Here is a 144,179-nt window from a genome sequence, read left to right on the forward strand (position 1 = left end):
CGGAGATGAACAGCAGTGGCCGCGTGCTGCGCTTGCTGAGGCTGGTCCGGGAGTGCGTGTGGGATGCTGTATCGTTCTGTTCCTCTGTATGTCCCTGAATGAGACCGACAAGCACGAGGGTCCTACGAGAATCAAATGAAGGGAGGGAAATAGAAACCTAAGAGGAACTTTATGCGAGCACCTTCTGCCATTTGATAAACATTTTAGTAAATCTCTTTCCGGGGCCATGGTGTCTCCTACTGACACCAGCTCTCGTGGAGAGACCCACAGAGCCCTCTTGGCCCTGCCAGTCCCAGGATCCCCCAGCACCAGCTGGAGTCCTTCCTTTCCACAGCTGCTTTGTCTTCCTGAGAGACTCTCCAAGAGGCCCCCAAGTCCTCAGCATCAGCCTGGCCAGCTGTGAGCAAATCAAGGCTCTTCTCTTCCCCCCCTCCACCTTGCCCCACCCACCCCAACCTCCCTCCCCCACAAATCTCTCCTTAATCAGCAACACCAGAACAGACACTCAGAACAGTCACCTTGAGTCTGACTTCCAAAAGGGGCTGCTCCATCAGGAAGCAGGACAGGGCTAACAACAGTCTTCAGAATACAATGGGGCAAGTCTGCCAGCATGGCCAATTTGCATCAAAAACTCAGCTGGGCTGCCCATAATTTGCATCCTTTCAGCAGGAGCAGAATGGACCCTGACCTTTCCCTCCAGGACCACTTCTTTGTTGCTGTTTGCTAAGTGTTGTAAAAAGCATTTGTGGTCATATTCCAATTAGAACTCCTATGTTGCTAAGACAGGCCAATTAACACACCCTTTCTGCCCCTCTCAAGAGTCTCTCAGTCTTAAAATGATCCAGTTAAAAAGTACAACTTTCTTGGAAGTGATCCACAGCAGGGAGTGAGGTGGCAGAGAAAGGCGGAGGGGAGGGGAGGCGTGGCTTGGCGGGGAGGGGGACCCAGCCCTGAGAGGGAGCCTGAGGGGCAGACTGCACCTCCCAGGGCTTTCTGGAGAGTAAGGCTGCCTGCTGGCAAAATAAGATAAACATCCAGTAGTTAAGGCTATTATCTCCTTTATTCAAAAAATAAATATTTCACTTTGAGTCGACATATTTAAAATCACATTAAGCACAGAGAAGAAATACAGTCCCTTTGGAAATTGTGGACACATGTACGAAAAGATTCATGTTCAAAACAATGGGGATGGGGTGAGCACTGATTCCAACTCGTTCATGACCCAGAGATTCCTCCTCTCACCAGGCAGAGCTACACATCGATTTTAGGAGAGAAAAAGAAACACATACACAGCTTTGAAGTTTGAAAGGCACATGAAGTGTATGGCACATTCAGTGATAAAACGCTCCCTATTCCCTCCCAAGAAAAGCAGAAAATTTTAATCAAGTCAAAGACGAGAGAAGACAGGTGCTCCTGCTTAGAGCTCAGCATCAGAAGAATCTCTGACAACAAAAGCCGTTTTCCTTCTGCTTTTGCCCTCCTTTGGCGCTCACTCCGTGATCGTGGGGCGCGTGGCCACATACACAAACAGCACAATCAGGAGCACGACCACGGCCAGCGTGGGCAGCACCACCGTGGTGATCTGCTGCCGGGCCTCCTGCATGGCCTGCTTCCGCTCCTTCTTGTCCTTGGACGTCTCCTTCTTGGGCTTCCCTTTGAGCTGCCGCATCTTTCCTGGTAGATGCTAGGAGGGCGTGTCCAGAGAGGGTTTTGAAGGAAGGGTCACACTCCCCTGGTCAAGGCGCAGAAACTCCTGTAGAGAGAAAAATGACCAAGAAGGAATAGGGTGAAAGAAAAAAGAAACTGTAAAGTTAAAGGCAAATGCTAAACTAGGAAAAATATCTGCAACTTATAAGGGGTTAAGAGCAGCAGAGGTCAGGCCCTCTGAGTGGTGGGGTGGTTGGGGAGCTGGATATACCCCAGGGTGACACCTCCAGCGCAGGTCCCAGCAGCAGGCGCAGGGGTACTGGGAACGGGCTATGCGCATGCTGAGAAAGTGCCTCTCAGGTTGACTGCAGCTGGGCCAGGCCCTCAGTTCCATACAAACATAAGCCCTTTCTGTGTGTGTCCCGACATGAAAGGACTGGGACGACACTAACTTCATTTCCTCCACTCAGAGGAAAGCAGGGCACATGTCTCCCTTCCAAAGCTCTAACTACTTACTCTGCCGTTGTAAACCCACAATCTTCCATACAATCTCCCCTACTGACTGCAGACAACTTGTAGATGCCAGGCACCCAGTTAACCAGCTTCCCGCCGGACGCCTGATCATAGCCCAGGGCAGCCTCACTGGGACTGAAGAGAGGGCCCGAAGGCACCAACTCCGCCCTCCTCCATCGGTTCCATGCCAGCCTTCCCGGGCACCCAGCGTGTGTGGGGCACTGCTGGAGGAGCTGAGGGCGAGGGGCAAGGCTTGGCTGTATCCTCACAAACCCTGTCTAGGGGTACATCACGGTGGCAAGCAGTGGAATACGGATCAGACAATGAATGGAGACGACTGAGCCTATTGTCCTGCACCCACCCAACCTAGGATTCTGAGCCCAGGGTTCCTGACCATCCTGCAGCCCAGGGAGGGTGCTCAGGCGGTGAAGCAGTGCTGTCAGCAGCGCAGGGATGAATAAAACCCATGAATAATACACAGCAACAACTCCATACAAGTCTAACTGGGTGACTGCTGGGGGTGGGGCATATAAACGGACTAAATAGTAATGGAAAAAAATAAAACAAAGACTATATATTAAAGAAATGGCAGAACATAATGTAATAAAAGACTTTGAATGACTTGTAAAAAAAAATTTAAAAAAAAGAAAAAAGAATAGAAGTATGTTTTGGCTGATTTAAATTGAATTTACTCAAAGGCCACTGGCATGTCAAAAGATCCCCAGAAAAGCCAAAGGACCAGGATTGGGAAATGAGCAAGACCAGAGCCCAACTCACACCTCGGGCCACAGGATGCCCAGGCTGCACCAACACCTGGATAATGGCCACTGGAGCTGGAGGCCCTGAGGCCACTGCCACTGTCCTTGGAAACTAGATGCAGCTGCTGTCACTGCCACAGGATGAGCTCTCCAGTCCCCGGGCTTTTCTGCACGACCAGCTCCCACATGCATCTGGCTAGCGGAGCCGAAGCCTAGGATGTCCACGGCCCAGCCTTCCAACCTCCACAGGAAGTGGAGCATTTTCTAAACACAGTGAAGGAGTGGGGGTTGGATATGGGGCAGGAAAACAAAGACAAATTGTAGTGGGGGGCAGGATGGCACACCCACCCTAGAAATGGGGGAGGGGTTCGAGCTGCACACGTGTGACTGGAGACCTTGCCCCCTTGCTCAGTGTGGCTGCTGGAAGAGGGGCAAAGGCAAACGTGGCTGACACTGACCCACACTGGTTGGAAGGCTGGACACTCCCACTGGCTCTCAGCACGCAAGGGATTCTGGGAGAGGACTTTTGAAACAGAGCGCCCCAGAAAGCAGAAAGGCAGTTGATTCTTTCCTCTCCTCTAGCAGTGGCCAGTGCAGGCCTGTGAGCCGAGGCCTGGGACACAGACTCCAAAAGATGCCTGAAGCTGGACAGCGAACGGAGACCAGCTAAGCCACCTGCGTTAATGATACTTTTGGGTGGGAAAAGAGGTTCCTGGTACAACCTTGAACTGAGCTGGTAGAAGGTGACACAGTGATTTTTCTTTTCTTAAGATTATATTTTATTTATTTTTAGAGATGGGGAAGGGAGGGAGAAAGAGAGAGAGAAACATCTAGGTGCAAAAGTGTAGGGTAAATGTACGCAGTCTGGCTTCCTCACCCAGGTGTCTGGGTAACTACGGGAAGCAGTTTCTCACAACCTTGAAGGGGTCTGATAAAGTAGTGTTCTCAGTGCCTTGGGTCTGGGTCCAATAAACTATTCCCGTAGCCTTGAGTGGGCTCGTGTGAGTGGTATGAAGCGCTGCTGCATAAGGTCTGTTGGCACCCTGCCAGTTTTGTTTTAGTAATGAAGTATGGGCTTCCCATGGGGGGAGCAGACATAGACATGCAGGGGGGATGCAAGGGCCCACACTGGGTGCCACGCAGAGGGGACAGTGTGACATACAGTGTGACACACAGCTTGTGGTGTGCATGGACCATCCACCCTTGAATAAGGGCATGTCAGACATCCCAACGGCTCTGTGAATATTCTTCTGTATGCACCAATCCCATGAACCTGTATGGCCCTGAAGGGCCGCAACCCAAAGAGACACATCAATCAGTTGCCTCTCGCACACCTCCTATCGGGTGGTGACTGGGCCTGCAATCCAGGCATGTGCCCTGACTGGGAATTGAACCGGCGATCTTTTGGTTCGCAGGATGGCGCTCAGTCCACTGATACCAGCCAGGGCAATTTTTCTTTGGGTGTCTTAGAGGGAACAGGCTTTGAGGCAGAAACTTGCCATTGTTTCCAAAGACCTTGGTGATCATATCAGCACTCTGAACAGGTTTTTGTTCTTGTATTATTTTCAGTTCTTGAACCTATATAGTAGTTGTAATGACAAATACTTAAAAATGCTATTTTTGATGTCATGCTCTTTTTCTTTCCCTTTACTTTTGTTACCAAGATATTTTAGGCAGACACTTGCCATTAAATAAAAGATTCCTTTTTTTCTACTGAACTCCATCTTTGGAGATTTGCCTGGTAGGCAGCTAGCAGTAGGACCCCCTACTGTTGGGGTTCAGTAACAAAATGTCCATCATAATACCCTGGAGGCTAACACGGAGTTAGGTGCCCTCAGACGCAGAACAGTGCCTGCTGATACTCCTCTAACCAAGGGGCTTTTGTAACAAGATATTGTGTGCCCAGCTTGGTCCTAAGGCAGTGGGTTGCCTGTGCCACCCGGATGAGGAAGATGATATTTACACCCGAGTGACCGTGTTAAGGGGAGTAATGTGGAATGTTGAATGAGATGGGAAACGTCTTATGTGGATTCCTGTAGGGAGAAAGATCCTAATCTCTTACCATCCCTCTCATCCCGTATAAACCCCAAAGCTTTCTTTGTATTATTCCCAATCAGAGAGAGACCCTTATGGTGCGAAATGACTAATATTACTGTGCTGGGATGACAGTAATGCCAGCCGAAAGCAACTATTAAAGTTCAGGGTGTCCCCATTTGGGCAAGTGTACAATTTGCATTAACTTTTAAAAATATCAACTATTACTTTCTTAACACCTGACAGGTGTAGAAATCCCTGGTTTTACAAATTCTCCTTCTCATATCTTTCAGAGAACTCTGAGACAGACCTGGGTTCAAATTCAGATTGTACCCCTCACTGGCTGAATGGCTTGGGGCAAGTCCCCTAACTTCACTAGGCCTCAATGTCCGCATCTGAGCAATGAGAACTACTTCTCTCATAAGGGGCGATGCATATGTGGCATTCTACCCACCCTGAGAACAGCAGTCCAGGCTGGCTGAGCCAGGCAGAACGGGCTTCCTCTCCCCACCCCTCACCAGCTCTGTAACATGCATTCAGAAGTTCCCAGGGGCTTGGAAAAGACCCTCAAGTTGCCGGCAACAGTGCAGGTTTGGTCAGGATTTAAAAGACAAACACACTGGTCTGAATTCTGGGTTCCTCATTAGACTGATGTGGGCAGTCTCCCTGTTCTCACGGTCTGGGGCTCGGGCCTCAAAACACAGCCCCGCACTCTCCCTGGGGCAGAAGAGTCAGGAAAGCCTCTGTGAGATGAGGTGAGGGAGAGGGACCAGCCAGGGAACAAGTGGGGAAGAGCAGCAGGCAGAGGGAGTGGAAGTGTCCAGGGGAAGGACAAGAGATGAGTCTGGAGGGCGCGGCAGAGGCCAGGTCACCCAGGAGCTCACAGTCCATGGGAAGGAGTCAGGGTTCCCTCCAAGAGCAACATGAAGCACGGAAGGGCTTGACCCTGGGAGGCACATGGTTTAAAAGAGCTTCCTGTGGCTGGACCAGTCCAGTCAGCGGAGAGTGGGGCACAGAGAATGGAAAGGGTAGCTCTTGGAGCAGGCCAAGGGGACAGGGAGTGGTTTGGAGGGGGCGGGTCAGGGTTGATGGAGTCAGGTTATATTCTGGGGTGCAACTGACAGGGCCTCCTGACAGATAGGACATGGTGTGTGAGGGGAAGGGGGGAATCACAGGTGGACTGTGGACCTAGGATTCAGAGCCTGAGCAACTGGGGGATGGTGATGCTGTCCCATGAGATAGAGAGTGGAAGGGGGTGGATTGAGAAATGGCCTGAGTGCTCTGTTTACTCCGATCCATGTGTGACAATGCCTATTAGACATCGCCATGGAAATATCAAGGAGGCAGACGAGGAAATGAGTCAGGAGCTCAGTAGGGGCTGAACATCTATATTGGGAAGTCATCAGCCATGGCTGAGGTGAGCTCAGTCAGGGCAAGGCAGATGGAGAAAAGGGCCCAGCGAGGACCCTGCAGCACCTGACAGAGGGCAGACAGGTAGAGGGAAGCGAGCAAAGGAGCCTGGGTGAAGAGGCGAGTGAAGATGAAGAGAAAGAGGACTCCAGGGAGTCACATAGGCCACTGCTTCAAAACTCTACTGGGAGACAAAGTGAAGCTAGAGAAGCATCTGCTGGGTGTTGCCACGTGGAGATCTGACATGAGAGACTCCGGTGGAGCGAGAGGTGAGCATTCAGTGAGGGCTACCGAGAGCGAAAGCAGGGCCCACAAACCCTTCCCTGTCTAGGAGACGGCAGCTCCTGGCAGAATGTAAATGAACACATTGTTTCCTCCACTGAGGAAGTTTTGCTGTGGAAAAAAACATCAGCCAAACTACATTATGCAGAGTATGCAACTGATTTATGTAATTGTGTAGTGACTTGTGATAAATGGTTCACACGCCAGCACTTTGATTAGCTCTCAGACAACTGGCCTGAAGTTCTCCTGGGAAATCATGTGGGGCCAAGAGAGAAACTAGGGGATGCTTGAGGGGTCCATAGAATGAGATAAAACCCAGATGCTGGAGAAGAGGGGGCATCTCTAGGAGCAGGCTGAGAGAAGCACAGGCACAACTCTGAGGCCAACGAGAGGTGAAGTGGAGAAGGCACACAGGAGGGGGCAGGTCTGTACTGTGCGATGGCAACAACAGGCTTCCACTTTCTCAGTGAAACAGGAAAGGGCTTTTGCTTCAGGTCTGGGGATTCGGGAAGCAGCCTTGAGTAAAGAGAAGGCATGAAATAACCATTTTTGGAGGGTGAAAAAGCGAACAAAGCAGGGAAACACCAGCCCTTATGGTTGATGGTCCTAAATGCTCAATATCCAGGCCCCACGTCCTCCTGGAGGGGCTGAGGGCAACCAACCATATTGTCTGACCTCAGTCCACTGGACCAGGTGGCCTCTGCCAGGACCTTTAAAATTTATGGCTTGCCTTTAAACAAATTAAAATAAAATGTATAGTTTGCCTTGAAAAGGTAATCTGGGTCAATCAGCCTCTATTTCAGAAATCCAACTAAGAAACATGAAGAAACACTGAGGTTGGACAATTATACAATGTCGGCACATGGACGCCAGGCAGGGGAGAGGAAAAAGGAGAAGAGAGGATGCCTGAGGCCTGGAGAGGGGAGACTCCGCTCTTGCCTTTCTGGCGCAGTCCCTTGTAAGGCCCAGCTCTGCAAAGGCTCCTGTCCTTAGGTTATATTGACATGTTTCTGCATCTCATGACAGACACCACTTTAAACTTGAGCGGGCTCTAGTGGGTCTCTGTGTCTTCCAAGGAAAAGAGCCCCCAGCTACTGTGATCACTCCAACTTAACAAATGGGGAATCCAAAGCCTTGCCACTATCACAAAATTAGAGAGTGGCAGAGACCCATCCTCCTGTGTCTGCCCCACACATCTCCCCAGCCCTTTCCCCACTCTGGGGCCACGTCTTTGCTCACTCTCCCCCGGCTGAGACAAAGTCAAAGATGAAGCTCACAGGGCACGGTCTGGCTTCTTTCCCACCAAGCAGGCCAGGCACATTGGAGAAGACACTAGATGAGTTCCAGCATTTCAACAGCAGCGGCCATCCAGTCAACCCCTGCCTCTAGCTCCCCTAACCAGGGAAATGGAAGACTTCACAAACACTTGGGTTCCACCCCATTCTAATGAAGCTCCACCTGATCTGTCCCCTCCCCCATCAACACTGTGGCAACTAGTCAGCATGGATAGTCCAAGTGGTCCCCAGTGTGTGTGGGTAGGGGGCACGGAGGCAGAGAGAAAGGGGGGACATACATCCTTTTGGAGAGAACTGTTAATAAGCTTTTAAATTTTCTCCGATGACAGCTTTCCAATCTTTTTTCTACAAATATTTACATACATATATATGAGGTCTACCAGAAAAAAGTCCAGCCATTGTCAATACAAGTATGGTAGACATCAATGTAACCTGGCAGCCAAGGAGAGTAGACTAGAATACGCATGCATGAACAATGACAACTTCACTGTATTAGTCAGTGGGAGCAGTAGACTGTTGAGTGAGCATGTGCACTATGTGGCCGACACATTCAAAATGACTGAGCAAATAGAGCAACGAAGCTGCATCAAACTTTGCAGTAAGCTTGAACTGTGGAAACTATTCAGATGATTCAGAAGCCCCAGTTATGGGCTACTGGTGATTGGCAGCTTCATCATGACAATGCACCTGCTCATGCATCACGTCTAGTGCAGTTTTTTTGGCAAAACATCAAATCGCCCAGGTGACTCAGCCCCTCTACAGCCCAGATTTGGTGCCTGTGACTTCTGGCTTTTCCAAAATATAAAATCACATTTGAAAGGAAAGGGATTTCAGACTGTTAATGAGATTCAGGAAATTACGGCAGCACAGCTGACGGTGACTGGGAGAACTGTGTGAGGTCCCAAGGCGCCTACTCTGAAGGGGACATAGGCATCATTGTCCTATGTACAATGTTACATCTTGTATCGTGTATCTTCTTCAATGTCTCTTTTTCATAGTACATAGCTAGATACCTTCTGGACAGACCTCATATATATGCACACCTATTAAGCTCTTTGTGTGTATTTTTTTCCAATTTAGAGACCATAATGGACATTCAGTGTCGGACCCCATTAGAGAAACAGCAGGAGCAGACGTAAGAACAAGGGTTTGAAGTCAGGGTTGAGCCTCTACCCTTCCAGGTGTAATTGTATGACCCTGGGCAAGGTGCTTAATTTCTCATGTCCTGACTTTCCTCTTCTGTAAAGTGGGAGAAAACCTGCTTTGTAGAATAACTGAAAAAAGTTAGAAAAAAATGTATTACCTGAAGTATCTAGTACATTTGTGGAACAGACCACACCAGATGTTCAATAAAGGCACAAAGATGGTATCAAATGGGTAGGTACCAGATTTATCAGGGTGATCACTCCATAAGCTATATAAATGCCTATCACTGTTATATACCTGAAACTAATGCAATATTGTATGTCAGTGGTAATTTAAAATTTTCCTAGTTTTTAAAATAATAACTAACTAACTAAATAAATAAATGGCACAAAGTAACTTACTATCCAGGGAGGTTTGTCCAGTGGAGATGCACCACATAACCCACAGATGAAGAAATTCCTCCATTTTTCCTATTTTACCCCCTGAAAACTACCAGAGTTACCAATCTGTTGCTGGGCAGGTTTGCTCAAGGGTTTGATGGAGAAGGAGGCTGGTCCAGCTATGGAGAAAAGGTTCAGGAGTACACAGATCGCACCCAACTCCCATAACCCAGACCTGCTAAACCAGCATGGCCTGGAAGCCACTAGCAATAAGCCACATGTGACATCTATATGAGGGCCATGGTCCACACTGAGCTGTTTCGCAGTGTAAGATACACACCAGATTTTGAAGACTTAGTACAGAAAGAAAGAATGTAAACTATCTCATCACATTTTTTATACTGATTACGCATTGAAATAATATTTTGGATATATACTGGATGAGATAAAATATATTGCTAAATTCACCTGTTTTATTTTTACTGGCTTTTAAAAATTTCCCCACATTTTATATAGGGAACTGAAGTACAATAACTTCTAGATAACTTCCAAAGGCTAGCAAATAATGGAGTCGGGATGATCATCTAGAAAATCTCTTTCCAAAACTTGTCCCTCCCAGCCCCACTTTTTTAATGGGTATATGTCTCACGGAGACCCTGCTTTCACTTAATTTGGGTATATATCCAAAAGTGAAATTTCTAGATCATGAAGTAATTCTAATTTTTAAAATTTCCATCCTCCTACCCCTTCACTTTTGGTAACACACATATTATTCTCTAAATCTCTGGGTCTGTCTGTTTTGTTTTGTTTATTCATTTATTTTGTTTATTTAGATTCCACGTATGAGTGAGATCATGTGGTTTTTGTCTTTTTTTCTCTGCCTGATTATTTCACTTAGCCTAATATCGTCTAGGTCCATCCATGTTGTCACAAATGGCAAGATTTCAATCTTTTTATTGCTAAATAATATCCCATTGTATAAACATACCATATCTTCTTCATCCACTCATGTACTGATGGACGCTTAGTTTGCTGCCATATCTTGGCTATTGCTGTGTTCACTGTGCTGCAATGAACACAGAGCTGCATATATCTTTTTCAACAGTTGAAGACAAGCAATTCATCTTAAGTACTAACTGTAGTTACAGTAGAAATCCTATAGTAGAGCAGAAAAAGTTATAGTAGAAGAAGTTAACTAGTTAGCTACCACTTAGGAATGCTCATTTCACTCTCAATACAGTCTGGCAAGATCAGTATTTTTACCCACATTTTACACAAATAAACTGAGACTCAAAAAAATATGGTGACTTGCCCATGATCAAACTCTAGGAGGAAACAAGCACAGTCTCAACCGCAGTGTAAAATTCATAATTAGCACTTGTTACATACTGAATGAATGAACAGAATGAGGATTTGAACTCAGGCCTAATTCCGAAGCCCAGCATTACTCTCTGTGTGACCCCGCTGTGCCCCGCAGTCATCCCACAATTAAGAACAGCAGCTATCACTGCCTGATGGCTTACTACCTGTCAGGCTACTGCCCAAAAGCCCTCTACAAACACCACAAACCTCACTGTGATCTCTGTCCAATTTTGCAGCCGAGGGGACTGGCTTAGAGAAGGTTCCAGGTGGCAAGTCAGCAGTGCAGCTGGGATTCAAACCTAACCCAGAAGCTGCTCCTCCCACCCACACAGCTGCCCCCAGGTGGCTGAGCCATCTCCTGGAAACACATCCGGTTGGAAATGGATGCAGAATCAAGAGTCCATGCCTGGTTCCAGCCCATCAGCTCCAGAAGCTGAGGAAACTGGGAGAGTGTGAGCGAGGGGCCCAGGCTCTCCAGAGTCACTCTCCTTTGGCAGCAGTTGGAGCCTGCCCTGGTTCTTGGAAGGTATCCCTGCACACCCGCCTCAGTCTGTGCATTTGCCCCGGTTTAAATATGCCCCACATCCTGCTTGAATTCACAGGTGGGCCAAGCTGTTCCTAAGGCCCCAGGATGTCCCATGCTGTTGACGGGGCACCCGCCCGCTGAGCACAGCGTGACTTGGCCTGGTGACGATGTTAAGTGGCTGCAGACTGGGTCAACTGCATCCCCACCATCCCACACAATCAATGCAAGTACGGACACCAGGCCCAGGCAGTGGGTCTCCCTGGAAGACCACTCCCGGGGATACAGGCCACAGACTGCCTGCTCTCGCGGCCAGCCACTTCCTCTGAAGCGCCACAGCTCTCTGTCTTCAGAAAAGGCAGTTTAAGGTGCTCTAAGAAAATGGCTGCATTTTTCTCCTACTTCGAAATCAGGAACTCAAACGAATAAACAACACACTAGAAAGTCTGTGTGAGGGGATCTCTACCATCTCTTCTTGTAGATGTGTCATTATCATAACATGAGCATCAGAAGGGCTGAACTGCCTCACCCTAAGAAGCTGCCTGGTGTTCAGGGAAACATAAACTGTGTGCTTGAGAGAGAGCAGCAGCTCTGCAGCTCATCAGTGTGCTGGCTACGCTTTATGTCCCTGATATTTAGCCATAATGGGCCTGTGACCACTTCACTCCAGCCCGCTGCAGAGAGTGGGGGCTGGGGCGGGCAGGCTGCCAGGAGAATTGCACAAGATGGGACTCCTGACACCCGCTAAGCACCTGCTGATAACATGTGCGCCTTCCCCGGAACACAGACATGAACAAATGACGACAGCCACCGCACGCCAGCTCCAGCGCCCCCAGCTGCTGACCAGCCACAGTGGTGCGGGAGGGGAGCTCTTGACCTGATGGCTGGGGGGCAGGGATCAGAGCTACAGACAGACAGAAGCCGACAGACTCAGACACACATGCATTTGCTTCTCTCACCAGGGGCAGAAGGAAGAAGAAAATAGCTAGTTTGGTGACAGCAGCATCAGCTATTCCTAAGTAAAAACCTGAGACCATGAAAGAACCTTTGGATAGGTTGCTGAATAACACAAAAAGCTAGGGTTTTCAATAAATTAGGTAACATTCCTTCCGCGCACTGGGGTTTATGAAGTGCTTCCCTGTGCATTTGTTTCACCTTCACAGCAACTCTGCGTGTTATGTGCTACTGCCCTTACTTAACAGGGAAAAGGAGAATAAAGAGCAATTAAGCTCGTGTCAGGGCTTCAATCCCCCTCCTGGCACTTCTAAGACCTGGGGCCCTGAGCAAGCAGCTTAACCTCTCAGACCTTCCATTACTCTATCTGTAAAAATACTGCTCCATCAAATACTTTTTGAGCATCTACTATGTGTCAGGGGATACAGCTGTAAGCAGGACAGGCAAAATGTCCCTTTCATGCAGGTTACGAGGAATGAGGGGGAGACAGACAACTAATAAACGAATAGAATGTGTGTTAGACGATGCTATGCGCTGTAGAGGAAATAAAGGGAAGGGGGCTTATAGAGGCTGTGCATTGAGAGTAATCAGTCAAGGAAGCTTCAAGGGAAAGTGACACTGGACCAGGGACTCTAAGGAACCAATCTATGCAGATTTCTAGGAAGGTCTTCCAGGAGGGCATGGCCAGTGCAAAGGCCCTAAGGTAGCCCCCGCCCCTGCCCCCACCCCCACCCCCAGCACATCTGAGAAGCGGCACTGGAGAGGGCAGAGGGGCACGTTTAAAAGTGAAGTCAGAGTAGGAGCAGGCAGAGGACTGTGCTTAGATTTCAAAAGAGCATGTCAGACAACACAGGGCAGAGAGGCAAGGGCTGAGGCAGGGAATCAGTGAAGATGGTAATGAATTATTCAGGTCAGACATGGTAGCTTGGTCCAGCGCAGGAGCAGATGTGCTGAAAGTGGTCAGATACTGAGTACACTTTGAAGGTAGAGTCAACATGATTTCCCAGCAGAGTGGAATTGGAATGTGAAAGAAGAAAACAGACTAAAGGCTCCTAAAGGTTCTCTGTCCTGTGCAAGTAGAAGCATGGAGGTGCCATTTAGGGAGGTGAGGAAGATGCAAGGGGGAACAAAGAGGGAGTGGGAGATCTGGACACGTGAAGTTTGAGATCCTACTGGGTGTCCTCAGCAGAGCATCCAACGCTGGGCAGGCAGCGAAAGGAATGAGCCTGGGTCGGGGACAGCGCCAGGCTGCAGACGGGGTGTGGGGAACGGTCGACACTGAAAGCCTCGAGGCTGCTAAGTGAGCAGAGAGAGAGAAGGGGGCTGAGAACCGAGCCCTGCTGCAACCTGGTGTTTAGATCTTGGGAAGCGAAGAGAAGTCAGTGAAAGAGGCTAAAAATATAGGAAAGGAAGAAAACCAGGGAGAGTACACTGTCTTGGAAGGCAAGTGCAGAAAGTGTTCTAAGGAAAGAGGAGCTGACCGTCTGATTTGGCCACGTGTGGGTGATCAGAGGGACTTGAGAGAACAGTTCTGGTGGAGAGGGGGCAAAGATCTGAGTCGGGCTTAGATTGGAAAGGAGCAGAGACAGTGGAGACCACAAGCAGGCAACTCCTCTCAAGACAGGACTCGGAGGCTGAGAGTCTGCGCTGAAATCCCAGTTCTGCCATCTATCAGCCCTGTGGCCTTGGGCAAGCTACTTAATCTTGCTGTGCCTTGGATTTCTCACTTGAAAAATGGGGACAATAATCATACCTCATGAGAATAACACTAAATACTATGTGTTAGCTGGTATCATCACCCATTATCGTCATCATTACAGTCATGTGTCACTTAACAATTGGAATATGTTCTGGGCAATGTGTCATTAAGTGATTCTGTCTTTGTATGAACATGACAGAATGTACTTACACACCTACATGGTATAGCCTACTACACACCTAGACTATATGGTGTGGCCTATTGCTCCTAGGCTACAACCCTGTGAAGCATCTGACTGAACTGAACATGTAGGCAATTGTAATGTATTGCACTACAATCTTACAATGGCAATGACATCACCAGGCAATAGAAACTTTTTGGCTCCATCATAATCTTATGGGACCACCACTGTATATGCATGCAGTCCATCACTGATCGAAACACTGCTAGAGGTAACGCATAACTGTATTATAAAAATAGGGTCAGAATTAGAATACAAGGACAAGTGTTTTGTTTGTTTAGGTGGTTATTGAGTGTGTATTACAGGGGAAAATGAACCAGGAGGAGGAAGGAAAAGGAACTGATGGGGAGAGAAGCACCAGCTGGGGTGGGCCCTGGACAGGGGCCCAATGTGGAGTTAGGAGGTTGTGTGCATTCACAGAGGAGCTCAGTGAAATGGAAAGAATGTCATCAGCTAAGGAGGCCGGAGGAGGGAGGAGATGGTGGAAGTCTGAAGAGAGAGAAGCTACAAAGCAGCTGTCCCAGAGGGCAGAACAAATTCATTAGAGGACTACTGTGAAGCCCCAGCAGCACAGGGCCTGCCTGTGGTCAGTCACAGATCTTACAGGGAGGAGAGTCAGGCGCCGGAGCGGGGCGGGCAGCTGGGGATGCTGGACCTCACCAGTGCAGGGATTTTGTCAGGCCAGGACGACAAAGCAAGAGAAAGACAATGTGAGGGTTACATGAGATTACAAAAGACAAGTGCTGGCACAGGACCTGGCATCTGAAGCACTGCTGTCGTTCCAAGAGCTTCAGTGGCCTGTCCAAGGAATGCCCTCTCCCACACCCACCTTCCCCATCCGCAACACACACACAGTTTCAAGGTCTGAAAACTGCCGGATTCTCAATTCTGCTCTTTCCACTGAGCCACGCCCCTCCCTTTTCAGTTCCAGTTACTGTCATATTTTCCTGGGCCAAGATGTGACGAGATGACACCTCTCCTGATCGCTGCAGAGAACAAAGAAGCCCATGTGAGTGCAGGCTGTTTCCCACGCCACACTCCTTCCCAAAAGCGCCATCCAAGAACTGGAGCAAGGGCAGCTCTTCCAGCCTTGAGGAAACGTTAGCTTCCCAGGACTGGCCCTACAATAACACAAAACTGCCGCGGTGCCCAACCACCGCCTCCTCTCACTGAAGAATAGCAGGGAACACAGACAGAAATAGGGCCTTTGGTGGATCTTGTTATTCAACCCTAAGAGCCCACTGCCCTTCTTTACAGAGGAGTTGTAGAATTAAATCAAGAGACTTAAGCTCCAGCACAGCAACTTTAACTAGTTGACCTGAAGCAAGTTCAACCACGGAAAGGACAAAGATGACTAAACAGAAATGAAGTAACTCAAAATTCCTGTAAGAGGGTCCAAAAAACAAATAAAAAAATTAAATAAAATGGCTTTTAAAATTGCTACAGTGCATAAATCACACACATTGTTTCAGGACAGGGGCCTGGCCCTGAGCTGGTCTGCCCAGGGCCAGCTGCAATGTGTGGGTACTTGACTTCATGTAGGAACAATTTCACAACGTGGGTCCAGGTGCCTATGAGGGTATGCTTATTAAAACTGGGGGCGGTGAAACAAGGAAGGGCTTAGCATACAAGAAGCAACAGGAGAGCCTGGCTGGGCTGCCTTAGCTCACTGAAAGTCAGAGAAAAGGGGGCCTTACGGACAGGTTCAGGGGGTTAGCCTGGGACAAGCTGCCAGGTGCCCAATGCCTTAGAGTTTCGGAGACTCCTGCCTGTGGGGAAGGAAGTGGGGGAGGAAGAGGGAAAGGGAATGACTTACACTCAAGCTTGGTCCTTTGTCTCAAGGTTTTCTCTCTCCCTTGCAGGCAGGAATCTTAGGGGAGGTCTCTGGGAAGGGTTTCAGCAGAATATTCATCAGTTCTCCAGGGGTGCCCTTGCAGGGTCCTGATCTCCTCTGACTGGTCAGCGCCAGGGGGTCATGAGTCTTTGCAACTGGTCCTGGCATTGCCCACCAGGTTTTGCTGCTTTTCTGGGCCTAGAGCTGAAGCACAACTGAGGCCTGTATGTTCTCCCTGGGGAGGTGACCTTTTATATTTGGTTACAAATTGTTCAGCTCTTGTGTTCAGCTATCTGTCTCAGTTTCCCTATTCCACTTGCCAAGGAATTCTTCTAGCTTCTTACAATCCTGTCTCAACACCACACAAACTGAAACCAAAGTTCTACAAGGTAATACATAAGCTCACTATGTGCTTATCACTCTAAAAATCTTTTCTATTTTGTTTTATTTCATTAGGAAAAAATTGCCAGTTGCAATCCAGTAAAAAGGGATTTAACAGTCAGCTGATGGTTTGTGACCTGCAGTTGATAAACACTGGATTAAGAAGACTCCCCACCATTAAGGACTACTAAATGGTTCAATCATGTTATCTGGAAAAGTTGGGGGAACATTAAGTTACAAGGTCTGCATACCAAAAAGAACATAAATTACATATTTTAGAAGCGCTAGAATTAGCTGTGCTCTAAAAGACAGAATCTGAACTGGTGGGTAGGAGTTATTGGGAGCCAGACTGGACTGCTTTTTGGGGAGGGAGCTCTCTATCTCTAGGAGAAATCACGAGCCTAGTGGGATGTTGTAAAAGGGATTCAGGAATCAGATGAAAGGGATGGACCCAAGAGTTACTGAAGTTTCTTTCAACATTGACAGTCTTTTATATCTTAATGAATTAACATGGTGTTATGAGAATGAAGTAGAAATAATGTTGAAAGCCCTCGAAAAAGTTACCAGCTCTTCTAAGTATTGTCATTCCTTAAATGACAATTCTTTATCCAAACCTGTATGTTCCTTCAACTTCGTCTGCTACTCAGTTAGGTACTTTAAGACAGCAGGTACTAAAAGTAAACATCATTAATTTATCATGTTGTTAACGGTTCAACTCTGTGACAGCTCAAGACTAAGACAAGGTTGTGGGGAAATTTTGTGAAAACTAGCCAACTGCATGTGCTGATTTTTTTAAGGCAGTACTTTGCTAACTTTTCCATCTCAAATATGGCAGAAGTAAACATTCAGCCGCAGATGCCAGGTCTGAGGCAGATTTGCTGCAAGAATAAAATTTCATTTGCCTTCTCCTTTACCTTAAAATGTCAAGCAATGGTATATAACACTAGCCTGTGTTTCCTTTCGATGTGACTGGTGCTGGGATAAAGGAGGCTATGGCTCTCACCGAATGCTGACAACATCCCCGTGCCGCAGGCTCTACTGCACCACAGGCTCCCAGCTTAGAGGCCAGAAACGAGGTTTTGAGAGGTTATGGAACTTGCCCAGGACCACAAAGGGACAGATTCAAACCCAGACAGTCTGGTTCCAGAGCCCTGCTCTTAGCCACTAAGCTATGTTGAAGTCTCCTCTAACAAAAACCCACATTTGTTCTAATATTCTCTAAATGTTATTTCCCCCAAATCCTTGGGGGAAGTGCGGTCTGAGGAAGATGCACGTACCCACCGCAGGCTCTGCCTGCACCCTGTGGAGCACCCTGGGAGCAGAGAACAACAGCTCCCCCAGAACTCCGCACGCTGCCACGGCCAGCAGTGAGCTAACAGGCCCTTCTCTCCTAGACATGTAACGCAGTCCCCATGTTCTGTTTGGCATGATCTTCATTAAGAACTAAGATACCACAAGCGACAGTTGTTTGTGGCATCTTTAAAATGAAAAATTCACCTCTAGGCTAAATTACAGCAAGTTAATTACAGAACCTACCTGATGGGAGACATACTGAGATAGAAAGAGAGGTGGTGACTGAATTATCAAACGCAAGCAGCCTCACACACCCAAGGACGCACATCTGGGCCTTCTCAAGCAAGGAAGCTGGGGGCTCGCCCATCGAATGGGTCAGTCTCAGAAAGGGGTGAGCAAGCTCACTCACCCACGCTTTTATTCAACAGCGCTAGGGACCAGCTAATCACACGTGTACTCCTCATTCATTCATTCAGTCACTTACTGAGCACCTACCGCATGCCAGGCACAGATGAACCGTTATGAATGTACAGACTGATTAACCAACTGCTCCACCTGATAAGTCACTGGTTCACCAAACACAGGAAAACCGCAAGGCACCAGGACTGTCCTGGCAGCAGAGATGGAACAACGAACAACGCAAAGTCCCTCCTCTGAAGGAACAAGAGTTCTAGTAGAGGGAGGGAGACAGAGATGAATAAATTTGTAAAATGTCAAGGAGCAAAGTGCTATTAAGGGACACAAAGTGGCCTAGTGGTCGTGCTGTAATACAGAGTGTTGTTACAAGGGCCTGCATCTCTGATTAGAGAGCAGAGGCCTGGACAGAAAGCAGGAGCGAGCCTGGAGCAGACTCGGGGAAGAGGGAATGGGGAGGTAGGGAATGGAGAGGGCAGAGGCCCTGAGACAGGAGCAAACCTGAAATGTTTTTGGAAACACAGCGGACTGGGTGGGGCATGCTTCTAATGTGAGAGGAAGAGCAGAGGCAGCCAGAAGATCAATCTGAAAAGGACTCCAAACCACTGGTAAAATTCTCAAAGCCTGCCATTTGTGCTTCACTGCAGTCCTTGACTGCTGCCAAAATTCAAATATTCTGCAAAAAAGCAGGCAGTAAACTGAGCAGCTACCAAATATTTACAGAGCAGCTTGCCTGTGTTCTCAAGAGTCTCTGCAGGGTGGGTTTTGGGGGAGGGGAAGGAGAACAGCCCCATCAGACAATGAACCTGGCTGTTGAAGTCGAGCCTGTCACCGAGTGACAAATATGTGAGCTTTAATTTAATTGCCACCTTTTGTTGCTGAACCTTAAGCTGGTTTACCAAACGAACAGTCAATAAGGACAGTTTGGGCAAAGAGCACAGAACAAGAAGGGTTTCTGGTTTCCTAATTTTGCCAGTGGCCCATTCTGCAGGCTCACGGAGGGCCCCAGGTCAGCAATGAGCTAGGTCCCTGAAGCCCACTGCTGCCGGTAAGGCAAACCCAGTCACCCAAGTGAGGAGGGGTCTCCAAGTCACCTTCAACTTGGCCTTCCCTCACTATCTATCCCCACCACACTCCTGTATGATAGCTTACTGGGGGCTGATTACTCTCCCTGTGCACTGACGCTAGATTCTATATCCCACCCCACCTCCAAAGTAAATAAATGCTGTACAGACCCACACCCACACCCTGAACCCAAGCCTGCAGATTCTCCCTGCTTCCACTGACGTCCTCAATGTCTCTCACCACCTCTCTTCCTGTCTCCAACCTCCTGATTCCTCAACCTTCACACAGAATGGCTTCACTTAAACCAAGCTTTGATCTTAGCCCTCGAACTAAAAAGTGGCCCTCAGTGCGAACACATGCAGCGCAGGCTTGGCCTGGTCTTGCAGGCCCTGTGTGCCCAGCCTGGCCCTGTCCCCTACATCATGTCAAGCAGTTTGACCTTTGTCCCTCTGCATGTAGCAGCAGCAGAAGCCACCAGATGCCTATGCCCACGTCTTTTCATCTCGGCTGGCCTTCTATACTCTCGCCACTGAGAAAACTCCCCTGATCCCTGGTTAAAATTGCCCTTTTGCCTATACGTATACCTTTGAAATAGCCCTTCTTTCATTCTGCCTTTTTAAAGGGTTAATCATCTTTTGTCCACCTCTTCCACTAAGGGTTCAGTATTTGGGGACAAACAAGCCTGTTCTTCTTACCAATGTTTGGGGGTTTCCCGGACACCCCCCCACTCTCCCCTATTCCCTATATCCAACTGTTCTCCAATTCCTCCCAGTCCCTCATCCTAAACATCTCCTGAACATACTCTCCCTTGCCTCATCCCCGCCCCCAACACTAGGTCAGGCCTTCATCTTTATTCATGAGGATTCTGTAACGGCCTCCTGTGTTTCCTCACCTTACCTTACTGTTTTCTTGAGCCCTAAATAGTACAAACATTCCTAAATCCTTCTAAAATCACTGCCCATGGAAACAGGGCAAAGGATGCTACAATGTGCCCATCCCATACACTTTTCCTTTACCAGCAAAACAGAATGTGGTAACAATTGCAAAGAATCACTGCAGAAGCTACTGTGAGAGATGTATACACCTTCTTTAGCAAAAGGGTATGGATGACTCATTTAAACCTCATCTATGTCTTTATAGTCTAGTTGTTGGACATTCTGAAGCAAAACACATTCCTGCTGTAAATATGCATCCCCTCACACTTCAAGGTTACCAACCAACGAAATCATGCTAAACTAACAATTAGAAAGCCAAGCTAACAGTTAGTTACTGATAATTAAATGTCTAGACTCCTAGCAATGAAAAATTGTCACAAATTCAAGATTGCATTAGAGCGTCATTTCCAAGATCTAGAGGAACTCTGATGGCCTGTGTAAGTCTGTGCTCCACAGGCGCCTGAAAGGCACCACTACTGAGCATGGCAAAGTAGGTGAACTCCCACAGAAATATGAAATAGAGTTGTCCATAAACTCCAGCAGGGCAAAAAGTTAACACCAGTCACATTTCAGGAACTTTTAATAATGTCTTTGTGATTACTGGTAGGTGGCTTGTAGTCAGACCTTCAACCTGGAAGTCTGTGGAATTTTGAGTCCCACACCTATAGAAATTGATAAAAGCACTTTTGTGTCTGAAAGGGGTCACTATTCTCCTGCCATTCTGGAGAAGTCTTTGAAGTAGAGACTAAGCCTAAACCCTGCTGTAAAAGACAAATCTGACCCAGCGACTACCCAGGGTGAAATTCCAGAGGGGCGTTCCACTGCACGACAGGGCCCCAGCCCGCCTGTCAGCCCCCGCCCCGCCCCGCCCCGCCCCGCCCCGCCCCACCCCTGGCCTACACGGCAGGGCCACAGCAACACCCCTGCAGTAATCTGGGCGAGCCACGCTCCTGCTGACCTCCCGGGCCTCTGTCCATGCTGCTGCCTGAAATGTCTTTTTCTACCTCTTTGTCCCAGTCACTCCTTCTACTTGGCAAACAAACTCTTCTTTCAAGAGCTGACTCAAACACCCTTGAGAGCATTCCGTGACTTTCCAGTCCCCCAAGTGAGTGAGGGCTCATCCCTGTGCCCCATGACACCTGGAAACCAACTCCATGTGCATCATGCTGCATTAAGATCACCTTGCCTGGTATTCCCACCACAATCTTTGCTGGTAGCTCATCAGAGCGACCCACCACACCGGTACCATGAAAAACTTCAAACTCAAGATCATAGAAAAGTTGTCTTAATTTGAAGCTACAGTGCACCAAAAATAAAGCTGAAATTTCAGTATTCCCATTCATTACCTTGAATGATGGGACGGAGAATAGAGAGTATCACTCAACTAAGACAGAATTTGTTTCAGGTGTGTTTTGTGTATACATGGTTCCACAAACACACACACAAAAGTAGAGTTCAAGGGTAAGAAAAACAAGTAGGTTTCAGGATAGGATATATGTGTTTAAAAAGGAAAGCTGTGTACCAATATTTAATGTGTTTCTTTTTTCTCCTGTAGAAAGTCAATCTTCTACCAGCCTAGAACCAAATTTCATTCTTGATTTCCTAAGCTAAAACGTTGCACACATTTTTACGTCACAATATTTGGTGGGGGGGCTACTGGAAAGCAGTGTAATATAATTTTAGTTGGTTACATACTGGTTTTTACTATTTCATGTTCCAAATGAATAGCGGCCCACCTCTGTGTTGTAAGAGCTGATATTCTGGGGTTTGGAGAAGAAATCACTCCCTGTACCACTTCCCAGAACACAATATCCATTCTACGTATGCCTTTGTGAGCCGGACAGTTATTTTACTGCACTTGGAAAATCAAAGCCATCACAATCTGCCAAGGAAGTCAACAGTACAAGGCAGAGCTGCCCTATAAGCCACTTTAATGTGATGTCAACGATGCTGTGGGATCTCTTCCGGGTTCAGGGCCCAGATGGTGCAGTCTCTCCATGGGCCATGGTGGAATATGGGATTCATCCAAGTGCAGGAGGTGGTCATTAACAGGTTTAACAAAGGGAGTGAAAAGATATGACACATGTTTTTAAAGATCTCTCTGGGTCCAAAGTGATGAAAGAATGGAGGGAAAAGTAGAGGCAGGGCAGTCCATTCAAAGGCTTTTGCAGTAACCAAGGCAAATGAGAGTGTTATTGGACTTGGGAGGTAGACGTGGAGGTCAGATGAATTTAAGAAGCATTGTTAAGACCTGGTGATTTGGAAGGAGAAAAAGGTGAGTGACTCCCCAGTTTCTGGCTTGAAAATGTAATTTAATAGCTGTGCACCTTAGTGAGATGGAGGGAGGGGAGAGCTGGAAAGGGGCTACGGTAGGAGGAGACCAAGAGTTAATATTTGGACTCATTAAGCTTGAGGAGCCCATGAAATATTCAAGTTTGCTACCTGCTATAACGGGTATAAAAGTGCTACAAAGTACAGAGGTGACATGTGGAGTGTTGGATGGTTGGGGCCACTCTCGCTGGTGACCCTTCCTGACCTCCTCTCAGGGTGCTCCAATGCCCACCTCCGTGCCAGCCAAGGTGGGGTGCGCACGGGGAGCTTACAGGGCCAAACCCGGCCAGCACACATGTAGGCTGCTGCTCTCATGACCTTCAGTAGTGACACAAATACCAGCCATGGAGCTAAGAAAACAGTAACTTCTAATAGTAAAATGGTATTTGCATCACAACACCATGGGAAGTAAAAAATGTAGCCTATTTTCTTCAATTACAAGCATCATAAAAGGTTTGCTGATTTCTTGACACTGATGTTTTCAAGGAGTGCCAGTCGAAGGCTCTTGGTATCTAGCCCTGCACCCTGACAGGTACACCTGTTTCGGGGGGGTTCCAAGTTTGAGTCTCCCCTACAGAAATGTTAATCTAAGGTGGCATCAGACTCAGAGGGAGGTCTCCCTCTCAACAAAAAAACCAGAGAAGATGGCCTATTTTAGGAAAACAATGAAATCACATTGAAATCACATCCTGCTCTTACTTAAGTTAATACGCCTCCTTCTGTACTGAACTTGGTTTCCTATCATGATGAGTCTATTTTCCAATTCCCCCATCAAAGGACAAATCAAAATGTCATTTGCCAATCTGCTTTCTAATTAAAAGTTGAGCCATTTTTTAAAAATCACATTTAATGAAACAATTACACATGGCAATAAAGCACTGTGCTCTGCCGCCTTGATTGATAGAACCATTTGCAATTATTAAAGGAGAAGGGGGGGAAAGAACATCATTAGATACAGTGAGATTAAGCTGATCAAACCCCTATTAGTGTCTTCCAGTTTACTCATAGAGTAAGACAGGGCAGCATTGGTGTAAATTAATTAAATTTCCTGCATTTAAATAAGCCCTAACGAAAATAAGACAAGACTGACTGTAAGATCTTGGGAGGAAGATATCTACAAATATCTGCTTTTTCAAGAAAGCAGCCTATCTGGGGTGGGGGAAAACACCATGGTCAGACTGCATCTCCCAACAGAAGATCAAGGCTGCCCTCCCTATAAGGAACACTGGGGGTGGATAAGAGACAGGTGAGAGACAGAGTACCAAGGCTTTGTGACAGCAGCAGTGGCTTCCAAGGAGAAGGACCAAGATGGTGCAGGGGAGAGAAAACCCACTTCTATTCACACTGACGACATGACCTCATGCAGGACCCCCAGCTGCCAAGCCTGTTTCCTGAGTGAAAGTGAGACGTTATCATTTGCCCCTGCCTGTTTGCTAGGCTTGGTGGGAGAAGAAAATCTGGTGATACGTGTATATGTGCCCTGTGAAACGGGAACAGCTCTACAGCTGCAAGAGACGACTGCGGGTTACTGTTAGGTAGTAGAGGCTGGGGCAAGTCCTCTAAGAGGCTGGTGGCCAAGAGAACTGGTGGAATTAGTAAGGAATGTCTTTGGGATACTTAACAAATGCAGTAAGCAGTTTGAAAAAAGGAAACTCCTGACTCATTTATCTAAACAAAAAGGTCTGGAGCAAGGAAGTGGGCTAAAATGCAACTGTCCAGCCCTGGCTGGGTGGCTCAGTTGTTTGGAGCATCGAACCATATAACAAAAGGTCGTAAGTTCAATTCCCAGGGCACATACCTAGGTTGCAGGTTTGATCCCTGGTTGGGGTGTCCACGGGAGGCAACTGATCAATGTTTCTTTCTGTCTTTCACTTCCTCTCTCTCTCCCTCCCTCCAGTCTCCCTTTCTCTCTCTCTAAAATCAATAAACATACTCTTGGGTGAGGACTTAAAAAAAATGCAATTGTCCACTGATTGAAGCAAACTGGAAGCCTGGATGATCAAACAGATGGATGCCGGCAGCCAGCAGGGCCACAGCCAGAGCACCATCAAAGGCCGCCCTCGAGCGAGCCCCACTGACACCAGCCCCAGGGAGGTGGAGGCAGTCTGGGAGCCATGCTCTTGTGGTCACTGGTTTCCTGGCCTGCCTGTCACCTCCCTTCCCTTCCAGCGTCTGGATTATTGCTTTTCACATGGGCCCAACTGCCCATGAAAAAGGAAAATCGGATACAAAAGCTTTGCTATTAGCTTCATTTCACCAACAGTCAAAACACAAAGGACAACTAGAGAAGATCATCCATTTCGGATGGATGCTCAAAGAAGAGAACCAACTTGAGAGTGAGGAGGCTGGTGGAGGCACGGAGGGAACCCACGCAGGAGCCAACAGTCTAGCGGGGAGGCTGGCTCACTATTTCTTCAGTAAATGTTTATGGAGCGCCTACAATGTCCCAGGAACAACTCAGGGGCACTCTTGAGGAGCTTACTGGGAAAACACACAAACACACAACCATCATCCAGTGTGGAAATGCGATGATGGGAAGGCCACAGAGAAGGAGCCCACTCAATACAGCCATGGGAGCAGAGTAGTGAGAGGGGCATAAATGAAACTGTGAAGCCCATTACAATACAAGTCAGTGAGAAGGAGACAATATTATGGGGTTTCAAAAGCAGGAGAAATCACTGCCAGCAGGAGAGAATCAAAAGGCTTCATTTCCAGGGAGGCAGCATTTGAGGAAGGCCCTGAGGCATAAAGAGGAACGTGGCCAAATAGGGGGTGGGGCAGGTACAATTTCCCAAATAGAACTAGACAGGTCTGAGGAAAGACAGAGACAGTAATCCCTCCCTACACATCGGTTTCCCTTGCGAGAGAACTTTAATAGATGCAACTTTACTCCTACTTACCTTTTCTTCAACTTAAGAATTGCTGTTTCAATAGTTTCAGCAAACCAATTTCTAGTAGAGGTGACCTGAGTTATTCCTGTTGAGAAATCAGAAGAGGTAGATTAATAGCTTTGGGGGGCTACCCCTCCACACTCCTTTTCTGGGACATCCCCCCACCAAGTCCATGCCTAGAGGGTAGTCACAAGGCTCTTCTCCCCCAACCGACTGGCTTGGGGATTGACACTTATCACCACCGGCCACACTGCCCTCCTCCCCGCTTCCCTCACTTGTAAACATAGGAAGGCAGTCCTGAGTCCTGATCCAGAGAAACACACGCACACACAGACAGGAGATCAGCAGGACCACAAGCCCTGGCTTAGAAGGGCCTTCCTGCTCCAGCTCCCAGCAGGCGGTTTTCCTCCCTGCAATTCCTGAGGTTCCTACGACAAACCCTCTATTAACTTAAGCGGGCATGAGGGCATTTCTGTTCCAGCAACCAAAAAATCCCCGATTGAAGAGTAAGATATCTAGGCTGGGACTAGAAAAAGAAACAAAAGTAGAGGGTGAAGAAAGAGGCTTTTGAAACAAAGCCTTGGAAAAAATAACAGATGAGAAAGTGACCTAGCCCGCTGAACTACTGTCCCATAATATGAGAGAAAAAGAAGAGAGATGCGTAAGACCCGGAGAACAGACCCAATAAGAAATTCATAAAATCCCAGCAGTATTAAATATTAAAAGGGATGCCCAGATACTGCAGAAAAGGGGCTCCTAATATGGGCATTAACCATAACAAAACAAATAAATAAGAATCAAAAATACAAAGGTTAGAGAGCAGAAAGTGCCCATAGCAAGCAAGGAATAATTGAGTAACTAACTATACAATGCCTATTGTTATTAAAATAAGTGTAATAACTCAAAGTCTTCATTTATTGTGCTGCCTTTTTTCTTTTTTGTCTTAAACAATGAACATTTTATTTGCTCACGGTTTAGTGGGCCAGCAATTAGTGCTGGGCTCAGCCGGTTGGTTTTTCTCTTGGTCTCGCCTAGCTACGGCCACCTGGTGGTTCAACTGAGCTGGATGGTAGACCAGAGGCTAATGTCTGGTACTAGCTGTTTGTGTATTTTAGTAAATGTGAACGTTTCTTTCCTGAGATCTTCAAAGATCTGTGCCCACTATCTCTTTGCCATGTGTTTACATCGGTACTGTTTACATGTAGTAGGTCAACCATGAACTGACCTACTACAGGGCTTCAAGAATCTAACCTCTCCTAGTCCCCTCTCCTAGGGAGTCATGATTTGAGTAAAATTCAGATGTTAAGGTGTGTGAAAGGGAGGGGTGGGAGCAATGCTGGAAAGGAGAATACCTTTCAGAGAGCCCTGAATACCAAGTTAAATTGGATGGACTTATTCAACCAGCATAAGAGTAAAAATAACTGTAGTCTAATCCCATGTTCTCTAAGAGATAATTACCATTCAGAAAATGTAGAAAGTTAAAATTGGGCTGCAGACAGAAAATAACACCCAAATCACAAAGACTGAAGCAGCTGGATGAAAATTAAGTTGATAGCAAGCAGTGACCTTTACCCTTGATAAGAGCCCTTTGCCTGCTGCCGTTGGCTCATTAGCTGCAGCAAAGACTTCGCAAGTTTCCCTGGTTCCTGGGCCTTCTACGCAGCTTGGTGCTCCAGGGGCTCACTGGAGCATCAGCTTTCTCTCAGCAGGGCACAGGACAGTGACGAGGAAACCAGCTGGCCCACAAAGCAGGCTGAACGACAGCTCTCCTGTCTGCCCACCCCGCACCCAGACCCCAGAAGGCTGACACCACATTCTGCCTGTCCATTCCAAGCAGCAGAAGCACCTGTGCTCTAATCTCAGCCCTACAGCTGCCTCTCTGCGCCTCGGTCCCCTCATTCACAAGACAAGGCAGGGAAACCAGAGGGAATCAAAGCATGGTCTGCAAACGTGACATCTACCAACTCTGCTGCTGGTGGACAACAAGCACAGAAATTGAGAGCTTTCAAAGCTTTTATAGCACAAGATATTGCTACACAGCCAAGCACACGATCAGCAGACCTGTCTTACTAAATGGAGCACAGACTGGTATATGAGTTCCCTGCACCTGCTGTAATAAATGACCTCGAACTGGGTGGTGTAAAACAATACACCTGTCTCTCATAGTTCTAGGGACCAGGAACTCCAAATCAAGGAGTTGGCATGGCCACACTCCCTTCAGAGGCTCTGGGGAGAACCTGTTCCTTGCCTTTTCTAGCTTCTAGTGACATTTCTTGGCTTGAGGCCATATCACTCCTCCACGTCACAGCAGTGTGAGTGTGAGCATGGGAATGTGTGTGTCCTCTCTCTTGTAAGAACATGTGTGATGGCATTTAGGCCCACCTGGGTAATCCAAGTTGATCTCATCTCAAAACCCTCATCTTAATTATATCTGCAAAGACTCTTTTCCAAATAAGGTAACATCATTTGGACACATCTTTGGGTATACCATTTAGTCCACTATGGCTGGTTTGGATATTATTGAACCTGTGTGACCAGTTCTATGTGGTGCGCACTGTACACTCATATCAGTTCACCAGTGAGGAAAAATAATTCCACCCTGTCCTTCATACAGTGGGCTAAATGGGCAGGGAGGCTACAGTGGGCAGGGAAGGAGAGGAGGCTAACAGGTGGCAGGGCTGCAAAAAGTGAGTGCAGACTGCTCCCTCAGTCCTTCCCCGGCTGCTCTCCCACCTTCTCTGGCAGGCAGTGCAGACGCTGTCCCCTCCCAACCCCTTATTCCTGTCCCTCTCATGGTTTTAGTTGTAAGGTGATTAAACTGAGCTGTTTTCTGTTCAAGTGTGCCTCCCTCATCCCACAATATGCTCAGAGCTTTCAATGTTCAAGTTTGAAAAGAGACACAAAACTTTCTAATTAAAATCCTTGTGTACCCAGTACTGCCCTGCTACTAACGTATCCTCTCCCTCAACACCCCTCTCTGAACCCTCAAAAACATTCAGGAAGTTTCCGGGCTTCATAACAGAATGAGGAAAATATTTGAAGACTTAACAAAGCAAGGATTTAATTTCTCATTAGAAGTTTTCTTGCCTGGTAATGAATAGCTCTTGCTAAAGGAACCATTTATGTTGAGTTCTTTGCTGTTACATTTCAGCCTTAAAGGGAAGGCCACGTCTAAACACCTGAGAATGTTTAAAATCGTAACCCTCGATATAGGTACAGCCACAGTAAAATGGGCACTCCCATCATTCAGCTACTGACAGAAGTAAAAGAGGCACAATCTTTCCTGAAAGCAATTTGGCAAATCCTTAAAAGTGCCTTAAAAGTGTACACCCCCTCTGACATTGTACTTCCATCTTCAGAACTCTTCCCTAGCGAATAATCGAAATGAGGACAAAACTGAACACTCAGATGTATCCATTGCAGTGCTCTCGATGAGACAAAAAACTGGAAATAAACTTAATAGCCAAGAGAAGAAAATGATTAGATAAATTACAGTAGATTCATAAAGTTTTATGCAGCCATTAAAATGACATTTTACGAAGAATTTTTAATTAAAATAACAACTATAACAGCAACAGCTAATCCTTACATGGACCAGGCACTACCCTAAGCTTATTAGGTGCTTTATATGTTATTCATGCTCAATCCTCATATCAACTCAAACAGGTAGGTATTGTTACTATCCCCACTTTATGGAACAGAAAATGGAAGCACCAAGAGTTAAGACACTCAGCCACGGCCTTTCTGCTACTAAGGGACACCCTGGGATTTGAGCTCAGCCAGTTGGGCTCCAGAATCCAAGATCTAAAGCCCAGTATTAGGCTGAATGACAGCCACAAAAATATCAGGCCCTAACTCTGAGCTCAGCAGATGTAACTAAGATAAGAATGTTAAGATGAAGAGATATCCTTGATCTCCTGGGTGAATCCTAGAGGCCACCACAGGTATCGTCATTATAGAGGCAGAGGGAGATTTCACTCTCACACACACACACACACACACACACACACACACACGCGCGCGCGCATACACATACACATGAGAAAGGCATGTGAAACAGAGGCAGATACTGGAGAGATGGGCCCACGCGCCAAGGAATGCCAGCAGCCACCAGAAGAAGCTGGGAGGGGCAAGGAACAGATTCTCCCTCAGAGCCTCCAGAAGGAGCACAGGCCTGCCTCTGCCTTTATTCAGACTTCTGGCCTTTCAGAACTGTGAGAAAATAAATTTCTGTTGTTTTAAGCCTTTTAGTTTGCGGAAATTTATTACAGCCACCATGGGAAACCAATGCAAGCTCTTGCACTGTACTGCTCTCAGTGCAAGAGGAAATATTCATATGTTAAGTGGGAAAAGTAGAAATCAAAATTTATACACAATGATCTTAATTATGCATATAAAAATGCATGCAAATAACAACAAAATGTTTTGTAAGTGATTATCTCTGAATACTAGAATTACGAGTAATTTTCAGCATTATGGCTTTTGATATTTTCCCAAATGTCTACAATCAGTGTGAATTACTTATACAAAGAAAAGAAAATTATTTTTAAAAATTAGCAACTCATGCTATTTCTGTGACTCTAACTCAATCACAAAAATTAGAAATCAAGAGGACCAAAGCTCCCTGAGAATTTTCTTAGTTCAGTCTCAGAGCAACACCTGAAAAATCCACAACCCAGATGCATGCCGTCCTCTAGGTGAGACCACTTAACCTTTGGCCTGTCTCAAGCCTGTTAGTTTTCAGACCCTGACAGGAACATGACATGCCTGAAGAAGTTTCAGGCTTTGAAAGAGGAAGGTAATCTAAGCTGGTAAATTTTTTCCTGCCCACCTTGCTATAGGTGGTGGTCGGGGGAGGGAGGTTTTGATGCATTCCCAGAGCTCATCCAGCCCAAAGCAGCTGGAGTGGGCCATGTGCTAAGAACAAAAGCACTGGTTTATGTAGATGTTTGATTTCTCTGCAGGTGACTTCACAGAATGAAACATCTTATTAAACACTGGCTTAATCTTCTTACCAAAGCCCTGGCTCCAAGGGCTATTACTCTGTTGCAGAACCCTGCTACTGTCACCTGTCCAGGCAGTCAGAAGACCAAAGGCCAACTTCCTGTGTCCGCATCATGTTCTTTGATTAAACATACTCATATAAGGAATGCATTAACATTTTCCGCCAATGTATGGGCAGTACTGGATCAAAATAGAAAGTAGGGTGTATTGTATGTTTAGTTTTGCATGGTGGAGAAGAGAAGAATTACTGCTTCCCTCCAAAGGCAGCCAAGTCAGAGCAGTGGAGCACGAGAAGCATGTTCCATTGACTTTATTCAGCGCACCTTGTAGAGTGCAAATCTGAACACTGGGATAGACACCATGGTGTGGGGTTTGTCCTTCAGTCTCAAGATTTTTCTGAGCACATTTATTTATTCTTCATTCAGCCAATCAACATATACAAAGCACCTACTATGTGCCAGGCACCAAGAGGAGGTTGGCTTGCATTTTAGAAGGTCCTATCTCCACCATGAGGTACTCCTGGGTGGTATGCTTGGGCAGATAGCCCACAGCTTCACTGATCTTCGTTAGTCATTTGGATCACTGGGAGGCCAGCACTGGCAAAGTACTGAGGAGAATACCTAAATAACTTGGCAGAGCTTTGAAAATCGGAAAAACAGAAAGTAAGTGGATTAGCACAATGGACCTTCCTACATACCACTGACATAACACTCACTTGTAATTTTGGGTGATTAGTTAATGAATACTTGAATCTTCCACTTAACCATCTACTTCATACAAAAGTGTATGAATGGTTTTGGGGGATTTTTTGTTTTGCTCTCCACTGGGTTCTTTTTTTTTTTCTTCTTCTTTTTTTTTTTTGCTCACCATTATATGTCTAAATATATCAGAGTCTAACCTTAAGAGGTACTCATTAAATACTTGAGGCATAAATTAATGCATGAATGAACAAAGGTAATCAGTTTTCTCATCTATAAGAATGGAAAAGCCTGGCTACATGATTATTTCCCAAAGAAAATTCCAAGGAACCTATAAGATATTTCAAGAAAAGAAGGTTCACATGTTAGTCAATTTGGGAAGTACTACATTCTGTAGCCTCCCACTTCCCACAAAAATTCACAGCGAACATTATACAATAAAGGATCTGGGAAATACTTCAATTAAAAAGCTGTTTGAACATTCTCAAATTTAGTTAACCACAGATGCCCTTTCATGCTTAATGCTTACTGGCATCAGAGAGAACCAATGTTCTAAGGAAACCCGGGAGAGCACTAACACAAACTCTTCATTTGTTCCCAAAACATTTATTACACCCTTGCAATAATGCTCTAATGATGATGAAGAGAGCCAGCCTCTAACAAGTTAACATTTAACAGGCATGAAACTTGGTGTCAGTATTAAATGTGAGACCTGGCTCACAGCCTACATTCTGCTGGGAGAGACGTGTGTGATTAGCATAACTAGCATTAACTGAAGTGACAGACACTAACACACAACATACTTGTATATATACTCACAGGCATACACACATATACATACATGGACGCTTGCACACAAGGACGGAGAGGAGGTGAGGATGAGTATTCCAGGCAGATGATCAAAGACAAGTTTAGCCTTATCCAGTGGTTTTCAAAGCAGGGTCTCAGGCCCTCTTTGGGGATCAAAATTATCTCCAACTGTGTTGAAATCCACACTGAAAGTGCAGTGGCAGCGGCGGGTAAAACTGCTGGTGCCTTAGCAAGAATCAAGGCAGCTGACTGTACGAGGGGTCATGGTATTTCTCCACCACCACACAGTCATGGTTTAAAAAAGTCAACTTCACCTAACAATGTCCTTGATGAAGAGATAAAAATTATTAGTTCTATTAAATACTGACCCCCGAGTGCCCATCTTTTTGCTGTCCCAGGTGAAAGGGTGGAAAGCTCTCCTAAAGCCCCCCTGAGGCAAGCCAAAGTGTGACGGCTGCCAGGAAGGAAGAGCACCCGCATGGCTGAGCTGCGCCGTGAGCCAGCCATTCTCTTTCATGGAACACCACGTTTACTTGAAAGATGATGGAGAGAAAAATTGTGGTTACTTGGGTCTGGCTATTTGTAGACATTTTCTCAAAAATTAGTAATGCAACCTTGTTATTTCAAGGAAAATGGACAGTATTTGTTGCTAAAGGAAAAATGTTAGCTTTTGAGCAAAAATTAAAATTTTGAAAAACTTACATTGGCCATTGTGAGTTTTAGAGCATCTCAATACTTAAAGACTGCAGGTGAGCATGGCAGTGACATTAATAAATGTGGTATTTTCCAAATGACTAATGTATGGTGTTACAAAATGCATACAAGAGCCTTTCAAAGCATAACAAAGATGAATAGATTTTAGTGTAACAGAGTATGAAAAGTCCATTTTTATGATTTCAGATTCTATGTCACAACAAACCTTTAAGAAACTACCACTTGTCAGGCTCTGATGCAGTTTCAAAGACTATCCACAATTAACTGAAGGGGAATTACTCCCCTTTTTCCAACTACATATCTGTGTAAGACTGGATTTTTCTTCATATAGTTTAACCAACACAACATACTGCAACAGACTGATTGCAAAAGCATTTAAGAGAATCCAATTGTCTTCCATTAAAGCAGACATTTAAGATATCTGGAAAAAAGTAAAACAATGTCACTCTCTCATTAAATGTTTTTGTTTTGGAAATAGTTATCTTTTATTAAAAATGTTATTTGTTACCATGTAATGGGTTTATTATTGCTATATTTAAACAAATTCAACAAATATTTTTAAATCTTTTCAATCCCAATTTCTAATATCATAAATATTACTAGATAGATATAATCCATATAACTGAAGGTTCTTGGGGACCTTACTAATTTTTAAGAATTTTTAAAGAAGTCTTGCAATGAAAAGTTTGAGAACTGCTGCTCTAAGTGTACGGGGAAGCAGTAATTAACGGCGGGTGACATGAGGTGAGGAGGCAGTGGGGCGAGGGGCACCCGTGGTCTGCCACACTGAGGAGGTGTTCAAAACCAATCTTACAAGAGCCGATGAATGGTGTAGAGCACCAAAATGATATAGTCCTGCCTTTTAGAAAGAGCAAGGACACATAAATGTGCCCTCTGCTCCATGAACATATGATTGGAAATCAAACTACAGGGCATTGAGGGGCCATTATTACGATCCATAAAATGAACTATAAATTTCTATAAAAGAGCAGGAAAAAATAATAAAATTTAATGATGGAAGGGAAAGAAGCAGGGTCTTGCACAATAGACTTGCAACCAAATGGAATCCTGCAAAATGAGGGAAGTCATCAGTAACAAAGTGTGGGGCTTTAACATCTAAAGATGCCAAAATCAAGATGTATCTCAGCAAGTCTGGAAAATAAAAATAAAGGAGCCAGCAAAGAGCAATAAACTGTAACATAAAGAAGGAAAACCAACGTAACCCAGAAAAGATAAACGGCATTTAGAAATAAAAAGAAGTATAGAGGAGAGGAAATCAGCTCCCATTTCTAGATCAGTGTTTTTCAACTGGTGGGCTGCAAGAGTTTTTAAAACATGCAACACCTGACTCTTTAGTCAGGGGCACTGAGCTCTTTTCCCTTAGATTGTCAAATAAAAAAAATGGCAACAGCCAACACAATAATAGCTATCCAGTGTGAATGAATCAAATTATACCTGCTTTTTTGTGAAATCGGCAAAAATTATATTTGTTGATGTGCCAAAGAATTTTAGTAATTAGTTTATGTGTGCCATGAAATGAAAAAGTTGAAAATCACTGTTCCAGAGCATGCACTCCACCACTGGGGGCGGGAACTGAAGGAGCAGGAAGCACTTCTGGAGACCCCTACAGAATCCATCATGGAAACTGGAACTCCTGGCCTGGACAATCAGACCCCGCCCCCCCATCCCCCCCCCACCCCGCCCCGGGTTAAGTAGCTTACCCAGGAGGAGTTGGATTACACCAATCAAGGGCACAAACCATATAGAGCAGACAAGAAGACAACCATTAAAACTTGCTCTCAAGGAGCTTACAGTCATTGCTTTCTAAGTCAAAAAAAAAAAATTTAGTACAGTAGTTGTACCTAAAATGATAGGTGTCCTACAAGAACTCCAACTGAAGACCTTGGTAAGTTTCTCTGGGCCTGTTTCATCATCTGCAACATGTGGAGTGCACCACTTACTTCACAAGTTGGTGGGAGGACAGGTAATAAATATATCACAGACACTTAAGTACGTGTCTGGCATATGGCAGATTCCCAAAAAACAAAAGCTGTAATTACTATCAGTGTAGTTATTATTTCAGGGCCAAAGTACAATACAGAGTTGTCATTGCACTAACATAATCCATAAAGCTTCCCAAGGCCCAAATATCAAGGTTTTTAAAAAATCACCAATATGTGAATTTAGAGAAGGAATTCAAATGGCTTTGCCCCAGGGCTACACTCAATAGATTAGAGAACTACACTTGACCTTGGTTGTGCCTGACGACAACTGGGCCTATATGGATTTTGTCATGCACAAGGAGACCTAAAAAAGAAGAAAAACAAAACCACCACCTTGCTGAAGAGCCAACACTGTTCTGTCGCCTACCTTTCACATACAATATATCTCCTCCGACTGTCGACTGTCGTAATCAGTCAGGAGATACGTGGATACACTATCATCACTAGGAGGCTGTCTCAAGGCTGAATCACAAAGACATGGTGTAAGCAGGGCCTTTTCCTCTTGATCTGGGGTCCAGGACTCTCATTAGACCACAGCGCCGTCTCCCACAGGGAGTTCAGGGCCCCGCCCAATAGGTTAACTCCAGCAGCTCTTCATCCAGTTAGAATAGCACATTGAAAATCCAGCAAAATAGCCCTGGCGGGTATGGCTCAGTGGAGTGAGTGCCAGTCTGCAAACCAAAAGGTCACTGGTTCAATTCCCAGCCAGGGTATATGCCTGGGTTGCAGGCCCGGTCCCCGCGGGGGTGGGGGAGCCATGAGAGACAACCACACATTCATGTTTCTCTCCCTCTCTTTCTCCTGTTTCTCTCCCTCTCTTTCTCCCTCCTGTCTAAAAATCTTATACACACACACTCAAAAAATTTCGACCCCATCTATAAAAATAAACATGGCTAATTAAAGAACTGCTTTCTAGCAAGGTCAGGGAAAAGAGTAAGGAATATTTTGATACAATCAATTCAGCCAAAAATGAGACTCCTGCCCTTCTTCACCATCCACAGTGTAACCTCAAAGAAACTTCATTTCTTTAGTATGACCTTTTCTCCTTCCTTTCCTTTGACCCAAACTGGTCCCATCCAGCCCCCTGACTTCCTTGCCTCCTTCTCCCTAGTCTGACCACTCCCTTAAGCATTAAGCCCTCAGGAAAATGAAGTTGTGACCCACATCAAATAACCTTAGGAACAAAGCCTCAGGTTTACCGACCACAGAGACAGTTTCCGTCACACTAAAGATGACATCCAGGCCTCAGCTGTGTCTCAGCTTCAGGCCCACAAAAGCAGCGAAACCAGACAAAGTGATGTCATGGCTGCATCAATGACCCTCCGACCCTAGTGCTGAACAACCAGTACAGACCATGATCCTACTGCCCTTGGTCATCATGATTAACAATTTTCCCCCTATATAACCCATCCCCGGAAAGCCATCTAAGAGCCAGGTGTTTGAGCACTAGCTCACCTGTGACTCTGGGCGTGGGCCACTTCCTAATAATAAACTATGACCTTCTTTGCTGCAAGCTCCTGTTCGTTTCTTATGGGGTGTTGATGCACGCAGGCAAATAGACCCCTTTAGTCCAGTAAGTCAGCTGATGGACACCCAGCAAGCATCCACTGACTGATATGCCAGACACTGCCCTCACTAGGGGTATGAGCCAGCCCGCGTCCCTTCCCCAGACAGGCATCAATTACACAAGAAACCATTACTTTCTGGCTATAGTAAGTGCCGTGAACTGCAGTACAGGGTACCATGGGAGCCAGTCATGAAGGGCCTGAGTCTGAGGTCATGGGAGCACATTCACAGGACTCGAGGGGTCTCAAAGCCTGTGAGACAGGATGAGCTGTGAGGCTCAAGTAGCAGCAGGGACCAGGCTACACAGGCCTGTCACCACATGGAATGCACACTGTCCTAAGAATATGGGGCCCTGCTATAGAGAAGCATCATCCAATTTGTATTATAAAAGGTTATTGGGGCTGCCACTCAGAGATCTGTGGGGGATAAGAGTGAAGGTACAGATGTCTGCCAAACAGAAACTTTCCAACTTTTTTTTTTTACCACAACTTGCAGAGTAAGACACTTTACTTTGCAACCCAGTCCCCCCTCCGCACGTGCCCCCCGCCCCCCCCTCCAACACAAACACACACACAGAGTCTATGAGAGGCAGGCTACCTGTCTGGGCTGGTGGGTGGGCTGGACCCCTGGCACTCTCTGTGACCTTGGGCAAGTTTCTCAACTGCCCTGAGCCTCAGTTTCCTCAGCTGCAAAGCAGCGATAACAATAATGATCCTACCACATAGGTTGTTGTGGGGGGTAAATAAGTCAATACGTAACACCTTTAGCAATGTTAACCTTTTTTGGTAGAAGTATTACATACAAACACAAGGTTTCACAAAATAAAACAACTTCACTGCATGCATTCCACTCTAATGTTTTTCATTCTACTTCTTTTTCTTTCTTTTTTAATGTTGGTAAAAATCCTCTAAATTAATTCCAGAACCCGGTAGCCAGGGTCGTGACCTACAGCTAGAGATGACGGCTTGGACGTGGGAGACGGCAAAGAGAAAAGGCATGGGAGACACAGCTGACAGGACTTGGTGAATAATCAGAACAGGGGCGAGACAGAGGGCGGTGTCAAAGGTCCTCTCAGGCCTCTGAGCTGATGCACTGGAGAACCCAGGGGAGGTGCAGGTTTAAGTCTGTGGAAAGAGAGGAAAGGATCGAACTTCTAGATCTAGACTTTTCATCTAGATTGGAGGAGGATTTGGGTGGGGGTGACAAAAGGAACTTAAGCACTTTACCATCAGGGAACCTTGTAGCAAGATGCTACGTAATGGTAGCCACTGCTAAAGAATGCACTTCCAGGCTGGGCAGGGGCGGGGGACAGCCTTTCTGAACCAAGCACAGCAGCAAGTGGCTGATGGAGGACTCGAGGATTTGGGGCTCCCGCCAAATGTCTTTCCCTCTCTGACCCAAATAAAGCACTAATCACATTTAATTAGAGTCTGTCTGCCCATCTGTTTCCTCTACAAAGCAAGCAGATTCAGGGCAGAGACTACCCGTCTCATTAATCTTTCTATTCCTCCGTCCTCCTGAGCCCACCGCCCTGCCTGCTGCCTATAGTAGGCGCTCAACAAACACCTGCTGAATTGATAGTCAAGATTCAGAGATGAAACCGCAAAAAGGCCCTTTATGGTGGGGGAAACTAAAATAAGGCAGAGAAAATGGGGGGAGGCAATCTCTGCTGAGGGGATTCTGATGATTTAAAGGTGTGGGCTAACAAAAGGCCAATTGTTCACAGAGAAAACGAGTCTGCAAAAAAGTGTTTAACTCTGGAATGCGTGACGGGTATGGATGTTCATCGTGATGATCGGAAACACTAAGCGGGTCTGGAATGGAATCAGGAGGACAAAGGAAAAATAAAACAGGAAAGTGAGGCATAATGTGTATATATCATTTGGCCTCTTCCAAAGACTGCCCTACACATTTCATTCTTGACATCACTTCCCCTTCCCTCATTACACTTACCATCAACTGCAGGCTCTCTCTGGGATGTCTCGTCATTTCCAACCCTCTGCCATCCTCCAAAGCCCGGTTCCTTATACGGTACCTGTTTTTCTCCATATGCACACGACTTGTTCCCCCAATAGTCAGGAATGGTGTTATATACCTCCTTACCCACTCTACCCCTACCCCTCACAAAGATGAGGCACCCAATGGGAGTTCATTATCTGATTTTTATACTGATTGGCTTGGAATTAAATACCAAATTCAGGTTCTTATTTTTTAGTCTTACCCTCTTTAGTTGCAACTGTTACTGAAGCTATCATTTTTAATAGTAGCAGCTACATTTATTTAGCTACATTTATTTAGCACCTACCACATACAAGATACAGCTAGGGACCTGAAATACATCATCTTAATATTCAATCTGCAGGGTTGAGAATCTTAGTCCCGTTGTACAGATGACAAGATTGTGGCTCAAGACAACATGGTTTAGTAAGCGACAACATCAGGATCCTTGAACCTAAGGCTACTTACTCCAAAGCCAAGTAAGTATGTAATCACTCTAAAATCTCAGCACAATTTTCCCTGGCACAGGAGGCATGGACAACAGCCCATCTGATATAAGATCTGTACTCGATGCTCCCCAACACATCATTAGGGCTCAACTCAGAGAAAGCTTATTTTAGGCTTGAAAAGGCCATAATCTATCAAGACCCATTCATTCATTTTCTACAAATTCTTAGATTAGGTCAAGCTTAGTTTAACTCTTTAAAAAAATGGAATGTGCTAAAGACATCATCTGTTTCTGTAAGAATGTTTACCTTAAACTAAGAAACCAACAGTGTTCCGAGCAATCAAATCATTAGTGTTATTAAAATAATCACCAAACTTGTAAGAGCCCCCTGTTTCCTATGCTACAGTCCCCCAAAGCTTTCACATACCTTATTTCATCTGGACATATCAGTAACTGCGAGGTGATTATGGCTACCTCACTGTACACATGCAAAAGAAAAACAAGACTGAGAAGTTCTGCGAGTCGCTGAAGGTCACTCCATGTATTATTACTTAGGACCCTTGGTTATAAGGGACAAAGCAAAAGTTCTGCGAGTCGCTGAAGGTCACTCCATGTATTATTACTTAGGACCCTTGGTTATAAGGGACAAAGCAAAGCCCATCCAATTAGTGTAAGCAAAAAAGAACTACCACAGCGAAGGGCAGGGGGCAGCAGAGGACCCCCAACGAGCACATTCCGAATCTCAGCTTCTCTCTACCTATGGCCCCCTCCTGCTCCATGGCAGCCCGGCTCTCTCCTCCAGACAGGAAACCAGGGCCACCGAGTTCAGACCCCCATTTTCCCAGCTTCACCACCTCAGAGGAAAAGGCTGTTGGGCTTCAAGTTCAAAACTCCATGGAGATGGGCTTGAAATGATGCCCACTGTGCCTCTCTACTCACCCAGCCCTGTGCTGAATAGTAAAATGGTGGGAACATCAGGACAGACGGAGGCAGCTCCTCTAAGGACATGTCTCCATTAAATCCTCTCCACAGTCTAACCCTCCGCACCCCCTCTTTGTAGCTCTGATCTGCTTGAGGGGTCCAAAAGTGGTAAAACCAGTTCTGGGCTCTTCCTTTTAACTTCTGCATAAGAGGCTGCCTCACATTCACTGTGGTATATACAGGATATCCCTGTGTCCCTAGCTCTGTAGAAAGAGAGGCGGGAGAAGCCCCATTTTAACATTCTATTACATGGCTCCCATTACTGCCCTTGGAGTCTCTGAAAACACCTGGGACTCATAATCAATTCTCCCCTTTACTGGAAATTTAAAAAAAACAACAACAACAACAAACCTTCAGGGAGAGCCCTGGCGACCCCAGTCAGGTCAAGGGTCCACAGGGGACCAAGCAGGAACTACCCCTGGGAGGCACCAAGAGTGGTCAGGGGGAAGCAGTTCCCCAGAAGAGAGCCAGGCAGACTAAAAAATAAGTAGGAATTCTGTACACACTGCTGCTAGGCCACGGCTCTTCAGATGCCAAGTCCAATGATCTTTCTTATGTCTACACCACAACTGGTATTATTTCAGCAGGAAACTGTGAAGTAACAATACTTATGTAATAAGGCACTAATTGTGCAGTAAAGATATTGAGTGCAAACAGAATCAGGAGAGAGAGAGGGCAATGTACCCATTTACATCCCAGCAATATGTATCCTAAAATTAGTCTTCTCCACAGTACACTTCTGTGCTAAGACATAAAATCTGTTATTCATCAGAAAGTCAGGCCAACCTTTGTAGTCTCCCTGCCTCCCCGCTGCCCCTCTGCCCCTCCAGCTAAGTGAGGTGGGCCCCCCTCGATCCCAGTCTTCCCATTCCTCTACGCTGCTTGGAGAGGTCATCCAGGCCCAGGTGATGACTAAAGTCCCTTCTTCTAAGCAGAAAGCAGGAATCAGAAACACAAAACCAGCGTACAAAGATGAACCCAGCAGCTCAGTTTCCTGCAAAGAGTGGAGGGCTGACAAGATACAGGTACCCCTCAGGTAGGAAGGAGCAAGGAAGGGAAGTGGGCGGGGACATGTGCCCATCACTGCCTTGTCGAGACTGCTATAATTCGCCTGGGTTGTTCCGGGGTTGTTTTTCTTTAATCGAGTCAAACAGTTCTCTCGCCCTCCCTACCTGCAGTGAGTGCTCTGAGCGCAGCGTGAGTGCTGCTTGCTTTGGCTGGCAGAAGTCGGCCTTCACTCGCCTCACTGGCTGCGCATGTTAATGGTGCCTTCTAAAAGGAATCTGGAAAACGGGATTTTTTAATCCTTTTCTGAAAGGTCTAACCTAAACCTAGATGGCTGAAATCAACCCCCATTTCTCCAGTTCCAGATTTTGCTTCTCCCCCTGAGCCCATTTCATTCTTGTCTTCCACAGACCAGAGATAAAGGATAGTATTTAGTAAGCACTTAGTGTGCTGAGCACTTTCAATCTCTGAGCTCACCTCATTCTCAAAGCAATCCTATGAGGGTTACTTTTCAACCCTCTTCACAGAAGAAAGAAGAGGCTGAGTGAGGGGAGCCTCCTCTCGGGGCTAACTCTGCGCCTGAGGACAGGCCGCTCTGAGTGCACAGCCAGAGCCCAGCCCCAGCAGCGGGACCTGCACACACTCTCTCTCTCTGAACCAGCATTAAAGGCCTCTCTGGAGAGCAACTCTTGTGTGGTGTCCCTGGAAAAGCCACCTTTGGCAAAAACACATATGTGCTGCCTCTTCAAAAAATGTTTGTGATTGAGGTAAAATTCACATAATATAAATTAACCATTTGTAAAGTATTTGATTCCGTGGCATTTAGGATATTCACAATTTGGTGCAACTACTGCCTCTATCTAGTTCTAAAATATTTTCATCACCCCGAAAGAAAACATACCATTAAGTGGTCACTCCCCATACCACACCCCCTTCCCCAGCCCCTGACAACCGCTCATTTGTTTTCTGTCCCTACGGATTTACCTATTTCTCTATAGTTCACATGAACGCAATCATATATGACCTTTTGTGTTTGGCTTCTTTCACCTATAGCACAGTGTTTTCAAAGTTTATCCAGGTTGTAGCATATGTCTGTACTTCATTTCTTTTTATGTTTGAATAATATTCCATTGTATGGCTATGACATGTTTTGTTTATCTATTTGTTGATTGATGGACATTTGCATTACTGCCATTTGGTATTGTGAACATATTCAGTGTTGCTCTGAATATCTGTACACAAGGATTAGAGTCCCTGTTTTCAATTCTTTCACAAATATACCCAGGGTGGAACTGCTAGCTCCTATGGTAATTGTTTCACTTTTTGAGGAACCCTTTAAAATATAAGACTCTACGAAGAAAATCCAAAAAGAAACTGAAAGCAAAATGTAAAACCTAAGTGAGCTCAAAGGAGTTAAAAAATATATTTTTCTAATCTCACCCAATTTTTAACTAGGCCGAAGAAACCCAAACAGTATAGTTCCTTTTAAAAGGCCAAGAATATGAGGAAGAAAAAATTAAGATATGCAATTTCTACCAAATAATTAACAAGGGTTTCTGTGTCTCCACCATATTTTTAACAACAAAATCACACCTAAACAGGGCTCCACGAAAAACCACGTGATTGTCTACAAGACTTTGAAATCACAGAAAATAGCTGAGAGGACCCAACAGAGGCCCTGAACCAGGACAGCTTTCTATCATCAGGAGAGACAGCATTTTCTGCTCTGGCTCTCATTTCTAGTAAAGCCATTTTTTTTCCTCTTTGGAAAGCCATAAGCCCCCCGCATTCTTTAAAAACAATCTTGCCACGCATGTTATCAGAAAAATGCAAATGAAAGGAGATACCATTACACACCTGTGAGAATGGCCACACTCCAGAAAATGGATGACACAAAATGCTGGTGAGGATATGGAACAATAGGAATTCTCACTCACTGTTGGTGGGAATGCAAAATGGTACGGTCACTCTGGAAGACAATTAGTCTGTTTCTTACAAAACTAAACATACTCTTACCATGTGACCCAGTAATCATTCTTTTCGTTATGTACCCTAAAGATCTGAAAACTTACGTCCACACTAAAGCCTGCATGTTGATGTTTACAGCAGCTTTATTCATAATTGCCAAAACTTGGGAGCAATTAGGACGTCCTTCTGCAGATGAATGCACAAAGAAACTGTGGTATATCCAGACAATGGAATATTATTCTGCACTAAACAGAAAGAAACTATCAAGCTATGAAAAGACATGAAGGAACCTTAAATGTATATTCATAAGTGAAAGAAGCCAATCTGGGAAGGCTACATACTGTATGAGTCCAGCTATACAACACTGTGGAGAAGACAAATATGGAGACAGTAAAAATATCAGAAGTTGCTAAGCATTGGGGGCAGGAGGGATTAATAAGCAGAGCAGAGGATTTTTAGGGCAGTGAAAATACTCTATGATACTACACTGATGGATACACATCACATTTGTCCATACCCATGGGATGCACAACACCAAGAGTGAACCCTAATTGTAAACTACAGGCTCTGGGTGATTATGACATGTCAATGTAGATTCATCGGTTTTAACAACAGTACTTCTGGGGTGGGGAAGGCTGATAACGGAGGAGGTGGCTACGAGGTAGGGGAGGGGGCGACAGGGCATATGTACAAAATCTCTGCACCTTCTGTTCAATATTGCTATGAACCTAAAACCACTAGAAATATACAAGAGCTTATTAAAAGAAAAAACTTTTATGTCTCATCTCTTAAATAAAATATTCCTAATCAGCTCTAAACCATGAGCTTTACTTTAAGAATGACTGGCTAGAAAGTAAGTCTAGCTCAAGGGAGAGTGAGGCAATCATGAAAACCGATCCAGAGTCTTTCAACAGCTCTTATGAGGCTGCCAGCCACCGGTGATGTTAACGGGGAAGACAGTGACAAGATGGGAATGCAGAGGGACCATACCAAAAGCTGACACATCACCACCTTTAAATTAAGTGAAGAATGAAACAGTTCTCTGAAGGACATAGTAAGCTAACTGCAAATGACAAAACTGACTCTTCGGATTCAAGCAAGACACCAACATGACAGGGATGGCTGGCAAATCAGGTAACAGGCAGGCGTGCTGGCAGCATTCACTGGGCAGGTGTTCAATTAGGCAGGAAGTGGGCTGAAAACAACTCCATTCATTCATTCTGTATGCCTGTCCCAGAGAACAAGACGGTAACCTGCAATACCAGCACCAGGCCAGAGATGGACTCACACCTCACTTTTTGCACAAGTGGTGGCTGGTAAAGATACACATGAAAAATATAAACAAACTTACACTAAGTTAGCTCTGGTAAGCCCTTTAAAGTTCACACCAAAACTGAAGGCTGAAAAGGAAACAAAGGAGAGAATGGAGCTTATTAAGAATCAAAAAAGCCATTCCTTTCTCCTGAGTGACTCTCCTTGGGCAGTCTCAGATACAGGCAGCCCTCCATGCTTGGGTTGAATGTGGTAAAGACAAACACAGACCAGATTTAAAAACCAACAGCAAAGTGATGGGATCTCCCTCATTTGTAAACTCCCCTATGTGTAAGGCTCTACCAAAATGAGACTTAAGTCCAGCCCACTGGGCATACCTGTCTGAATATACTAGAAAAAAGAAAAACACATAAAAGCATGAGATATCATTTGGCAGACACTGGGGAAAGGGATACATTCTAAGCATATAAAATCAAGGAAAGAAAAGGTTATCAGGATCAACATCTGGCACAGAGCTACATGTCCCTTTTTAACAGAAAGTGGGATCTCTCTTTCCTGGCAGCCAGCATCATGTCCCTCAGGCCTGATAAGAAACTGGACACCTGGCACACAAAACAGAGCACTGGAGCTAAGAGGCTGAAGCATCTGGGTCACTCCCTTGTTTAAGAGAAAATAATACCAAGGTTCAGAGAAGTTCAGCAATACACCCAGGACCAACTGTTAACAGCAGCAAAGCCAGGTCTATAATCTTGGTCCCCTGGAAAGCCTTCCACTAACAACATGGATGGTGGTGATGATGATGATGCTAGCAGCTCCCATGTGCTGAAGAGCTTATCAGCAGCTATTACAATGAGGGCTTTACCTCATTGCAATTTATGCAATTTAACCCTCAACAAACTATAAAGTAATAGCACTATTATTAGCCCATTTCACAGAAAGCGGTGCGGTTAAGCGACTTGCCCACAATCACACGTTAGAAGCACAGGCAGATTTGCAACATGGATGAACCTGAAGAGCATTTTGCTAAGTGAAATAAACCAGATACAGAAAAACAAGTACTGTATGATCTCACTAATAGGCAGAATCTAAAAAAGTCAAACTCACAGAAGCAGAAACCTGAATGGATGTGGCCGGGGCGGGGGTGGGGGAGAGGCATGGAAATAGCAAAATGATGGACAAAAAGTACAAACTTCAGTTATAAGATGAGTAGGTTCAGGGGATGTAATGTACAGCATGGTGACTACAATTAATACTGTATTTTATACTTGGAATTTGCTAAGAATTGACTTTAAGTGTTCTCACCACACACACAGAGTAACTGCGTGAAGTGATACATGTGTTAATTACCTTGGCTGTGGTAATCATTTTGCAATGTATACCTATGTCAAATCAGCATGGTGTATTCTTTAAATACATACAATTTTTATTTGATAATTATACCTCAATAAAGCTGAATAAATAAATAAAAGGGATATAGTACAGCATAGGCAGATGGAAACTTCGGTCTAGCTAAAGTACAAAGCAGAAACCCTCTATCATTGGGTAATTCTTAGTGTCTACAACCTTTCCTTCCCAAGAAACAAAAACAATCAGCATTAAGGGATACAAAGAACGAAAAATTTTGTTAACTGTGGAGAAAGAAGTCTCAAGACTCTCTAGCCTAGACAATAGAACTCAACAGGCTCAGACTTGAAAAAAATTAGGTGCTAATGCCAAAACCTCATTCCTTTGAGACATTGTCCAGTGTCCAGCATCCTGTACCTTCAGCATGTCACATACTCGTTTTGAGTTTAATTCTGACTGAACAAGGGTGCTGCTAGGTCCAGTTGGTCACTTCAGAAATCAGTATTTACCAGATTATGGAGCTTCCACTAAAAATATTCCTGTGCTGGACACAAAATCACCAGTTTAATCATACACATAGTTATGTTCAGTTTCAGGAAAGTTGTGCTGCTTTAAAAAAACTGTGGTAAAAAAACGATCTTAACATTAAACTGAAAATATTGCCCTCTGATGAAATAAAAAGCACCTGGCTTTTCTAAGAAATACCATTCATAGTCTCAGATTTCACAATGATTGTCCTCTCTCTCATTGCCCACAGAAGAAGCTCGGTGTCTCTAACCTGCGAAACCAGAACATCTCCCCGAACGCAGACACCTGCTCCACCGCAACATTCACTTCCTTTCACTGCAAACCAAACCACAGGTTCGAACTTCTAGTTCAGTTCAAGATCTACAACCATCACAGACCTGGAGCTCTAGAGGGTGCCACCCACAGTGGATGGATGACTTAATCACTCTTAACATTAGGCATAACAACAAGAGGGGCAGATAAAGCTTCCTGACGGCTTATGAGATGCCAAGCACAGTGCTAAAGGCAAATAACTAGAGTTCTCTTTTCTAATCCTCACAGTAGCCCTCAGGCAGGAGCCCTCATTAAGGTCAGCTTAAAGATGGAGAAAGTGAAGCTCTGTAGGGTTGAGGAAGTTCCCCAAAGCCACACACTGGGATGTCACCCACAGAATTCAAGCCCCAATAAATCTGACTTCAATGCCTGACCTCTTAACTAGCACACACTGGCTGGCTGTCTGCATTCCTCACAAAGCCTGGAAGAGCCCGCCACTCTCATTTCCTCATGGACAAATGCAGGACGTGTTCTGACTTCTTCCAGGCGTTGTTCTCCCAGACAGACGCATGGACCAACTATGTACTCAGCACCAGGTTAAGGATGGAGGAAACATAAAAAGGAAAAGAGATCTCTGCCTCCAAGGACTTTACAATCTTACCTATATTAATCTAAACCATAATCTCTTTCTCTCCAGGGCAATTTTGACCATGAGTCACAGAGTCAGAAATATATTTCCATCATGATCAGGACACACACACACACACACACACACACGCACGCACGCACAAAGTTTTACCATGTGTAATGCACTAATATTTTTTATTCTGTCCCTTTTTTCTTTTTGTTAACATGTCAGACCACTACACTAATTCTGTACATTGAAGAGCCGTGCCCTAGAATACCCCATTTTAGCTTTAATTAAAAAAAAAAAAAAAGTCAGGAAGTTCATCCTTAGATCTAATTTAAGTTTCTTGGGCTATCAGGTTAATTAAATTTGTATGACTGGGTACGTCCTCAGGGCAGAGGCAGCAGTGTATCCGTTTAGTGAAAGCCCCAAGACCTGGAATCCGCAGACCTATGTTCAAATGCTGACTGGTTCACCTGCATGTCAGCGGGCTGACATCTCCAGATCCTGGCCTGTAAAATAGGAGATAATGCCACTCACCTCTTGGGCTCGTATGAAAGCACCTACCTGGTACCTATTTCTGTCTTCCTCAACAGAGGCGCTATGAGCATGGGGTAGGGAAGAGAACAAAGCCTGGTTTGTGGGACAGGCCTGCAGGCCAGGGGACTTTCAGCTCCACTGGCCCCACACAGCTCCCGACGCCCCCTGGTGGTTGAGAGCCACTTCTGGAAAAAAATGGCTGCAGTTACCATTAGAATCCACCCAACAGCCTTCTTCCCACCATGGTAAGCGATCCCAACTCCTTCAAATTTTTTATGCAGGTATCAGCTGTATTCCACATAAAAGTAGAATACATAAAATGCCTACACTATAACAGGGCACAGGCCAAGTCCCTGCCCCTGCAGAGCCTGCTGACACGCTAGGCAGATGGACAGGTAAACAGCTACCTGTAACTCACTGTGCCAGGTGGCATAGCTAAAGAGTGGGGACCCAAGAAGAGCGCCGGTCACACTAAAAAGTCTAGTCCTTAGTCCTATTTGCAATCCTCTTAGGAAAAACTACAGCTTGCAAATTTATAATATATAATTCACTGAGAGTTAGAGACGACCACCATGCCAAGCCACGGGCCCGGAGGAAAAGCACCCTTGTCTGCACCCACATCCGTATCAGGGCTCTACAACTCCGGCTCTACCTCCCTTCAAGACTGTAAGCTCTCTGAAGCCAGGAGTGACGCTAACTGCTCAAGATCACATGGCAAATATACACGAAATTGGAATCCCCAAAGATCAAAAATCACTGGTCATTTTCCTGGTTCCTGTGCAACTTGCCCTGTACTTGTCTACACTCAAACTTAAAAGAGAGAGGCCAGAAGGCCCAAAACTTAGACTTTAAAGTTGTCTCAAGGTAAGTAGATAGTTGTTGAACATGTAGGTACTAAAAGTACTGATGTGTCCGGTGTGCACATTTAAAATACCTCTGTTTCTCAAATCCTATTTTAGTATTTCTTCTTCTTTTTTTTTTTTTTTTTAAATCGTGGGCCTGGACACTTTGAGGGTGGCCATGTGGTGAACATGGACTTCCCAGGGCTCTGCTTCCCAGCAAAGGAAGCAAATACCTGCTGCTCCACCCCCAAACCAGACAGAATGGGAAAATCTTGGAAAGATTCTAGCTAAAATAAGGGTTCTTTGCTGACCCTTATGCTTTGACCTCTTCCTCTTGCTTTGGAAGGGCATTTGCAGGAAAGGTCAGCTACTGAGGCCCGTACAGGGGAGAGAGTTTCTCAGGCCTCTGCTTATGTAGCTGAGATCCATGATTTCCAAGTCACAGTGTTTTAAAATAAAGACAGAGAGTAATAACCCATTTGTTGAGTCCTGGGTGATTTTATATACGTTGTCTCATTTATATCTTATCACAGCTCTTTTAGATGTTATCCCCAATTTATAGGATGCAGACTCAAGAGAGGAAATGGCTGGGACGGAAGCTAGGATGGGTGCCGGCACTCGCTCCTGACCGCAGACACCAAGCACCGGCAGCGACTGAAGAGGGCATGCTTTCACTTTCAAAGTACACTTGAATTTAAATAAGCATCTCCTCTGATGTGTGTTACAAAAGTTTCAGAGGAACTCAAAAGTCTCAGGTCTGTGACATCCCTTAAGAATCCCCATTTGGAAAATGGGAGTGACGATGGCTTGCTGGGCGAGGCAATGCCAGTGCAGAGGAGCAAAGCACCTTACACTAACACACCAGCAAACACAAGGGACTGCGAGCAGCAGCGTTCCTGCCAGCACTCTGTAGGGAGCTGACGGGAAGGAACTGCAGAGAAAGACAAAGCAAACACCCACCCAAAGTTTGTGTTTACTCCTCAGAAATGTAGGGCAAGCAGGGAGTACTGAAGACGGGGGAACATGCGAGTCAACAGCCAGCGCAATCAGAGGAGGTGGTTAAAATGATTCCATCACCACCTACACTAGCTCGTGGATCTCACCATCTCACCGCACTCACCCAACGACTTGGGCAGGAACACCTAGAGAAAAATAGCATAATGGGGAAATCCAAAAAAGTGAAGACTGAGAATTCTGTGGTCCAGTAATCTCTGAGTGAGAGCCTAAAACACAACTCCAGTTCCACACAGAAGCTCCTGTGGGGTGGGGACCTGCATCCCCAACACTCACAGCTGGCCGCCTCTGGGAGGAAGGTCACACGGGGCCTCAGAACAGGTCCAGGAGCTGCAACCATGCTCCCCATTTCCAGCCAGGGACGGCTTCCATTCCCAGGGTTCCCAAGACCAGTGTGATATGGTGCAAAAGGCAGAGTCTGGTCCAAAGGACCTGTGTTCAAATCTCTGGCCCTGCTACTTGCACACTCTGCCTGTGGGCAAATTACTGCACCATTCTGACTGTTTCTTCACCTGCAAAGTGCGGACAATAATCCCCACCTCCAAGGGTGTGAGGATTAAATGAGAAAATGGACTTAAAGGGACCAACACACAGTACATCAGCAACTGGCAGCTATTACTAACAGAAAAAGAAGCGAACTGCCACTGGGTAAAAATTAAATTTGATTCCTTAAAAGAAAAAGATTTCATGAAGTTAGGGATGATCAACAATTTTCAGAAAATTCAAAGAAGCGGATGAAAAAGCTCCCCTCGCTGGCTTCCTGAAGGATTCTGAAAGCTCTCCACCACCGGCTTGCCTACAGGGACGCAGGAGTGTCCCGTTACTCCACACTCTTCACACTTTATATAAATACACCACACGACCAATCAGGGAGCCCTTGCTGCCAAACTTCTGGGCAAACAAGTCCGACAGGATTTGATACGGAAATTAAATGTCCATGCAGCCCCACCACACTTGGTTCAAAATAGATATTCATGACCTACTTAGCCTTCGAGTACTGCTCTCAAAGCCAAAACAAGTGGCCAGTGAGACAGGGCCACTGACTTCAGCAGGGCCCTGGACAGAACCCCTGGCCTTCTTCGTCAGATGAAACGTGCACTGAAACAGTGATGACTCAGAAATTATCTTGGCGGTAGCTTGACAGAAACCCTAGCTTTAAAACAGCTGATTCAAACAGCTTTTTTAAAGCACAGAGTCATAGAAGCCACGCTAACAATTCATTATCTCGGATTAGCCCCAATGATACCTTTTCATTCATTTAGATTGATGGCTCTATCTCTCACGACAGTCACTTTTCAGGCTACGTATCCATCGCCCTCATAACTGTTTCCCGAGCCTATGTATCTTCCCCAGGTCACAGTGGGTTCTGTGAGAGCTGAGACCCTGCCTTCTTGATCGTGATAGCCCACAGTGTCTCGGTGCGACGTGAAGCCAACATTCTGTCCATGGTGAAAAGGTGTGCTCCTGCCCTCCCCAGGGAGTCCTCCAGATCCCAGCCCTCAGATGCTTGGCTACTCAAGGTTAGAGAACAGAAACGGACAGCCTGATATCTGCTGTAAAGACAAAAAGAGAAGCAAAACCCGGGGAAAATGCAGCATACCTTCAACTACCCCATGGCTACAAAATGATCTGCTACGTTACAGTTCATTTCACCAGGGAGATGTGAGTCTTAGGGAGGGTGAACCCAACGACCTTGGCAGGGACACGTCCCAGGAAATCCCGGAGCATTCCACTAGGTAGACAGTGGAGCACTACACTCTACCAGCTAAGCAATGGTGAAGGATGCAAGCTGACGGCAAAAACAAAACAAAGCAAACCCAGTACTCCTTACATCCAAGTCCATCCTCCTCAAGTCTCTGAGGTCAGCCCCCAGATCCTCCACCCCCTACCACCGTACACTCCAAATTCCCATCACAGAAATTTACTTGACAGCCCTTTAGTGTACTTAGCACTTTTCTCCCACATCATGACGTGTAATCATCTACAATTGTGAAAGGCAAGTAGAACAAGCATTTTTATCACTCACTTAGAAGTGAGGAAATTAAGCCAAAGGATGTCTACCACATGGTAAAATCAGGACTACAGCACAGGCCTTCTAACTCATGTCCCTCCTCTAATACCACCCAGCATGGCGCACCCAGACCTGAGGCAGCCAGGTAGCTAAGCTCTAGACAACCGCTTTCTCCACTGCACCCCACTGCTGAGCACCTTCAAGAAGCAGAACTCTAACACACAGCCCTTCCCAACACAGGAGCCCATGAGCTTCAACCTTAACAAAAACAGGAGCACACAAATCATCCACCCTGGTGTCCCTCAGCAGGCAGCACCCACGTCAGCTGCTTGTACCCTGAGCCAGGTTGATCACCCACCCCCCTGACAAATACACAAAGCACAGCCCTAAAACTCTCAAAGGAGAGACACATACTAGTGACCGGCTTTCTGCAATCAAGTGGTGAGCAGGGGAGAGGGTAAGTAATCATAGACTCCAACCCTCACAAACCAGAGAATCAGTTGCCTCTCAAGCATGCCCTGACTGGGGACTGAAAACGCCACCTGGGCATATGTCCTGACCAGAAATTGAAGAGGCAACCTTTTGGTTTACCAGATAATACTCCAGTCAACTGATGAGCCACACCAGCCAAGGCTTAACATTCAAACTTTTAAAAAAAAAAAATACCCCACAGGTTCACAGTGAGGATTAAATAAGAACCTTGTAATGGCAAGCGCTTAACATCATCTAGCACACATTAAATGCTAAGAAGTAGGTATAATTTAAAACAATTTTAGTTATTTTTAATATAAAGACAATACATGATCATTGTAGAAAATGCTGAAAAATATAGAGATAAAAAAATCTCCTATGAGCCCTGACTGGTGTAGTTCAGTGGGTTGGGCATCATCCCACAAACTGAAAGGTCGCCAGTTTGATTCCCAGTCAGGGCACATGCCTGGGTTGTGGGCCGGGTCCCCGGATGGGGGTGTGCGAGAGGCAACTGATCGCCGTTTCTCTTGCACATCAATGTTTCTCTCCTTCTCTTCCTCCCTCCCTTCCCCCGCCCTAAAAAATAAGTAAAATCTTTTTTAAAAATCTATGATACCAAAATCATCACTGAAATTAAATTTTAAAAAGTATTTTATTTATTTATTTTTAGAGAGAAGGGAAAGGAGGAAGAGAGGGAGAGAAACATCAATGTGTGGTTCCCTCTCGTGCAACCCCTTCTGGGGACCTGACCTGCAACCCAGGCACGTGCCCTGACTGGGAATCAAACTGGCAACCACTTGGTTCACAGGTCAGCACTCAATCCAATGAGTCACACCAGCCAGGGCTAAAATTAAATTCTTTATAGTGTTTTTCCCCACACATAGGCATTTCTTAAATTTGGAATGTAATGTATATACAATCTCGTAGTCATGCTCCATTCTTTTCTGCCTTACCAGTAATTGCAAAAACAATTCTTACAATATCCAGAAATAAAGGGACTCTGTTCCAGGCAAGAATAAAAAGTTGCATGAAACTTGAGACAAGAGCAAGGAGCTCACGTTGAACAACTGGAGACACCTGCCCCCAGGGCCAGGCTGGAGATTTATGCCAAATCCCCTGCCACCTGTCCCTGCTTTCCCCAGCAACAGAGTTCGCCCAGAAAGCAGGCGCTCTGGGGGGGTCTGGCCAAGCAGGACGAAGGCCACAGGGGGAGCTTTGTGGAAGCTCTGCATGTGTCAGTCTCCACAGGACAAAGGGCTCATGTCCCTACTGCCCTCAAGGAGCTTCGACTGTGACCAGAGGAGAGGGTGTGGGAGAGGACAGGGACCATCTCATCCAACCCCAGGTTGTTCAAGATGAGATGACAACAGAGGCCCAGGGAGGCAAATGACTTCCCCAAGGCCACAGGGATGTCACCAGTCCCCATATGCGGCCAGAGCTCCAAGCTAGCTCAAGCATGCTAGATGCTGGGAACCCAGAAAAAAAACTGTCAAGGCCCACAACCAGTAGATCCTGCCTATCGACAAGTATTTATTTATTAAGCACTTGGGGTGTGTTAGCACAGAAACAAAGGCCACCCTGGGCACAGGAATGGAGGTGTTTTAGGGGAATACTTGGCACCCTGTCTGGCTCCCACTCTTGGGTGAGGCCTTTCTGCCTCTAACCCAGCCAGACTCCATAGACTCCTGGGGATGCTCCCTGAGTCAAAACTTCCTCTATCATCTGGCGAAGAAGGCTACAAGGTTTCAAAGGCAGCTCCTCTCAGGAAGCACTTCTGAAGTGCTGGGGGGAAGCACACCCAGAAATAACTCTGGCAGAGGAATTACAATCTCACAACACATTTTTCATGCTCATTTTCTAGCTCGGAATAGTCTTCGCAACTTTCATTTTGCGTGGATGTGTGTTTTGTTTGAGGAGGGTGAGGGAATAAGCAAGTGGCTCCTAAAGGCAGTTCCTGAAATCCTTCAGAAGAGCAGCTGCTCCTGGCTTCCAGTGCCGGGGAATTCTATTTCCAGCTCCGCTTACGGCAGAGGGGGACAGTGCCAGTGGCCCCCCCAGAGAACCTCCCTCGGCAGGCCACTCTTGGCACTGCACTAGCAGGTGGAGGCTGGGAAGAGGGGCCAGGTCTCAGGCAGGCCCACCCACGGCCCACTTCTCTGGAGCTCTAATAGTAGCCATGTCAGGCCCTTTCCCTTGGAGGCCCAAAGAGGAAATTAAATGTCAGCCGGATAAGGAGATTTCCCTTCAGCTCTGATGCCCAGGAATCTGAAATTACGAGTCCCACAGCAACCGTGCAAACCAAACCGACTCAGGCTTCAGACCATCAGGCCACGTGTACGAAGGGCAAGCACCGCCTGGACCTCCTTCTTCTTTTGAGTAACATACTCAGATCACAGGTCTAATTGTTTCTATGGCAAAAGAGAACACCACTGCCTAAAACCCTGCAGGTCAGTTACAAAGTGGGGAGCGGGCGGGGTGGGGAGGACAGGGCCCCGGGCCTGTACACGGTGACCACACCACCACTCACTCGGTCTCTGCACAGGTACTTCTGGACGGGCCTCCCTGCCCTGTATTTTCAAGGCCAAGTATGTGTGGCCTGCTGCCCAAGGGAGCTGACTCAAGTCTTTTCACAGCATAGTGACTTTATCCACAGAAGGACCTGGAGAGCTGCAGACAATGAGCTCGCACACTGACCAGATTTTCTAAACCTGGCGGGGTGATGCGCTTGTTAACCACAGGAGGCCAGAGCAGGGCCTGGCTCAGCCTCCCCCAAAACAAAAGGGAACAGTTATTCTATGGACCCCTGGCTCTCAGGATACCTAAAAAGAAAAGGCCTCTGCCAGGGCCCGAGGGGGAGACACAGCTCCTGGCAGGGCTGCTGCAGGGCCGAGTGTCCTGGCAGTCCCCGCTCCCCAAACTCACCTGTCTACTTTCTCTTCTTCACCACTGCGATTTAAGTGTGGGGAGGCTGGCTGGTGACAAGGCATCTAGAAGGAGAGAACAGACAGGAAAGGGCAGGGGATCAAGGGTCAACTGAGCACTAACATTCGAAAAAGAAACTGCAGAGCAACAGCTGCTGGAAAATATCGGAGGACACGCACACCCCCACAATGGCCAACTATGTGAATGGAAAAAAGTCCTAAATGAGCTGGTCCACGCCAGTCCTGCTTTCCGTCATGCTCACAGCCACAGAAGCAGCTCCCGTCTCACCAGAGCCGAAGGCCCCAGGCCCCTCGAAGACTGACAAGAACCTACGGGATCCCCCGTCCCCTCACACACTTCAGCGACCTCAGGGCCTCTCTCTCCCTCTCTCACGCGCACAGGACTTCAGCCATGCTGTCCCTACAGCATCCCAGCAGATGCACGCGCCCACCTCAAGGCCTCTGCACTGGCTGCCCCCTCGGCCTGCCCTGCGCTCCCTCCACACTGGCCTGCCCCTGCTCCCCTCCTCCTCGGGGAAGCCCAGACACTGCTCGGCCAGCCTGCTCTGACCACCTTCCCGCGCCTCCCTCCTGGCCTCTGCCCGGGCCCTCCTCCTGCTCTTCAACAGTCATCTCGCCGCCTCCCACACTGCGCTGCGTTGAAAAGGTTCCCCCAAAAGCCATGTGCACCTGCCACCTCAGAACGTGTCCTCATTTGAAAATAGGGTCTTTGCCGGTACAACCAGTTTATATGAGGACACAGTGGAGTAGAATAAGCCCGGATCCAAGAACTAGGGTCCTTATAAGAAAACGGGAGAGAGACAGACACAGGGAGAAGGCCATGCGACGGCAGAGGCAGAGAGCAGAGCTGGCCTGCCGGGAGCTAAGAACAGCAAGGACTGCCTGCAGCCAGCAGGAGCTAGGAAGGAGGATGGCACAGATGATCCCTCAGAGGCCCCAGAGCTGCGAGAGAATGAATTTCTGTTGTTTAGGCCATTCTGTGTGTGGTCCTTTTGTTACAGGAGCCCTGGGAAACAAATAACCACATCATGACTTTCATTTACTATCTGCCACCCCTCACTAGAAAATAAACCCCAGAAGAAACAGGATTTAAGCTTCTTTTGTTCAGTACAAGATGCCCAACACATAGAACAGCGTCTGGCACCAAGACGGCACTTAATAAATATATGCTGAATGAATTCTGAGTGAATGAAGATAAGCTGAGGAGGGAGGCAGGGGTGCTATACTCAGCCTACAGAGGGCAAAACTGAGAGGCTGATGTGCTAGCTTTGCTCAGCAACAGAAGAGCCAGAACCAGAAACTGAGCTGGGACTTTATTTCATAAATAATATTGAGCTCCTCCAGGTACCAAGTACTCCTCAGGACAGCTGCCACTCGCCGTGATCACTAAAGCACGTGGGGCAGAGGACAGAAAGGACAGGTCCCCGGCCCCGCCCTCCCCCGTGGAGGGCTGCAGCCCTGAACCGGGTGGCCCACCCCGGGTCTCAGGGTCCTCATTTGCAAAGTGAAGTCTGCCTGCTCTCTAAGGCGCAGGCAAAGCTGGCTTTGATGTGTGCTGCTTCTGAGGAGCCTTCTCAGACCAGGGGAGCCAAGGTGAAGTCTCCGTTCCGCGGACTAGCGTTGAGGGCAGTGCATCAGCACTTACCACACAGTACTTGGACAACCTCCTCATACCAGAGGCCACTGTCACCTTGTTTGCAGAGTTAATTTTCACATCCATTACCTGGACTCATGTCACAGTCCTCGGCAAGCCATGCAGTCTGCCCAGGTCCCACCTGCATCCTTGCTGAGTGGCCCTGCTCCTCCCAGACGCACAGACAAAGAGCTCACACACCCAGCCCTGCTTGTGAGAGCAGGCTGCCTTGTCCCCATCTGAACCCCCGCAGGCTGAGGTCCTTTAGAAGTCCTGCGTACAGCCTTGCCCACTTTCAACCTGCAGTTCTCAGACCTCCGGTTTGGGTAAACCATCAGCAAACAAGTTAGGGGCTTCAAATGAATTTGCTGTCACACATGAACATACATGCACACACACACATGCATGGACTTCGCTCATTGAGTGGTATAACTGCAGGTGGTCAGGCATATGAAGCCAGCACAGACATCAACCGACGGCCAGCACTGTAAGGAACAGAGTTAGAAGGCACAATTGTGAGCTCGGGAACAGGACAGGCCTGTGTCTGAATGCTGGCCCTGCCTCGCCCTGGGCTGTACTTGATTGTACGTTCTGCACTTCTGTGACCTCATCTCACAAGGGCCTCAGGAGGCAGACCTTTGCAAAGTGCCTGACACTGTGCAGTATTTTTCCCCACATCTGGAAGTGGGCAGCACGTGGCAAGGTGGAAAAGAGAGAAAGAATCCCAACCCCCAGAGTGAGGACACCTGGACCCCATCTTTCTCTGTGAATAGCCAGCCACGGGCAGGGGCGGCACTTCCCCTTGCAGGGCCTGGCTCAGCCTCCCCCAAAACAAAAGGGAGCAGTTATTCTACGGACTCCTGGCTCTCAGGATACCTAAAAAGAAGAAAAAGGCCTCTGCACTTGGGACCTCGGTGTCTCACAGCAGGCGGGCTGGTGTGAGCGGAGAACACCAGGCCTGCCCTCCTCTTCTCCGAAGGCTCGCTGCCCAGCCTCCCGCCTCCAGTCAGCTCTTCACCTCCGGACCTCCTCTCCGTAACATTGTTAGATTAGAGGCAGTTTTATATTTAGCAAATGTAATGCGCATTCGTGCATCTGATGACATTTATTAAGGAAAAAGGAACACAGATATGAGTAGTCGGCCCATATAATTACTTAGTCCTTACCAGGTAATATGCTGAGAGCTTTACAAACATTACTCTCTGAATCCTCACAACAGCCCTGTGAGGTAAGTACTACTATTATTCCTGGCTTACAGATAAGGAAGCTGAGGTAGAGGGAGATAAACTAACTTTGCTCCCATACGGGGCTCAGTAGGAGCTAGAATCCCCGTGAGTGACCCTGGAGTCTTCACCACCCAAGGCTGCTGCCTCCGTCACTCTTCTCTCTGTCCCCTTTGAATGGCAGGTAAAGGACACTGTTGTCAGTCGACCAGAGCTTCCCAAAACCCCCTGTGCAGCTGAGACTGCAGTGACGGCTGGGGGACACCTATTCATGAGGGCCTCCAGACACCTCCTCTGCCAGGTCAGGCCTTGGAACACCTAAGAAACCATGGCTTCTCCCGAAAGCACCCTGGCTAAAGGGCAAACTGTCACAATATTCCAAGGAGCCAGAAGAGAGGGGAACTGATCACCGCACCATTGGAATAAAAGGCCCACCGCACACAGAATCTTGCTTCACCCCATTTATGGAGGCTACTTCAGAAGCAAGAGTGTCTAATTTTCTGGCAGGCAATCTTTAAATGTCCTCCCAGGTCAGCTCCCCGGTCTGGAATCCCTGCCTCAGCCATGCAGAGCGGACTGGCCTGCATGTGCTGTTGTTATACATGCTTGCTTCCTCCAGGGAGAGGTTGGCAGAAGTACTTCTGCAGGTTACACCAAAATTAAAGTGCTCTATTATAATACCTAGCCTCTCGGAGAAGTGAAGAGAAAGCAAAAGCAGAAGCATTTGCTACCAGGGCCACATGGCCACCCCTGGCGACAGGCCGCTCACACCTTGGTTCCTGAGGGCTCAGCTCCCTCATTTTCCACCGTTACTAGGACACGCCAATTATGCTCCAGAGGCCAAATGAGGAGTCTCACAGCCTTATCAGTAATCAATGAAATGCCCACTCAACACAATCCACGTCTTTCACCTAGAAGAATGGCAGCCCACAGGGAAATGGGCAGCCTCCTCCAGTCCTTGAAGCTTAAACCAGTACAGCCCTGGAAAGCACAGCATGCATACCGCCATAACAGCTTAAAGGTGTAAACCTTTGACACACCAGTTCTGCCCTGAGAAACGTGTGTATGTGTATAACAATATGTATGTATGAATGAAGATATAACAGCTAAGCCAATGAGTTAGTTCAGATGTCTATCAATGGGGGCTGCCTCATAAATTATGATCTATCTATACTATAAAATATTTTGTAGACAAAAGACAAATTAAAAGAAAGAAGAGCTACATGCATGAAAAGATCTATTAAGACATATCATGGGAAAAGAGCAAAATGATATGACGCAACCAGATTGATGCTTACAAAACAACACTATATGTATTTGTCTCTCTACAGGTTGATGAACAATATCACAAGCATCAAACTGCTAAAACTGGTTGTAGGGAGAACCCAGCAGGGGGGCAGTGCATGCAAGAGGGGTGCTGAATGAAGGAGGACGTTGCATTTTCTTGTTTGTACTACTGTGTACTCTTTGAACGGGAGGGTAAGGCTTAAGAGCATAATAGATTCATGTATTGTCTAAATCATTAAAAAAATTTTTTTGAACTGGTAACAAAAACACCACTACCACCACTAAAACAGGGTTCTTGTTCTGGTGTGAAAATTACCACACCAATCTGAACAAGTTTGGTGCCACACTCCCAGGTCTTCCCAAGAGTGACAGATCAAGTTCAAGTCCACTTTCTAAGCCACTGATGAGAAACAGGATTGGACTCAACAAGCAAGAAGGACAATGTAGGAGGCAAGGAAAACTTTTGGAAAAGCTCTGTGGAAACTGCATACCGGCCCTACCCTGAACCTGCACAGCCCCCACACTCACTACTCTGGGACTTTCTACCTCTCACCCTCTATCATAGAATGAGGGGGGGAAAAGCAATAACCAGGATTAAGAGAATTTCCTTTCCCACAGCAGAGGGAAAGCCACCTGCTGTCACCAGCGGGGCTGCTTCCAGCAAAGCCAACGAAAAGGCCTGGCCAAGCTCCACCTTCCCGACAAAGGCGCGCGTGTGCCAGGCTCCTCAGACTGCGGGGGCTGCCAAGAATGGCAGCCTCGAAGCCCACTCATTTGAGTCCCCTCCACTTCGGCAGACAGCCCAGGCATCTTTTCACACGTACTACGAAATCCAAACTGAACCAGTATACAAATCAGATGGTTTTGCCAACAAAACAGCAACAGTGTGGAAAAAAGAGAGATAAATCAATGGTATCCTGGCTAAATATATATCTATTCTTTCTGCTTGCCAGGAGAAGCACTTCTGTAGACTCAAATATTTTATTTGCATCTTTTTTTTTGCTTCCCAGTAATAATTAAAACAAACACACACACACACCCCTAAACATGAAGCCAAAAGGGGGAAAAAACCCAAGGGGCTTTGCTTATTAGCACTGAATGTTTAAGGGGCAGGCATGACAGCGAACATCCCCAGGCAAAAATGTTCCTCCCATTAAAACAGGTAACCTGTTAGCACCAAACTCACAGTGCATTTTAACAGCCTGCAGCTAGGGGGCTGCCAAGAGGTGCCCTGAGGACAAAGGGAAGAGGTCAAATCTGGAAGCAAAGGGGCAAGCAGAAAGCAGGGGAGCTGAGCCTTTGCAGGCACTCACCACAGAGATGGCTTATGACTGCGATGCCAGGAAGCAGGCAATCCAATAAAAGTAGCCCTGGGAATAAAGGTAACCCTTCTTGCAACAAGGACACACTCCAAATAAAGCTGAAACCTGACCGCTGGCCTGAGCCGAGCGAGAACAAACTACCTGAAGGGCATGGGTATCATGCCATCTGGAAAAGAAGCCCAAGCCAGTTTATTACAAAGTCTGGCACTGACTGGAGCAGAGGGCATGAGACCAGCACATTACTGACATGACAACTGTACATCCTGATGGGGACATGTGGACATCAGCCACCAGAACCAATCATCTCCCCTTGCTCTGATCCAGTTTACCCGAGTATGGCCTGGCTCCCCACTGAGACGGCCCCCTTCAGGGGGAGGGTGGTCCCACCGCCTCCTCAAAGGGCTGATCACCACTGTGAACTCACCCAACACTCCCCCCCTTTCTCAGCTCGCCCTTGCATGCTTGGTGACATGTCAGCCTCACCTCGAGGCAAATCAACTCTTGGGGAACAGGCAAGACTGAGGATCACACCCCTAGTGGATCCACGGGGTCCACCAGGAAACAATGAGGTGTAGACTACACTCCAGGAAAGTTTCCTTCTTTGGGGGCTTTTTTCCATCAGTGCTTTCTGCTTTGTTTGAATGCTCCAACCAGCATTTCCTAAATGCGGTTGAGAAGCCTAAATTCCATCCTCTGAGACACTCCTAGAAAGGCAAAAATAGTAAGGCCAAGGAGTGGGCAAAAAGAGGGGAAGGCGCTTTCAGGTTTTACTCAGGCACCTTCTCCACCTGTCAGAATGAAGCCAAATGAGGCAACCTTGGTTTCTGCAGAGATTGCTTTCAGTCTACACAGTTAGCATCTGCAGCACAGGAGGATAGAGGGGCACTAAGCACTATCCCTCCTGCCACGTCCCCTTTTCTCCATTACCACTGCCACTGCCTTAATGCCGTAAGTTCAAGTCCTCATCATCTCTCACACCAATTTCTCTCATGGACTCATTTCTCAACTCCTGACTTCACACTCCACACAGCCCACAGAGCTCCATTTCTCTACAATACAGACCTGACCCTCTCTCCCTTAATGAAAACCCCCAGCCTACAGGATCAAGTCCAACCCTGGCAGGACATGCGTGGCTTCTGCCTGCACAGGTCTTGGAGGCCAACAGATCTCAGCTGACGTTTGGAGTCACCACATGCAGGCTCCATGGACGCACACATGTTTCTGTGCCCACATCTCCTCTCTGCACTGGGAATAACACGATCAACCTCCAGAGCTGCTGAGAAGATTAAACTCAACTTGTAAAGAGCCTAGTTTTGTGAGAGCAGGCGCTCGCTACTCTGCCGCACCCCAGCCGGCCGTGGAGTCTGTGCTCATCACCTCGCTGCACTGCTGCTTCCTAAAGAAGAACATGCGTGAACTCAAGAAGGCACATTCAAAATCAAAAAATCAAGAGTCATAAACATAAAAGTTAGACTTCCAAAATGTGAAAGAAACCAAAATTAACCCATTATCAAAGTAACGCAAGAGGAGGAAGGGAAGGGGAAGAGAAGGAAAACATTACTTTGGGAGGAAATGCTTTTAAAATATTTATCTCTATGACTTTTTTGGGGGGGTGGGGGGACAGAACTTCCTTTCTTCCAAAGATTAGGAAAATTAGACTTCAAAAGCTCACAAAAAAACATGCTTCTATCTTTTAACTATTTCTTAATTAATATCTTCAGAGAACTAAAAAGGACTTTTGTAGATTGTCTGAATCTTAATAAAATTCTCAGAGAAATTCTGGCATCAGTCACAACAAACACCCTCTTGGAATTTCATTTCCTTTTCAGCATACAACTTCCTACTGGAAGCTCATTTATGATGCCACAACCACCACTCCAAATCTGCCTGGAACATGAAGCCTTCAAAACCCCATAAGAGAGCCTTATGGGATTAGATGGAAACTGGCCCTGTATTTAGTCAAGTCTTAGGTCTATCAGATTTCTCCCATGCCAAACTTTCCAGCTTTTACTGTTAGATTCAACTCTTCCATCTCCTTCCTAGCCCACAGCTGCCCTGCCATCTACCTTACGCTATAGCTCCTCCAACACCTCCTTCCAGCTAGAAACCCCCCAAATTCAGTTTTTCCCTGCCCGCAAAATGAATAAAAAAGGAGAAAAGGGTACAAAATGGGCAAAGGGAACCTAGCTACATTAATCTTCACCTTCCTATCAAAAACCTGTCCTTTCTGGCTTCTGGTTTTGTTCCATTCCATCCTTTTAGGTGATGGCAGGACCTAGAATATTTACTGTGTGTGGGGGGGTTGGAATGTGAAGGCAAAAGTGGGAAGAATTATTCATAAGCACTTTTAAAGTGTACTTTAAAAGCCTTTTTCCCTTGAGGACAATTCCTACTGGAGGACTTAATCAATGCCATTATCCCAAGTGCCTATGGGGAAAGGGAGCAAAAGGGGCTGAAGCCAACCTTACTAAGCATCAATGCAATTCACAGGTGTATGTCATTTAACAGAAGGCAGATAATAATATCCTGATTTTACAAATGCAAAAACCAGGCTGAGAGAGGCCTGGCAATGGGCTCAGGATGAATACTCGGGCCCACCAGACACCCAGACGCATGGACTCATAAGCATCCAGTGTCCCCAGCTGCTTCTGTTACAACACTATCCTAGACTGGAGTTACTTCACAGTTCACATGTTGCTTTCTATATACATTGCATCACTTAAAATCACAACCCGATAAGATAGCTAAGAATTCCTTTTCCACTATTTTAAAAGGCTGTTTGGTTTCAAAGAGCAGCAGTAACTTGTGCGAGCCAGCTGTAACACAGCTGTGCCCTTCCTGAACTATTTTCTCACCTCACACTGCCTGATAAATGGTAGGGGCTCAAATGGTAACTATTATCAGCATCATGATTTTCATTAATTTAACAGCCCTTAGTTAAAGCAAAATTTAAACATATATACATATTACAGATATTCTGAAGAGGCAACCTAATTAGTCTAGACAAGCCTTTACTTGTTGGAGAGGATATAATTCTACCACTACCTCAAACTCAGAGATAACCACTAACTGCAGCTTCCAAGAAACTGACAGAACAGGATTACTGATAATGATGTGGTCGAACTCAATACGGATTTTGAAAGCCACTAATGGAAGAAAATAGGACAAGAGCATTCAGTTATAAAATACAAAAAAAAACCCTCCTGTCCTTCCAGCATCATGGCTTGATCATTAATGTGCTGTTTGGCTTGGCCCTGTCACTTCAACTCTGTGATGACCCTTAGTATCCAAATCTGGACGGCCAACAGGTGACCCAGAAGTTCTAGCATGAAGCTACTCAGACGGTCTGGGAACAGGAGTGGCATGAACAGTTATTACCTAAAGCTCTTTTTAATGTCATGCATTTAAGGCACTGTTTGCCTATTAAGGACACTCACTTTAAAAAGAAACCTGGGAAGTTCAGAAATGTCATATGCAACAGAAATTAGCTCACCACTTCTTAAGCTAGAATGAAAAAGATGACAAGTGTGGTGGCACTAGGATCCCAGCATCAGTCAGACAGAAGGAAATCTACAGTAATATGGCAATGAGAAATCCTGGGGTTGTTCTTCGAGTAAGGTTGCACCAGATCAGTCCAACTGAGCATCCACTCCAGGCTTGAAGGTTAAAACACACACACACACAAAATTTCAGATCCACAAGTGAAATATACATAATTATTTTTTTAGTACAGTTAACCACTGTAAAGAGAGCTGGACAGCCATGTACACTAAATGCCTCATGAGAACAGTATTCATACTCTGTCTAGTACCAATTATTACTGGCTCTTGGTTTTGTTTTGCTTTTTGCCATCATTCTTGCTTCTCATCTGTTTCAAGTCCATCAAATTTCTTTATGAGAATAGGCTGAGGTTGATTTTGTGTGGCTAATCTAGGCTCACAAGGAAAAAGATCTGTCTCCTTCAGAAACCTATTCCTGCCTCCATCATATTGTATAGCGCGCCCTCTCTCTCTCCTTATACCCCATTTCACAGATAAGGGATCTGAAGTCCAGAGAGGACGAGAGACTCATTCAAGGTCATACTCCCTGCTAAAAAGGCCCACAGTGTGGGTCTCCAGCTCTATCACTGCTGCAAATGATCTGGCATACTTGTGTCTTGAATACAAAGTTTATTTGCGGAAGAAAACAATAAGCCAGTATGAGTCATCTCCATTGTTGAGGAGCACCACACAGGTTGTTCTAATTAAGTGTCCTCCAAAACCACTTGTTTCTAAAATAACTAACCTCAGCCAGAGAATAAAAGGCCATGCTGTATACCTCCTTCAGGACACTCACGACCCTGTGAGCAGATGTGCTGCTAGCCTAACCCAGGGAATCAGACCTTGGCTGTACTGGAGAGGGAATGGGGTGGGTGGGTGGGGGAGGACACAATCGTGTTTTCAGGCAGCTCCCTGCGACGGCTGATTTCACGGAGCCCATTCATACTCACCTTGGAACCCCTAAATATCTCATCCACTCAGGGGTCCCTCCTCAACTTCCCCAGGACAAAAGCACTGCAGTCTGGGAAGTAAAAGTGGCAGATGAGGAGGGGCGGTGCTCAACCCAAGCAGAGAGGAAGCAAAGCTTAGCACCCTCCCCCACCCCCTACAGAAACTCCCCATCGGGTCTTCGGACGCCGGAGGTGTCCTCCACTCGGAGCCTGACCCTCTCTCAGGGTCTGCCCCGAAACAGGGGCAGAAGAGGCAAAGCCCACTCCCCAGCCCTCTACCCTGCGGCCGGCTGGTCCTCCAGCCCCCAGAGCTTGTACCCCATGGGGCCTCCCTCCTTCCTCCTCACCCGCAAGAGCCCCCGGCCGGACACTTGTCGACTCCTGCCCGAGACCCCAAGCGCACGCACTCGTTTCTCCCCGCCCGCAGCGGACCCGCGTTTCCTGCCTTCCCAAACCGGGCGCCCCCGGTTGCCCCGCCTCCGGCCCGGGACCCCCTCTCACCGCGTCCTCCCGACCCCCGAGTCCGCCGGCATTCGCACTTCCTGCCCGGCCCACGCAGGCTCGCAGTGCGCCCCAACTTTTTCCCCGCCGTGGCCCGGGCCCCGCAGCAACGGGGATTCCGCGTCCGGAGCTGCAACGGCCGGGCGAGCTCGCGTCTCCTCGGCCCCAGCCCGCCCAGCCCGCACGAGTTGCGCTTGGGACCAGCTCGGCTTTTGGGCCTCCGCGGTCACCTCGGCGCGGAGGCGGAGCCGGCGTGGCGGGAACCCCGCTGTCCCGGCGCCGGCACTCCCGTCCAGGGCCGGGTCCCCGCGCCCGCCCGCTCGCTCGCTCGCTGGCTCCACGGCCGCGCGCCGCTCACCTCCTCCCGCGTCGCCGCCACTGCCGGGAATACGTGGCAGTAGCCGCCGCCGCTCGCGCGCCTCCGCTCTCCTCTCGGCGCCCGCGCCTGTAGCTCCGAAACACCGGACCGCAGCGCCAGGCGCCCTCTGCCGTCGGGAAGCCGGATCTTCTCGCCCTAACCCTAACTCTCCCGCCGCCCTGGCCCTAGCCTGGGCGCTCGCCACCCTCGTCTCCCCTTCCCCCACCCAGCCCCGCCCTGGCCCGGCCGCAGTTCTCGCTTCCTACCTGGGGCGGCGGAGGCGGGAGACTCCTCCCGCGCGCGGTCCCCGAGCCAGACGCTCCCTCCAGGGAGCCTGTCCTGGCCACCGTTTTGCTCGGCGCGCTTCCCCAGGTTCCTGCACTGCCGGGGCAGAGCTCCTCGTCTGAGTTGAGTTGATAGGTTTCCTGCTTTTCTGAAGGCCTCCGCCTCGAAGTAGTAAAATCGGGAGGAGGTGATGGATAGAAGAAGAGCATGCATGTCCCTAAGGTTCACCATTCTCTCCTAGGGCTAAGGTATAGCCCTACCTGATTACTGAAGTGCCCAATATATACTTCTTGAGGAAGCAAAAGAGTGAATAAATGACTAGAGTAAGCTTTTATTTTTTTTAATTGTTAATGATTATGCTCTTACAGTTGTCCCAGTTTTTCCTCCTTTGCCCCCTCCACCCACCCCACCCACACTCCCTCATGTACTCCCCACATTGGTTATCCATGTTCATGGGTCATGCATATATGTTCTTTGGCTACCCTATTTCCTACCAGGTCTGTCTGGGAAAAGTCCAACTATTGTTAGTATAATGAGAGTGTTTTGCATGACAGAGATGTAACCTGGCAGCCAAGGAGAGTGGACTGGAATGAGCATGCGTGAATAATGAGCCTTCACTATACTGGTCAGTGGGGGTGGTAGATGCCCGCTGAGTGAGCATATGTACTGTGTGGCCACAGCATTCAAAATGACTGAGCTAATAGAGCAACAAGTCTGTATCAAATTTTGTGTTAAGCTTGGACATTCCTCTGCCGAAACTATTCAGATGATTCAGAAGGCGACAACTATGGGCAACTGGTGATTGGCAGCTTCATCATGACAACCACCGGTCATGTATCGACCCCCTGCAGAGATTTTGGCACAACATTGAATCACCCAGGTGACTCAGCCCATCTACAGCCTAGATTTGGAGCCCTGTGACTTCTGGCTTTTCCCAAAACTAAAATCACCCTTGAAGGGAAAGAGATTTCAGACCCTGGATGAGATTCAGGAAAATACAACAGGTTAGTTGATGGCAATTGGGAGAACTGTCTGAGGTCCCAAGGTGCTTACTTTGAAGGAGACTGAAGCGTCATTGTCCTATGACAATGTTTCTTATATCTTGTTCATGTCTCTATTCTTCATATTATATGACTGGATACCTTCTGGACACACCTCATATGTTCTACATCCCCATGACTATTCTGCAACTACCTATTTGTGCTTCTTAATCCCTTCACCTTTTTTGCCCTCCCCCCACACATCCCTCCCATCTGGCAACCATCAAAACATTCTCTATATCCATGATTCTGATTCTGTTCTGCTTGTTTCTTTTCTTTCTTAGATTCAATTGTAAATAGATATGTATTTATTGCCATTTTATTGTTCATCGTTTTGATCTTCGTTTTCTTAAATAAGTCCCTTTAACATTTCATATAATACTGATTTGGTGGTGATGTACCCCTTTATCTTTTTTCTTGTCTGGGAAGCTCTTTCTCTGCTCTTTGATTTGAAATGATAGCTTTATTGGGTAGAGTAATCTTGGTTGTAGGTCCTTGGTTTTCATCACCCTGAATATTTCTTGCCAGTCCCTTCTAGCCTGCAAAGTTTCTTTTGAGAAATCAATTGACAGTCTTCTGGGAGCTCCCTTGTAGGTAACTAACCTCTTTTCTCTTGCTGCTTTTAAGATTCTCTCTTTAACTTTAACCTTTGGCACTTTAACTATGACGTGTCTTGCTGGGGCCTCTTTGGGTTTTTCATGTTTGGGACTCTCTGTGCTTCCTGGATTGTATGTCTGTTTCCTTCACCAAATTAGGGAAGTTTTCTGCCATTATTTTTTCAAATAGGTTTCCAATTTCTTGCTCTCTCTCTTCTCCTTCCAGCACACCCATGATGCTAATGTTGGTATACTTGAAGTTATCTCAGAAGCTCCTTACACTATTCTCATTTTTTTAATTCTTTTTTCTTATTGCTGTTCTAATTGGGTGTATTTTACTTCCTTATATTCCAAATAACTGATTTGATTCTTGGCTTCATCCACTCTACTGTTGATTCCCTATAAATTGTTCTTTATTTTAATTGGTGTATCCTCCTTGTCTGACTGGATCTTTTTTATGCTGTTGAGGTTCTCACTAAGTTCCTTGAGCATCCTTATAACCAGTGTTTTGAACTCTGCATCTAATAGTTTGCTTATCTCCATTTTGTTTAGTTCTTTTTCTAGAGTTTTGTTCTGTACTTTCTTTTGAGCCATGCTTCTTTGTCTCCTCATTTTGGCAGCCTTCCTGTGTTTGTTTCTATGTATTGGGTAGAGTTGCTGTGTCTCCCAGACTTGGTAGAGTGGCCTAATGTAGTACGTGTCCTATAGGGTCCAGTGGCACAGTCTCACCATAACTCAAGCTGGGTCCTCAAGGTACGCCTACTGTATGGGCTGTGTATTCCCTTTTGTTGTGGTTGAGCCTCGATTGCTGTTGGCACGTCCAAGGTCAGCCACCACCTGTGTTCTGGTTGGAGGGGGGCAGTGGTCACACAACATAATCTACAAAGCAATCTGCAGATGGCTGCTACTTGTGCTGGGCTTAGAGGTACCCAGGATAGACCAAGCTGTGAACCAAGGCTGGCTGCTTGTAGTGTTGGGCCTGGGACCACTTATTAAGAGGTATGGGGTTCACTGAAGCCAGACACTTCTTGTTTGAGAGAATTAGGAAAATCTGAAGCATAGGCCAAGAAAAGCCACTTGTATGAAAAAGCCACTGGAAACAGCTTGGGTGGGCCTAAAAGCTGGGTGGGGCAGAGCCTCAGGGAATCAGCAGGGTGAGGCAAACAGTGTAAACCGGCTTGATGGGGTCTCAGATATGGTACCTTGCCTGCTGGCTCTGTGCCTCTGTGGGGTGAGGGCTCAGAAAAGGAACAGTGGTCTCTGCACTTCTGTCTGGGAGAAAGCCACCCCCAGCTTTTGCTCTGATGGTGAACAATTCAGTTCCTCCCTGTATGCGTCTGGTGCCTTTCAATCTGCTGTCCCCATGCTGGAGCTCAGAGATAGTGAGTCTGAGTAAGTCTATGTGCAGGCCCTTTAAGAGGAACTACCAGGGAGTCCAGCACTTTCTGTCTTCCACAGCCTCAATCCCCCCTGGTTTTTACAGCCAGAAGTTATGGGGACTTATCTTCCTGGCACTGGAATCCTGGGTTGCTAGGTGTAGGGCTGGGACCCCTCACTCCTGAAATGCCCCTCCTTATTTTTTCTGCCATGCACAGGTGTGAGACCAACCCATTCTGTGTCTCCACCATTTCTACCAACCTCGGTGTAGTTTCTTGTTCAATTCTGTAGTTCTAAGACTTCTATTCAGCTCTATTTCTGATTCTTCTAAATGATGGTTGTTCTATAGTTCAGTTGTAATTTTGATGTGGTTGTTCAAGGAGACAAGCTGTGCTACCTACGCTACCATCTTGATTGGAAATCCCCAAGTAGGCTTTTAAACCTCAAGATATCCTGACCTGTATTTGGGTTGGATTTTTTTTTTGTAAATTACACATGTGTATGTGTGCACACACATGTGCAGCTTAGCATGAATAAATGGGATTCACAATTTCCTACCTCAGACCAGCACCAAAGCCACAAGAGGCCCACAGCTAAATGTTATCCAGAGCTTTTAGTCCAATAGACTTAGGTTTTAGATTTACCACTTAAAAGCTGGAAAGCTTGGGAAAGCTGATCTCCTTGGGTACCATTACCACATCTGTAAGTTAAGACTAATAAAATCAACTTCATAGCATTGTTGGGAGGATTTAATTAAGATCATGCATTGTATGTAAAGCACTTTACACACACATGTCCCCATGTATACTGTAGTATCTATCAGAGGTGTCCAACCTCTGGTCCACAGGTCACATGTGGTTCAGGATGGCTTTGAATGTAGCCCAACACAAAATCGTAAATTAAAACATTATGAGATGTTTTGTGATTATGTGTCACAATGTATTTAATATATGGTACAGAACAACTCTTCTTCCAGTGTGGCCTAGAGATGCCAAAAGGTAGACACCCCTTAAAACAGTAGCTATTGTTAGTATATTACCAATCAAATGGTAATAAGAACTATAGGCAAAATGTAAAATAATAGCTACCTCCCTTTTAACCTACGGATAACTGTAATGCCATGATATGTGTGCTATTGTCACCTGCCCAACAGGGCTAGTCCTGGTCACAAGGCCTCTCCAGTCCCTCGTATCCCCACCCCCAAGAATGAACTGGTCTTGGTTTACCAAAGAGCTGTAGAACTGGCTCTTCTGCAGGATTTCCTCCTGGGTTCCAGTGGCCAATCTCTCAGTTAACAAGTGTTTCTTTTATTGCAAAACCAATGAACAGTTTTGGGCCCCTGCAAGCTACTACCTCTTCCTGTTTTCTTCTGGCCTTTCTCTCAACACCTTGAGGCCATGTTGTCACTTGTGACAGTCTCCTTCCTGCTCCACACATCAAGCAACAGTAAACTGGCATCAGGTGGGAATCGGCTAGAACCTAGCCTGTCCACCTCGGGCTTTCTGCACCTTAGTCCCCTCAGTTATAAACTGTGAAGGATAACATTTATCTGTGGCATTGGCAAGAATTGGTGATCTAGTCTGTGAGCGAAGTCCTCTGAACACATGTGTTTAATAAAAGGCAACTATTGATTAGTTTATTTAACAAGCATTTAGGGCACATCTCCTGACTGTCGTAGGTGCTGTCAGAGTGAGGGAAACAAACCTGGGTGAGGGAAGTCTTCTACCCTCAAAGGAATTTGAGGTCTAGTGGAAGAGACAGGCATGCACATACTAGGGCAAAGGGATTAGGGGGTGCATGGATGTTGCTAAATATGAAATTAGCAGGCCCGAAGTCCCAAATTGGGGCAGAATTACAGTGTGAATTGCTTTAATTTATTATAATTGTGAATGCCATTTTCCTCTAAATATTATATATATAATTTTCCAAGGCCACTGCTAAAAATTAATGAATAATTTTATGAGGCAAGCAGAGTCACTTGATATAGGATTCAGTCCCTTAATAAGTGACTTCAAATGCTTTCGTATACTAATACTAACATGTATGTTGTGTCTTTGTGAAGGCACATCATTTATAAGTTAAAGCTGCGTATCTTGCAATCCATGTCTAAGAGGGAAAGTTCAAACACTGTTACACTAATGACCTTGAATGAATTATACCTTGGTATACATGCCTTTAGTATTGTCCCCTCCCATATTGACCCTGGGCTTGGCCATATGACTACTGGCTACTGGCACATCAGTAAATATAGCAAAAGCAGGGACAGTTGATGAGCACTTGTTCAGTGCTCCTTGCTCTCTTGGAATGATGTAAAGAAAATAAGGAAACTTGGTCCAGTCTCCTCGATGATAAAAGACCCCAGCAGAGAGAGGCCTGCCATTCCAGCTGCAGCGCTGAACCAAACACCAGCTCCGTGCAGCCACATGAGTGAGCCCAGGCAAGACCAGCCAGAAAAGACCAAGCCAACCCAAGAATTGTGAGAAATAAAATGGTGGTTGTTTTAAGCCATATGGGTCAGGTGGGTTGTTATGCAGAATAGATAACTGATAGATACATCACACAAAGGCATTTCGGCTATTACAAGCTTTTAGTGACATTCACCCAAGAGTCAATAAACTCATTAGTTTTTTCTGTCAAGAAGCATTCAGTTAAAGTCACTATGTCTCAGCTTAATAGAGTGTCTTACTTTACAGAACGCCTTCTCTCAAAGTCTTTCATTCAACTCGTTGCTGAGCCTAGTGCTGTTTAAAATCCTGTGCCAGCCAACATGACAATGGGTTGCCAAAATCAGCTTCTGCTTTCAATATTTTAACTCCTTGAAACACAACAGGTGTTACAGAAGTTGGTTGTGTTTTTCTCTCCCATTTTTTCATGAACTTGTTAAAGATGGATATCTTGTCCAGTTTGACAAGGTTTCACTATAAATATGACATATCAGATAATGAAGGGAAGTCAGAGATCAGCTAACCCACCGCCTTATTTTATAGATGAAGAAACTGGGACTAAAGGAGATTAAAAGTATCTGACAAATTCCCAGGGCCCTGGAGCCAGCTCTGAGCAGAACTGGAATGACCAACTCAAGGTGTTTACACTGTTGGTTGGATTGTTCTGCTTTTCCTTTATGACATTTGTAGCTACTAAAAATCTCCACCTCATGCTCAAAATATCTTTACAGCTTTCCTTTGCATTTAAGATAAGCCCAGACTGAATTTGGTCCCAGGAGTTCTGGTGCAACTTGCCCTTCAAGAGAACCTGGTTCTGTTCTGCTGCTCACTCCGCACATTGCCTGCTCCAGTTTTGTCTGTTCTTGAGTCACCCACCCTAGATTCCCAGCCCTGACAGAAAGTCAGCTTGACCTAGCTTGCTCACCTGCCCAACCCCAGCCTGTGAAGGAGGAGACTCCTTGAATACAAGCCCCCGGGGACCATCCTCAGGGCATTGTTACCGGGAGAGAAAGTGGATCAAAGGTGGCAAAATCACTGAATGTCCACACCATTATCTCTCAGGCCTTAGTTTCCTCAGGAAAGCTTTTCTGAATCACTCCATCTGTTACACTCTGTAATGACACTCTTGGTTTTCCCTGTTCTTATCACATTTTATAATTAACATATTTATTTATTTGTTTCTTCCTCTCATTTTTCTCCCTCCATGAGAGAAGGGACAGTGTTTGCTTGCCTACTACTATATCCTCCTCACTTGGCATAGAGACTGGTGAGTAATTGGTTCTCAGTAAATATTTATTTATTGAATGAATGAATGAATAATATATGCCTTGTGGTTCTTCTGACTTGTTCATATGCCATTAGCTTTGTAGAAGCAAGCAAGGAAAAACAAAAAGAATATGATGAGTTTACTTTGTGGATGACATACCACCCTGGATCCCTGTGTGATGCTGTGAAGAGACAAGGACTCACATTGGGGGTAAATAAGGAAACACTACCTTGTGCATCAGAGAAGTGCCAAGTCATGCTGTGCTGCGTGTGCTAGTTTTGAGAGATAAATTATATAAACAATGAAGCAAGAGGAGGGAGGTCCAGAATGGTGAAGTCTACGTGCCTCAGGGCATTTGCTGAAGCATGTAGGAACCCTCAAAACCGAAACTGGGTTTGTGGCCTGGCTGCAGCTGCTAGGAGCAGAGATTGGTAGCCTATGTTCATGAACCCTCTCCCTTGGCCTATCTGTGCCTGGCTGTGTAGCGTCTACAGCAGAGGTCCCAGGCTCATCTGCCAGTGGCCACAGGTCTCTGGAGAAGTCTTGTGAGGGCCAAAACGAGAGCTTAGTAGAGCAATGTAAAGCAAATGCATTCCATTTTTATATCAGTGAATATTGTATTTGTGATAGCTTGAATGTTTTGTTTTTGGTCATTTTTTGGCAAAATAAAACATTGGCAACCTCAGTTTCACCCCTAAACGTTTTTGTAATGTTACTGGTTTATGCAATCTGAAAGCCTCAGGAATTACCACTTTACAGTCTCAGAGACCTAGGGAATCCCTACTTGGGCCCCTTAGGCGCATTACACCGTCCCTCAATCAACTTTTTTTTCCTTGTTTTTAGTCATGTAGGCCCAGCCTCTGTTTCCTTGTCCGCTTCACACCTACTTGGCAGTCATATTAGCTCCGCTCGTTAGAAGTGGGGCTAAAGAGGCTTCACCCAGGACTGCATCTGTGGCGGTGGGTCAGGAGGGAGCTGGCCATGGCTCTGGAGATGTCCTGTTGAAAACCACGGTCTGGGCTTGAGGTCTGGTCAATGACCAAGTACGTATGTATGTGTGTGTGGGCTTGTGGCAGAGCAAAACGGTAAGTCACCAACACTGTTCAACCATGGGCTACTTGGTCCTAAGATAAGATATTGTTTTTAATTCCTGTTTCATAATGAGAAAATTGATACCTAGAACATTTAAGTAATCCACCCAATGCCTAGCTGAATAGAGGGGTCAACCAATTAACTCCTTTGGCAATAATTCCCTCGATAGGTGCTCAAATAATCATAGTTAAATCTGATATGAGTTCCAGGAGCTGACATTATGGAAAGATCCTTCTAGAACTAAGAGAGGGGTGAAATTTACTTTCCCTAAGCTGAATGGGAAATATCCAACTTCTTGTATTTGGGAAGTAGTAAAGCATTAAGCCCCATCCACTTATTCATACATTCATACCAGAAGCTAGCGTACCCATTTCATGCACTTAGCTGGGATTTGAGAAAACTGCCTGAGTTCTCTAAGTTATTATAATAAAAATGTCTTTTTCTCACTGGTAATAATATTATATATATATATATATTTTTTTTCTTTCTTTAAACAAAGACCGAACTAAATTATACCTGCTCAACACGGCAGTAAAGGTAGCCTTGCTCATTTTCATAAAGCTGTAAAATTCCATGTAAGGCTGTTTTAAGATCCCTGCTTTCATTTGCACAATGGCACCGGAGCACTAATGAAAAGTTCAGCCAAGATCTTCATGCTCACTGCCTCTGGGTTTGTGGAATTTAAGTCTTCAGAGAAAGGATGAGAAGGAAGCCCTACTCCACCCCACTGCCGGCACCTAAGCAAACTATCAAGCCAAGGATGCCAGGGGATTCTTTCAACTTAATTTCTTCACATCTCTCTCCTTGCTGGCAAATGTTAAGTTTCTATTTCAGGAGAAATAAGAGCTTCGTTAACTTGCCTGTCTTCATGCTTGTCTAACTCCTTTCAAGGTCTTTGGTTTTTGCTTGGGAAAAGCAGACCACACTAACACCACAACTCCCCTGAGTCCCATTAACGGTGGGCCAGTCAGTATGCCTGGAACAGAGCAGGGGAGCTTCACCTTTATTCCATGGGCTGCAAATAGCCCTCTACAGGCTTTAAATTCCCAACCAAAAAGCAACACATTAATTACCTTTTCTCTCAGATCCATAACCTCAAGGTCTGTATCAGTGACTCATATACCAGCTGTCCTTTTAGGTCTGGTACATTTCTCACATCAAAAGGTGTTTCCGATCAACTGTGTCCTTGTCCCCTTAACTGCGCTTCATCATTATCAGAAAACACCGACATGGTTTCCAGCCTGCACTTAACTCTTCAATCACTCCATCTGTATTTACTAAGCGCCTTGTATGTGCAGACAGTGTATTGAGTTTTGTGGATACAGAAGCAAGCAAAAAGGATACAGTTCTTTCTCTTCCCCAAGAAGCTCACAGACCAGTGGAGTGAAAAATAAACATATAATTACGTATTATGTTAAGTGTTTTGATGTTAAAAAACAAGAGTCTATTGGGAAGTTTAATAAAGGGACCTAGTTTTCAACTGAGAGGCCTGGCTCAGAGATACAGGGAGCAGACGGACAGCTGTCAGAGGGGAGAGGGTCGAAGGACTAGGTGAACAAGGTGAGGTGATTAAGAAAAAAAAAACCCTCATAGGCAGACAAAAGCATGGTGAAAGAGGGATGAGGGAGGTAGGAAAGAGTAAGGAGGGAATAGATGGTGATGGAAGGAGACTTGACTTTGGGTGGTGAACGCACAATACAATATACAGAGGATGTGTTATAGAACTGTATCCCTGAAATCTATGTAGTTTAATGAACTACCACCCCAATAAAGTTAATAAAAATATGCAAATTTAAAAGGTAATAAATAAATAAATTGAGAGGTTTAGGAAGGTCTTTCTGGAAGTGACTTTAAAGTGGAGATCCGAGAGATGAGTGGATGTTGATCCTGTGAGGAGCCCAATGGCATGTGGTTCTTCTCACTCAAGGCTTCTATATCTCTTTGAGAATGACCAGGAGTGCAACTTCTCAGTGTCTAAGTACTTTCAGAGAGGGGTTCTGGGAGCCCTGTCCCCCCACAGGGACAGACACAGGGACACAGACATCCCCGGTTCTTTCCTCACCACTCAACCCACAATCTGCGCTCTGAATTCCTGACTCCCCTTGGCCACAGCATTTAGATCACTACTGTAGTTCAGTGTTTTACCTGGCTCCCATGTGTGTGCCGTCTCTACACCTAAGCTGTGATCTCTTAGACAGCAGCTGGCTCTGTCTTATTCTACCTTTTTAAGGCTCACAGTCTCTAGAGAAGAGCTTGACTAGTCACTACTGTTCAGTGAACACTTGTTCAGTTGAATTTCATCACTGCATTTAGTAGTATGTTAAAGATCTGATGTGAAATAAGAGCCAAATTAGACAAAGTAAGTGTGCCTTAAGAGTGCAGAGAATAAAGGAAAATGGCATGAAGAGCAGAGGTGTGGGAGCACTTCCAGAAGCTTCCAGGAGTCTGGCTTTTACAGCTTTGATTCTGTAAGGCCACAGTTCCTCAGCTCTAAGCCTCCTCAACTTGTAGGATCCAACACTGATTTCACAACAGTTTACTTTTCTGGGAGTGGGGAAAGAGAAGAAGGCTGCTTTCAATGTATACAAATATATATTGAGAGCCATAACCTGATTTGAGAAACATTAAAATGTTCCCAGAAAGTACGTGTAATAATAAAATCAGCACTCATCATCACTTTTCATGGGACTTAAAGTAAACTTTATTTTCTCTTTTGCCTGCCTATGTCCACACCATTTTTTTTCTTTTCTGTTTCTGTACTAGGACTTCAAATTCCTTCTGAGAAATTATTCTTCCTTAGTAGGTATAGCCTGTGGAGGTATTTAATCAAGATGCTGAGCGTTCGCCCAGCGAGGGGACGGGCACCTGACCCCAGCTGGGCTGTTCAGACGTTGGAACGATGATCAGAGGGGATGAGTCTGGCCATAGCTAGAGCTTACCCATTCCAGATGTGGGACGCACAGACCACTGTTCAGAGATTCTGCTACAAAGATCCCTTAAAACTGCCTGGTTCCAGAGTTAGTTTTTATTATTTAGAGCAAAAAAAAAAAAAAAAAAAAAAATGCTACATGGCACACTCTCTTGACTGTGGGACATCTTGAACTGGACTTCTTAACCTGGGGTCTGTGGACTTGGAAATGGTTCATGGATGGGCATCAAGAGGTCCACAAACAAGATATAACTTTTGTTTTCATCAGTAAATACTTTTTTTAAAAATGGGCGAGATTGTCTGCAGACAGCACTAATTACATTCTTAAAGGAATTCATGACTGAAAATAGGTTAGAAAATATGGGTCCCAGAACAAGGATTCTTGATCAAAGTTTGTAGGTGCACTTGAATGAGGGAAAATATCTTTGTTTTCACTGACTTCCGTTCATGTTTCTTTTCATTATTAATTTAATCAACAAATGGTATTAGCAATACCTGTGCCTTTGCCACCAACAGAAATCAGGTATTTTCATATCACATTACAGTGTTGTAGATATCCCAAAATACAATTTATACCTCTCACTACTTTATTTTTTTAAGACTTTATTTGTTTTTTGTTTTTAGAAAGAAGGGAAGGGAGGGAGAGAAACATCTATATATGAAAGAGAAACATCGATTGGTTGCCTCTCACACTCCCTCAACCAGTGACCTGGCCTGTAACCCAGACGTGTGCCCTGACTGGGAATCAAACCGGTGACCTTTTGGTTTACGGGACAACAGCCAACCCACTGAGCCACACCAGTCAGGGCTCACCTCTCATTACTTTAAAATGGTGGTGTTATTAGACTCACAGCTAGATCTTGTTGTTCAATATATTAATAAAGAAGTGAATAGATTGATCACCAAGTAATTTGATATTTTACAACTGTATCTCAATATATTTGGTTCCCTTTGTAATCCTGCATCTTTATTTTATTCAAGTAATTATTCTTAGAAGAGGTTGAAGATCTTCACCAAACTGCCAAGGGACCTGTAATACAAAAACTGTTACTATCCCTTTTAGGAAAAACTGGGTAGGCCTATTTCGTAGCCTTACCTATATTGGTTCTGTAAAGCTAGGTTCTATCCTGCAGTTGCCCTCTTTTCAACAGCTAGACATATTGATTGGCTCTCAGCATTGCAGCCTCTGAATTCTTCCAAAGCAGTAGGCATTGCTTGTGGTCTAGAGAAACACACCAGCTTCTATGAATAACAGGAAAGAGATAAAAGCAATAAATAAATAAATTTTTAAAATAAAGTGAGTGATTGAGATCCAGAATAGGTAAATCCATGGTGAGAGAGAAAGCAGATCAGTGGTTGCCAGGGGCCAGAGGGAAGGGAGCTGAGGAATGACTGCTTAAGGGGGTGGGGGGAGGGGTGGTGACTGCTGAATGGGTGCAGGGTTTACTTTGGGGTGAGGGAAGTGTTTTAGAACTAGAGAGAGGTGATGATTGCCCAGCACTGTGAATGCACTAAAATACCACTGAATTATACACTGTAAAAGGGTTAATTTTATGTTATGTGAATTCTATCTCAATAAAACAGAAAAATAGTAAATAGTAAGAGGAAACATCACTAAATTCACCTGGGAATTCAAGGTCCTACTTAGGGGAATAAAGAAAGAAGTTCTTGAGGTTTTATGACATTCTGATTCCCTCTCTCCCCCATCACCCCTCCCTCCCTCAGGCTGCTCATGTACTCTGCGATTTTAGCTCCCTTATGAAATTGCTAATGTGTACTTTAGCCTACACATTAAACTCTGGTTTGCACTTATGCATATTAAAACACAGCACTAAATACTCATCTGACAAGCTATATTTTAAACCTCAAACTAGATTTTATTCTGCCTGGATGCATTTTAATATACCTGCTAAATTTTAGCCAGAGTGAAAAATGATGACTGACGGGAAGGTAAAGTCTCCGCCATTCTATCCCACACATTCTACTTCCACCTGGGGGACTAGGGGTTGGTGGCCCCTACCGCTTGAGAGCTCTAGAGAGCCTTCCAGAAAAGATTTCCAACACGATCTGATTGCCTCAAGCAGGGTCTGAGAGATCACTGAAAGGCTTCCTGTTCTGGTAGCTGGCCCGGCCCCCAAGACCTTGCTGTACCCCATTGGAGCTTTTGGTCCTTGCCAGCCTCTATCAGAGCAGGCTTAGCTTCACTTTCCACAAGCCTCTCTCACAACCTTCATTATTCCCTCTCTGCCAGGATTTTGAAATTCCTTTCCTGCTTCCCAGGGCTTGAGGCTCCACACAGCCTGCGGGTTGATGGCACCCAATCAGCTCAGCCCGGAAAGGGAGAACCAGAACTGACATTTGTGTTTGAAGTCCAGAGAGTGCCCAGTACTGGGTTCGGGCTTCATATCAAGTATCTCACTGAACTCTATGAACAGCACTGCAAGGTCTTATCATGGCCACTTGTGGTGGGGGGGCGTTAAGAATTTAGGTACAAGGTCATGCAAAGTCAAACAACCAGTCAAGCCTTCACCACATTTCCCAGCCACGTTTCTTTCTAACCTTTCTCTACCATTTCTGTCCTCTACTTCAGCTAGGCTCCTCTACTCACCATCCCCTGACTTGTGTCCAGGGACTTTCATCTGGAATGCCTCTCCCCTCCACATTCTGAATTCCCACCCACTCAAATTTGGCTCAAGTTTTATCCCTTTCCAAGAAGCTTTCTCATTTCCCAGGGCTCCTCCTCCTCTGACTCCCCATTTATTTTAACGCTGCTTATCAACAAGAGATTGATCTTTTCAGGCCAAAGCATTGAGCCTACTTCCCAGCTTCTGTACTTCTTTCTCCCCCGGGGCAGTCCGAAGGGGCACTCACTCATTCTACCCAACAAGCCTGCACAGCTGAGCCTGGTCTCAGTCAGGGCTTCTTGCCTCTGCTACACCATCTCTCCTAGATGCAGCCTGCTTCCTTTGCAACTGGAAGATGAAAAGAGCTCTTTTTTCCTTTACATGTCTAATGACATCATCCTTTTGAGGCCGGGACTTTGGGAAAAGTCATGACAAATGAAGTATGGCTGCTTATTCAGGAAATGAGCAGGTTGTGCCCTGTCTCCGGGTGTCTGAAGGCTGCTGCAGCGCAAGGGCGGTAGCAGATGATACTGACAGAAAGACGGGGTTCAGTGGCATTAAGCACCCACAGGAGAGGACAAGGCCTTGGGAAGGGGGACAGTTCTCTTGGATGCACAGGCTGGAACGGTTAATTAGAGGTGGGGTGGGTAATGTCCTCATGTTTCCTGAACAGATGGGCTCAGCTGTGGAAAGGCAAGGAAGGCTAGAATGAGTAGCCTTCACTCAGTTTCTGCAGAGGACTAACTGTCAGTTTGGGGACACTTGGACAAGTACAGGGAATCAAAAGAACAGGACAAGTAAGTTAGGAGCAGGGTAGGAGGGTAAGGAAGTGTCTACAGGGGAAAGGACTGAAGGTAAGTGGGGAAAAAGACACCACAAGCACTTGACACAGATCAGCCTGGACAGCTCCCTGAGATGGAAAGCCCAAGCCCAGCCCAGCATCAGGCCATGGGAATCCAGAGACAGGCTGAAGATGGGAGTTTAGACAAGCAGCTGGTATCAGGTAAGCCACAAAAAGGTAAAAGAAACAGCCAGCCAAGAGTTATAAGTAGCCATAAGTCGGAATGAGTGACATTACAGGTTCTGACCATAGGACAAAGCTCCAGGGCAGTCTTTGTGGGAAGGGACGGGAAGTGGAGAGGTGGCCTTAAAAAGCAAGCAGTCCATGCAGCAGAGGGACTGGGGGACCAAGCTTTCTCTACAGACAGACCCAGTTACAAGATATGAACTGAGAATCAGGAACAAGGTGGAAGCACATCCTGCTATACAAGAAAAACAAGGTCTTCAAAGACAGATGCACTGGGAGGGGTGTGTGTGTGTGTGTGTGTGTGTGTGTGTGTGTGTGTGTAAAAGTGCACACAGCATAAATTTACTGTTTTAACCAATTGAAAATCTACAATCCAGTAGTGGTAAGTATATTCACAGTGCTGTGCAACCATCACTACTATTCTAGTTCCAGAATATTTTAACCATCCCAAATGGAGACCCCATGCCCATTAAGCAGTCATTCTCTATTTCTCCTTTTCTACCAGGTCCTGGCAACTACTAATCTTCTTTCTGTTTCTATAGATTTGCCTATTCTGGATAGTTAATATAGAGGGAACTATGCAACATGTAATCTTTTGTGTCTGGCTTCTTTCACTTAGCATAGTGTTTTCAAGGTTCATACATGTTATAGTATGTAATGGTTCATTTTTATGTGCTGACTTGGCTGGGCCATGCAGTGCAGAGATATTTGGTTAAAAATTATTTCTGGATGTGTCTGTGAGGGTGTTTCTGGATGAGATTAATATTTGAATTGATAGACTAAATAAAGCTTATTGCCCTCCCCACTGTGGGTGGGCTCGTCACAACAAAAAAACAGAGTAAGGAAGACTTTGTTCTCTTTCTCTCTCTGCCTGACTGTTTCCAAACCAAAACATCAGTCTACTTCTGCCTATGGACTCAGACCTGGACTGGAACTTAGACTATCGGCTCTCCTGTTTCTCAGGCCTTTGGATTTGGATTGAAACTATACTGGTAGTTGCCTCTCCTCAGTCTCCAGCTTGTAGATTAAGATCTTGGGACTTCTCAGTCTCCATAATCATGTGAGTTAATTTCTTAATTTATTTTTTATATATTTTTAAATATTAATATATTATGTATCCTACTGGATCTGTTTCTCTGGAAAATTCCAGTACATAAGATGTATCAGTAATTTGTTCTTTTTTATGGCTGAATCATATTCCATTGTATGGATAGAACACATTTTATTTATGTGTTCACCATCTGATGGGCATTTGGTTTGTTTCCACCATGCACCAGGTTTTGAATCCTAGTTAAGTCACTTAACCTCTATGGTGGTCTGTTTCATCACATATGAAAGTCTTATGAGGGTTAAATGAGATAAAGCCTGTAAGAGCCTGACAGAGAGAGGGCAATCAACAAGTCGGGTCCCTTAAATGGAACTGGGACCCGGATCAGAGTGGATGCAATAGTAGAGCTAACTTGCAATATATCCGGGCACTTTAAATTCCCCCTCGAATCAGAACTTGGCCCAGAGTCAGGGCAAGATGGAAGATAAGAGGCCTTAGTTCTGAGGGAAGGAAACTGGACCCTACCTTACCCTCCTGCCTCTCCCTAGCACATATACCTGGGGAACTGAGGTTCTAAATCGGAGTCCCAAATCATGAGTATGCCTCTGTTTCACAGTGTCTTTGGCCGATAAATATTGTAAGGAAATATTTCACATTTAAACTGTTAGAAATAACGCACATTTTATAAATGTTTGAAAGAGAAGACACACATTGCCATCATGCCCATCTTCAAAATACATACTCATCAGGTTTATTTACAACTTTTGTTCACATTATTCCATAGCATGCGCTCACATTATATAAAACTTGTGAAAAAATAACACCTATCATTCCCTAAATCACAGTGATTTCAGAAGTTTACACTGGCATTCATTTTTTTTATGTTCTAAAACTGCAAGTGTTGTTTTCATGGATGTCATAAAAGGCAACCTGAAAAGAGAGTTTAAATGCACTGAGTCTTCCTTGCTAAAGGTACACACAGAACAGCTTATTCCACACGCAGGGGTAACCAATTTAATGGCCTACCTAAGAGCATTGGCCTGGAGCTCACAAGGCCCTGGGTTCATGCTCTAGTGAGGCCATGGACATGTCCCTGAACTGCCCTAATCGTGAGTTTCCTCATTTGTGTAATCCATTCATTCAGCAGCACTCCCTGAGGATCACAGTGGGTCAGGCCCTGGGCCAGGCTCTGGACTTAATTACAAAGATGAATAAGACCTCTACTCTTTACCCTCAGGAACCCACAATCAAACAGCAAAATAGCTAACACACTTAATGCCTTACTACGTGCCAGGCATTGTTCTTGCATTTCACATGTATCAGCTCATCACATATTTCCAACAACCCTGTGAGGTGGATAATATTATGAAAGATACTATTAATATCTTCATTTTACAGATGAGAAAATTAAAGCCCAGTAACCTACGTGGCCAGTCGAGAGCAAACCCAGGCAGTCTGGCTTTAGAATCTGCCCTATGACTCATCACAAGATTGTGCCCGATACAGATTTGCATAATAGACCTCAGTGCAAATAAGACGGAGTACAAAGTAGAGCAATTGATTTTATCTGAACCAAGTTAAGGAAGGCATCGGGCATGACTATGTGTCTCGGCCAAGAAAAATGAGTAGGATTTCACCCAACAGGGATGGGAGAGAGAAACGGAGAGATGAGGAGCAGCAAGAGAAAAACTCTGGAGGTGGGGGACTGTGTGGCACAGTCAGGGAATGTGAAGGAGCCCCTGAGGGAAAGAGCCAGGCCATGCAGCTGAGAATGAAGAATAAGGGCACAGGTCCACCCTGAAAGCCCTTCTCATCCTTAATCTTGTGACTGACCTGCACATTGTATCTACTGTCCTTCATGTAAGAACAGAAAATGTGTGTCTATACGTTTATAAACACGCTGGAGTTGTTAATGTAGGAGATATCTTTCTGTCCCATCTCCTAAATTTCCTTGCACCAGTTCACATGATGTGTTGTCTATTTCACTGTGCATGTTTTGAATATCTGCTATTTACTGAGCAAACTTTTTGAGCATTAACACAGTGCACAGCATCTTCATTCTCACTGCGCCACTGGGAGGGCCTCACGTCCTGCTTGTAGCCTGTGCTTTCTCCAGTCCATGCCCCCTCCTCTGTGCGCACTAATCTAATCAGTCTGACTTCCTAGGCTCTCTCCACTTTCACAGCGGCCGTGGCTTCCAGCACAAAGTCTGACCTCTTCAACATGGTATTTAGCAGCTTCCTCCGCCATTTGTGGTGTAACATTCAAACTCATCTCCTGCCACTCCTCACCCCTCCATCCTCTCTCTATCTACTTCAAGTTCCAACTCACACCAAACCACTCCGTATTCAAAGAGCACACACCCGGTGCCTTTTAGATGGCCTCAGACCATTCGCCACTCCTTCTTCCCACAGCTCTCTGCTCTTATCTATGTGACAGTACTCATTTGATTATCCCGTTTTATCTGAGACACTTGGGTATATTTCCCCCAGGTGCACCTGACCTGCTCTTCATATGATTGCCCATCCAACAAATGCATACATATCTAGTGACCACATATGAAAACCAGGCCTGTTAATTTGAAAATGTAGACACAGTTAGGTGGACACTACTTACTTACAAAAAAAGATATAGGAATTTTTTTTAGCATATATGACTTGATAGTCTTAATTAACTTTATATTCTTAACATACCTCTATCAGTTCATTTACCAAATCCATGTTGAGCAATCCTCGGTGCCTTGCAAACGCTGGGCACCGGGGATAGACTCGTAAGCAGGGTTAGCCATGTAGAGCTCACAAAACGTTCTAGGTGAGGACACAGACAAACACAAGAAGAGAAGTAAGCATGAGCGAAACAGGTCCCAACCCGTCCTCATCAGGAAGAACTCATTAGCAGGAAAGGAAAAGATATCACAATTGGCGAGAGAGAAGCTTAGATTGCGTGACCAAGCACAGACTCTCCAAAGAGGTGACGTTTGCACCAACACCTGATGGATGCACATGAGCCAGCCATGAGAAGAGCTGGAGCGAGAGCGCTCTGGGCCAAGGGCACAGCAAATGCAAAGGTCCAGAGGTGGGAAAGGGCTCTGTGAGTAGGTGGAACAGAAAGGTGCAGAGTGTGACTGCTGTATAAATGAGAGAGCAGGGGACCTGGTGTTGTCATAGTGATTAAATGAGAGAAAGCTTGTCGAGTGCTTAGTGGATGCTCAATACATGAATGATTCAAGCGGGACAAGAGTAGAAGCAGGGAGATGAGTTAGGAGGCTTTTATAATAATCTGGACAGGAACTTAAGAATATAAAATACGTAAACATCCATCTCTTATTTTGACCTTAATACAATTCATGAAAATTAAACTGCAGGCACTTTTGCACCTGCTACACACTTTTGTCAGAAAATGTTTGCATCGTCTGAGGTCCGTGTTTAATGATGGACAAATTTATGTTGTTCTGTCAAGAAAGCCACTGGGGTGTTTTCCAACACCACTGACCAATTCTCTGTAGGATTCTCCAGGCACCAAGTGGATGTCCTACATTTCAACTCAATTCTGACACTAACTACCTGGAGTTAAAGGGCTCATTTCCAGAAAACTGCCTCATTTCAAACACCAATCCCATATCCCAAGGCACCTGTACTTCTGACCAACCAGCTATAAATTAAGGGTACCCACAACCCCCTTCTCAGGTTTGATAATTTGCTAGAATGACTCACAGAACTCAAGGAGACATGGTACATACTTTTGTTGATTTATTATAAAGGACAGAAGTCAGTAACAACCACCTGGAAGAGAGACATAGAACAAGGGAGCGGGAGGGTGCATGAAGCTCCCATGCCCTCTCTGGACTTGCCACTCTCCTGGTAGTTCAATGTGTTCACCATACCAGAAGCTCTCCAAACCCTGTTGTTTAGGGTTTTTAGTGGAGGTTTCATCATGTAAGCATGATTGATTATTAACTGAATTTCCAGCCTCTGTCCCCTCCCTGGAGGTTGGTGGAATGGGTGGAGGGGTCTTAAAGTTCCAGGCTTCTAATCAAGATTTGGCCTTTCTGGCAATTTGCCCCATCTTGAAGCTATCTAGGGGCCCACCCAGATTATCTCATTAGGACAAAAAACACTCCTAGCATTTCTATCACTCAGGAAATGCCAAACGATGTAGGAGCTCTGTATCAGGAACTGGAAACAAAGACCAAATATATATATATATTTTATTATGCCATACCCACCATTGAACTAATTTAAGTATTTTATCTGAGAATAACATCCTCATTCGTTGCATCTAAAATAAAATAAATTAAGAGTCTATACGTAACTGCTAAGATCTGCTAGAATGGTATACATGGCACCAGGTATACTTGGTTCTTTTGTAATAACTCATGCACTTCCTTAGATATTCCCCTCATAGGACTATTAGCTCCCAAAGAACAGGCCTGATGATTTTTTTGTCTTTGTATTAGCAGATGCTTTGCACAGGCGCTAGCACATAAGTGTTCAATAAATATTTCCTAAATGTATGAATGAATACTATGTGTTAGAGACTGAATGTTTGTGTCCCTTCCCATTTCTTATGTAGAACCCCATAAGGGGCAGGATAAATGGGTGCTCTTGTAAGATGAGGATGAGATTTCTCTCTATGCACCCACCAAGGAAGGCCACGTGAGTACATGAGGACCCTCACCAAGAACTCGACCATGCTGGCACCCAGATCTGGGACCTCCAACCTCCGGAACTGTGATAAACAAAAACCTGTTGTTTAAACCACCAAATATGTGGCATTTGTTATAGCAGCCTGACCTGACTGAGACACTGGGAAAGCACCTTAGTAAGAAATGATCCTTTCCATCAAGGAGTTTGTAATCTATTTGGGAAAAGAACAGAGATGCTATCACTTAAATAATAATTCTTTTCACAACTCTCATGGGAAAGAGGTACTGATATGCGAGATCGAAAGTCTTAGACTTTGGAGTCAACCTGGGCTCTAAAAGCACACTCTCTGTGTGGCCTCTGAATGAGTTACTTCACCTCTCTTTTTGCCTGTCCTTTCCTGCAAAGGGTGGTTGTGAGAAGTAGATAATCCACACAAAGTGCTTAGAGCAATACCTGAAACACAGAAAATGCTCTCAATTTGAACCCCAAAGAGGATGTGATTTTGTGCTGAGTAGCGCTGTAGTCAAAGCTAAAGTGCTCGTTTGGGTTAATAAGAAACAAGGTTAATAATAAGATGGTGAAAAGCCCGTGTGATTTGGTATCCTGTGAACCTTGGGTGCTTAACCTCAACCCAGCAGAGAGGTCTCTGATCTTCAAAAGAGCAACTTGATTTGGCAGCCCATTTCACGACACCAAGACCTTGGCTGCGTCCTCCGTGTGTCCCTGTTGCAGAGCGTCAGCTTGGGAATGATCCAGGCATGGCCATGACTGACTCATCTCCAAGCAGCCAGTTACTGTGCTTTTGGCTGTAAGGAAGTTTGGGTGGCGGCTACTGCCAATTTCAGCTGGGCACCGGCCACGTGCTGGCAGTGATGCTCTGGGGAAATGTGACCTCTTGTTTCATTACATTCTGTACAGGCCCATGTCCAGTGCTGGCTTTTGGTCCCTGCCAGGGAGCTGGTGCTGAGCAATAAAGCAGTGACTGCTTCATGGGAGATTGGTTCATTAACCTGGGTTCCTCACAGGTGCTTTAGAGGCAAGCAGGCTATCCCTTCTGCCTGGCCCCTCACCTCAAATCCAGCTGCAACAGGGAGCCCGCCCGGAACTTTCCCCTTGCTGCCGTGTCAATACCACGGATTGAAAAGCAGAAAACAAGACTCAGGCTTGTTTTCTTCCCTTTCACTCCTTCCAGCCATCTCTGTCAAAGGTATGTCACACTTCAGAAAACCTAATCAGAGAAGCCCAGCAGAAAATAAAGGTGATGTGCCAAGCCTTTGACACATCAAATTCTTCAGCTGCACTTAAAATGATAACTGACACAGTCATTTCTAGAATATGATATTTTTATATAACACTGGATATGATTATGAAACTATGTGCCTCTTAATGCTCTTCTTGGCGGCCTCTTATCTACTTTTACAACACAGCTTGTTGCTCTTTAAATTATCTTGTACTTCTATGTATACAGTATCTTCACTTACACTGGAATTTATCATGTTTTATCCTTATTATAGGGAAGCAGAAGATCATCATGATAGAGTCTAACTGCCTAGGTTTGAATCCCAGCCTCACCACTTACTAATAGGTGACCCAGAAGAAGTTCTATTACCTCTCCATGCATCACTTGCCTTATCTATAAAAATGGGGTTTTCACAAAGCACAAGTGAATCATATATGTAAAATACTGAGAGGAGAACCTGAAATGTAGGAAGTCTTCAGTGAGTGTTTACCAACAATATTCTTATTCCAAATCTGATCGGTTACTCATATGATTACCACTTTTCCGTCTTTAGCTCCACTGATTACAAACATAACAGGTGTTTAATTCATGCATCAAACTTTTTAATGAAATAGTTAAGTATTTTAATTTATGATGATAAAAAATAATATTAAAGAGCAGCAGCTAATATTTATTTAGTGTTTCCCGTGTCAAGCGCTATGCTCAGCTATTTACACACATCATCTCATTTAATCCTCATAATTAATAGTTTCCAAAGGCTGGACGTGGACTAGTGCTGGCACCAACTAAAGTTGTCACCATTCTAAAATAAAAACTTTGGAAACTATTTTTCTTTGAACATATGTTTATTTAAATAAATTAATCCTTCCTACTTTGTTGTGATCATAGATGATAGTTTCTTTTTTGGAACACTCCTACTTGGAAAAATAAAAGATTGGCAACTCTGTACTTGTCACCAGACTTTGTTTATTTTTTGGTCTATTAACTCCAGAAGTCTAAAATCTGTTCCTCTCTACAACTCTGATTGGGATAGTAGTATTCCCATTTAACAAAAGAGAAGCCAAGGCTCAAGGAGGTTATGGGACTTGCCCAAGGCAACACAGCTAGCAAAAGGCAGAGCCCAGCATCCAAGCTCTAAAATCCTTTATGACAACGGTGATTGAGTAGCTACTCTGTTCAGGCCACACATCTCATTTCATTCTTATAGCTGCCCTGTGAGGAGGTGTGATTTCCCCATTTTACAGAGTAACGGGACTTGGAGAGGCTAGGTATTTATTTGCCTACATCCTGGAGTCTGAAAATACAAGAGTAAGTTTGGAGCACAGAGTTCTCTGATTCCAATGCCTGTTCTCTTTGCACCTACCATGCACCAGACACCTCAATAGAAGCTAGGCCTGTAAAAAAATAGCTAAGAGATGTGCTCCAGCCTCAAGGGCTCACAGTCTCAGCAAGGAGACAAACAATGCGCCATGAAGCCCTGGTAAGCACTATCCTGAGGTGTGTCTAAGGCACATTAAGAGCACTAAGGTGGGAGAAGTTCATTCTCAGGCCTTTGCAATCATTTCTGACAACATCGTGCTATCTTGCTATATTGTATTTTAAAGAACTCCATGTGAAACTTAGGGTTTCATGTGATTACTTCTTGTGAACACTTAGTGGGACATCTTTTGTATAAACAGCGAATAAAAATTGATGCTCTGAGTAGTTATTTGGTGAGGATTTTCCAGGATCCTATATGCTAACATGTTTTACTTTAAAAGTTGAGAAATTTTTAATAATAAAAAAGGGTAAAAAATACTTTAAATCCTGCAGCCTCTATTTGTGTCCCAAAGTGACAAAACATGTCTCCTGGTTTAACTGTGCTGGTTTAGAACTTTGTCAAAAGACTAAGAAGACCTTGATTCAGCTCCCTTCCCCCACCCCAGCCCTACATTCAGATTTTTACCAGTTTGTAAATAATAAAATAGGGGGACATACAAATGCAATAGCAGATGAAGGTTAAATAACATCAGGGGGGTAAAAAAAAAAAGTATAAAGGCCAAATTTCACTCTGAGCCCCAAGCAGGTAGCAGGTGACATGCCTTCAAGCCAGGTCCTTCTCTCCAAATTGTGCGGTGGAGGCTGAGTCAGACCTGCTGAGCACGAGGACCTCCCACTGATGTCAGCACACATTTGGAGAACAGGCTGTTAAAGCTGCAGCCAGGCAGGCAGCCCTGGCAGCTGTAACCCAGGCATTGTGTCCTTGGACTTTGCCTGTGAGGGTTAATGTGTCACCATATTATCAAAAATGTGGGCAGACAGCTGGCTTCTGATACGGGATTTGGGAATTGCCAAATCCTAACCTTTGGGGAGGAATAGGTTTTCTGGCCTAACAGAGCACATGTCTCAGCAATTTACAGTATCCACGAATCTTGTTCATTCAAAGAAAATAATTCTCTGACTCAAGGCTTAGGGGCAAGGTTTGCATCATCCTATAGATCTATTTTTAATCCATTTCCCAGGCATCCATTTACTCTTCAACCAATATTTATTGAAGGACTTGCTGTGAGCAAGGTGCACATAATGGAAAAGTAAACAGACATGTGTGCTCCAAGCCTGCATGAAGTTAGAGTCCCCGTAAAAGCCAAATAGAAATTAATCAAATCAATCACACTAGTGAATGTGCAACACTGTAGGGATCAATAGACCCAGGAGTGAAATAAGGTCCTTTAAGAGTGAACAGTAAGAGAACCTGACCTAGAATCAGGTGTGAGGAAGATGACATAAGATTTCCAGGCGAAGGCTGAGATGCTGCAGAGCCCGAGAGCCTGGAGAGCAGAGGCAGCGTGGTGAGAGGGAAGCTGGGAGCTGGGACCAGACCAAGCTGGGCTTTCAGGGCCTAACTAAGGCTTTGATCCTGACCCTAAGAATAGTAGGTTTCTTCAGGAGTCCTAACATAAGGTTCATACCTGGTGTGATCAGATATGCTTCTTGCAAAGATAACCTAATAGCTGTTCAGAGAAGAGAAGGGGTTGGAGACATTGTCAGTGTGCAGGAGACTATTGTATTATGGTGGTCCAGGCAAGATCTGATGGTACTTCTTTTCTTGAAATGAAAAGTATACCTTTTCATTCAACCATCCACACTACTTTCTTTTGAACAAGCTCCACATTCAGAAACTGAAGACTCTCTTGCAGACATAGTCTAAGCAGCCCCCGGAGCACACTCCACCGCCAAACTTCCTCATTCCAGGCTCCAACTCATGGCTCTCCTCTGCAGCTTCCTTTCACAGTCTTGCTTACTTGTCAACTGAACCACCCTGCTTTCTATTCACGATCTGCTGCTAAGCCGTGTCTCCCCATCCTATATTTGTGCCATAGGATTTTTTTTTTACACAAATGCAGCACCTTACATTTGTCCATGTTAAATTTCAAATTCATAGATTTAGTCCATCTCTATAGCTTATGAAAGTTGTTGTCCAGCCCTGATTCTCAGAGTATTGTCTCTTTAGAGATGTCTGTACTGTGTTGTGGCATGGTCTCCTGTGCAGTAACCAAAGAAGGAAAACTGATCATGGAATGCCATGTATTGTGACAGGGAACTGATAAGAATCATGATTACCTAATCAATGTTGCTGCTTACACAGAGTTGGACTACACCTAGTTGAACACTTATGCAGGCATATATTCTTTAACTCACTCATTTAAAGTAGAATTACATGCATCAACACAAATAAAGCTAAAAATATGTTGAACAAAACAAAAAACAACTTGCAGAATAATATTTGAAGGATTACATAATTTGTATACAGTGTTAAAATATATAAAACAATACCATAAATTGTTTATGAATTCACACATATGTGAATAAACACTAAATTAAGAGAGTTGTTGCTTTTGAAAGGGAGGAAAGGAAATGGCATCAGGAAGGGATACTTGAGAATTTTCAACTTTATCTATAAATGTTATATTTATTTTTTTAAATATCTAAAGCATATACAGGAAAAATGCTAGATTTGACAAAAATGGGTATCTGGGAGTTTATTTTATTATTCTCTATACTTTTCTAGGTGCTTAAAATATTTCAGAAATGATTTGAAGGTTACAATCTAGTGGGAAAATAATAGGTGATTATAAGAGAGACATTGATAAAAGATTACAGGAGGATGGGAGAAGAAAAAATTAATTCTAACAGGAGAATTTAAGTTGTTAACTTTATCATCAACCAAAATGTGGTCAATGTATGTGTCTGTTTATTTTAATTCAATAAACATTTATTAAGCCCCATGATGTTAGTTGTTCGAGTACAGGTATGACGGTGGCAGAGCCTATAATATTAAATCATAAGCAGTCCAAAAAGGGGAACAGACTTCACAAACACATGGAGTGATAACCAGCCAACGCTGTAAAGACTAAGTAAAAGGTTTTGAGACATGTATGTCTGCCTGAGGTAAGTGGCAAAACGCTTCACAAAGGCAAACATCTCTAAGGAATAGAAATAAATAGGAAGAAGAGAGAGAGGGAAGGACAAAATAGGTTACAGGCACAAAATATATAAAGGTGGGGGTTTGTGAAGTTTCAAAGTGACTAAAAATGAGCCTTGAGAGGGACAAGTTCATGGATGGCTCTGCATGAGTGCTAACCACTTGTCTCTTCCCAAAAAAACATCTGTGGAAGGAAAGAAGGAGTGAAAGAAGGAAGGAAAGAAGGAAGGAAGGAAGGAAAGAAGGAAGGAAGGAAGGAAAGAAGGAAGGAAGGAAGGAAGGAAGAGAGGGAGAGAGGGAGGGAGGGAGGGAGAAAGTGAGGGAGGCAGGGAGGGAGAAAGGGAGGGAGAAAGGGAGGGAGGCAAGGAGGGAGGGAATGAAGGGTCAGAGAAAAAGAGGGAGGAAGGGAAGAATGAATCTGTACTTCAACAAATAGAAAGCAGCCAGTGGGATTATTTCATCAAGGGAGTGACAGGGAATGATCAGGAGTGGTGAGAAGGAAAACACTGGCTGGAGTTAGGGGCAGTGAGAGAGGAAAAACAGGAGGTTCTCACCTTGGTGCAGAAAAGAGACTTGAACTAAGACTGGGCAATAGAGAGCGACACAGGAGAGACTCGTTTGAGAGACATGTTTGAAGTTCTGTCAAGAGAATTGAATAATTGATTAGTTGTAGGAGGTAACAGAAAGAAAAGGACTTGGATGAACACTTTTTAAAAATTTCCATAAGTTAATTTAACTTCAAAAAGATAAACTTTATATAAAATAAAAGCACATCTATTAGTATTTGGTTTGATAAACTTTGACAAACATATACACCCATGTAACTACAACCAAGATATAGAATATTGCCATCTTCCAAACATCTCTGATGCTCCCTACAGTTAATAAACAACTCCCCTATGGTCTCCAACACAGATAAATGACAGGCTTGCTATATGAATTAGTTTTCCCTTGTCTAGAATTTATGTAAATAGACTCATACAGTATGCACTTTCTTTTTTTGGTTTCTTTTACTCAGCATATTTTTGTAATACATTCAGGTTGTCATCTATATCAGTAGTTGGTGCCTTCATTTTGTTGAGCAGTATTCTATTGTTTGGATGTATCACACTTTATTTATTCAGTCACCTGTTAATGAATGTTTGAGTTGGTTTCAATTTGGGGCTATTGTGAATGAAGCTGTTATAAGTATTTATGTACAATATGTTTTTATTTCTCACAGGGGAAATAACTAGCAGTGAAATTGTTAAAGCACATAGTAAAGGTAGACTTAAATTTGTAAGAAACTGCCAAACAGTTCTTCAAAGCCATTGAACCATTTTATATTCCTACCAACAATATATGTTGCTCCATATCCTTGCCAACACTTGTGTTGTAAGTCTTTTTTATTTTAGACATTCTTGTGGGTATATAATAGTATTTTTATCGTAGTTTTAATTTTCATTTATTTGGTGATTAATGGTATTGAACATCTTTTCATGTGTTTATCCATTTGTATATGTTCTTTTTAAAGATGTCTTTTTCATCTTTTGGTTGTAAAATTCTTTACATATCTTGAGAGAATACAAAGGTAGAGGAGGCATTAACTGAGATCAGGAGCAGAAGAGAAAGAAAGATTTTAAAGGGTGAAAGGGAAGGCAGAAACAGTGAGTTCAGCTTTGAGCCCCTCTATGTTTGAAGCACATATATATAGATTGAGGTGGAGGAAGAAAGCGGAAAATAGTGTTCTGGAGCCTAAGAGGGACTGGTCTGAAAACACATTGAGTTTCAAGAAGCAGAAGCCCATCCAACAGTGTCCAATGTCACAAAAAGGGTGAGTAAAATAAAGGCTAAAAAAAAATTGATTTCAGCTGTGGTTTTTAAACTGTGAGTGAGAATCTGCTAGAAATCAATTTTGTGGAGCTTTTGCCAGTGGTTGTTTTTTGTTTTTTTTTTAATGAAATAGAATGAAAAAGTATATTGCAGGTACTAAGGTTAAGGGTGGTTTCATAGAACTTTTTTTGTTACATATGTGCAGTATGTTACTTTTTTTAAAAGTATATCTTTTAGTTTGCATTGTGATTAAAAGATATCTTGGAAGAAGAAAGGAAGCCACAAATGTCTTTTCCAATGTTATCCTAGTACAGGGAACGTAGTGTCTGAGAATATGGACTCAGTTGGATCTGAGTTCAAGCCCTGGTTTCTCCCTCTTTGTTCTTAAGTATAGACTGGGAATGATGGTAACGTTTACTCCAGAGCACTGCTGATGGGCCTGCTTTTCTGTACGCTGGAGCCCAGCGCCTCTCCCTCAGGACAGACACAGCCAGGGGAGTCTGGCAAGGATTTCTGCCCCCAGGCCACCTGTTGTGCTGCCTAGTGTTCAACCAACCTGCACAAGCCTTTGCCCCATGAGGATTAAATAGGGTTGTTTGTAAACCACTGTGCACAATGCCTGGAGCAGGGCGAGCTCTCTATAACTACTGGCTGGTGTCATTACTGCTTGCTATTCTTGTTAGGGCAGATGCCAGATCTCATTAGATTAAGCATAGGAGATACCCCTAAAAAGTTTGATATGAACAACCCAAATGTCTATTAACTAATGAACTAAAGGTGGTATAGCCACAGTGGAATGTTATTCAGTCATAAAAAAGAATAAAGTACAAATACATGCTAAAAAGTGGATGAACCTAGCCCTGACCAGTGTAGCTCAGTTGGTTGAGTGTCGTACCACAAAGGGAAAGGTTGCCGGTTTGATTCCTGGTCAGGGCAAGTGATCAATCTTTCCCTCACACATGGATGTTTCTCTCCCTCCCTTCTCCTCTCTCTAAAAATAAATAAATATTTTTTTTAAAAAAGTGGATGAAACTAGCTAAAAGAAAAAACCTGGTCACAAAAAGCCTCAGACTGAATATGAAATATTCCAAATAGGCAAATCCATAGGGACAACAAGCATATTATTGGTTGCCAGGGACTGAGGGGAAGAGGGAATGTGGAGTGACTTGCTTAGGTGATGTGGGGTTTCCTTTTGGGGTGATTAAAATATTCTGGGACTAGACAGTGGTGATGGTTGCACAACATTGTGAGTGTACTAAATGTCATTAAACTGTACACTTTAGAATGGTTAAAACGGTAAATTTTATGTGTATGTTACTACAATTTTTTTTTAAAAAGCTTTGTTTAATTCAACGGTGCTTCATCCTTTCACCATCTTCCCCAAGCTAGTTAGAAAGAAAGAAAGAAAGAAAGAAAGAAAGAAAGAAAGAAAGAAAGAAAGAAAGAAAGAAAGAAAGAGAGAGAGTTTGTCTGGGAGCACAATGAGAAAGATTAGCCCAAGAAGGTGATAATGCTGAGGGAAGATTTCCCTGAGAATTTCCCTGGATAGTTGGGGAGCCAGAAGAAGGGCAAGTGATAGGAAAAGGGAAACAATTTCTCCCGTGCAGAAAATTTATGTCGTCTCCCCCTCTGGCACGAATTTCTGTGCAGCTCTGAAGGTATCTGTCTTAAGGAGCTGTGTTACCTGCTAAGCAGTTCTCGGTACCAACTCAGGACAATCACTTTGTTATAAGGACCTGAAGTAATGAGGTAGGCATGACTGAATCTGTCTTGCCCTCATTCATTTTGGAGCACATATTATTGCTGTTCCTAAGGGAGAGAGGAATAATTGGACAGATAATTAATAATGATCCCCCATGGCCGCCTCTCTGGCAGGTTCTTGGCTGTAGCCCCAAGAGCTTTGAAGCTGAATAAGTCTTTATTATAAACTGATTTCTCAGTGAATAGGACTATTGGAATTAATAATTAGAGTCAATTTACTATTATGTACATTATTGAGTGGGGCAACAATGTGTGTAATTTGGATCACAGTTTGATTTTTTTAAATGCTTTACATTGTGTTGCAGGTATTTGGCCCCCCTTCAATATATATACTTTCTTGATGATGTCTGACCTGGGATAATTTGTAAACCATTTTGCATTCCCAGTGGTGAGACATGCAAGCATTCTTCTCCTGGCTTCTTTCTTCCCTAAAACATGTTTGGCCTTCCTTATTCAAAGAAATTTTGGCTTTAGACTAAAAGCAAAAGTTTAAGAACTCTATAAATAAAGTTACTAAAAGCAGAATATACTGGAATGATCATGGCTGAATTCATCAGTCTCAGTCTAATCTGCCATAAAATATTTTGGCAATATCTAGTTAATAATATTGAAATCTGCTTGTTAGTCATTCATTCAGTAAACAATTTTTGAGGGCCATGTAGCAGGTGCAAGGATGCCCAGAAATAAATAAGATGTGATCATTGTTCTCAAGGAACCATCAGTATAGTAGAGGGAACATAGAAACAAATATTTGCTCTGAAATTTAATAAATATAAAGAAAAAGCAGTCACCTCAGGCCAGGATCGAATACTTCAATGAAAAGATATGAGTGCTCTCTCAAAACACTGCCTTCTGGTAGCCTTAAGATACTACCTGGCTTTCTTGTGTGTAGACCCAACTCAATTAGAGATTATAATTCACCTGCATACTTCAGCCTCTCTGTTTAAACTATTATTTATATTTTAATTTTCCATTATTATTATTAGTTTTTTACATTATTATTATTGCTTTTTTCAACACATCCCAGCATCTTTTCATCAAACTAAAAGGATTACATAAGTTAAAAAGCTTTACTGCTTATGTTGTCTTAGCAAATGTCTCAGGCCCAAAGTTTATAACTAAGATGTTTTGTTCTTACCTTGAGGATCAAGAAGCCTGATGCTCAGGCTCAGACTTGGTTGTGGGCCCATGCAGATTCATCTGCAGGACTTACGTCAACATGGGTGATGCGTGACATTTATTCTTGGCTGACTAACTGTCTGCCTCTACCCTGACCTATCTCTGGGTAGTACAGTCCAGGCACTTTAGGTCCAGGGCAGTATTAAGGCATTAGCAGGATAAGTGAGTGTAACTTTCACCCCTCCCAAGACTTTAGGCAGCTATCATTGTGGTTTGATATTCTACATTTTTATTAATTCATGTGTGGCTGGGAAGAAGTCTCTTAAACACTATCCCAGTGGAAGAATAAAGAGGGAAAAAGTGATTGAATTCTACACTAGGAAAGAAGCTTAAAGTTGTCCCAGCTCCTCTCACTTCTTCAGTCATGTATTCACGCATTGATATTTAGTCAGTGCCTACAGTGTGCCAGGCACTGTGTGTGGTGCTGGGAACAAAACACACCATATAGGCTGGGTAATCTATGGAACTCACGGTCTAGCAGGGGAGGCAGAAAATAAGGAAATAAATAAATAAGGCCATCACAGAGCAGAAATCAATGTGTTATAGGAGGTGAGGGGTGGAGGGAAGCAGGTGCCTTAGCTAGGGTGGTAATATCAACTAGGACAAGGAGATTAAGGCCAGATGTCACCAGATTAGGGTTGGGAGTTTTGGCTAAAGAGGTAGATGGACTATAAAAAGAGGAGTTTAGCAATCCCACAGTTGTTCTATTAAAACTCAAGAAAGAGCCTGAGGCTGGGAAGAGATATGATTTAGCTTTCATTGGTTATGAAACTTTAGAGGTGACCTGGCTGTTAGGGGCTGAATTGTGCCCCTCAAAATTCACATATTCAAGTCCTAACCTCCAGCACCTCAGAATGCGACTGTATTTGGAGACAGGGCCCTTAAAGGTGCGATTAAGTTAAAACAAGGCCATTCGGGTGGGCCCTAATTCAATCTGTCTGGTGTCCTTCTAATACAAAGATGCTCTGACACACAAAGAGACACCAGGGATGCGCACATAGAGGAAACACCTTGTGAGGACAGCAAGAACGTGGCCAACTGCAAGCCAGGGAGAGAGGTCTCAGGAGAAACCATACCTGACGACACCCTGCTCTTGGACTTCTACCCTGCAGAACTATGAGAAAATAAACACCTGTTGTTTAAGCCCCCCAGTCCATGTTATTTTGTTATGGCAGTCCAAGCAAATTAAAGCACTAGCCCAAGATCACTTATCTCAGACACTTATTAATAAACAGAATCTTGGGTCCTGTGTCCCACTCCAGGCTAAATAAAAATTATGTGGGGAGGAGGGTAGAAATCTTTATTTTAAACAAGCACCATCTCCCCCCCAAAAACCAATTGTAAATATCCTCTTTTACACTGAAGATTGAGAGCCACTGGTATTAAGACCAGCTTGCTTATTTTACAGATGAGAGAACAGGGGTCCAAAGAAGGAAAGCACTGTGTGGAGCAGGACCCAACAGCCGGGTCTCCTAATATCAAGCCTGCTGCTCAAGCCACTGCCCTGGGGCAGGTGGGGAGGGGAGGGGGAGCTTGGGAAATGGGCTGTGTGAGTCAAGTCTAGGCTCAGCAGAGACTGTCCAGCAATGCTGATTAGGCAACTGTCAGTGGTAGCTCCGATAACCTGTCTTGCTGGAACTGAGATTGAGGGTGCGTGGGTGCTGTGGGCAATGGAGATCAATAGGAAGCAAGCTGAGGAACTTTCATCTTGTGGCCATGCATAGGCCATGCTCTTTGCTAACACAGCCCAGTCATATGGACTTTTATTATTGTAATGAGGTTCCATGATAGCCTCTCAACTTTTCTTGCTGTAGGTGAAACCAGTTTTATTTTTATTTTTTCCTGCCTGGCAAAGAAAAATAATTGACCACTATTGTTTAAAATAACCCTTCATATAGTTAAAGGCATTGACTGATAAATTTCCAATTTTTCTTCTTGAGCAAACAATCAACTTTCTTTAGCCTTTTAGCAAAATCCATTTCTTTACCCTTTCATCAAGTTGTTTGTTTTTATAGTTTTCCAAATGCTCTCATATTATGGGACCCAAACAAGCCATAATAAAAATTTAATACACAATTATTGAATAATTATATGAGTAAAAGAAGGAATGATCTCTTTTTATTCCTTGCTTCCTTCTGGGCTATGAGTTCCTGAGGTTTAGAAAATATTTATAAGAACAACAATAAAAAAAACATATGCATTTCTCACAGAGAATCTGTCATCCAAAATATTAGCTTATGAGAAATATAGATATGTTGCATCAGTCTTAATGCATAATTCCCAGTTTGTACCAGCCTCGTCTCTTGTGGCCTTATTTGGTTCTTTAGGTACCGTGCTCATTTTCCGTCTTCTGATTGCCTTGTCTTTTACCTCAATCTTGTTCTTATCATCTTTCATTTTAAAACATTTTTTTTCCTTTTAGGTAATGAGAAGTTGTCATGGAAAACCTCAGTCTGCTATTTACTTAGCCGCAGCAGGGCTCAGAGACATAAATCCCAGGCACATTAAAGTAGCTTTGTAAATAAGCAAGGGCCTGAATAAGATCAATCTGGACCTATATTTAATAATTTACCAAAACATAACTGGATCCTGTCACTCTCCTGCTCAAATATGTGTGTATATATGTATGTATGTATATGGGTATATATACACCTACATGTATAATTTAACATGAATCTTGGCATAAGTATTAAATACATGGTAGCAATTGTGAGAAGAAGGAGGAGAGGGAAAAAGAGGAAAAGAAGGAGATAAAGGAGGAGGAAGAGGAAGAAGAGAGCATTTTCTAGGCAGCCAGAGCATGCTTTTGAGGATAATGGAAGAATTTGTTAATGGACATGTCTGTAAGGGAGAAAAATACTTGATTAGGGCCCTGAGCTGTATGAGACCTGAGAATGCATTCATCTAAATGCCTACCCCTCAGGATCAGGAAAGCGGGCAGCTAACATAATCAAACTCCATCAGGCATCAGTTCTATTCACCAAGAGCTGCCGTCTGGATCTGCTATTAGCCTTGCCATCACAGGAACTTAGTTATAGAATCTCAGAGTTGGAAGGGGCTCTAGAAATCACTGCATCCGGTATTCCATCCAGTTACAATAACAGTACTACTTCATAAGATTGTCAGAGAATCAATGGGTTAATATTTGCAAAGCATTTGGAATAGTGTCTGATACATAATAACGCCTTTGTGAGTGTCAATTAAATAAATAAACACCATTTGTTGAGTGCTCTTTAAGTGTAGACACCACCAACATGCTGTACATATGTCACATCATTTAACCCTCTCCGCAGTCATTACTCCATTTCATACATCAGGAAATGCAGCAAGATTAAGTAACTCGCCCAGTGCGGGGCTTCACACTCAGTTTAATGGCAAAGTCCACGTTGCTCTTACTGTGACATTCCTGTGTACTTGGAAAGAAGTCCTCCTTCCTGAACAATTCCACGGACCAAGAACCCATCCTTCTAAGAGAGTGGCTCATTCTATAGATGGAAACAAGCTTAATTGCTTTTCAAAAGGTCTTTATATCGAGCCAAAATTTGCCTCTAGTGGTTTCTTCTCATTTTGCTACACAGACAAAATTTCTTGCTCTTCCCCTCCACAGGCCTTCAAATACTTGAGAACAGCTATCAGGAGATAACAGACCTGGAGCTTGGAAACCATTCATCAAGCCAGTTTCGCTGCGTGTGTGTGACTACTCTGTGGGTTGAATCAGAACTGGAACAGAGGGTCTGAATGTCGGGCCACCATGCACTTTAGTTCTTGCTTTCCAGAGACTTAAGGGCTTTTCTGCAGATTGCTAGCTTACTAATAGAGGCTGGCAACTGTTTCTGTGGTGCAGTGGGGCAGAGAGAGGAGGCATCCGGGAGGAGGTGATTCTTGCCAGGTTTTATCTGCCAGCGCCACAAACTTTAATTAAGTGAGCCCTGAGCTCTGCGAAGGGAATAGTGGTGCTATTATGTTGGTGTCCAGTAGGGGTCAGCAGAGAGGACTGCTGATTACGAGGGGGGACAGCAGCCAGGAGGCAAGCGTTAGAAAACACACAAAGAGAAAATTCACCTGCTCTGGCTGCCAATAGAGTAGTGGTTTCTGGAAACTAAGAGACTGGATCCCAAACCCAGCTCTAGCATCTAATAATCACTGGCCTCAAGCATCACTGTCTCCCCTTCTCCCTCCCACTTTCATCTCTAAAAGAGGAGGGGGATAATAATGGTTTCTACTCTACATTTGATTTTTAATGATTTATTAAGATAAGTTGATGTCAGGTATTTAGAAAAGTACCTGGCATTTCACAAGTGCTCAATAAATACTTGTTATTATTTGAAAGTTTTGCATGCATACAATTCTCACAGAAACATTTAGAGATATTACTAGCCACTTTGTAGAAGAAGAAACTGAAGTTGAGGAAATTAGGGAACTTGCCCAAGGTCACGAAACTGTAGACTGAGGTGTGAGGAGTTGGTGTCTCCTAGGCCCTCTTTTCCCTGACACCAGTAATCAAGAAGGCTCGCAGCCCAGGGAAATCCGCTCTGCCACATCCGGGGCTGGCTATGGAGAAGACAGGGGAGATAAACGGGAAAGCATAACACTGGATAGAAACAGGGAGTTCAATGAATAGAATGATTAAGAAGGCATGTTCGTTGGCCTAGATGAAACCATCACACTACCTGGAGGGTGTGCTGTGCAGATGACCAGTAATTTGTTCCAGAAGGAAAGTCCTCCAAAACCTTCACCTTCCTAACTCCTTCATCCAAATGATGACGTAATCTGCATCCATCCGGTCTCCACACTCCAAACACCCCAGGCCCAGCTCTAGTACCTGCCGTCCCGGAGTACTTTAATAAGGTACTGAAAGGGATCAGAATTGCCCAAAATTTGCTACTTTAACATAAGGATTATTTTGAGATGAAGGCCAGTAAGAAGCGGCAAACACAGAAAGAGCTCTTTTCTCTCTCCCTTCTGCCTAAATGCAGATAAAAAAGAAATTTCCCTTCGTGAAGGTGTTATCCATCTTTCTCGTTTACCCATAGGAAAACAGCTCTTATCATTGGAGACAGAAAGTCACCACGAAGATGGGTCTGCAAGGAAAAAACTCACTAAAATAACCCTTATCTTCCATTAGTGTTCCCCGTATATTGACCTGCCCGCAATTTACTGCCCCAGGAGCCCCAAACCCTTTTCCTTTGTCTCGTCACTTCTCTTTAAATTTATTGTCCTTTGTTAAAATGGTAAAAGCCCCCACATCTAAGAGCCTCTTTGGGTCTTCATTTATTTTCTATGAAAGTCTCTATGCATGTAAAAATTTAAATACTAACATCAAATAAAATGTGTATGCTTTTCTCCTGTTAATCTACCTTTTGTCAGCTTAATTCCCAGGCCCTAGGTACACATATATAACTGAAGAGGGGAGAGAAATAGTTCAAAGCATTTTATTGTGCAATTTAAGAAAATTTAAAAGCACATACCACGGGAAAGACAACACAGTGACTCATAGACTATGCTCTTGGACTGTAAATATATCTATCTTGTTTACTTGTTAAAATACCAGCATCTAGCCTGGCACTTAAATCAATGTATGAGGGGGAACCCCCCAAAAAACCAGAATTTATTTATTAAAAATTTTGTATTTTTTTAATCTTATTTTATTTTATTTTTTTTAGCAAGGGGAAGGGAGGAAGAGAGAGGGGGAGGAACATCAATGTGTGGTTGCCTATCACCTGCCCCCTACTGGGGACCTGGCCCAAAATGCAGGCATGTACTCTGACTGGGAATGAAACCCATGACCCTTTGGTTCACAGGCCAGCACTCAATCCACTGAGCCGCACCAGCCAGGGCTATACTTAGTCTTCTATGTTTAAACTTCAATCACCTTCAAAGTACTCTCCATTTGATGCAATACACCTATCAAGATGTTTTTTCACTGCTCAGAGCAGTTTTTGAATTTGTCTATTTTGATGCCTTCTAGTGCTTCTGCCATTTTTTGCTTTACCTCTTTCACATCAGCAAAATGTTTCCCTTGGAGGACGTTTTTCACCTGGGGAAACAAAAAAACAAAAAAGTCACTTGGTGTGAGATCAGATGACTAGTAAGGATGGGGCACAGGGGTTAAGCCATTTTTGGTCAAAAACTGATGAATACACAGTGTGGTGTGGGCAGGTGAGCTCATAAATTAGCCATCAAGAAACAGGCAAACACATTGAGAGAGTCTTCAAAAAAATTCACTGAAGCTGAATGCAACCTCTCACAGCAATGCCTGCTGGTGCACTGATACAGAGGGGTTCCTAAAACACTCACCTAGCGGGGGAAGCCAGAACTACAAGGGGCCTGCCCTCCACAAGATAATTCTGGGTTTTGGGGAGTCCCCCTCATACATATTTATTCATAAATAAATAACTGATACCAAAATATTGTCTGAGAACATATTTTCTAGAGTCTAACAGATAGTAAATGCTCCATAAATGTGGAAATTAAATGATGTTACGGAAAGAACACTTCATGAAAGCAAAGATCAAGTTAGCTAATTTCATAATTTTATTGAATCAATTTTATTATAATTGTTCTTGGCTGTTTGTATAAGATTTGCCTTCTCTAATTTTCAGATTTTAGGAAAAGAAAGGGTAATGAATATGTGTGTATGTATGTGCCTCCAAAGATTTTTGGAACTAATTAATAAGGGATAGTTACTAGACTGCATATACTAAGTAGGCCAGCCATATTGTAAGACTCAATAAATGCCTGATAGATTAGCTGAAAAGAACTGAATGCAAATATGGAATTGAACTTTAAAAGAGAGTTTTCAAGCAAAATTTAACTTTGCCTTAAGCCATAGTTCAAGCTGGTCTTCTGCACCTCTTGGGTCAGCTCATTATTTTGATGTAGTTAAAGAGTTTATTTGATCCTGAGTTTAGGAGTAGCTTGATAAGTATTTGACTTGCTTTTGAGTGAGAGCCTCATCCTCCTGTTTTAATGTTTTCTTTTTTTCTTTTCTTCTTTGTGCTTCCCCTGTTCCTTTTTCCTTTTATTCTTTTGAATATATAACATTACCTTAATGATTTTTCTCTATTTATATACACAATATCTACACTTTTCCCAAATGAAGTGCCTTAGTTGTGGTTTGGTTATTATTAACCAAGGTTGTATTTGGCTCCTGAGGTTTTCTAGACCTGTATAAGTGATTTCAGATTAATTGTAAATCAGGCCACCTGAAACTACAGTATTTCCTTATTATCTTAATATAGTAACACTTTGGGCACATCAAATTTTGTTGGATGGATAAAAATAATAAACAAGTAAATGATGGAGGAAAAGAATGAATGAAGTAAAAGAAAACAGATTTTTTTCCTAGCTTTGTCACAAATGAAATATCCCTTATCAATAAAATTTAAATGCAGCAGAAACTCTACTCCAAACATTTTTACATCTTAGATGTTTTTCTCACTTTAACACGAGTCCACTGGACACAAATTAATCTTGGCTTAACTACTCAGAGCCATATTTTTCTATAATGTAATGAAGAAACATTCTTGGAGATTATTGAAACACTTTATGCCAGAGACTGTGAGTTGGCAGGCATTGGGTGTGGATGTCTGCTAGGTTTGGTAGATTCTATCTCTTCTTTCTATTAACAATTACAGCTGCTACTACTAGCACCCTAATGAAGCAGGTTGCTTCTGTTCTTCAACTTGCTAAGAAACCAGTATTCAAGCCACTTAAAATTGTGTCCAATATAAAAAAACATAAATTCTGAGCAAAGAATCTCAAGCTGTATTATAAGAAAAGTGCATGAGTTTAAGTTTGCTGATTTAAGGCCGTCTGTTTTAATTCCTCAGTATTTGATTTTTCTTCAGAGTTTTTTGTTGTTGTTTTTGTTTTGAAAGGGGCAGATTTTATTTATTTATTTTTGGCTATATTCTAAGTCACCTTCTTTGTTTCAGCTGGTTGAGTCTGCTCCCTATGTGACCCTTGATTTCTTTTCTATACCAAGGACTAGTCCCAAACCTCTGTGTCTTTTGTGGGAGCATATTTTGGTATTTCAAGATTTACATGACTAGAAGTTTAGATTACAAGAATTTCTGGACTGGAAATTTAAAATCCTGGCTTCTAGTACAAGATTACTTAATTCAGTTTCTGGAATATGGTATATGTATTTTAAAATACCATATTTTGCTGAGCATAATGCACATTTTTGCCCAAATTTTTGAGGGAAAAATAAGGATGTGTGTTATACATGGGTATAATAATGCCATGTGTAATGCGCACAAAACCATGGGTGTGCATTATACATGGTAAAATACAGTATTGATTCACTTCCCTTGAAACGACACCATTATCCCCATCCTCAGAACTTACATGATCTTGTGGCCTATAACCTGGTGTTTTCTTTTTTGCTTCCTTTAGTTAAAAATAAAATGGCTTAAAACACACATACGCATCCACACACATGCAAACAATTCCTTTACTGAAGTTCCACTAAATTTGAATTCATGAAACAGGGATATGACTGAAGTTTATTCCCGAGAATTTACTAATTAAGGCAAACAAAGTTGCAAAAATAATATTGAAGATTGAAAACTAAAATAAAAGGTGCTGAAAGACAGCATCTTCAAAGTATCACTGCACACATAGTCACCGTGTTAATTACAAATGACTGTCGGCTCTAGTCATGAAACTGGCCCTCCCAGAGCACCCACCCGGCTTGAGCTACTACTTGTATTTAAGAGTATTAAAATTTTATTTCTTTGAAAACATTCTATAAATCAGACATTTTTTTCTGATAGTCTCAGTAAGCAGGGCTTAGCAGTGCAGCCTAGAGAAAGGAATTGAACCAGAGCAATGCCGAGTATGCACTTTATTAATTTTTTCCTTTTCATTGTATGAAAGGAGAGGAATTACAATCTTTTGATCTGCTTGATGTATTTTGACAGCATGTACTCCTAGCTACTCTTATAAAGATGCTGAGTCCCAGGACAGTCCTGCATTGGACTCATTAGTCATTTCCCCTTGCTACTTCTAAGCACAGCATCCTCCACAGATAATTATCTTTATAGAGATAAGGCAGGCTATATTTTAAGAATTTCTTATCTAGTTCAATCGACATAATGGGTATACTGCAAGGGAGATGCATTTTAAAGTATTATTACCAGGAGACTATTTCCCAAATCCCTAAGTCATAAGGATAGAGACAGCAATTTAGAAAGAGTAGAGCAGAAAGTCTTTATATGTGCATTTCATAAAATGGATTGTACTTCATGAATTTCAATGTGGAAGGATATTCACTGTGCTGTCCTGCCATTACCAAGATGCTTGTTATAAAAAAGAAATATGCACGACTGTTGAGGATGTTGCGTTATTAATGACTGTGTTCTGCACTCTGTAAAATACTTTACTGAGACGTTGTCACCTGCATCAAAGATATGCACAAACTTTCTTACCTAAATTATCTTGCTGAAGACATTCAGAATATGCTAACTCCACAAATCCTCAAATAAAAAGCCAGTTTAACAAGCCCCCATGTCCTTAAATTTAATGTAGGAATAAAATACCAGAACCCTGACATCTATGGACGATCCTTCTCCAGTGAATTGGAAGATATTTCTCTTTATTAATTGTTCCATGCAGTTAGTTTTTGATAAGCAAAAGCTATGTAAAAAACCAAGTGACATATTTTTAGTTTGCGAATTTATGATTGGTGTATGAGATATTGTTAGTAGTAAAAATACCTGGTGTTAATCAGGCTAAGGATAATGTGCAGGACCTTTCTAGAAGGAGCCACGAATTCCTCTCCTGGGGACAGGAGATGGGTGTGTATTTGTGAAAATAGTACATGTTTCTTCTGCCTAACTCTGACTACTCCTTCCCCTGAGGTTTTGATTTTACCTCTTCCAGGCTCTTCCAGGATTTTGTTTTTTGTGATTTTGTCAGTCTCTCCTTTTTTAATGGGCTCTTCTTTCTCAGTATATAATTCTGCTCCAATCTGCCTCCTTGAAAAACTTTCACTTGTCCTTGATGTTGGTCAAACTGTCCCACTGGCCTACTTTTTTTTTTTTTTTAACCTGCTACTCATTTCTTAATGTTCTGGATATCTGCTTTCACCTCTGTCCCTCATGGGAAATGACACTGTGCAAAAACACAAATGACCTTCTCATCCTGAATCTAGTGACATCTATGGTATGTCTTCAATCTCTTGGTTTCTGTGGAGCATTGACACTGCTGCTGTCTTCCTTCTCGAGATTCTGCTTCCTCCTCTGGCCTTGCTGGCGCTGTGATCAGGGTCCCCAGATCTCTTTCTGTCTCTGAATGACCCTTCTGTCCCTTCCCTCTTCAAGTCCCCCTAGATATGGGCATAAGCCTGGATTAAGTCCTCTTCCCTTCATACACTCTCTCAGAATCTACCAGTTGCCAAACCTTCCACACATCGTTCTACGTGCTTGGCAATCAAATCTTTCTTCCTGAGCGTCTGCCCAAGAGCCAGGCTACTGTTTCCAGCTGCTTGTTAGCAAGTTCCACTTGCATGTCCTTCAAGGACCACAAATTTAGCATGTCTAAAACTGGATTTAGCAGCTTTCCTCCGGGACAGCTTTTGCTTCTAACTTCTTTCTCTCCTTCTCACAAGGATATCTGGTAGCCTAGATGACATACATTTTGATCTCATTCCTCTATTTCTTCCTTAATCTACACAATCACTAACTCCCATAATTTTCTACCTTTATGAGGCATTTCCCAAGTTCTCTGCTCATCCCCGTTAACCATCTGTGCAAATTTTGTTAAGCTGGAACTTCACCCATTTCTTGAATGGTTCCAGGTAAGATTTGATCAAGAGTGTACTTACCAAGAAAATAAGATTCTTAGATTTCCAGCTACAGAAAGTGCAGTTGACTGGCCCCAGCTGCTGCACTCTGAAATCCATCACCACATATGCACCCACATCACACTTGCCATGGGTCCAATCTCAGCCAATGACTAAGTGTGTTAAGTGTGACATGGATACTAAAGTAGGCTCATACCTAGCAGATGGGACATTTTGCTGATGGACATTTCTCTGACTTGACTGGAGGACTCCCCAGTGGCCTTGCTGAACCCTTCTAGATCTATACTGATCGGCCCAACCTTCCTTTCTTCCCTTTCGCTCAGGATCAGACCCTGTGTCATGATCTGATGGCTCTTTCAGCCTTTTCCTACCCTGGCTCTCTCTCCGTTTTCCTTCACAAATGCTTCCCCGAAAAGTCTCTTGCAAAGCAAATCCCATTTTTGCTTCTACTTCCCAGAGGGCTAGGATAACACAAAGAATTTGTGCAACTTTTGGAAGGTGGAGTGAATTAGCAGCCGTTACTCTCTGAAAGTCATTATGATTAGAAGTGGTGACACACAGATGCAGAGATGTAGGTGGGGTTTTTTGTTTTGTTTTGTTTTTGTTTTTATCTCAGCTGCCTTTGCTCTCCCTTATTTGATGTTTTGTTCTTCTTCACAACTGTTGGCCTTGATGACTAACAGTAGCCCAGGCCCACTACCAGATGCCTGGCTGCAGATGAACAGAAACAGTAGCTACACAGAGATGACAGCTTTCCATAAACTTTTCTACCACATTTCCTCTGTGGTCCCACCCTGGAAGCTGTACATACCTATCTTCCAGATTCCCCTAAGTCTCCAATTTTCCCACCCATGTCACTGCTTCAGAAAGACTAATTAGTGGCTTTTCTCTGACCTTCCAGACCCTCACTTCCATAGCTTCTCTCACAATAGTTAAGGTCTATTTCTACAATAATCCAAATTCCATAACACTCATTGTGTGTCTGCTTCTCTGATTAAACCCTGACCAGTACCTTTATCATCAACACTAAAACCACTGCAGGAATGGCCTAGTGCTCTCCTTCCCACCAATGCATCTTGATCATTCTGCTAGACTCATCTTTATCATAAGAGGTAAAGAGAAGCTCTCCATTGTTTACAAAATAAAATCTGAAGCTTCGTCAGGTTCCTCTACAAGCTAACTTTCCAGATTACTCATTCCTTCTATTTGAATCTTCTCTTCTGCCAAATTGATCTACTGCCCCTTATTTTCCCATTCTTACCCACTCTACCTATTCATTGACACTGTGTCCCATCTTTCTATTTCCCTGATTCATTTATTCAAATCCAATACATCCCAGAGAAGCCAGTTCAAACCCCACATCCTCTGCAAAGACTTTTCTATCTCAGCTGGGAATGATTGCTACTTTTACAGTGCAAATTCCTCATTAGGGCTTTCTCTTGACATTTCTTTTTCTGTTTTACTCTTTTTAAAGACGTTGTTTTTAGAGAAAGGAAGAGAGGGAGAAAGAGAGGGAGAGAAACATCAATGTGTGGTTGCCTCTTGTGCGCCCCCTACTGGGAACCTGTCCCATAACCCAGGCATGTGCCCTGACTGGGAATTGAACTAGTGACCCTTTGGTCTGCAGGTTGGCACTCAATCCACTGAGCCACACCAGCCAGGGCAACATTTCTTTTCTATCATATGCTCCAGAATGTTGATTCTGAAAACTCTCCATTTGACACAAGATGAAACTATAATACAGAATTTCATTTTTGATAGACCTTAATCACTGGTAAAAAATAAATAAATAAATAAAAATTAAAAAAAATAAGCCCATATGCTGCGGGAATGTACTTTCAAGCCAAATAAAATGTATTATTTATATGAAGTTTTATAACTTCTTTTCTTATAAACTGAATTGGACTTCCCTTCCCCATGTTTAGTGCTGAGAATTCAGCTAGCACAGCAGTGAGGTCAGCAGTGCCAATGTGGCTGGGCTGGAGGGGCTAGGGAGGAAGATATGTTCTGCCTGTTCAGGAGATTGCTTACATGTGAAGAGGGATAGAGAAAATAAGTAAATACGTTGGTGATTATGAGAGAGGGGAAGCCTAGAATAAACCCATGGTGACTGGTTAGAATTTGAAGTATCAATGTGAAATTATATATTTATTAATATAAAAATAAATGTGTATGTGTGTTGCAGATTGGGTTTTCCAATGCAGTAAACACAGAAATGAAGTTTGGAGTGTAGGATATATATTACAGATCAAAACATGTGGAAAGAAACAGATTGGGTAGAAGATGCTAGACTGCAATGCAAGGCTTAGAAAGTCATGGTCAGCTCTGCTCTGGAGTATACACGATCTGTCAGAGTTGTTCCTCATTGTGACAAAAATAACGAGTCTTTATATGCTTTCCTCAATCAATCATTAACTCTGAGCTGGATGCCCCAGGAAAGGTGTGAGATCGGGAGAGGCAGCTCTCTGCAACAAGCTCTTTCTTGAAGGGAGATCTGAGTGGTACATTTTCACATTCCACCACAATGCATGTGTGTATGTGAGTAGCATGTATGTACATGTGTTTTCTAGCTCTGAGAATAACAAGAAGCAATGAAACCCCAGTGGATTAAGTGTATATACAACCCAGGCATGGTTTGCTAAATACCATTCCCTGCTCAAAGGAACCAAGTCTTTTCAGAAAATTGCCAGTTCCGGGGCTGATGCAGGGAAAATAAGAGATTCACCTGAAATATATTGTGCCATAAAGTGAGAAACTGATCCAAGAACGATGAGAATCTGTCAAAAGACCATAGGCACCATCTTGAAGAGGCTCAACCTGGACAAATCTGCAATGGTTCAGCATCAAAATAATTAATGATAGTACCAAGTTATAACCTAATGAATAAAATAGGGATCCATGAGCCCATACTAATGTAAGGAAAGAAACTGGAGGAAAGAGAAGGATCTACCTTATAGTGGAATGACAACTAATAATTCTAAAGGCTTGATGGGACTAAATAATCATTATTTGGCAATCATAATAGGGATAATTGATTCAAGCAAGAATCACCAATGGCTGCTAAAACTAGCAAGTAAAAGTTTAAGGAGGAACTGGATATTTAAGAAGCCTCAAAATATCTCTGCATAGAATGCTTATTAATTATTTATTAAGGTATAAAATACAATTTATATTTATAGTGAAGACACTACCTTACAGCAGTATACAAAGAATGCCAAATCTCTTCTATTGTTTCTGGTAACAAGACCAACAAACATCATGTGCCTTCTTATATGATATACTTCGAAGAACACAGCATCCTTCTGTGACATTCCTGCCATATAATGGATAAACTGAATCTAAATATGAGAAAGTAGCAAACAAAGCAAAAATGAAAGACATTCGACTAAAATAATTGACTTAGACTCTATTAAAACATCATATTGTGGTCATGAAATACAAGAAAAGACCGAGCTAGTCAGTAACAGCTGCTACTGGCTCAATCACTCTAGAAAATCAATTGCTTGCATTTCTTTCTAACTCTGCAGTTCAGTGACAGTGATATTAAGCTGGTACAATGAAGTTGGCTAGAATGGGAATATTTACACCACAAAAATTGGCAATCACTATAAATCAGAGCATTTTTTCCCCCTTAGTGAGCCAGTTTAGCAGTAAACCTCAAGAATTGCTCCCGATTGAAGAAGACTAAGGAGATATGACAATTAAATTCAACATGTGATCCTGGGTTTGATCTTGGAACTATAACGGATGTTATTAGAACTATGAGAGAAATTTGAATGGACTTTGAGGACTAGATGGTAGTATTGTATCAGTGTTCATTTCCTGATTTTGATGGTCACACTATGGTGATATAGGACAATGTTTTTCTTCTTAGGATATACACATTGAAGTATTAGGGGGTAATGAGGCATCATATCTGCAGCTTAAAGTTTCCAAAAAACCTGTATGTATAAATATATATGGAAGACAGAATGATGAGGCAATTGTGGTAAAATGTTAATACTGCATTAGGGAATTAAGGATTAGGGAATGGATTGCTGTAAATTTGAAATCATTTCAAATAAAATGCACTAAGGAATTGTATTTTAATTAAATGCTTTTAAGTAGGTCTGTAGCTCTCCTCATTTTCTGCTGGGTTTTCTGGGAGTTAGCTCCTTTCACATTCAACAGAGTTAGAGAATTACTACAGAAGGAAACAGTGAATGAACAGTAGTTCCCCTCTTATCCCAGGAGCGTAGGTTCCAAGATCCCCAATGAGTGCCTGAAACCTTGTACAGTACTGAGTCCTATGTTTTTTCCTATACATATATACCTCTTTACTTAAGGGAAGCACTTTACAGCTTCTCTTTGGCATATCCAAATTGCAGCACCACTGCTCTTGTGCTTTGGAGCCATTCATTATTAGGAAAAACAAGAGTGACTTGAACACAGGCAGTGTGATACAACAGTCCCTGTGATAACCAAGATAGCAGCTACCACATGATTAAGGGTGGGGAACGTGTTATCTCATGGAGACCTGGACCAAGGGATGATTCGCATCCGGGCCAGATGGGGTGGGATATGTGCGATTTCATCACGCTACTCAGAATGGCACACAATTTAAAACCATGAGTTGTTTATTTCTGGAATTTTTCATTTAATATTTTTGGACATAGGAAAACTGAAACTGCTGACAGGCAAACCGCAGATGAGGGACTCCATTTGTGATACTGTGTAATTAAATGCGATCTCTGCTGAGCTGCTGCCCGCCTCCCGCTGGTTCTGTGGAGAGGTGAGAACACTTCTTTTTCATTTCTCTCTTCAGAAACTCAAAGATTCTTGGATACTGCAAGAACGTTACTTCACTGCTATTACAAACAATAAAGATGACAACACGATATGGTTAAAAGCAGAGCTTTTTGAGGGAAAAAGCTCTTTTTGCTTATAACAAAAACTGTTTGTTTTGTTATAAGCAAAATAAGTATTAAGATATTGATAGTGTGATGTTCTGAACCCTCATTATTGTAAATATTGTTTCTTAAAGTGCTAATATGTTGTTAATTTTTAAAAATTAAGCATGGAATCTCTAATAAATTAATCTTAAGTAATTCAATTTAATAATAATGAACAGAGATCACATGGAAAGCAATGAGTTTTATTTCAGACTTACCTCTTCCTGCCCTGGCCATGTGGCTCCGTTGGTTGGAGCGCTGTCCCATAAACCAAAAGTTTGTCAGTTTGAGTCCCAATCAGGACACATACCTAGGTTGTAGGCTCAGTCTCAGGACACATACCTAGGTTGTAGGCTGTCGCCAGTCAGGGTATGTTCAGGAGGCAGCTGATGGTGGATATTTCCCTCTCATATCAATGTTTCTCTCTTCTCTCTCTCTCTCCCTCTCTCTCTCTCTCTCTGAGATCAATAAGCATATCTTCCAGTGAGGGTTTTTTAATTAAAAATTAGTTTAAAAAAAATTACCCTTTCCTCCTTGCTCCCTCCCTCCCTTCCTCCCTTCTTTCCTTCCTTCCTTCCATGGCTAATAAGTGCTGTATGTGTGTATAACCTTCCCAAGCAGACTAAGTGCTCCTTGAGATAGGGGTTATGGTTTACATTTTTGTCCCCAACGAGGGACTGGGCTGTTTGATGAGACAATAGAGTTTATTGTTAATGCTGAAAAAGACAGTGAGCACCTTGTGGACAGTAATCTGAATTGTCTTCAGAGTCAATCTGAGAATCAGCATGGAACCAAGTCCTAACAAAGAGCCCACGTTGCTCCAGTAGGAATAAAGTTCTTGTCCACGTCTCCCACTGTCACAAAGCAGTTCACAACAGAAGGGAGGCACGTGAGGGGCTGGCTGCGAACTCACTTAGCAACATTTTTATCTTCAACTGTTCAGACTCTTAGAAGCCTCAACCTGGCATTTTAAAGGGCCCTGCTGTGTTTCTCTTTAGGGAAGATTAGTAATGCCAATCATGAGTTTCTATGCTTATTTATTTTCAGGTAAGTTTCATCTTTTCCTTAAGTTCTAAGAGAAGCAAAGAGGGAAGTTCAGGGCTGCTTACATGGATTATTAGCAGGGTCTGCTGCACTGTAAGTGCAGTTGTACGAAAACGGCCACTCACCTCGGGGCACCTGGGCTTGACTCTCGAGGGTAGTGTATCCAGTAAAAACAAATAACACCCATACTTACAAATTGTGTGAACTATTTTAAACTCATAAATACATATACTAAGTCAAGTTAATTTTTTCTAATCTTTTAAATGAGCTTTTTCCCTGCATTTTGGTAACTCTCTAGTGATACTGAAACTCAAATGGCTTTGCAAATAAATGAGCCATTACGTAAATGTTACTTAGGGAGCAGGAAGAAACATTTCGTGCTCTTGCCTTTCCCCACTCTTAGGCATTTCTTCCTCCACCACTACTATATTGTGCTCAAACTGACCAATAATTAAAATTTTAATTGAGGTATATTTTGTATACAGTAAAAGTAATTTTTATTTTAATTACATTAAATAGATACAATACCAAAAGGGATAAATTCAGACAAATTGAAATTTATCATCTAAAAAACCATCCTTCTGTAATCACAAAACTTCTCCTTTTCCCTAAAATTGTATGCACATTAACTGGTAATGTTTTGCAAATACAGTATACACTAAATTGTTGCTTTATATAAACAAGAAAGCAAAAACTATGGGGTAAAACCCTGTCGGTGCACCCAAGGGATTTAATTTTAAATGTTTATTCAGGTGTTTTACATGTATTCTAACTGTGTCTAACTTTTTAAAAATTTCTATAGTAAAATTATCCTTCTCTGTCACCTTTTTATAACTGGTTATATTTAGTAACCACGTAAAGCAACTTTTAATTACATACTGTCCATCAAAATGTTGGCACTGTGGGCTGTGTTTATGTCCCACGGAAGACACCCATCTTCAATTACTGTTTCTTTGTTTCTAATTCCACTTCCAAAGTATAACCTCTTTTGGAGAGACAAGACATACAAAAATTCTTACATTTTACATTTTGCACTTACTGTCTAAACTGTACAGGACACAATGGTAATCAAGCTATATTGTCTCAATCCTAAACATAGTAGTGGGAGATGGGTCTTCTGATAGAAATAATCATGGGCTTTTTTGATATTCATGACAGGGGGCGACAATCTTGCTGCCGAGCGATGTCCTTTTCAAGAAACCCAGCTTCTGGCTGTGAAACCCATTCCCATGTGATTTCTTTCTAACAAGCCAGAAAGCTGCTTTAATCTTTAAACATGAAGCATTGTGCTTACCGTATCAAAGGTAGACAAGTTCTCCTACTGAGGTTCAAAAGCAAAGAATAATAAGAACCTGGTTGTTAATATCAGGCTGATGTCAGCTCTGAAATCACTTTTCATTTGATTGAGCCATTTTTGCCTTCAGAACCACTTTGTTCTGCTTTGCCGAATTTCCTCCAGCCCCTAGTAGTGAGCATCACATCCAGTGCTTCCCAGAGGTTTCTTGTCAGAAGGCAAAGCCCCTGGGCAATAGACATGTTATTTTGTATCCAAACTTGCATAGCCCAAGGATAGCCAAGGAGTTTCTCTCCAAGGAGCTCCAGGCTCTATTCCAGCTGTTCCATAGGCACTGACCCTTTCCAGCCTGATGAGGGGGATATGTCCGCTCTGACTAGGCAAGGCCCCCAGCAGGCCAGACTTGTCTTTTTGGCTGGAAGACTCAGCAAGATGCTAGGTTTCAAAATTTTTCATAATTCAGTGCTAAAATTTGAGGAGCCTCATTGTAAAAAGTCCCCTACCAAAAAGAGAGTTAAGTGAGGCTTTCAGTCAAGAAGGTGGTGTGGGTAAAGGCAGTACTCAAATCCTCCCACAACCATATCAAAATTACAACTAACCTACAGAACAACCATCATTCAGAATTGCCTGAATCTAGCTGAACAACCAAGCCTATAAAGACGAAGGCATACTAAGACTGGTAGCAGGGGCAGAGATGTAGGACAGGCTGGTCCCACACCCACGTGTGGCAGTTACAAATCAGGAGAGTTCCAGCGACATGGCTCCATTAGTTGGACCATTGTCCCATACACCAAAACGTCGTGTGTTCTATTCCTGGCCAGGGCACATACCTAGGTTGCTGGTTCCATCCTGCCGTGGTGCGTGCAAGAGGCAACCAATCAGTGTTTCTCTCTAACATCAATGCTTGCCCCCCTCTCTCTCTCCCTCCCTCCCTCTCTCTCTAAAATCAATAAGCATGTCCTTGGGTGAGGATTTTAAAAAATTGGGAGAGATATCTTGGCTATGGATGTAACCCCTGAGGAGTGAGGGGTCCTAGCCCCACACCAGGACCCCCATCCGAGGGTTCCAGTGCCAGGAAGAGAAGTCCCCATAACTTCTGGCTATGACAACCAGCAGGGATTGTAACTGAGTGGCATGGAGGGCTTCTGCAGTCCCAGGTATTCCTCTTAAAGGACCCGCACTTGGACTTACTCGGACTCACTCATTCTGAACTCCAGCAGTGGGGCAGCAGCTTGAAAGGGACCAGGGACATACAGGGAGGAACTGAATTCTCTGGCATAAGGGAGAGAGTTGGAGGGGTATCTTTCTCCCAGGCAGAAATGCTGGCATAGGCCATTGTTCCTTTTCTGAGCCTTCCCCAACCCAGAGCCTGCAGGAGGGCACCATATCCAAGTGTCCATCAACATGTTTGCCCCACCCTAGTGATTCCCTGAGACCCCAACCCACTGACTTTCCAGCATACCCAACCTGTTTCCAGTGGCTTTTCCATACAGCCATCTTGGCTCATGCTTCAGAATTTCCTAAAATCTTTCAAACAAGCAGCACCTGGCCTCAGCAGGGCCCATACCTCTTGTTAAGAGACCCCAGGCCTGGCCACAGCTAATCTTTCTTTGCAGCTTGGCCTTTCCTGGGCACCTCCAAGCCCAGCACAAGTACCAGCCATTTGCAGATCGCCTTGTAGCTCGTGCCAGGGGGCCCCAGGCAGAGCACAGGTTGTGGCTGACCATGTCTCCACCTTCATGGAGGCCCCCGAGCTAGCACAATCAGTGAACAGCTTCAGACCCCATCGAAGCACCACCTAACTACCTCCACAAGCAACACACACAAAGGGTAGATGCAGCAGGCACCAGAGCCCTGCTGAAGTAGGTCCTGCTTTATGGGGTGGGTCCCTGCTGATCCTCTGCAGTGGTCACAGCCAATCTTGCAGCCTATCAACCTAGGGGTAAATCCCTTCAACTGATGCACCAACAGCAATAAAGTATCTACTACAAGACAAGGGTGTATGCAGCCTACACGGTGAGCACAGCTGGATTGGCCGGGAACGATGAATGGGGAAGCTGTGTCATTGAACCCTACAGACACCTACTAAATAGGGCCACTACACCAAACCTGGGAGACATAGCAGCTCTACCTAACACATAGAAACAAACACAGGGAGGCTGCCAGAATGAGGAGACAAAGAAACATGGCCCAAATGAAAAAACAAAATAAAACTCTAGAAAAAGAACTAAAAAAAAAAAAATAGAGAAAAACAATCTACAAGCGGTAGAGTTCAAAAACTGGTTATAAGAATGCCCAATGAAGTTAGGGGAAGAGTAGATAAACTTGGTAAGAACTGCAACAAAGTGATTGGAAACATAAAAACAGAGCTAGAAAACACACAAAAAAAGAACCAGTTAGAAATGACAAATACTTTAACTGAAATGAAAAACATACTACAGGAAATGAACAATGGAGTAGATGAAGCAAGGATCAAACCAAAGATTTGGGAGATAAGTAAGCAAAAACCACAAAGTCAGAACAGCTGGTAGAAAAAAGAATTCAAAAAAGTGAGGATAATGTAAAGAGCCTCTGGGACAACTTCAAGCATATAAACATTTGTATCATGAAAATACCAGAAGGAGATGAGAGAGAGCAAGGAACTGAAAACCTCTTTGAAAAAATGACAGAAAACTTCTCTAACATAGTGAAAGAAACAAACATAAAAATCCAGGAAGCACAGAGGGTCCCAAACATTATGAACCCAAAGAGGCCCACAGCACAACACATTACATTTAAAATGCCAAAGGTTTAGCACGAGAAACTAAAGCCTCAGAACTTCTGACTGTAAAAGTCTGTGGGTGTTGCCATGGCAAGAGAAATTCCCAGTCTCACAGGAGAGTCCACAGGATCCTAGAATGTACACAAGCCCACCGACCTGGGAATCAGCACCTGAAAGGGCACAATCTGCTTGTGGGAAGCGAGGAAGTGACGGAGAGTGGGGAGAGAGCCGAGTAAGCGAGCAAGCAACATCGTTCCCTCTCTGACCCCTCCCCCACATACAGCACCACAACCCAGGCCTGCTGAATGCCTAAGACTCTGGCCCTTACAATGTAACAGGTGTGCCAAGACAAATAAATATGGCCCAAATGAAAGACCAGATCAAGACTCCAGAAAGAGGTCTGTGAGATGAGGAGATAGACAACCTATCTGATGCATAGTGCAAAACACTGGTAATCAGGATGCTCAGAGAAATGATTGAGTATGATCACAAAATAAAGGAAGAAATGAAGCCTATACAAAGTGAAATAAAGAAAAATTTACAGGGAACCAACAATGAAGGGAAGGAAACCAGGACTCAAAGCAACAATTTGGAACAAAACGAGGAAATAAACATCCAGCCAGAACAGAATGAAGAAACAAGAATCCAAAAAAATGAGAGGCTTAGGGACCTCTGGAGTAACTTTAAACGATCCAATATCTGAATCATAGGGGTGTCAGAAGGAGAAGAGGAAGAATAAGAAATTGAAAACTGATTTGAAAAAATAATGAAGGAGAACTTCCCCAATCTGGCCAAGGAAATAGATTTCCAGGAGATCTGGGAAGCTCAGAGAGTCCCAAAGAAGTTGGACCCAAGGAAGCACACACCTAGGTACATCATAATTAAATTACTCAAGATTAAAGATAAGGAGAGGACCTTAAAAGCAGCAAAAGAATGGAGAGAGTTACCTAAAAAGGAGTGCTCATAAGACTATCAGCTCATTTTTCGAAAGAAACTTTGCAGGCAAGAAGTATTCAAAGTGATGAAAAGCAAGGACCTACCTCTAAGTTTACTCTACCCAGCAAAGCTATCATTTAAAATGGAAGGGCAGATAAAGTGCTTCCCAGACAAGGTGAAGCTAAAAGGGTTCATCATCACCAAGCCCTTATTACATGAAATGTTAAAAGGACTTAAGAAAAAGAAAAAGATCAAAACCATGAACAGTGAAATGACAACAAACTCACTAATATCAACAACTGAACCTAAAAAACAAAAACTAAGCAAACAACTAGAACAGGAACAGAATCATAGAAATGGAGATCACAAGGAGGGTTATTAGTGGGGAGAGGGTGGGGGAAGGGAAGAATGGGGAGAAAAGGTACAGGGAATAAGAAGCATAATTAGTAGGCACAAAATGGACAGGGGGAGGTTAAGAATAGTATAGGAAATGGAGAAGCCAAAGAACTTATATGTACAACCCATGGACATGAACTAAGGGCAGAGGGTGGGGGGAATGCTGGAGGGAGGTGGGGTGCAGGGCAGAGGGGGATAAAGCAGAGGGAAAAAAAGGGACAACTGTAATAGCATAATCAATAAAATATACTTTTAAAAATTCAAATAAATAAATAAATAAAATGCCAAAGGTTAAAGACAAAGAGAATCTTAAAAGCAGCAGGAAAAAAAAGCTGTTAATTACCTACGATGGAGCTTCCATAGACTTTCAGCTGATTTCTCAGCAGGAACTTTGCAGACTAAAAGGGATTGGCAAGAAATATTCAAAGTGATGAAAAGCAAGGACCTACAACCAAGATTACTTTACCCAGCAAAGCTATGATTTAGAATGGAAGGACAGGTAAAGAGATTCCCAAACAACAAAAAGCTAAAGGATTTTGTCACCACCAAACCAGTATTACATGAAATGTGAAAGGGTTTTCTTTAAGAATAAGAAGAAAAAAAGGATAAAAAATATGAACAATAAAATGGCAATAAATACATATGTAGCAACAATTGATTCTAAAAAAACAAAATAAATGAGCAAGAATAGAAACAGACTCATAGATACAGAGAACATTTTGATGGTTGCAAAATGGGGGGACTTCTGGGGGGATGGGCGAAGAAGGGATTAAAAAGTACAAATTAGCAGTTGCAGAATAATCACGGGGATGTAAAGTATAGCATAGGGAATACAGTTAATGATATTATAATAACTATGCATGGTGTCAGATGGGTACAAGATTTATTGGGATGATCAGTTGGTAAGTTATAGAATGTCTAATCACTAGATTGTACACCTGAAACCAACACAATAATGTATGTCAAATGTAAATGAAAAATAAAAAATTATTTCAAGTAAAATAAAGACACCTTCTCAGTAGGCCTGATTACCCTACTTAAAATTGCAACAACTTGTTTTGATAGCCAGTCTCTAAAGAGGACCCTTAATGAAGCCTCGGTCCCCTGATTATGAGCTGGTCTGTGACTTGTTTGTAACTAACAGAATGTCTCAGGTGTGACAAATCTAGAACTTCCGAGACTGAGTCAGAGGAAGCTTTGTAACTTTCTTGGTTTCTTGGAATACTAGCCTTCAGGATGGTCACTGACAGGACACTCGGACCCAGCCTCCATGCTGTCATGCCGAAGGAACATGGGCCACCTGAGGGCACTTTGGTCCATAACCGCGGCTGAGCTTCAACTGCCTGCCAAATGCGTGAGCCATCTTGGACCTCCAGCCCAGGCAAAAAGTGTGAACCAACCACCTGTGCCCCATTAAAGCACAGAACTATAAAATGTAATAATAAATTGTTTTAGGTCCCAAGTTTTGGAATAGTTTATAATCAAGGATGGCTAGAGTCCCCTTTGCATTGTCTAGTTTCAAATCCCCTGCTCTACTTTTTCTTTTTCTCTGAGCACTTATTGTTTACTATACTGTATGATTTACTAATTTAGTATGCTTAATATTTGTTTTTTTTTTTGTCTGGCTGTCCCTAACAAATTAAAAACTCTAAGCAGGTGGCAAAAAAGAGAGGTAAGTGAAACAGAAAATAACTCTCCGAATGAAGTTCCATTAATTAAAGGCAGAAAGCTGAGATAAAGGAAAGCCAAGTTAAATACATGTCTCCATAGACTATTAGCATCTAACATTCTCATACACACACACCGCCCCCAACCCCAGCAGACTGGAGATTGTACAGGCTGCAGTGTGGAGTTTAGTTCAAGTTTGGGGAAGTATCAATACCTCTATCATCAGTCTCAAAACTCACCTTAATTTCTTCAGCAATTGACAATATTGGACCCCAACAATCAGTCTTGGCTGTCTTTTGGATTCCAGCTATGGGCCACGGTTGGATTCTCAAGACTTCCTAACTTGAGGCACATCTGGGCACAGTTGCCTCCTTATATCACTTTACCTCACTGTTTATATTATTTTTCTAGGGCTGCTCTACCAAATTACCATGAACTGGTGGCTTAAAACAGCAGAAATTTATTGCCCTACAGTTCTGGAGGCTCGACGTCCAAAATCAAGGCATTGGCAGGGCCATGCTCCCTCCAGGGCTCTCAGGAACGATCCATTTCTTGCCTCTCCAGCTTCTGCCGGCTGCTGCCATTCCTTGGCTTGTGGCTGCATCACTGTAATCTCTGGCTATGTGGCCATTTTGTCTTCTTATCTATTTCAGATCTCTCTCTGCCCTCTCTTTATAAGGATGCAAATGCTTGCATTTACTCCCCAACCCAGATAATCCAGGATAATCTCATTATATTAAGATTTTAATTTAATCCCATCTGCAAAGCTTCTTTTTTTGCCATTTAAGTTAAAAGATAAGGATTTATTGGTGGGTGGGGGCTTGGTTATTCGGCCTACCACACCGTAACTGACTGCTTAAACATGACTTTTCTATCACTCGAAGGGAGGGGTTGGCTAAGAAAAAAGGGCTGAGTAGTTCATCCCAGCTTAGAACACCTTGGAGGGCATCCTAGGTTCCTCCCTGATTTAAAATACCAAATAAAAGAAAACACTGTTTTCCGTTAGGTTGAGAGTCTCCAGATAAAAGAAGTAAATTATATAGTTTTTCAAGCTATGTTAAAATTCTTCTTAGGTGGATTAATAAAGAATTATTTAAATATGACCCAGTGTTTGGTTCAAATAAACATACTGTGTAAACTAAAAGAGTCTCAAGTTGCCTTAACCAGTGTAGCTCAGTGGGTTGGGCATCATACCACAAAGAGAAAGGTCGCTGGTTCTATTTCTGATCAGGACACATGCCTGGGTTGTGGGTTCGGTCTCCAGTTGAAGAGCGTAATGAGAGGCGACTGATCAGTGTTTCTCTTTCACATCAATGTTTCTCATCCTCTCTCCCTCCCTTCCCCTCTCTCTAAAAATAAATAAAGTTTCAAAGAAAAGTCTCTAGCAATGTCTACTTCTCAAGGTTCTAGAGAAGCTGTGCCATATCATTTTACCATTTTCATGTCACCCATTGTCGTAAGCAAATACTTAATTGTATAGGGCTTCAATAGCTTTTCAAGGTTAGTGGAATTTGAATGTTTAGATTTGGCCCATAAGCCTTGAATGGTTTCTGGCATGACTTTATCCTAAAATTCATTCTGACCTTAATCACCCAACCTGCTGGCCTGTGCCAACTAAATATACTGGATAATTACGCAGTATTGAACTTCGCTTCGGTTGGGTACATACATTTAGCTTATCTAATCAGGAGAAGCAATGTAGCAGTGCAACTTAGAAAAGTTAAAACACCAGACCTCAGCTCCAGCACTGGATTTAATGAACAATGCGTCGGTAATGAGAAAAGCAATATGTGAAAAATAAAAACAAGGGACCAAGAGACCTTGCTGGTAAGCTAGTGCGACAATGAAAGCTTCCCTCACAAACTTCAAAGCCCGCTTGTTGGGCTTGCAACTCAGCCTCAAACTGCTTAGGAGCAAAGTTGACTCTGTATTAACTCTGAATACACTCACATTGCAAAATGTCCAATAATAATGACATCCCTGAGCTTCTAATTGATTATGAAATGCTTTAAGAGCTTTATGACAGAAAGAAGTTACAGTTAGTTACTATTAGATCATGCAATTCATTAACTTTAAAGGGCAAACAAAACCTCAATGGCCAGTGTTTCTACACAGCTCCTGTGAGAAAATAGACTTGTCAGGCCACTGTTCTCTGCTATTAGCAATGGCACTTCCTCACCAGAATGGAATTTGAATATTTTGTCACAATATAAAGGTTTTCCTATAAATATTGTTTGGAGCAGAGATATGTGTGCTAATTTAGATGGAATGTTTCACTTAAAATATAATTTGAGCATCATATCTGAAGACCAGCCCTCAAATATAAATGCTTTTAAGTGTCTTAAAGAGCATATGGTTGAAAGCAAAAAGGGAAGTCATGATTTGGACACTGTTAGAAACCCATCAAAGGAATGTCACATCTGTATAGGGAAAAAAAAAATGTTCAAAGCTATAAGGTTACTTTAAAGAGAAATATTTAAATGGCACTTACATAATAATTTTTCCTATATGAATCAGTATTGGTACTCTCCAATTTTCTGTTCTCTAAAATATTTCCTCAATGAAAGGTATGATATTTTTCTCTGGGACCCACCAGCCATTTGCTGTAGGCTAGCTACTGTTCTGAACAGGCTCACTAACAGTTGGGAAACCATAACTGGCTTAAAGACAGACACACAGATCAATGGAACAGAATAGGGAGCCCAGAAATAAACCCATGCCTATATGGTCAATTAATATTTGACAAAGGAGGCAAGAACATAAAACAGGGTAAAGAAAGTCTATTCAATAAACAGTGTTGTGAAAATAGGACAGATACATGCAAAAAAAACCCAAAATGAAACCAGACCACCTTACACCATACACAAAAATAAACTAAAATGGATAAAAGACTTACATATTAGACTTGAAACTATAAAAATCCTACAAGAAAATATAGGCAGTAACATCTTGATAGCAACATTTTTTTCCTGTATATCTCTCCTGGAAAGGGAAACAAGAGAAAAAAATTTTAAAATGGAACTACAGCAAACTAAAAAGTTTTTGCACAGCAAAGTAAACAATCAACAAAATGAAAAGACAATCTACTGGATAGGAGAACAAATTTGTCAATGACACATCTGATAAGGGGTTAATATCCAAAATTAATCAAGGACTTATACAACTCAACAACAAAAAAACAAACAATGCAATTTAAAAATGGGCAAAGAATCTGAATATACATTTCTCCAAAGAGGACATACAGATGGCCAAGACATATGAATAGATGCTCAATGTCACTAATCATCAGAGAAATACAAATTACAACTACAATGAGATATCACCTCACACCTGTCAGAATGGGCATCTTCAATAAATCAACAAACAAGTATTGGTGAGGATGTGGAGAAAAGGAAACCCTTGCACACAGTTAGTTGGTGGGAATGCAGGTTGGTGCAGCCACTGTGGAAAGCAGTATGGAGTTAAAAAATTAAAAATAGACCTGCCTTACATCCCAGTGATTCCACTTCTGGGAATATATCCAAAGACACCCGAAACACTGATTTGGGAGAATACACGCACCCCTATGTTCATTGCAGTATTATTATTTACAATAGCCAAGATATGGAAGCAATCCAAATGCCCATTAGTTGAGGAGTGATAAAAAATTTGTGAGACATTTACACAGTGAAATATTACTCAGCCATTAGAAAAGAAGGAAACCTTATCTTTTGGGACAGCTTCGATGGACCTGGAGAGTGTTATGCTAAGTGAAATAAGCCAGTCAGAGAAAGACAAATACCATATGATCTCACTTACATGTGGAATCTAATGGCCAAAATAAACAAACAGACAAAATAAAAACAGATTCATAGATACAGAGAACAGACTGAAAGCTGTCAGAGGGGAGGTAGTCTGGGAGGCTAGGTGAAAAAGGTGAAAGGATTAAGCAAAAAAAAAAAAAAAACCAAATACCCACAAAGACACAGACAACAGTGTGGTAATTACCAGAGGGAAAGGGGAGTGGGAAGATAGAAGAGGATAAAGGGGAGATAAATGGTGATGGAAGGAGACTTGACTTTGGGTGATGAACATGTAATACAAAACACAAATGATGTATTATAGAATTGTACACCTGAAACTTATATAATTTTATTAACCAATGTCATCTCAACTCAATAAAAAATGTTTAAAAAATAAAATAGAAATTGGGAGCTATACATTAGAAAGTGTCCCCAAGAAACAAACAGAAACCATGTGTATTTCTCTGTGATCAGTTATCCCATTGATTAGATAGAAAGTTCACTGAAAGTATTTATATTGCATCTATTGGGGGATTATCTGGGTTCTTTTGATTGCCGATGACAGATGTTCAACTCCACCAACCTAAACTAGAAGATGTAGTGGTTTTTATAGCCATGGAAGGAGTGAGGATGGAGCTGGTCTTAGGGATGCTTATAATTCAGAAACTCAACTGCACTAGGAACTCTGTCTCAACAATCTGTCTCTGCTCCTTTCTGCATTTTGGCTTCATTCATTTTTTGGCCAGTAGAAATTACCCACATAGCAAGGGACACAACACAGGCTGATCTGGGCTTACATACAACCTTCTAGCTTAATGATCATAAAGGGAGTTCTCTCTTCCAGATGTTGTTGAAAATTTCCGGGGAAGGGCTTAGCTTAAGCTACATGACTCTACATGGATCAATCTCTGAGGATAGAGGTATGGTATATTATAACTGACCGGACCTGAGTTCTGTGCTTATATATTTCCATGATTAGTAGGGCACGGTCTGTTTTTAAAAAGAATAGATAAATAGTAATAATGAGAAGAGATAGAAGAGCTACAGCCACAGCCTCAGCCACTGAGGAGATTGTTGTGCATTGAGTACCACCCTCCCTCAATTGGCAGCTATTACATTCCCTGCACGCACACAGGCAGACATCCAGGCAGACAGCCCTATTTTGCAGTGCAAAGTGTCAGACAGAACAGGGTTCAGTCAAAGGGGAAAACCATCTTCTAGAACACTTTCCCTCCCCACACCCAGAATTCATATGTTGAAGTCCCAAACCCAGCAGCTCAGAATGTGCATGTATTTAGAGATAGGGACTTTAAATAGGTAATTAAGTTAAAATGGGGTCACTAGGATAAACCCTAGTCCAATTTGACTGGGGTTCTTCTAAGAAGAGGAATATTTGGACACAGGCACAGAGGGAGAAAATGGCCACCTGCAAGCCATGGAGAGAGCCCTGAAACAGATCCTTCCCTCCCAGCCCTCAGTCCCTTGATCTCAGGCATCTACCCTCCAGAACCATGAGACAATTAATTTCTTCTATTAAGTGGCCCAGGCCATGGCACTTTGTTATAGCAGCCCTAGCAAAGAAGTACATCTTCCCACAGTCCCTACTGCCACCATCAGATGAGTTTTTCCTCCTCTTTCCCAGGGAAGAGGAGCCTGTTCAACAACTAGTTTTTGCACAGTAACCGTAAGGGCACCAGGTATTATGCACAGGAGCTACAAAGGGAAAGGAAAGGACATAAGGGCATGTGTTTTGTTTTGTTTTTTTCTTAAGCCCCCATGTTCACTAGCTAAAATATTCCTATCCAGGAATAGCACATGTAGAAATATCTTTACCCGCCCTGCACTCTCATGACCATGATCAAGATCCATGCTCAATCCTTGCACTCTGCCCTCTGAGCCTAGAGCATGCCTCAGATTCTTCTTTAACACAATGTTCTAGGAAACCACTTCAAATAAACCAAAATTGCCACTCGAGATGAAACTTATTTGCCCTATGAGGCAGAGGCTACTTATTGCCACCCTGATATCTGTCTTCTTCCTTACTGAGACAGCCCTGTTTTTATTCAGTAAAAGCAACATTTTTCACCTTTTCTTCTCTCTAATACTGGCCACCAAGATATGATGGGAGATATCGATTGGAAGATGCCTCAAAATCAGGACAATTGAACAATTGCTGTTCTGCTTTCGCCCTTCATCCTTCCTGCTTTTTGGAATGAAACTGTGATGTCTGGAACTCTAGCAGCCATTTTGGAGTATGAGTCCACAATGATGATAGTAATTAATACTAAAGATGAAAGGGGAGAAAAGATGGAAGGAATCTGCTCTCTTGATGATTATGAAGCCTCCACACCAGCCCCAGATTTTCTACAGCCAGACTCTTATGTGTTTAGACTACTATTATTTTGGTTTTCTTGCAATATGTTGCCAGACCTAAAACTTGATATAAAATGATGGTATTTTAGAGGTATTGTATAATGGCTCACTAAACACCAATTATCAACATCTTCTTACTTGTGTTCTTCTATGATAGAAACTAGAAAGCTAAAAATTCAAATACCTACTTTTCTTCCTTGTAGCTGGGATGGCCATATAAAGTGTAAGCCATGGAGATTTTAGTAGAAGTCAGCTGGTGATTTGGGGGAAAAAATTCTCCCTTTTTTCCTCCTTCCTCTTTGTGCCTGGAATGCAGAAGTTTGGCTGAGTGACTCAGCAGCCATCTTGTCACTATGAAGTAACAAACATGAGGACAAAAGAATCCACCAAGTTAGAGATGGCAGAGTGGAAATATGGGAAGGTCCCAGGTCCCCTATAGCACTGAGCAATTACATAAACCCCGGGCTACTTATCTCTGAACCTCCTGTTATGTGACAATAAGTAAACTCTATTTTGTTCAGACACTTTGGATGAGTTTTCTGTTATTTGCAGCTGAACATACTCCCAACACCATCCCTAGAGTAGCCCTTCAGTTTTCAACTAAGGCATCATTTCCCAAGCCCGAGGGTTGTATTAGTTTCCTGGGGCAACCACAATGCATTACCACAAACTGAGTGGCTTATAACAGTATAAATTTATTCTCTCAGAGTTCAAGAAGCCATAAGTCCAAAATCAGGCGTCAGTAGGGTTGATTGATTTTCCGCTGATACTTTCAGAAGCTCTGAAGGACCCTGTTGTGGGCCATGACACATTGCGGGGAGGGCAGGGCACCCCTGGATCTGAGGGTTACTCTCCAGAGCAAGCTAAGGAGGTAGCGGGGCTCTGAATCCCGCAGAGCTTGTCCCAGAGTTGACACAGATGGGGGGGGGATAAACACGAGTCATCGCAAACACTTCTCTGTTTGCCAGGAGAGGGGGCATGGCTCTTCCCTCTAGTGGAGAAGGCCCCGAGCCCCCTTGTCCAAGGCTTTTATGGAGAACCATACGCACAGGGGTATACAACAAAGTTCATCAATCAATGTCAAAAGGCTATGTTTACAGAAAACAAATAGAGATCATAGATAACAATTGGAGGAACACAAGAGATCTGCCTCAGGTCAGGGTCTGTGAATAATGTAAATTTCCTTCCCAGTATGAGCTGGTTATCATAGCTTTTGAGGGAAGAACAAAGCGTGCTTCAAGGAACTTACTTCTAGGCCTGATTGTCCCCGGGAACCACCCTATCCAGTTTAGGGCTGTACCTGCCTTTAGTATTGTTTCAAGCCTTAGCCAGGTGGGCAGAGCAAAGCCACCAAGAGATAAGGAGACTTCTTTCAGATAGAATGAGGACTCTGGCCACGTCCAAGCCGAGCCAAGGGGTGCAGGCCTTTTTGCCCTTTCTCTGTGTCCCCCAAGTCCTTGTCCCGCAGCCCATACAGGATGTCTGTCTTAGGTTGTCTCTCCTCACAAGAGAACTTACCTGTCATCAACAATTGACCATCACAGGGCCAAGCAGGGTGATGTGAGGGAGGCAGGGGCACAGCCCCTTCCAGGGGGACAGGTTTTGTCTCCTCAGTGACCTGTTTTCCCAAGACCTCCTTGATTATTTCCAGCCTTGGGGCCCTCTTGCCTGTCAGTGAGGCTACAGTCCCTGAAACCAGGCAGGATGGTTCTCAACAGGACCCCTAACCGGTCTCCCAGCAATCCTTGGTGCTCCTTGGCTATAATTTTATAACTCCAATTGCTGCCTCCATCTTCACATGCCCTTCTTGCCTGTGTGTATTTCTGTGTCTCTTCTCCTCTTCTTATAAGGACAGCAGTTCTTGAATTTAGGATCCCCCTTAATCCAGTATGACCTCATCTTAACTTCATTATATCTTCAAATATCTTATTTCCAAATAAGGTTACATTTATAGGTACTGGGGTTACAACATGAACATACCTTTTTGGGGAGACACAATTCAGTCCACCACAGTGATGGAGTCCTCTTATTGCTCCTCTGGGACCCATGGTATTACACTGACACACACAAAACTCAGTTCATCATACGGGGTGGGACAAAAGTAGGTTTATAGTTGTGAGTAAGCAAAAAGTTTATTCTTTTATTATTATTATTTATTAATAATTATATTATTTTCCCTACTCACAACTATAAACCTACTTTTGTTCTACCTTGTATTGTAAAGACCCGTAAACTGGGACTTCAGACAAAGTTCTAGTTCAGCCATCTCACTGATTATTTTGGTGCCTTAGCCAAGTTTTTAAGCAATTCAGTAACTCAGTTTCTTTATTAATAATATGGGAATAAAAACACCTGCTCTCTCTCTAGGATTGATGTGAAAAGCTGCTGAAATAATGTAAATAGATAAGACAGCCTCAAAAAAAATAAAATGTTTTCAAGGAGTAAGACCTTCTAGTCTTCCTCCCCTTCCTCAACAAAATCATTCATCTCTGCTTTTCTAATGCCTAAGAATGAAAAGAAAAATAAGAATGAGCTTGGGTAGCTGGGATCAATAACTAGAGTTAGTCAGGGGCTTGACATATTTTCCACTTGCACAGGTATCCCCAAAGGCAACTTAGGAGAAAGCCAAGGCAAAGCAGGAGCGTAGCTTGGGACCCGGCTGGTCCAGAGCTGAGTCTGAAGGAAATGGTCCTTGGACGAAAGACTGCCAGGCTGCCAGGCACTTCAGAAACCGCAACTTCCAAGGCCATCTACACCCTCCAAACTGTATCTTTCATAGTGACCTGGACCTCACAGCCTTGCTCTTAATCTTTAGGAGTTGTAAAAACTTTTAACTTTTTAAAACATAAGGAAAATATGATAAGTAATTTAAGAAAGTACATGTTATACCCTTATCCAGATTTAACACATGTTAACATTTCACTAGATTTAATCCAGATCCTTGTTAAGGAACAAAGCATAAAGATACAATGAAGCCCCCTATATATAATCCCACTTCCCTTCCTCCTTCCCATTGTTTTGAAGTTGGTGTGTATCTTCCGTGCATACATTGATGCTTTTCTACATATGGAGATAGTTATATAAAAATGTTCAATGTCATTTCATAAATTTAAAATTTTTCATAAAAGGTATCAATCTCTATATAACCTTCTGTACTTTTTTCACTCACCATGACTTTGATATTTATCTATGTTGCCTTCTATAAATCTAGTTTATACATTTTAACTGCTAAACACTATTATGTGATATGAATAAACTATAGTTTGTTCTTCTACTCCCCTACTGAGGAATGGTTAGGCTGTTTCTGATTTCTTACATCAAAACCAGTGTTTCAGTGAACACCCTTCTGTATTTCTTCTCATGCCTGTGTATGAGAATGTCTCTAAATCTAACCATAACCAAAATTGTAGGGTAGGTGCAGCTTCAATATCACAGAAATTGTAAATTTTAATGTCATTTAAATTAATCATTTTTCACTATGATTTGAATGTTAGCGTCTTATTTTAAAAAATCCTTTTCTATACTTAAGGCCCTACATATAGTCACCTGTTTTCTTCACCTGTTTACACTTATGCCTTTAATCCACCTGGAATTTATTTTGGGATATGGTGTGAAGTAGGGATCTAATCTTGTACCTCTCTGTACGAATAGCTGGTTGTCAGGAACCATTCTCTGAAGAGTCCATTCCTTCTCCATTGATCGATGCTCCAACCTGTCAATATAACTATTCTTCTACATGGGAGGCTAAGCCTGAGCTCTTTGTTCTGTCCCATTTGTCTACTTTGATATTAATATAACATTTTAAAGTTAATGTAGACTTAGCCCTGACCAACATGGCTCAGTTGGTCGAGCGTCATCCCACAAAGCTAAAGGTCACCAGTTTGATTCCCAGTCAGGGCACATGCCTGGTTGCAGGCCTGGTCCCCAGTTGGAATGTGTGTAAGAGGCAATCAATGAATGTTTCTCTCACGCATCAATGTTTCTCTCCCCCTCTTTCTTCCTCCCTTCCCCCGTCTCTAAAAATAAATAAAATATTTTTAAAAGTTAATTTAGATTAATAATGTTTTAAAAGCTATATGGCAAGATTCCTTCAAAATTCTCTTGACTCTTTTGGCTAAGTGCTTTTTAAAGAAAAAGATTTTAACTAGGTGAGTCAAGGCTGACAACTTAAAGCAACCTATCTGATAGAGTAAGTTTAACTAAAAACCCTTTACTGTGTTTTGTCACTGAGCAGAAAACAGGCTTGAGAAGAGTCTAAACAGAGACCTTCAGCTAGAGAAAGGAGGCAGGGGCTTGACTTCTGGGGCCAGGCTGTGAAGAGCCAAGGTAGGCACCCCGGAGAGCTGGGGGTGCTTGGGGAAAGCGGCTTGATGCTGGGAACCCCTGCATTACTGGACCTCTAGGCCTCAGTTTCCCCTTACCTAAGATGGATATAATAATACCTCCCTCTCAGAGTTATTTTCTGGCAATAGTGCACCTAACATCATTCTTAGCATATATTAAGGAGGTGCTTAATAAATAGCAGCTGTACTTTTTACCACTCTTAATTATCATCAGTTTATCCAGAGTTCATTCAGCAATACTGATGATCCTCAATTTCCTGGAATGAATTTCTGTGCATCAGTTCAGGATGCACTTCGCTGATTTGGTAAATTTCTTCAAGATGGCTAGAAACAATTCCTCCCCATCTAATTGTGTGTTTTGGCTTTCCCACCAAGAGGTAGAGTCTGTTTCCTTTTCCCTTGAATTTGGGCTTTGACCAACAGAGGGTGATGGAAGTGGCCCCATGCCAGCTCTGGGCCCATCCCGTAAACATTTAAGAAGCCTGGTTCTCTGAGCTCATGTTCTTGGGACCCAGCAGCCATTGCTGTGAGGCTACCCTGCTGGAGGTGCAGAGGCCCTGGAGGATGAGACCCATGGGGATTAACAGGCTACGTGGAAGAGAGCAGAGTCCCACCAGCTGACGTCAGCACCCTGACCCCAGCCACGTGAGGGAGGCCTTCCTGGACCTTCAGCCCAGGCCTTCTGCCAGCTGAATGCAGCTGCATGAGTGACCCCAGACAGCACTATGTGGGGCCAAAGAGCCACCCAGTCAACCCACAGAGTTAAAGAAAATAATAACTTGTTCTTTTAAGACACTAAGTTTTGGGGTGCTTTCTTATCTGGCACTAGATAACAGAAATAATCGTGCATACAACATGATTTTGTAGTCCCCAAGACCAGTAAGAAAGCGTATTTAATCCATAAACATGATACATGTGCAATGAAAAATAATAGAGAATTTGACATACTACCCAGCATGCCTAGAAAATCCAAGAGGGCCTGGGGTATTGGCATGTATATAAAGACAAGGACTCTCCATCAGAACCAGACATAAATCAGAGAAGTACTCAATGTCCCTGAATTCCTATTCTTCCCCTGAGGCACTCTGTATTTTAAAAAGGAAAGAAGAGGAAAAGAATCGTTTGTTGTTGTTGTTTTTTTTAAAAAAAAACCCTTCTGTTCCAGTCACTTTACAAACTTAGCAGAATGACTTTCACAGCCTCAGTCAAGTTTGTCAAAAAGTAATTTTCTACCTAATTTACTTTCACAGGACACAGAACTTCTCTGAGGCCAGGGGGAAAATCCTTTTCTGACAAGGGTGAGAATGGAACTAGATCTCTTCCAACATTTCCCTTCCTCCTGGCTCCTTTGCACGTGTCAGGGACACCAAGCCCAGGCTCGGCGTGGCCCCTCAGGTGCCCCAGCAAGCCAGCAGCCTGCAGATTCCCTCTGCGGCAGTGCCGGGAGCCTGCTTTTGAGTCCCTGCCATCACTGATCTGTTAAGCCCAGAGTCATAGTCAATTGGAAACAGAAATCCTGGTTTCTTGGGGGCTGACACACAGCTTAAGACTGAGGAAATCCAGTGTGGCTCCTTGTTTACACCAGGGTCAAATGGAGGTGGAATAAACTGAACACCGATTTTGACTCACTAAGCCTCACTAAGTAATTTATGTCAATGCAGACAGAGATAAAAGTCTTCCCAGAGAAAGCAAGCAGGCAGGTAAGTTACTGAGGCTCTCTAAGTGATCTGTGATTTTTTTTTGCTTATCTTCCCTTGCTATCTTTTTTATTTTTTAAAGCTGCTCCTTTGCCTCATTATTTCTGTTTATAAATGAGAAGACTTTTTATTAGTGAACGGCCCTGAAGGATGACACCATTTCCCAGCACAGACATCTCCATGGGTTGTGTCCGCCACCCACTCCAGCACACCCCAACCTTTTCCTCTGTGCCCCAAATCCAATTGCAGCTGTCATGAAACATTAGTGATTTTTAATGACAGAGTATAATTACAGTGATAGAAATTATCATGTAGAGAATAATTCCATGCATGCACCAGCATACTCAGAGCTTTCCAGTGTGATTTAATTTGCATCCCTAGACTCCCTTACACGCCATGTGCTCTGGGGGGGAATTGAGAAGGTGGCCAAATCCCCTTGCAACCTCTGAAATTAAGATGCACAACATACAGGCAGTTTTGACAGAGCGGAGAAAGTATGTTTGCCAGACTCTAAACCCACACTCATCCTGGGGAGACTTGCTATATCCGCAGCTCAACCTCCTTGCCACAAAGAGGATACTAAGGGAGGGAGTATCAGGGTTGAGAGGTCAAAATGGACCTCCTGAACTACATTTGGTCAGCACCTATTATGGGCTAGGTTAGGCACTTGAGACATATACCTTTTCACCACTAATTCTCACAAGAGTCCTCTGAGCTAGGTATTCCTGGCCCCACATTATGGATGGTTACTTCACTGTCACCTAAACAGTCCCCTCCCTAACCAGCTCCAGCTCCCTTCCTCTGGTTGCCTTCTCTTTATCCTTTAGGACTCACTCAGTCATGACTACCTACTCGGACAATGTTTCCTTGGCTTCCCTTCCCCCGGCCTGTGAATTCCCATAGGAGCCTGCATTTTATATGCTGTGTGGAAATTACTCATTTACTTTTTTGTCAGCCTCTACTAGACTCCTGGAGGGAGGAATTTGATCTTATTCATCTTTGTGTCTCTCACACTTAGCAGAATGCCTGGCCTACAGAAGGTGCTTTGGACCTGTCTGAGGAATGATCTGCATAAACTGCCCCAGGTGTACAATTATTAAACAGTGGAGCTTCAGCACCAGCCTGGCCCCTTGATTCCAAAGCCTTATCACAATAGCTTTTATTCATGATCCGTCATTAATGAGTCGTATTTAAAGCATTATTTCAGATGAGAGAGAGAGGAGAGGGAGGGAGAGAGAGAAAAACTCATTATCCAAGTTTAAATTCATGTTAGAGGTCGTCATGGAGAATCTTCTGACATCCTTGTAGACAGGGCTGTCAGTGATGTTGCCAATGAGAACAGCGTTAGTCCTTCAGCACAGTGTAGGATGAGTTGGCTGTTTGTGTAGACATCTCCTTTCTAAATCTGCTTCCTTTCCAACCCTTCTGTGCCCCTGGGGGTCAGGAGGGCTGGAGGATAATAGTGCCTCCTGCCGCCTCCCTTCACAGTGAAAAACACGCTGAAAAACACCTAGCTCAAGAATTGAATCTTGTCCCCTGTTATGAGCTGAGTTGTATCCCTTCCCCAGAAGCCAAATTTTGAAGTCCTCACTCCCAATACCTCAAAATGTGGCCATATTTGCAAAGAGTGTCTTTAAAGAAGTAATTAAGTTAAAATGAGAGTATGATGGGTAGGCCCTGATCCGGTATAACTGGTGTCCCCTTAGGAAGAGATGAGGACACAGATACACTAGGTGGTGGAGGGAGGGGGGAGGGCGAGATGGCGTGAAGACACAGGGAGAAGACAGCTGTCTACAAGCCAGGGAGCGAGGCCTCAGAAGAAACCGGTCTGGCTGACACCTTGATCTCAGACTTCTGGCGTCCAGAATTGTGAGAAAAACTTCGGTTGTTGAAGCCACTCAGTCTGTGGCACTTTATGGTACTCGGTTATAGCAGTCCTAGCACATTAACACATACCCAAAGGTAAAAACTGAACAAACAACTTTAATTTGTAAGCTCTGGCAAGATATTTTAAGTAGCCAAGTGGTGGCTTTTAAGCAGCAGATGGCCATGCGGGTCCAGTTTTATTCCTACACCAAGAAGGTATAGGAAAAGAAATTTAGGGAGACTGACAAAAGTCTGCATAATGGTATAGTTTTCTACCTTCATCACTGGCAAAAGCATCTCAGTGGGCTGTGTTGCAATTAGAAAATTTTCATTTCCTCTATATGAATTTAGATTCCATCATGTGTTTGTGTATTGCTAATATGTGAGAGTGTCCAAGTTCCTAATAGCCATACATAGGATTGTTCAGAAGGCTGAGGAGGGCTATATGCACATCATCTTGGCTAAGAGACTTTGAAGGGGGACCATTAAAACCCATCCTGAATGAGTCTGTTGAATTCAAGACTAGACTGTACAATTCAGACTTTGCAAAATGATCTGATGGGATAAGTTCCCAACTTATCCCAGGGATGGGGGGACAGATCTTAAGACTGGAAAAGCCCCAAAGGGTAGGGAGCAGGATTTCCCTAAAAAGTAATGATTTTTTGCACTTTGGCACTTTGAAGAAGAATGTGCTCTCCAAGAGGATGTGGTCCACCTGAAGACAGAGGTCTAGCTAAGAATTGGGGTGTTCTCTTCAGGGGTCCCCAGTGAAGGAGTAGACTTTGCTTTTGTTTCCCATTGACTTTGAGGACAGTTATTTGGAGATTTGTCTTTAAGATCTTTTCCACTCATGCCCCATTTATTATAATTGCCTTTTGTTATACTAGCTCTTTGGTAAAGTCTGATGCACCTACTCATTAACTCTATGGTAAGAAAGGATTTTGGATAGTAGAAGAAGTATATAAACTGCCTACTCATCCCCCTCTGATGTCCACATAAAGGGACAAAATCCTAATGAGATTGTACTGGGGGGTGGAGGGGAGCGGACAGAGAGACAAATGAGAGGTGACCCACACCAGAGCTGGGAAGCAGTGAGGAAGGGTGGGCAACACAGACATTATCCCAGTGAGTCAGGACCCTGACAGGAGGAAAGAGCCCTTCAGGGAAGGAGCTTGCCTTTGGGATTACAAGTGGGAGTGGCAGATATGGATAAAGAGGAAGTGCCCTAACAAGTTAAGAGTGGGCTAAAACTTCCTCATAAAGTGATCATTATCTTCAGTCTTTCTAGTATGACCATTGCTTTTTATCTAGAATGGAAAAGACTAGGTTGAAGATGAATGGTTTCTCCTGACAACTCTGTTTGGGAGAGGACAGAGGCACATGTTCTCCAGGACCTGCGCAGAGACTCTTGACCAGTCATGGGTAGTCACCGGGGCCCACTTGGAGCCCTCCCTTGAGACCTGTCTGGACTCAGTAATGCAAGACCCGGGAGGCATCTGCTCCACACGCCCACAGCAGTCTCTGCAGCCCTGGGCCTGGCAGTCAGGGAATTCGCAAAGATTTGTTCTGGCTCCCAACCTTTTCTTTCCTCCTTCTACCACAGTAAGATCTGAGGAATCGTATCTAATTCTGGCCCTCAATAATATCTTTTCTGTACTCTGCTTTCGGGGGAAAAAAGGGCATCACAGGTAAACGAGTTAAGATCAGGAATTTATTATTTTAATCATTTTTTTTCAGGCCACAAAGGAGGGCCAAAATAATACTTTACTTTACAAAGACTTGACTTAACAGAGTGCTTTCATATCTGTCAGCTCATAGTCTTCAACACAAATTTCCAAGATAGGAAGTTCAGATATTATCTCCATGTTACAATTAAGGAAACTGGGGTTCAGAGAAATTGACTGATTTATAAATCAGGCCATATGATTAGAAAATGATAAACTGGGCCTCAAACCCAGCCCTTGTGTGATTTCACATTCCACATTCTTTAATATCCTATTAGCATTTATTGAGTGCCTACCATGTGCCAGGCTTCACCTTGAGGGAAATGACTTATTGTCTCATTCAGCTGTCCATACATTCCATTACAAGAAAAACCTCCAATCCACCACCAAATGTCTATATCCAACATTTTGAAGAGATTGCCTGGGTGGGTTCCTATTCAGAAGCTTCTCTTCTGATAGCTCAGAGAAAATGAACAGTGCTGATTATAGCGACTCTTTGGAGATCTGTTCTGGGCACAGAGCACTGAAGTTGAGGTTGAGTCAGTCCCGCACTTCAAGAGTCTAGACCAGAGCTGACTAACAGAACTTTCTGTAATGATGGAAGGGTCCTATATCTACACTTATCAATAAGTAGCCACTAGCACATGTGGCTACTGTGCACTTAATATGGCTAGTGTGACTGAGAAACTAAATTTTATCTAATATGTATTGCTTTAAATGTAAACTTAAATAACCACACATGGCCAATGGCTGTCATATTAGAGAGCACATTCGATTCTAGACAATCGAATTCAAATCTCAAATCTGCACGACCTAACTTCCCTGAATACCACTATCTTAAAATGGATATAACAAGATCTACTCAACAAAGATCATGGATGTAAAGTGGTCAAGAGAAGGTCTGGCACCTAGTAGGTTTTTTCTTTTTCCAGAGCGGGAGGGTCATGGTTGTAATCTCTTGGCTAATGTTTCTAATCCCAGCCAGATTGTAAACTCCATGAGGTCAGGAACTCAATCTTATTCACCTATGCATCCCTAGCAATTAGAACAGTATGCATAGTAAGTTCTTAATAAATATTTCTAGAGAGGAATTTAATAAAGGATTGAAAGCTGAACTAAAGCAAGGCCAACAAAAGGTGACTGATGTTCATTGTCCCCCTTGCCTCCAAGTGCATTTTTCCTGAATTGCACTTGGAGGTAATACCATCTGCCAATATGGGAAGATATTACAAGAAACAGTGCTATAACATTTGTGTTCATGCTGTTGTAAAAATGTAGTTGAGGGTGTTGCTCACCATGTTAAAGAGTGAGACTGAGACTTTTTGAGGATGTTAGAAGAAAATTCTGTTTTAGAGTAGAATTTAACTACTTAGAGTTGTTATATTCTATTTTATCTAATGACATGCTAAACTAAAATAACGATGATATTTTTATGCTCATATTGGCTACTACAGAGTGTCCAGAAAACATGGAGACATAGGATAAACTTACTTTTAAACAGTATGCTAGTTACTTTTTCAGACAATATGCTGACTAATATGGATATCAGTGAATATGGATATTTATGTATCCAAAAATGTGCCACAGGATATCAGATTGTTAATCTGAAAAAAAATAATTAATCCACCATTTTCTCATTTAGAAATTTTATTTTTAACACTCTGTTTTATATTGTACTTTTTTTCAGATTAACAATTGGTCCCACTACGTACATTTGAAAATGTAACTAACATAATGTATAAAAATAAGCTTACTCTGCATTTTCAGACTTTTTTTAAATTATATTTTATTGATTAGGCTATTACAGTTGTCCAATTTTTCCTTTTTTTACCCTCCTCTGCCAAGCATCCCGCATCCCTCCCCCATACAACCCCCACACTATTAGTCATGTCCATGGTCACACATACATGTTTTTTGGCTACTCTATTTCCTATGCTGTACTTGACATCCCCATGACTATTCTGTAACTACCAATTTGTACTTCTTAATCCCTTTACCTTTTCCCCCATCCCCTGAACCCCCCTCCCATCTGACAACCATCAAAACATTTTCTGTATCTATGATTCTGTTTTTGTTTTGCTTGCTTGCTTATTTTGTTTTTCAGATTCAGTTATTAATAGATATGTATTTATTGCCATTTGTTTTTCATATTTTTGATCTTCCCTTTAACATTTCACATAATAGTGGTTTAGTGATGATTAACTCCTTTAGCTTTTTCTTGTCTGGGAAGCTCCTTCACTGTCCTTCAATTCTAAATGACAGCTTTGCTGGGTAGAGTAATCAGCATTGTAGGCCCTTGCTTTTCATCCCTTTGAATTTTTCTTGCCAGGCCCTTCTGACCTGCAAAGGTTCTTTTGAGAAATCAGCTGACAATCTAATGGGAGTTCCCTTGTAGGTAACCAACTGTTTTTCTCTTGCTGCTTTTAAGATTTTCTCTTTAACTTTAAACTTTGGCGTTTTAATTATGATGTGTCTTGGTGTGGGCCTCTTTGGGTTCATCTCTTTGGGACTTTCTGTCTATTTCCTTCACCAAGTTAGGGAAATTTTCTATCATTATGTTTACAAATAAGTTTTCCATTTCTTGCTCTCTTTCTTCTCCTTCTGCCATTCCCATGAGGCAAATGTTGGAATGCTTGAAGTTGTCCCAGAGGCTCCTTACACTATCCTCATTTTTTGGGATTATTTTTATTTCTTGCTTTTCTTATTGGGTATTTTTTTGCTTCCTTCTGTTCCATATCATTGGTTTGATTCTCAGCTTCATCCACTCTCCTGTTGATTCTCTCTAAATTATTCTTCATTTTAGTTAGTGTATTCTTTATTTTTGACTGTTTCTTTATGATTTCCATGTCTTTTTTTATGCTGTTGAAGTTCTCTGTGAGTTCATCTGCTCTTCCCCTAAGTTCCCTGAGCATCCTAATAACCAGTATTTTAAACTCTTCATCTAGTAGATTGTTCATCTTCATTTGGTTTAGTTCTTTTTCTAGAGTTTTTTTCTGTTCTTTCATTTTAGCTATATTTCTTTGCCTCCTCGTTTTGGCAGCCTCTCTGTGTTTGTTTCTATGTATTAGGTAGAGCTGCTATGACTCCCTGACCTAATGTAGTAGTTGTTCTGTAGTGTCCAATGACACACACTTCCCTACCATCCAAACTGGGTACTCGAGGTGCACCCTTTGTGTGGGCTGTGTACATCCTCCTCTTGCAGTTGAGCCTCGATTGCTGTTGGCAGGTAAATGGGAAGGACTTCCTCAGGCTGATCAGCTGCAAGGATTGACTTTGACCACTGACTATCAAGCTCCAACCATTGTGGAGAATCAGCTGTGCAGTGGCCCACTCCACAGAGCAGGACTTAATTCAGCAGGGCTCTGGTGCCTGCTGAGTCCACCTCTCAACTGTTTTGCTGCAGAGGTGGTTGGGTGGTGGTACTCTGACACGGTCTAAAACTGTCCTCTAGGTGTGCAGGCTTTGAGGCTTCCTAGGAGGTGCAGGACAAAGTCAGTCACCATCTGTGTGCTGTCCAGGGTCACACAACATAAGCTGCAAAGTGACTGCAGGTGGCTGCTACTTGTGCTGGGCTTGGAAGTACCCAGATGAGGCCTACCTGTAAACCAAGGCTAGATGTTGCTAGGGCTGGGCCTGGGACAACTTAGCAAGAGGTACATGGTTCACTGAAGCCAGATGCCTCTTGCCTGAGAGGATTTAGGGAAATCTGAAGCATGGGCCATGACAAGCCATTTTTATGGAAAAGTCACTGGAAACAGCCTGGGTAGACCTGAAAGCTAGGTAGGGCAGGGCCTCAGGGAATAACCACGGTGGGGCAAACAGTGTGAGCCATGTTGATGGAGTCTCAGATACTGCATCCACCTGCTGGTTCTGTGGCTCTGTGGGGGAAAGGAACAGTGGCCTGTGCCAGTACTTCTGTCTGGGAGAAAGGCGCCCCCTCTAGTCCTGACACCAGACACTTTACTTCCTCCCTGTATGTCCCTGGTGCCTTTCAAGGTTTTGCCCCCCAGGCTGGAACTCATAGTTAGTGAGTCTGGGTAAGTCTGTGTGGGGGCCCTGTAAGAGGAACAACCAGGCAGTCCAGCAGTTTCTGTCTCTACAGCCTCAATGCCCACTGATTTTTGCAGCCAGAAGTTACAGGGACTTATCTTCCTGGCACTGGAACCCTGGGCTGGGGGGCCTGGTGTGGGGCTGGGGCCCTTCACTCCTGAGTTATTCCTCCCAATTTTTATCTACCATACATGTGTCTGGGACCAGCCCGCTATACATCTCTGCCCTTCCTACCAGTCCCGATGTAGTTTCTTCTTTAATTCTGTAGTTGCAGAACTTCCATTCAGCATGGTTTCTTACAATTGAGTGATTGTTGTTCTATAGTTTAGTTGTAATTTTGATGTGGTTGTGCAAGGAGGAGAGTTGTGTTTACCTACATCTCCATCTTAGCTTTCTCCTGCATTTCCAAACTTTGAAAGTTTAGAGCCAAATCTCTGGCCTAGCTTTGGTTTAGGATGGTTTTGTTGTAAAGAACAGAACCCACTCAAGCTAAATAAACTAAGAAAGGAGTTTCTGGAAGGAAATATCACACTGACACTAAGAACTATATGTCTCCCAGGAGACAGAATCCAATTAGCTCTGCCCATCCAATGCCTTGCCCTCTCCACTCCCCAATTCCTGGTCCAATCAGCAGTGGCCCAAAACCCAGGCCTGGAAGGGGAAAGGGAAGAAGTGACTGGCACATGCTGTATTTTTAGGAGTCCTGGTAAGCTATATTAAACATTTTTAGGAAATGATGGGAAAAAGAGGTGGTATGAGGGACTAAGGATGTTGGGGAACAAAGATGCAATTATCACTTATTTAACAAACATTTATTGAATGCCTATAAAACAAAACTGTCTAAGAAACAGTTCCAGTAAAACTAAAAAAAAATTGAGTCTCAATGCTAACTTGGCACAAGTCAAAGGTTACCAACATCTGCTTTCCAGCTCTTATATTTTCAGGCCAGGATGATAAAAGTCAGTGTTCGGAACGATGACCCAGGCACCCCAAGAGCTCCCACTACAATAGGAAGACAAAATTCTAGGTTCATGGAACTGTCTGAGGACAGGAGAATGGACTTGTTTACTCAGAAATATTTTCAACAAGAACTGGATGAAGAGGCTTCAGAGTTCATTTTAAGTTCACCATTCAATGAACAGAGTCCTCCATCTAAGCCCTTACTGTAAGATTCAAGTCAATGAGAGTAGATGAGTAAAAAAAGAACTTTAAAAAAAAAAGAACACTATTAAGAAATATCATTTGGTGGTAGGTGATAGACACAAAATGATTAATTGCTGCCTGAATGATCTGTGGGGACCTGCAAAATGATGCAAAGATATGCCAAAACCAGGAAACACAAAACTAAGCCTACGGTTTCCAGGCATCTGACTGCAGATCTTTGAGGACATCTCAGAAGAGGGCCATTGCATAGTGATTATAATGATAGCTAACATGCCAGTACCATTGAGCACTTAGTATACAATCTCTTGTTTAAACAAGATGCATGTACATATGCACATATGCATGTAAATATACATACACACATACATATATGTCTAGTATATAACTCTGAGAAGTAGGGGTTGATATCATCCACATTGTACAGATGCAGGAACTGAATTTCAAAAAGTGAATAAGACCTTCTGATTACCCAACCCAATCTGTTTTTAATAATGTTTTATGGGCTAATAAGTCAATGTCTAAAGAATAGAATATAAAGTTAGAAGTAAATTAGGTAATTACTCAGTAGCTGTCCTGAGATCCAACCCAGATAATTCTGGCCTCGAAATGGATTTTGGAGGACCAGAATTAGTCATTCATCTAAGTGGGCTTTAATTCTACACTTTAAATCAGCAACAGCCTCCATACCAAATCATGCAGACAGGTGACCACCACTTATGAAAACCCATAAGGAGTCTTACTCCTGAGTTCATTTGTGGAACTCAGCCAAGAATCTTTTTAACTCAAGCACTCGTGTGGTGGGGTAGCATAATAGCATTGAGTCAAGATCAAATCTGACAATAGGGAAGTCATCTATTAAAGTAAATCACCCACAGATCACAGCACAATTGCTTGTTAAAAGAGATCATAAACCATGGTGCAAGTGTTGATGTCAATTAACATTTCATTATTGTCATTTTAAATGGATGGCGTAGCAGGCTATTTGTCTCTTCTGGGACCCCACAACTTGCCTCTAATGAGTTGACTTTATAAAATTACTGAAATCAGACAATGCTGTAAAAATCCTTACAGGGCTTCTCAGCAAAATCAACTGTCAACAAATCCTGCATTATTGTTTGACGGGGACAGTGGCATGTGGCACGGCAGAAAAAAATGAAGTCACCTTTGGCAAGAATATAAGATTAGGTAATCTTGAAGCAACCGGAGAGGAAAAAGCACTTATATCAGTTTTCCAGTCACCAGAGTGAGGAACACTCTGTCCCTTACATTCCCTTTCACTTTCTAGTTGAACATTTCCTCCTGGTCCTAAAGGTCTTTTCTCCAAGCTCTGAAACAGAAGGGCGCAACGCTTTCATTTCTCTGCCCACTAACTCCTGGGCGTGTTTGCTCTTCTCTCTCTCCTCTCGACATCAAACTACATTAATCTACTTCAGCGTTATCTTGCTTCACTCTTTTCTCAGCCACAGGGAGGAAGGGAATCCAAGAGCAGAAAGCAAATGACAAATGATGCCTGTGGGAGAGCAGATGGGCAGGGCCACTCTGGGGGGTGAACGGGCCCTCTGCTGCCCAGGCCCCGCCTGCATGTCCTGTTCACTCCTATCTGCTCCATGCTCTCAGGTGGGATGTTTCCCACAGTGCAATGCACTTGTGAGCAGCTGCTGAGTCATAATCCGACCAGCTCTGACAGCCGTGGAAATTCTCAAAAAAAAAATAAATAAATAAAAAGGATAAAAGGGACTATGTAAAGTTAGTTTTTGGTTTTTTTTAAACCTCATCCAAGGATACGTTTATTGACTTTAGAGAGAGAAGAAGGGAGAGTGAGAGAAAGAAGTGTTGATGTGAGAGAGGAACACTGATCAGTTGGTTATCTCCTGTAAGTGCCCCAACTTGGGACTGAACCCACAACCTTTTGGCATATGGGACAATGCTCCAGCCAACTAAGCCACGGGCCAACGTTAGCTTTTAATGCAGGCTTAGTGGAGAGTGAGATATTCTGAAAAAGGATTTCACAGACTAGAACATTTAGAATTGCTATAAATTAAATATGTAACAAACTATTCTAGCAGTTGTCTCTGCAGAGAGGAACTGGAGCTTGGGTTAGGGTAGGAGAAGGACTTACTCTTCACTGGACTTAAATCCTCTTACACATTTTGGATTTTGTGTCATGTGTATTTTGTAATTAGGCTTCAAAGACCTTAGGGTCCTCTGGTTGAAGCTGAGATATAAGGCATGATTTTTTTAAAATGGAATCCTTGACAGCTGTTCACCTGTCATCCCTGACGTTCTTTTGAATGGAGGCCACCCATCTGCCCCTTCCCCAAATCCGCCCACAGAATAGTTTCAAGCGTGAGAGGGGGGCAAAAAAGAGCAGGGGGCATGTGGGGCTAGTGTTGGTGCTGCTCCGAAGTCACTGCTCCTGCATCCTCGGACGAACACCACTCCTTCAAAGCTCTTGCCCTCCGGGTATTCCATGCTAATGATGTCTACATTTCTTGACCTTTTACTAAATGTACAGCACCCTGACTGCTCTAAATCCTAATCTAATTTATTCTCATTTTTATATGTGAAAGCTGAAATAAGAGAAATAAAGAAACTGTAGGGCTACTGGGTGCTAAGCCTGGGATTCAGATTCCATCACAGTGCCCCCTCCCCTTGCTCCCTGTATTGTGCCCTTTGATTCCATTCTGTCACCTCCACATTCCCTGAAGAGTTTCCATGTGACATGGTATTTGTATCCTCTCCTTACCTCACCTTCATCCGGGCCCAGGGAAGGAACCATGGACGAGCAGAGAGGGAAGGTTAGAGGGCCACTCTGGGTAGTGGGTGGGGAAGCAGAATTAGAACAACCTGGAAAAAATCACCATCAGGAACATCCAAGCAGTGCCTCCTCCTCATTCTCTGTCACAACATCATCTCCCCAACACTCTCTCTCTCTCTCTGAATTCCTAACAACTGTGGATTCCACTGTTGAGAATTTTCTTTCTCTTCTTCCTAGGGTCTGAGGCTTTGGCTTTGTATTTCATCTTTTATCAGGAGTATCCCTAAAAGATTCACTGGCAGGGAGACTCGAAAGACCGGCCTGCTGAGTGCCTGGTGAATGGGCGAGAAGAGCCACCCCTGTGGGAAGGCACAGCCCAGGCTGGACCGCGTGCGGAACTGGGGAGCCAGGTCTGAGCTGCAGCCATGGTCTGAAACAGGAAAGAGGAGGGGAGCAAGGACCCGGGCATTTCAGAGGACAGAAGAGGAAACGAGCATTTTTTTATTCTTTCTT

At 43.7% G+C, this 144,179-nt stretch overlaps 1 protein-coding gene across 3 annotated transcripts; it reads right to left on the bottom strand.

Annotated features, from left to right (window-relative positions):
• Positions 1-1,051: 1,051 nt before the first annotated feature.
• On the bottom strand, positions 1,052-65,367 carry SMCO4 (single-pass membrane protein with coiled-coil domains 4). 3 transcript variants are annotated; one of them, XM_054577699.1, is made up of 5 exons: positions 65,241-65,367; positions 54,408-54,472; positions 37,133-37,307; positions 25,398-25,473; positions 1,052-1,753 (listed from the first exon to the last, which is right to left on the bottom strand). In XM_054577699.1, exon 5 carries the CDS (start codon positions 1,667-1,669, stop codon positions 1,490-1,492), a length of 180 nt encoding a protein of 59 aa, XP_054433674.1. In that variant the 5' UTR covers positions 1,670-1,753; positions 25,398-25,473; positions 37,133-37,307; positions 54,408-54,472; positions 65,241-65,367; the 3' UTR covers positions 1,052-1,489. The 3 variants fall into 3 exon arrangements, with proteins under 3 accessions (XP_054433674.1, XP_054433672.1, XP_054433673.1); XM_054577697.1 differs by lacking the exon at positions 37,133-37,307; XM_054577698.1 differs by lacking the exons at positions 37,133-37,307; positions 54,408-54,472 and having other exon boundaries at positions 65,241-65,358.
• Between the last annotated feature and the right edge of the window lie 78,812 nt (positions 65,368-144,179).

Source organism: Pteronotus mesoamericanus, unplaced genomic scaffold (assembly GCF_021234165.1).
Source record: "Pteronotus mesoamericanus isolate MK-2021 breed Mesoamerican mustached bat unplaced genomic scaffold, CSHL_Meso_final contig_457, whole genome shotgun sequence".
In the NCBI taxonomy this organism is placed as follows: domain Eukaryota; kingdom Metazoa; phylum Chordata; class Mammalia; order Chiroptera; family Mormoopidae; genus Pteronotus; species Pteronotus mesoamericanus.

Coding starts and splice junctions, on each gene's coding strand:
- SMCO4 (XM_054577697.1), bottom strand. CDS start 1,669: ATGCGGCAGCTCAAAGGGAAGCCCAAGAAGGAGACGTCCAAGGACAAG.